General features: G+C 44.0%; 12 protein-coding genes across 16 annotated transcripts; 7 read left to right on the top strand and 5 right to left on the bottom strand.

Moving 5' to 3' along the window:
• Positions 1 to 11456: 11456 nt before the first annotated feature.
• Positions 11457 to 12433, bottom strand: LOC6526422. Its single transcript, XM_039371126.2, has 3 exons — positions 12212 to 12433; positions 12043 to 12156; positions 11457 to 11987 (listed from the first exon to the last, which is right to left on the bottom strand). The coding sequence occupies exons 1-3, from the start codon at positions 12281 to 12283 to the stop codon at positions 11544 to 11546; spliced, it is 630 nt and encodes a 209-aa protein (XP_039227060.1). The 5' UTR covers positions 12284 to 12433; the 3' UTR covers positions 11457 to 11543.
• A 6395-nt stretch (positions 12434 to 18828) lies between these two features.
• Positions 18829 to 20646, top strand: LOC6526421 (apolipoprotein D). The gene is made up of 6 exons (XM_002087504.3): positions 18829 to 18988; positions 19077 to 19197; positions 19710 to 19840; positions 19903 to 19982; positions 20051 to 20149; positions 20258 to 20646. Exons 1-6 carry the CDS (start codon positions 18966 to 18968, stop codon positions 20482 to 20484), a joined length of 681 nt encoding a protein of 226 aa, XP_002087540.3. The 5' UTR covers positions 18829 to 18965; the 3' UTR covers positions 20485 to 20646.
• A 75-nt stretch (positions 20647 to 20721) lies between these two features.
• LOC6526420 lies at positions 20722 to 21730 on the top strand. The gene is made up of 5 exons (XM_002087503.3): positions 20722 to 20877; positions 20938 to 21168; positions 21218 to 21303; positions 21376 to 21474; positions 21535 to 21730. Exons 1-5 carry the CDS (start codon positions 20855 to 20857, stop codon positions 21672 to 21674), a joined length of 579 nt encoding a protein of 192 aa, XP_002087539.1. The 5' UTR covers positions 20722 to 20854; the 3' UTR covers positions 21675 to 21730.
• Positions 21731 to 24802: 3072 nt separating this feature from the next.
• Positions 24803 to 25859, top strand: LOC6526419 (pseudouridine-5'-phosphatase). The gene is made up of 2 exons (XM_002087502.4): positions 24803 to 25060; positions 25129 to 25859. Exons 1-2 carry the CDS (start codon positions 24994 to 24996, stop codon positions 25782 to 25784), a joined length of 723 nt encoding a protein of 240 aa, XP_002087538.1. The 5' UTR covers positions 24803 to 24993; the 3' UTR covers positions 25785 to 25859.
• Positions 25860 to 25873: 14 nt separating this feature from the next.
• LOC6526418 (probable pseudouridine-5'-phosphatase) lies at positions 25874 to 26680 on the top strand. The gene has a single exon (XM_002087501.4). It carries the CDS (start codon positions 25887 to 25889, stop codon positions 26607 to 26609), a length of 723 nt encoding a protein of 240 aa, XP_002087537.1. The 5' UTR covers positions 25874 to 25886; the 3' UTR covers positions 26610 to 26680.
• Positions 26681 to 26760: 80 nt separating this feature from the next.
• On the top strand, positions 26761 to 27824 carry LOC6526417 (probable pseudouridine-5'-phosphatase). The gene is made up of 2 exons (XM_002087500.4): positions 26761 to 26892; positions 26951 to 27824. The coding sequence occupies exons 1-2, from the start codon at positions 26775 to 26777 to the stop codon at positions 27745 to 27747; spliced, it is 915 nt and encodes a 304-aa protein (XP_002087536.1). The 5' UTR covers positions 26761 to 26774; the 3' UTR covers positions 27748 to 27824.
• Positions 27825 to 27866: 42 nt separating this feature from the next.
• Positions 27867 to 29024, top strand: LOC6526416 (probable pseudouridine-5'-phosphatase). 2 transcript variants are annotated; one of them, XM_002087499.4, is made up of 2 exons: positions 27867 to 28066; positions 28123 to 29024. In XM_002087499.4, the coding sequence occupies exons 1-2, from the start codon at positions 27949 to 27951 to the stop codon at positions 28908 to 28910; spliced, it is 906 nt and encodes a 301-aa protein (XP_002087535.1). In that variant the 5' UTR covers positions 27867 to 27948; the 3' UTR covers positions 28911 to 29024. The 2 variants fall into 2 exon arrangements, with proteins under 2 accessions (XP_002087535.1, XP_039226519.1); XM_039370585.1 differs by having other exon boundaries at positions 27988 to 28066; positions 28110 to 29024.
• A 6836-nt stretch (positions 29025 to 35860) lies between these two features.
• LOC6526415 (dynein light chain 2, cytoplasmic) lies at positions 35861 to 36738 on the bottom strand. 2 transcript variants are annotated; one of them, XM_002087498.3, is made up of 2 exons: positions 36634 to 36738; positions 35861 to 36577 (listed from the first exon to the last, which is right to left on the bottom strand). In XM_002087498.3, the coding sequence occupies exon 2, from the start codon at positions 36511 to 36513 to the stop codon at positions 36244 to 36246; it is 270 nt and encodes an 89-aa protein (XP_002087534.1). In that variant the 5' UTR covers positions 36514 to 36577; positions 36634 to 36738; the 3' UTR covers positions 35861 to 36243. The 2 variants fall into 2 exon arrangements, with proteins under 2 accessions (XP_002087534.1, XP_015053398.1); XM_015197912.3 differs by having other exon boundaries at positions 35861 to 36582; positions 36634 to 36722.
• A 99-nt stretch (positions 36739 to 36837) lies between these two features.
• On the top strand, positions 36838 to 37848 carry LOC6526414. Its single transcript, XM_002087497.3, has 4 exons — positions 36838 to 37058; positions 37114 to 37269; positions 37325 to 37492; positions 37563 to 37848. Exons 1-4 carry the CDS (start codon positions 37002 to 37004, stop codon positions 37716 to 37718), a joined length of 537 nt encoding a protein of 178 aa, XP_002087533.2. The 5' UTR covers positions 36838 to 37001; the 3' UTR covers positions 37719 to 37848.
• Positions 37849 to 45141: 7293 nt separating this feature from the next.
• LOC6526413 (ubiquitin-conjugating enzyme E2-24 kDa) lies at positions 45142 to 45952 on the bottom strand. The gene is made up of 2 exons (XM_002087496.4): positions 45330 to 45952; positions 45142 to 45275 (listed from the first exon to the last, which is right to left on the bottom strand). Exons 1-2 carry the CDS (start codon positions 45818 to 45820, stop codon positions 45251 to 45253), a joined length of 516 nt encoding a protein of 171 aa, XP_002087532.2. The 5' UTR covers positions 45821 to 45952; the 3' UTR covers positions 45142 to 45250.
• Positions 45953 to 50217: 4265 nt separating this feature from the next.
• Positions 50218 to 51036, bottom strand: LOC6526412 (putative odorant-binding protein A5). Its single transcript, XM_002087495.4, has 2 exons — positions 50886 to 51036; positions 50218 to 50831 (listed from the first exon to the last, which is right to left on the bottom strand). Exons 1-2 carry the CDS (start codon positions 51030 to 51032, stop codon positions 50346 to 50348), a joined length of 633 nt encoding a protein of 210 aa, XP_002087531.1. The 5' UTR covers positions 51033 to 51036; the 3' UTR covers positions 50218 to 50345.
• Positions 51037 to 84594: 33558 nt separating this feature from the next.
• Positions 84595 to 124251, bottom strand: LOC6526411 (roundabout homolog 2). 3 transcript variants are annotated; one of them, XM_039370534.2, is made up of 13 exons: positions 123699 to 124251; positions 106365 to 106558; positions 99198 to 99300; positions 94969 to 95253; positions 94444 to 94584; positions 94241 to 94372; positions 92831 to 94135; positions 92625 to 92723; positions 92182 to 92422; positions 91619 to 91779; positions 90064 to 90346; positions 86155 to 87107; positions 84595 to 84680 (listed from the first exon to the last, which is right to left on the bottom strand). In XM_039370534.2, the coding sequence occupies exons 1-13, from the start codon at positions 123751 to 123753 to the stop codon at positions 84610 to 84612; spliced, it is 4023 nt and encodes a 1340-aa protein (XP_039226468.1). In that variant the 5' UTR covers positions 123754 to 124251; the 3' UTR covers positions 84595 to 84609. The 3 variants fall into 3 exon arrangements, with proteins under 3 accessions (XP_039226468.1, XP_002087530.1, XP_015053397.1); XM_002087494.4 differs by lacking the exon at positions 84595 to 84680 and having other exon boundaries at positions 84936 to 87107; positions 123699 to 124250; XM_015197911.3 differs by lacking the exons at positions 84595 to 84680; positions 92831 to 94135 and having other exon boundaries at positions 84936 to 87107; positions 123699 to 124249.
• Positions 124252 to 133343: the final 9092 nt, after the last annotated feature.

Raw genomic sequence — 133343 nt, 5'->3', positions numbered from 1 at the left:
ACAATACCCGTACGCATACATACACACTTATCTAACCCGTTTAGTAATAGTAATAATACACCCAACACCCAGGCATATATGAAAAAATCCTTCAATTTGAGCCAAGAAAAGCAAGAAGATCCTTTTTACTCCCTTCTTTGGTTCGCACTAATGAACTGCGCGAAAAGGCAGCCAATTATATATATAGATATATGATTATGATATATGATATATCCATCGATTTGAGAAGTTCAGCAAGCACAGGTTCATTCAGCATGTTGTTTACCGCACCCCACAATTGATGGAAATTAAGTGCGTTTTGTATGTGTGTCTATGCGTAATTGTAATTATTGATATCGAATACGTATTTACAATGTAGCAATTACAAAAGCAAAATAAAAATGCCATAATTATGAAATTAAAACCAACAAAACGTGAGCGAAAGCTGTTTGGGTGGTCTACTGTTTGGGTTCTGTTGACTTTGTGCTGCGTAAATAATCAGCAGCTGAAATGATTGAATTAAACTTGTGTTGTCTATCGTCGAAATCTCCTGGGTAGCTAACGTTATTTTTTTTATTTTTTTAAATGCTGCACAAACTGGTTGAAAGGATCCTTGTTTTTGGATCCTCTAAAGTAGGCAACCAAACCCACAGAATCCGCTTTCCCTCCAGGTTGGCTAATTGAAAAGTCACAACTTGCCACCTGTGACTGCTGCCCCTTTCCCTTTCCTAAATTTTCCCATGCCACAAATTTCCCACTCACCCTTTTTATGGCACGACTAATTTCAGCCGGCAACGCGCTTTTAATTAGCTGCAAACTCCAGGACCCGAATTATGCATGACTCCCGGTGCAACAGTGTGGGTGTTTGCTGCGTGGGTGTGTGTGGGTGTGTGCGGGTGTGTGTGGGTGTGGGGCGACCGCGCCCATTTTAACTACAAAATAATTACGTGCTAGGCAATTAATGGCCCAAAGGGGTTAGGGTTACAAAAATCCGGTAATTTTTTGCAGCCCAAAGCCAAGCTTCCACGTGCGCCATGTGGCAACATCCGGAGGCCATTTGTTGCAAATCGACAACCGTTTCCGGTGTATGAAATTCCGGACGGAGAGTGGGAGTTGGGAGTGAGTTCGGAAGGCGGAACGGAACAGCATTTGTGAGCTGCGGTTTTTAATGCGAAAAAGAAGCCATCACATTGTTTAATGATAATTTAAACAGCTAAAGGAGGAGAGAAATGTATTTAAATGATGATTAAACAGGAAACGCATTTGCGAAAAGCTGAAAGAAATATAACTAAGAAAGCGGAAACTTTTTATCAGATTATATGCACATATGTTAAGCATATCAGTAAACTGAAATCCTGTCTAATAAATGTATTATCGTTTAATAGCTTGTGTGCCAATACAAAAGTCATTGTTTATCTTGTGCTCAAGGCGTAGCAAATCAGCCAGTCATCCAACATCCTCCCAAAGGACTCTCCAAAGGACTCTCTAGCCAGGATTCGGATAGACGGATGGCACTTCGGTGGGGCAACAGATGCGTTCGGCTTCAGCTTGTCACCTAACGTTTAACGATAAATTTGCTGACAGCGACAACGGATAATTAGTTTCACTAACGAGAAAACTTCCATCGGCTTCCACGAACATCCCACACACACACATGGCATTTGGAGCTCTAGCACCCCAATCCCAATCCCAAGCCCTAGTGCAGCATGTTAACCCAGGGAGCAGAAGCAGGAGCATTAGCAGGATCGCACAGGACATCAACGGACTCGCTCCACTGAGCTCAGTTGATTCCAGCGAATCGACGATATAGCAACAGGATGGACCATCATGCCCCAGTGCATCGTGCTCCTTGAGCTAATAAAATGATTATGTGTTATTTTTATGCTGGCAGCACGGGGGGCTGAAGGGGGGGATGGGACGTGATGGTGGGCCAAGGACTTTCAGGGATAAACTCCTGCCGGCAATTGCCCATGATTGTTTACATATTAATCGCAACTTTTAATGGGCGGTGAAGCCATTTTCGTTTGAGCGTTTACATAATTGAAGTGGCTTTTATTCAGCTCGGGGGAATATTTAAACGGTAATGCAGCACGCGATATATAGTTGATTTTCGACATTTGTTTAGTTTAATAAAATAGGTAAATGCACAAAGAAGCGAATTAATTAATTGACAGACCCGAATTATACGCTATTCAATCAACTGGATGCGCATCACCTTAAACTCGATGAGCAACTTGAGAACTGTTTAACTAAATTAACAATTCCCGTCATGAAAACTTTTCAAGTTTGCCGGTTCAAAAGCCCATTGAGTGGAATTTTTTATTGTTAGGTGAAAGGCAGGCAAACAAACAACCGAACAAACAAACAAACAAATAAACAGGCGAACAAAACGCACGACAGACGGAGGACAACAACGGAAGCTGGCAAACAAGCGGAAGGCTCTCCTGGCACTCAACTAATGGCTACATAATGCGTTTATTGTGGGGGATGGGAACCAGGATTCCCCAGGAATCGGGGAATCCCCCAAAGAAGTGATAACCCGGCGCAAATGTCAACGCAAAAGTCAATCAATGCATTGATGCTGAGCAGCTGAGTGGGGCAGGGGGCGTGGTCCCCAGGGGGTGGTGGGCGTGGCAGCAGCAAACTGGGGGATGGCACAGTGAAAAACCAAAAGATACTTTATAGACTTTAAATTCTTAGTTGAAATAATACAAGTTAACAAAAGTGGCTGTAAACAGGGATTCTTTTTCTGTCATCAGCTTAGTAAGTTTGTTTCCAGTGTATTAGGTGTGGGTGGGGCGTTTTGGGCTGTTGGTAAGTACGCACTCCTCAATGGTCCAAACACAGACAGAAGTCAGACAGACGCATTCAAAATCAATTCAATTGAAAAACATTTTCCCCCCTGGTTTTTTGTTCCTCTGGCGGAGGGTTGACTTTTCACTCTGTGTTTTCCCTTTTTGTGGATAGTCTGCGTTGTCATCGCCGCTTTTTTGTCGGCTGAAAAATCACTTTGAGAGCTTACAAAGTTCGGCCAAAATTGTGTTCATTTTCGTTTTCGGCTGGAAATGAATGATTTCCGCGTTGCATTCAAAACGCTAATGAGACGTAATGTGATGGCCGTGACGGGAATGAATGCCATTTCTCAGTGGACCACTCGAGGATCGAGTTTGCAGTCTCATCAGGTCGGACAATTAATTGCCAGAGACGCCCCCGTCGACAATCGCAGTCGTTTGTCAAAAACTTTGTTGCATACTTGGTGGCAGCCAGATATACTCGTAAGTATAGTACAACAATATAGTGTATACAACGGGCCAGAGATTGCCACATCATCATGCAAATGCCTCGACAGTTTTCAGATACTTATAGCTCATTAAGCATGGAGCTCTGGCATCGGGCCCAAAGTATCTGCCCCGTCATGCCACGCCCCCATAATGACTAAGCCGAGCGACTGACTGACAAATTTTCACAGCTCAACGCCTATTAAACTCGGCTGAAAAGTTCAATTAGCTCGGGGGATATTATGGCTTTGGGGCAAGGAAATGGAACAGATTGAAGGCACTGTACAGAAATAATTTGGTAAATGTAATTCTAGTTTGATTCTCTAAACAAATAATAACATTTAACTTCAAAGACGCCAAACTATCGAGGAGTTCAATTAATTACCCCACCTAAGACCGCAGACCCAAACAAAAATGTTTTGTCAGAATTTAGAAAATCTTTTTCGGACAGGCAGCAGGACATTTGTCACACGCTCGCTTTCACCAGCTCCATCATCATCTTGATTTGGATGGCCATTCATTCGTTTATTCCTCCATTCGTTACCCTCATTCCCATTCTCAAGGAGTTGGGGTCCTGCTTTTCCCAGCTTTTCAATATTAATTGCGCAGCTTCGGAGGGTCGACCAAGACGGATAAGATGGCGATGGGCTGGTCGCCTGGGGGTCAGGTCAGTGGAGGACCAGCACAAAGGACACGGCGAGTGACCCGTGTCCTGCCCCTGCGTTTGACTTTTGATGAATGGCCAAGAATTCGGCATGACATGAATGAGCATTTTAAATAAATTAGTTGTATTCGAGACCGAGACGCATTTCTGCTGGCCTGATTGAGTCCTTTGATTAGCCAGCTATAAATCAAAGAAAGCTGACGGATAATGTGGGGGCATTAGTCGAAGAAATGTATTTATTTCTTTGAAATCGTATGTATTTTTAGAACTGCCCTTCAAATCAACCATAAACCATCAACCACACAAATGTCACTGGCTCTAATACCGCCGAAGATTTATGTCTGGCGGTTATTTATTGAGACAATAAACCTGCATAAAAATGGTTATAAGTTAATTAAGCTAAATGAAAAGCTCTTGAGCAACGCCGTTCAAGGTGAAGACGAAGCGCAAAAGTGCCAGAGATGAATTTGGCTTGAGCTGGATACCCGAAGGAGACCCGGGCCAAGAGGAAGACAAATGTCTGGCAATTTGGCTAAATGGCAAACTTGGCCAAGTAAAACATGCACGGGAGCATAATCAAGACAATAATTATTATTGTCATGTGTATTTTGGAGCCCAGGCCCGGGACCAGCCAACTTTGCCGTCTGTCTGGCACTCATCTCTACAGCTCTTCATCTCTTCAGCTGTTCATCTCCTCGGATCTGCAGATCCCTCTGTTTTTCCTTTCGCCCAACTGACTGACAACGTGTGTTAATTATGGCCATCTGGGCGGGCAGACTCGAGTTTTAGTTTCCCTTAGTTCCTTTTTGGGCCGTTTTGTTCGGGGGCCCAAATCGCATTAGGGAAATTACCCTGAATGGCGAATACCTGGACCTGGGCAGACATAAATAGTTGTTCTGTTGTTTTGGCCATTCTCCGTCTGGGAGCTGCTTAAAGGCTTTCCGACTTATTTCCACAAGGCATGGAACTGAGCTAGCTTTAGTTTTTGCCTAATTAAGCGTTGCAATTGGCATTCTCCCGTTGAAGGAATCAATGGAATCGTTTGCCCAGGGCAGGCAAGCTTAAATACATAGAAACTGCCAGTAAATACACGAGTTGGCTTGAAAGCCGAATGGCATAGATACTCGGCGAAAATCCAGCTGAGGAGTTATAATTAAATTGATGTACGCACGGTCACGCCGGCGGCGTAATTGACTTGTCCTGACCTCAAAGTTCTGACCACGCAGCCACCAAACCAGGCCCAAACACTTTGCCAAGTTGCGGGCACACAAATTCATTTTGGACCCCACTAATTGCTATTGACAGTTATGGCTTGGCCCCAACAACAGGATGATTAAAAATTTAATGCTTCTGAGTGGCAGAGTGTGGCTTAGTTGGTTTGGGGCATAGGAAAATTCCCGAGGCTAACCGCAATCCATCAGCTCGTACTTCGGCTCTCACTTTCTGCCAAAAAATCAAGGATTTTGGATAGACAAAAATTGATAAGCTGCCAGCAGGCATTTTTCCTCTACCCTCGTCGTAGTTTCGTTTGATTTCGCCCGTCTGCGGATAAGTTTGGAAATTTGTTGTTCGACTTGTTGCTAAAAACACAAATATAATTTGATTACAAAGTTCCTGGAACGGCATTAGAACGTATTTTGTGTGGAAAATTCGTAGAATTTGAAAACTTCTCAAGGTGTTGGGTAAGTGCAGCCGCAGGCCATTGAAAATCACAAGCCGACAGCTGTTCAAGTGCTCTTCGCAGTGAAATGAAAAGTGAAATGATATTTGCTGGGTTTTTGGGCAGAGCTATCTGCAAATGGGGCAGGACATTCGGGCAAAGCCAAATATTTTACCGTTGACAGCATGATATACTTCATATTTCTTGTGCTTGACGCAGCATGAAATGGCAAGCGGAATACCCTTTAATAGAGTATTACCAGTTGCGGGTCAGGAGATTTTGAAATCTTATCTTTGAGACTGCTCATATTATACGAAAAATTGCTACATTGTTAAGTATTTAGTGTACATGTAACAAAGCAAAGGAATTCTACCATTTTTTCCAAAACACACGACTCCGTGTTGAATCCATTGCTGATGTTTGTAATTCGAGCTTAGTGTAATGGAATTTTTAAGCGAATGTCACAGAAATGCACAAAGTACAATGAGACAACAAGCTGCTCAAATATGCAAAGACTTTTACCCTGAGCACACGCAGACATGGAGGACACCTTATAGCTTATTACGTTCACCCAGCCAAGGAAAACTCACCCACCCACCCACACAATACCCCACCCCCCCTCAAGGGTTCCCCGCTGAGCTTGCAACATGGGGAGCTGGAAAAAAAAGGAACTTATTTTCGTAGACAAGAGCGAATCTTGTGTTTATTTGCGCTTATATGCACATCATCTATCATCTATCATCAGGTGGGGAGTGGGCAACTTTTCCTTTCCTTTCCTTTCGATTCCTTTCCTCTTCCATCCCGTTTCCCATTTCCTCGCTTTCTTCTTCTTCCGGAGCTGCATCAATTTTCCCGTTGCCATTATTATGATTGTTATTAACTTAAATAGAAAATACTTGACTGTTTCATAAATCTCACGCACAAGGTCTGAAGTTGGGCTCTCGCTGCGTCAAGTGGATTTATGTTCCTGCTGCTGCTGTTTCGCTGTGTGGTGATGAGTTTCTCACTGATTTATTTTGGCGAGGAAAACTCGTACAAAGGAACTTAATCCACCAGCTAAAAATGTAACATCTGCTGGGATAATATTCAAATCATCTTTTATGTCGACTGTAGAGAAGTGGAGTAGTGATCTGCAGAACTTAGAACTCAAAAGGACTTCAGTCCCAATCTTCTGACTTCCTTAACTGATTAAATACTATACATCTTAGCCGTTTGTCTTCTTTGCGAACCAAGACCGCTGAATTCAATTAAAGCGTTTTGCGTTTCACCTCAGGAATTAGGCAAACTAATTGGCCGCAGTCTCCCGAAGCGAAAGAAAAACAGCCTTTACCGCATTTCCCTCCTTTCCCTGTTTTCCCCGCTTTTGCGACTAAGAGTGCGTCTGAAGGCGCGGAAAAGTTTTAATAAATCCGCAAATTACTTTATAAGCAACTCGTTTTCGGGCTGCTTATTTTGTTTGCGCGGTGGGATGACAATGAGCGCGATAAGAAGTTGGCATAAACAACCCAGAGCCCAGAGCCCAGAGCCCAAAGACCGAAGTCCAAAGCGCAAAGCCTTACAAAGTGCAGGCGCGTGGAGTGGGAAATGGGTCTGAAATTAAGGCAGATGGCCGCAGGATGAAAGGAAAATGCGTCCAGTCTGGATGAACTATACAGTATAGTACAGTATAGTGTAGTATGGCCACCCATTCACACGACACGTTGACTGCCGCGATGGCAGTTTTTATTTAGCTTTTGTAAGTTAATTTGTGCACTATTGTCCGGCAGGCGAAACGTTTGCCTTTTGCACTTTGCTGCCCGGCTGGCTGGCTGGCTGGCTGGCTGGCTGGCTTTATATTCCTTTTTTCCTTTTTAATGTAATTCAATTTCAATGAAATTTAATCGTCCGTTCATACGGCACTGGCCAACCATCCAGCCTCCCAGCGCCAGCGCCAGCCATCCTTTCAACATTATTTGCGTCATTTTGTGGTGGTTAATTTCAGTGCAACGCTTTTACTATTCAATTATGTTGCCGCTTGTCGCCTCATTCGAGCATTTTTTATGCACTCTCTCTGTTTATGATGAGGCAGTCCCTTCTTCCCATCGAAACTTCCTGCTCTATTGTCCTGCTAATGCCGGCCTGTCCTGTTTGTCAGCCCGCGTGTCCTGTGTCCTTGTTGTGCTTTTTTCATTGTTATGAAAAATTAAATGGGCATAAATCATGCTAATGGCGCATTCAAAATTTATTATGCTTTAAAGCCCGCTAACACACACAGCCCACCATCAATTTATTTATGTATTTGCAATTATTTCTGCACGGGGTGGAATTGGTTCCAAGTCTCTAGTTCTAAATGGTTTTCTCCTTTGGGCTGATGGTGTGGGCTAGTACGGTTGATCTCATCTCGATTTCAATTAGATGATTGTTAGAATGTGAGGATATTTTTATGGGGGAGCGCATCCGAGGAGCTGATGATGTCAGCAGTGATGCGGAATGAGGAACGAATTGTTTTAGGTTGGGTATTGCACCCGCTTCTGAAGCAGATGAAAGATGATATATTTATTGGGATCTCACTGGGAAGATTTCTCTTAAGTATTTTTGCATAATTCTTTTTAGACCAGTTGAGTCCTTGACCATGAATGCTATGAGTGCTGGACGAGTAGCCGACAAAGTCGGCGGTGATTAACCCACCGGCAGCGGAATACATTCGCCCACTTAACCGCCATAACTAACTCGGCAATCTAAAATTTCATTCGCCACGCAGCTGGCAACAATGGGCGCCCCCCTCTTAATCCGCCCCATAAAAGGGGGGCTAGGGGCCAAGGGAGGACCCCCCACATAATGCAAATTGCTATTATAATTTGCACAGCAGCGGCGCCATTCATCAGCCTTAAAGGGGGGTTGGAGGGGGGGCTGGAAGTTAGACAAATTTCCCAGGGATTATCTGCGAAGGATGCGCCGCTGGCTGCAGTTTGTTGGTGCCACGCCGATGTTGCAACATTCTCCTGCAGCTCAACGCGTTGGCGCTTCATTCCATTTATTATAACAAGTTTTTGGACGTTTTTTTTCCGCCGTTCTGGGGGTTATTTTCACTGCCAAAAATATATATTTCAAGTGGGTTCAACTGCAGAGCGCTTTTTATTTGGTTTTAGGATTTTCGCCCCGAAAACGCACGAGTTTGTTGCAAACTGTTTCATGCACACAAACTGTTTCCTACACGCAGACACATTGGCACTCTGCAGCTACAGATACAGATACATTTCGGCCATTGCAGTTTGCAGATAGAGATACTTCGCTTGACCTCCCGCAGAGCAGTTTTCATTTGGTTTCTAGCCCTGCCTCGCATCGGAAAGAGTTCTTGGAATCGAAGGGGATGTTAAATCAACTTGGATTAAATATAATGTTTCTATTTTACTTTATATGATTTTCTCACTTAAGAACATTTAAGGGAGCTACTGGGATAATAATATTGGGTTAATATCATTATTGACCACTAATTTGTACATTTCTTGTGAAGTCAGCTGAACACGATATAAAAATCGGAGTTATATATTTAAGTACCTAAATTAGAGATAGTAAACCTAGTTATTCGCATATAGCCACAGGAACCGCAGCCATTCTAAGTTGATTTTTCTTTGCATTTCGGGTTTTCCTTTTGTTTTTCCTGCCTGTCGCTCTTGGCTGCCAGTTTTCCTGCTGCCTCGGGATTCATTGGTCCACCTAGTGTGTTGTTTACATGTTCATTCGCGGGATTTTTCACTTGAAATTGGAAAGTCGACGTCGGCACAAAGAGTTAAGTCCTTGCATGTGCGGAAAAGGAATCCTGAGGGGGATTGGAATCGCTTATTGTTCGGACCCACACATTGTTGCCTCAAATGAAGAATAGCATTCCCATTTCATTTTTTTTTTTTGCTGATGCCCTCTTTTGCGGTTGTGTCTTTGCATTAAGCTTGTTATGGCTTTAATTTAGAGGCATCCTTGGCGAAAATCGCATCAACGCAGCTGGAGATCGTTAAATAATTCATGTCAGGCCGCTTGGAAATCGGCAAGTGGAGGAAAAGCTGGAGGAAACGGCGAAAAGCGAACCGAATCCGTAGCAATGAAAGCCAAATTAAGCAGTGGAAAACGTTTAGCCAGATGGGGGATAATCGGTGGAGGGAGTTGTATAGCTGGATAGTTGGAGGATAACTGGATAGCTGGATAGCAAGGAGCCAGCCAGGAGCCAGGCTTTCTCTCCAAGGATTTTCCCAACTGGGCGCCTCAGGAGCGCCTGATTTACGTTGCAATAATTTTCATCTCATTTTCATTACGTTTTCGAGCTTATCCTGGGCAGCCCTTCCTGTTTCTTTTCTCCCACACTTTCCCCCGTCTTGCCTTCTGCATAAGGCCAAAAGGTGAGCAGCTCGTTTGGCCTGCAGTCGCTTTATGCCGTGGTAGCCACTTGAGCCCGGCTATTTATCATTCCCCAGCGAGCTTGTACATAAGTTCAGGCCGTCGTCCATAGGCTTCTGAGCAGAACGCAGTCCTCGGTTGCCAGGACACACCCCTCCTCCTTCAGCAGCCAGCAGCTGTGAAGTTTCCATGGTGTGGCTTTTTTCCAGCAAGGGCCATCAAAAGTTGTGAACAAGTTGCAGGTTTGAAACAACAACGGCGACAGGAATAAAGGGGATCAACAAGGTACTCAGCACCAAACACCAGCAGCAGAAATTGGAATGCCAACGAGTGTGGCGCTTCTCAGTGGTGACAGATTTACATCAATTATTGAACAGGTGCGGAGTAACAGGTTGTGCGGAGATGGAAGGGAAACTTTTGAAGTAAGACCTATAGAACATACATAAAAAAACAGCAAGAGTTTCCATTTGGCTGGTCAAAGAGGCATATCGATAAGTCAGTAGAAATAAATACCTTACTATTTGCATATACTTGTATTTATATAGATAATATGTTATTGTACTGTATTATTGCTTAGATTAATACGCAACTCCAACTTAACATGCCCATCAACTTCTCAAGCAACTCTCGCTGAAAACTTTCCCCCGAATGTTTAACTTTTTGATTTGCGCTGAATTTGTTTGTGCCAGCAAATCCTCACATCCGCTTCATTAAGTACTGAGACCTACTGAGACCCAAAAGCCCGACCCAAGCGAAGGAAACAAAACGATTTGGCTCTGAAAAAGGATTTGCAAATGCAAGAAGAAAGAAAGTGGGATCCTTTGCAGGCAACTCAATTAGTTGCCGCATCCATTAGATATTCCAGGCACAAAACAAAAGAGTAAAGCGATTGCAAAGCCATCGAATGGCCGAAGGCCGCAGGATCCTAGGAGGGGAAGGACCCAGAAAGATTATTTTTTGGCCATTCAGGAGGTCAGACCACAAACAAAGATGTCACGCAGTGCGTTGCCCAAGGGGATTTGGCCATTCGAACGCCCAAAAATATAATATATGACATTTTGTTATGAATACTAATGTGAGCTGGAGGACGAAGAAGTGGGGGCGACTTAAAAGTTTATGCCAGGGACTGCTTTGCATAGTCCAACAATATATTTATTGACAAGTGGGTGGGTGGGAACAACGCCCACCAGATATGGTTTAATGGAAATGTTGTAGCTTAATCTTTTTTAGAAAATATATACTCTTATCCATTACTGCAAATAAATATGGCTCCTAAGTAATGAAAAATAGAGAAACCAATAGCAAAGTACCCCTGAAATGAAGCCAACCGCTTCCCAGCGCCTGATAATCTCCTCCAGATTCCCATTCCCACCTCCTCGCCAGTCCAGCTGCGACATAATCAAATCAATTGGAGGACGGCAGACAGGAAAGCGCAGACAGTTGGCCCAACCAACTGCGACTAATGCGTCGCCATCAGATATGCAAACAATCGGCGAGCAGACGAATCTTCTGCAGTCACAAAGTTTATTAAACCGGACTCTTAACTATGACCATGTTTTTGGAGGCACACAATTCCCGGGGAAGAGGCGGCGTTTCAGTGCGACTCCTTGGCCTTCTGGACTGGCTTCCTGCAGGCACTGCGCAGGACATCGGGCAAAGGACTGCCTAAGAGGCTCAGCACGGCACCAGGCTGGATGTTGCGGAGCAAATTGTACAGGCGATGGTACTGATGGCTGCTGGGCGGGACATTGTGGTAGATCCTGTCGTCCACATAGACCACATCGATGCCCTCGTCGAGGATGCGGGAGTGGTAGTGGTGGTTGTGCGGAAAGAAGTCCAGCAGCGTGCTCAGCTCCTTGATGACCAGCAAGTTCTTCTCCTCGGCGGGCTGCTTGATCAGGAACACCACGATGTCCTTGTCGCTGTAGAGGCTCTGACCAGCCGGCAGGAGCGTCAGCTCCACCACACCCCGCTGCACGCAGACGAACTCGGGCTCGTAGGGCTGCATGGCATGGAAGGTCAGCAGAGTGGGATCCGGCTGGTGGAATAGATGGATCAATCAGCAATCTTCAGCTCCTGGGAATGCCACTTACATTGAAGCGCCGCCTGTAGGTGTCCAGCAGCTTTTCAGTGCTGTAAATCGTGCCGTGCCACTTCGGTGGCAGATAAATCTCGGAGTCCGCCGATGTCAGCAGCTTGGTGCCGTGCTATAAACAAATGCTCTTGTTTAATTCGCAAATATTTTAATATTACCAGAATTACCAGATCGTAGGTGTAAGTGCTCAGGGTTTCGGGAGTCACCTCCTTGGGATTTCCAAAGTCGTCCAGGAACATGATTTTGGCTCTTTCTTCACCGATCAGCCTCCAAGTTCAAATTGAATTTAGCACAACTAATTTTTGTTAGCAAGCCAGTTAATTTAGTTGCAAAGTCTACTTCGAGCAGGACTTATAACCTGACTTTCCAGCACGCTTACTCAGCAGTAATATTTTTGGAAAGTTTGACTGCATTACAGTGTGCACGAAGCTGCATTCATGCAAAATCCTATCACTTTTGATTTGATCCACACTCATCAGTGTTGGGAGTTTTCCTATACCCATAGTACACAAACTCGAGGTTGCATTCAGGCGATTTCCTGTACCCACAGTTGCATTTCAATTCCCCAAAAGATGCCGGGGAGTTGTTTCCGTTCCAACTGCCACTGCCTTCCACTTGTGAGGTGATTATCTGGTTTCACTCGGCCCCATAAATTTGTCCACGCCCATAACTGGGCTGACAACTTAAGTGCGGTCATGTTTTTGGGGTCTCCAGCCTGGGCTCCCCTCCATTAGGAAAACAATTACAGACGACACTGACAGGCTCGAAATGCCGGGCGCAACTGAAACTGAAACCGAGATCCTGGACGCATTCTACTAGGGGGAGAAGGAGCTGGAGGAGGAGCTGGAGGAGGAGCTGGAGCTGTAGCTGGAGAAGGAGTGGGTCAGGAAGAGATAGCATTCGGCGTCTGGCCGGGATGTGGCCATAAATTATGAGTTTGTCGTCACATGCTGGCGGTGGTCTTAGCCGCTGGTCATGTCTATTAAGAAGCCCCAAGGATATCCAACTGTCCAGCTGTCCGATTTTTGACATTCCTTTCGGTTTATTTTGCCAATCCTTTGGCTTTGCATATTTGAAGCAGCCTTCGCTGGCCGTTTTGTAAACTTTTCATAGGTGCTTTCGGTGGCTTAACCCTGCTCCCTCGAATTCAAATCCCCGAGACATAAATTATAGTCCCGAAATTTCCTGCTTCATTTTCATGCTCACGAACTAGAGGGCGTCACATGTGTGGCTAAGTGATTTTCAATAAGTTGCGAGTTCCTGGCGGTGGGGTCAAAGTTTTTGGGGCACGATTTTTCACGGCCCCAGATGTCTATATATATATATATATATAATATATATGTATAGAAGGAATGTATATATGTTTGGGAGCAGCATAATTTATGGCGCCTTCGCATGTGAGTGTGTGTCTGAGCTGGCGGATTTTCGCAGGCGTCGATAATGACGAGCGATTTCTCATAGCCAAAAGTGAGTTTTGGTCGGGGGGGAGTATTGGTATTGGAACTGAGACTGAGACTGGGGAACTGGGATATACTGAGGAGCCCTCATTTCGCCAAAGCACCAGCCATTTGCAGCAGCTGCGACCGACCTTTGACATCCCCCAGGCCCAAGTCCTTCACGTTCCCGGGCCAAACTACATGGCACGTAAAAACAAACTTGATTCTCGGCCATCAAAAGCGCCATCCGTCTTCCAGCAAACGTTCTCTTTGACTGCCAAGCTGCCAAGTGCGCGACGTGATTCAATATTTTTGCGAAATTATTTTTTAATCATAGTTGCACTGAAAGTCAGGCAAATACAGAAGTTGCGCAGGCGACATGATCGAATACAAAGTGAGCAGTTGCCAAAATCAATAGGATATGGAGAACGAATTGTAAGGAGATGGCCTTAAAGCTGCAAAGGTTTGATTATCAACTGTATATTAGAGCAGTCCTATTTAACGAAGTTATGAATTGAACTAAACTAACATTTCTTATATAACTATTTTTTTGTTTTTAAGCCATTCTGGAAAATGTCTCATACACCTCAAATACCAAGTAAAAAGTCCTCGAACAAAAGATGACAACTACATGTGTAGTAACCACATCAACTCACACATAAACCATAAAAACAACAAAGAAGTCAACCAGAAAGTGGCGAGAAACTTTTGCAATTTGCGCGATTTGCAGCTGGCATTGGTCGCCACTCTCGGCTATTAACGCAATCGAATGACGTTCTTGGCTCGGATTTGGATTCGGATTCGGATTGGGATTGGACTCGCCTGGCTCTTTATGGTAAATGCCCGCAAAATGTTTGAAGAGCTCAAATGGTAAAATGGTGAAATGGCAACCAAATCAGCGGATCCCATGCCATCCTAAAAATTGCGATTGTGACAATGCTGACAATCTGCAGGCGACAGCCAACACAGAGTTCCAACCGGAAGTCGGGGGAATCGGGAAGTAACTGTGAAGGATGGGGGAAACAGACGGCAATGGCAGTTCCGTCTACATCTCGCGCAGCTCCTCTCTACACTCAGAGAAAAGCACACTTAAATATACCAAAACGTTTATTGAAGTCACTTTGCACTATTGAGATTTCTAATATATAACTTGTTTCCAATTGATTTTAGTAAGCTTTTGCTGTACTTCTAGGTGGCGTAATAATATAAATGCTTGTCACTGCTTAGTTTTGAGCAGTGTACTGCCCGTCTAGCTGCTGCCTTCGTGGCAGCGTCAAGAAAACGGCGACACTTACAATCAGTATGAAATTTACGCGATTTTCATTGCGGCAAATGGTTTGCTTTTTTCGGTATTAACATTTCTCGCCAGGCATTTGGGGCGAATAGCGAAAGTGGGGGATTGATGGGTGGAGCTATCGGTGGAGCTCTGGTGGGAGGGGGGAGGGTGGTTGGAGCCCAGCTGAAGTCGTGCCAATTTCATAATTCTGTTCATATCTCGTCGGGCATATGCCGATTCTGATGCTGAGTAAGGAATAAGCTTGAAATTCAAACAGGCAAACTTTAATTCAGTTTTCTTGGTATATAGCGTGCTAAGAGTATCTCTCTCCAAAGAAGCAACGTATAACCTCCCAGAAGTCTTTAGTCTGGACAAAATCCCCGTGAGGTTGCAGAGTATTCGCTGGTCCCCGAAGGAATATGAGTTGCTCCTTGGCTGCAGCCATAACCAGGATAACAACAAACGGGCAAACAGCTCGCGGCTGCCACGAGCCAAAAGTGGCATCAGCTGCGGCAGTTGGCGCGGATATATCTAACACCGCCCCCGCCCCCGCTCCCCCCAACCAGCCACCATCCTCCAGATCGGCCGACATATATCCTGGGCTGACTGACTCGAGCCGAGGATAATGCAATAAGCGTTGCCAACAAGCGCGCAACGTCTTCGTCCTGCGACTTTGGGCCCTCCGGCGACTTTGAGCCACTGCGTTTGTGGGTGGGCTATGGCTGTTTGGGAGAGGGGGAGGGGGATGAAGGTCCTTCGAGGGGGGTGCACATGTGCGCCAGACAGGTTATGCGCTATAAAAAATTTAAGAAATTGCTACCAGCGCCAGCGCCAAAAACGACAATACTTACGAGCATTTCACAAATCAAAATACTTTCGAGAGTTGCTCCTTTTCGCCAGTACCACCAAGTGCAGCCCTTCCCTGCCCTTTGTTGTCTGCCACCAGTGGTTAGTGTTATTGTTCTTAATGTTGCCTTGCTTTTCTTGTGTGTTGTGCCAGACTTTTTCGCGTTTTTCCACTCTTTCCCCCCCTTGAACATCTGATGCCCCAAGGAGCGATGCGAAAAACAATGTGCTAAATAAATAAATTTGTCCAAGATTGCACATCAAAATAAGGTGCAAGAAGTCGGGATATGGCTGTGAGAACAGTTTGCTTTTATGGCGTGGCAGGTGATCAGGTGGGTGTCATGTTGGATACAAGGATCAAACGGGAGGATATGACTGTAATTCAAATGGGCGTAATAATGTTATAGAACAAACAAGCGGTAAAGCCTTGTTAGAAGAAATAATGTTAGCCAAATATAAAAACAACAACAGAGGATACAGTTCAGAATCCCCAGGGACTAGGGCTCTACTTGCAAATCAATTATTCTTTTTTGAGAACAGCAACTAGCAGCATGCAGTTTTTACCCCAGACTTCTTGGCCATATCTCGGTTTAATGGCAGTACCTCCCAAGTTTTCCAAGTACCCCCCGTGCCCAGGATCCATCCTAATCTATGGCCCATTGCGTGTGCCGGAGAACACGGGCAGTTGGTAATATCCTGGGAGAATGGCATGCAAAAGGACAGGCAACAAAAGCGAGCACAAATTGCGACATGTTTTGCAATTCCCACGCATTCTGCGGAGCTCCCCACCCACTTTCGCAACTCCCACTCGCAGCTCGGGTTAAAGGTCGCCGGAGTGTGTCTCCACCCACTTGATGTTGCTGCTGCTCCAGCTGTCCTCGCCTGTATGTTATTTAGCCGACAGTTTAGTGTGATCCCCCCGAGGGGGGAATGGGAGTCGGTACTCAGGACTCCTTTTTTATGTCAACTGTTGATTGCAGCAGTGCACAGTGCACAGTGCACAGAAAGGATATTTTGATATCCCAGCTGAGCTGCAGCAATAATCAAAATTAATTCAATTTCGGCGGCTGGCTTTAAAGGTAGCCACTTAATTAAATGGCCACACGCCATGTGCTCCATATGCACGCGCTCATATCCTGTGGCACTGCACTGATTTTCATGCATCTGGCAAAAATCTGTTTAAATCAAATTACATTCAACAAAATGCCCATAAAGCGAATGAATAACCACAAAATATTCGAGCACTTAAAATGGCAAAGTGATTGAATTGTGGGCAGGGTTTTTTTTCGCCTGAAATGCAAACGTGACACGATGCAGTTTTAAAAGCATTTTGTTGAAATCTTTAATGGAATTGCTAAACAAATTGTACCCCTTATGTATATATTTATTAAAGATTCTTTTCTTTTCCTTTATAATACTGTCTTTAGTTGGTTATCTTAATAAGAACAACTGAGTTTGATTTTACTATGAAAACTTTAGCAAAGTAGATCCTTTAGTAATAGTAAGTGATATCTGACACTCACGCACTCATCTCCAGTTGTCAATGCACTTTAAACCGCACAAATGCACCACAGTGACAGGTGGCAGTGGGGACCCAGCTCGGGAAATATTAACTATTGACCCGAAGGTTTATTTAAGCACAAACTGATTAAATTAAAGGTATCAGCACCCGACCCCTGTGCACTACAATTGAGCTACGCCCATGGCTGCACCCACCTACCGAAAACTGCACTTATGCCCTGTAATAACCAGCTCTCATCTGTCCACTCTGCACCGAGCTGCAGGCTTATGGTTGCCTTTGATCAAATTATCCCTGAAGCCCGAAGCCCCACTCCACCGGCAGCCCTCAAGGATTGCACCTGTTTTTAAGCTCAGATGTCCGGCAAATGCGTACATATTTTAAATTTAATTACTACACGCTGCATGCAGCAAACAGTGGCAGCCACAGCAAATCCCACCCAGGACATCCATCCATCCATTCTTCCATCCATCGCCATCCATCCAAATGGGGCAAGCACAATCCTTTCGTGGGGCAATGCGCTATGAACTCCCTTGCCCCGAATAGTTGGCTGGCCATTCAAAATCTGCGCTAGCCGCACATGTATAAAAATATGAGTGTTTCAACGAGGGTGGATTCGATCCTTTTAAATATGTTATCCATATTCAATAAGCCAGTCTTGTGGTGGGAACAAAAAAGGACCAAAAGTATAGGATATTTCTGTTCATGTGTCCGATGATTTCTGCAGAACTTATGATGCTTTCCTTACTTATCAAACCACCCTGCCAAAACATATATCACCTGAAATGCCCCACACAAACGCTTCAGCGTTCGTCCTGCGGGCATTTTTGCACATGTAACTCAATTTGTGGTTCACATTTAATTAATTTAATAATATATGGGGAAATTAAATTCTCCTCCTTCCCAGCTGCAAAGAGAAAAACCGCAGAAATTCCGCCACTGTCAACAATTCATCTGACCAGTCCGAGAACGAGCTAAAGGATACGAGCTGAAGGATACGCGCTGAAGGAACCTCAAAAATACGAATTTATTCACTCATTTTGACCAGCGACGGCAAAGCGCTCAACAGATGGCGCTGGCGGAAGATGGCATAGATGGCGCCACAAACGCAATCCACACGAAGGGAAAAGCTCTGCTCTGTGAGTGTTAGCATCCACTATACCATTTATTATGACTTTAATAAGCAGTGCTAGCGAACATAAAATATTTAAGTAAAATAATTAATTTATATAAATTATAGTGTAATAAAATTTATAATACTGCATAGTAAATTAACATAATAAGGCATATTTAGATATAAAAAAAGTATGTCATGGTTTTAAATTAAATAATATATCTCTGATTAATACTTATGAAATTAGTGAAATAATCATTCTGATTTGCGAGTGGAGCGAAGCATTTCTGCTGACTCACTACTTAATTTCACTTCGCCAGTTCAGGACATTGAACTTTTCACCCGCGATCTCTCCTAATTAACTGCCCCCACTAATTGCAGTGTAAATTGTTCCGCTTTGCATGCGGAAGCCCTTATCGAACCCGAATTATCGCGATGTGCATACAGAAATTATGTGAGTGATATCTGGATGCATTTCCATAGCTGCCTAGCGATTGAAACGAGAGCAGTGTGCTCAGATACTTCATCCAGATCGTCTGCATTTCACTTTTGTTCACTTGGCAATCGGATTCGGCGCACTCGAAAAGCTCGCTCGCTCGCGAAAAGCAAAGCTTCGCATCCAGCGTATAAAAGATACAATGCAGATGCAGTAGAACCTCAGTTCTAAGCCAGAAGTAGAACGGATACCTAGTTCAGTGGCTAGCCAGCGTATCTCCAAGTAAACTGCACTATGAATCACAATCACCAGTCGAGGTAAGCGCCACTTAGTGAACACTAGCTCCCAGTTATTTCTCCCAGTTATTTCCCCAAGTTATTTACACTTCATTAATCATCCCCACAGCTCGCACCTGTTGCTGCTTATCTCCCTCGTATTTGGAGCAGTGTGGGTGGCCCATGGCCAGGTGCCCTTTCCCGGCAAGTGCCCAGATGTGAAGCTACTGGACACCTTCGACGCGGAAGCGGTGAGTGCCGACCTTAGGCGATCCATCTCGCATCGCATGTCAATCATCTCATTTCGATGGGTTGCGAATGGGGAAGTCTAAACGATCGGGTTCAAGTGAGCATGCTAATGAAGTTTCAGTAGATTACGGGCTAAAGTTAAAAAACAAGGGAATATATCACACTAGGTAAACTCCACAGTGCAATTCAAAACTTCATTAGTTCTGGAAACTGATAGTTCAAATGAGCTATGATCACAGTAGCGAAAAACTTAATAATAAGATAAGGAATTTGGTTTCTTATTAATAAAGGGCGTTGTTGTTACAGCATTCTAGGTAAATATTTTTATTTGATGAGTCCCACTATTTTTTAATTATCGACCTTGCTTATCTAATCTAGCTTAAAATATTCCCAGAACTTTAAATAGTAGGTAAACACCTCAGCTACAGTTTGTATTACTTATTATGTGACCATTTGCCTAACTATACGTAATTTTGTAACATTGTATTTATTGTTATTTTTCTGAATACTTCAGTATATGGGCGTTTGGTATGAGTACGCCGCCTATCCATTTGCCTTCGAGATCGGCAAGAAGTGCATCTATGCCAACTACAGTCTCGTAGACAACAGCACTGTTTCGGTGGTGAATGCGGCTATCAATCGATTGTGAGTATGAAACAATGTCATAATCTGAAACACTCCATTTAATCAAAAAATCGATGAAAAAGCACCGGGCAACCCTCGAATGTAACTGGACAGGCCAAGGTCCTTGGACCCGGTCAATTGGCCGTGGCCTTTTTCCCGACGCGTGAGTAACTAACCAACTTTAAGTGTTCTCTTCAACAAACATTTGTTTACTTATCTACTAAATTTTAGAGCCATTGACGAAGGCCAACTACCTGGTTTTGGGCACCGATTACGAGTCTTACGCCGTCGTCTACAGCTGCTCCAGTGTGACGCCTTTGGCCAATTTCAGTAAGTTACTAGGCAGTCTAGTCTAGTCTATTCCATGCCAACTGTGTCACAACTTAAGTAGAGTGACTAGCACTTACGACAGAATGATAATTATTATTTTAATTGCAGAAATTGTTTGGATCTTGACCCGTCAGCGTGAACCTTCAGCGGAAGTAGTTGATGCGGCCAGAAAGATCTTGGACGACAACGATGTGTCCCAGGCCTTCCTCATCGATACTGTTCAGAGGAACTGTCCCCGCTTGGATGGCAATGGCACTGGGCTGGCTGGGGAAGATGGCCTCGGTGTGGATGACTTTGTGTCCACCACGGTGCCGAATGCCATCGAGAAGGCATGAGAGTGGCTTCGACGCCTCTACGAGCGTCTCTACGACATTTTTATGAACTTCCTGAGTTACTAAGTGTCATGATCAAATATCGATTGTTGAATGTTCTTTGGTGCTTCAGTTTAAGCTTCTTGTTATTGCATGGAAATACAAAGAAAATCAATCAAATATAAAGCCGTTTGTACAGAGTTTCATTATACAACTGAGTATATCTCGATCAAGTGACTCAATGCACGGCTCCACTTTCTTTTCACACTTTTAAGTGTAACGTATCTCCGCAAAATCCTGATTATTTTTCATTAAACCGTATCCAGTAGATTCAAATAAGGTCTGGCTTATTATTAACTGATTCAGTTGCCATTTCTACTCAGCACGTTCAAGCATGATCAAATGGAAGATCTTCGTGTGAGTGAAGCCTGAAAAGTTAAATGAATATTATATACCCTACCTAATACTCTCCCAAAGCTTTGCAATCCTGCATTATCAGTTTTCGACGGCCATGAGGGCTTTCCATGGCCCCTGTAACCCCAATATGACTGCAGTCGGGGATTTGGACATGGAGCGATTCAAGGGAAAGTGGTATACCCACTCGATGTATCCGAATCTCTCGCTGCGAGTGCCAAAGTGTCAGTCTACGGACTTCATTGAGGAGGAAGAAGACAAGTTCATTGTTGTAGCCCGGGAACTGAGCAACCAGTAAGTGATTTCTATTATCTTGAAGTTACTCTATTGGCCATTTTCACAGAACTGGCACTGTCAAGATGAGAAAGGTGGAAATACTGAACGTAGAGCCACAGCTTGGGAGGTACCTTTTGGACACAAAAAATTCGGGTAACATAGTACTTAGCTTAGTGCTATATAATAAGTAATTAAAAAAATGTATAACTTTTATATATTCTGCAGCATTTCCTGAGGGCGTTCTGTTGTATGTCCTGGATACCGATTATGTGAACTTTGCAATACGATTTATGTGCTTCGATGCCAGCAAAATATTCAGTTTTCGTGAGTGCAGTGCTGTAAATAATAACGACTTTACCCTAAAACGAGTCCTGTAACCCACAGATTGGGCTGTCATCCAGACGCGAAAACGATTGCCTACTGTTCAGGTGATACATATGGCTCAGTACTATGGACAACAGGCCGGTCTGGTGATAAGTGACATGAGCAAAGTTCCCCAGGAGGCGTGTCCTCACGATACTTGAACAATGTAAGCTTGTTTTGAAATAAAAGCGTTACTTGCCAGTCTCAATCAGCATAACCAATCGATTATCGCTTATAAGTAATCTATGGTGTTCTGAGAACTTATTTTTCTCCATTTTTATTAAAAGCTATATGTATTAATATCTCATAGTGATTTAAAGTGAGCTCTCTTTGCTCCCAAGGCTCCCCTATTTGCTCGGCCTTGGCGAGCAAAACAAATGTTGGCCCACAGAAAGGAGCATAAATCACAAAACCGCACTTGGAACGGATGCGCATAGATAAACCTGGGCCACCAACTCATCTCGTTCCCTGGACAGGAATAGGGAAAAAGGACAATTGTAAAATTAAACAGCGAAAAGGCAGGACGAAGGAGGGTCCTGTCCTTGCAGAGCGAAAACTCCCAGCGTCCATTGGGGAAATTTTATGGTACAACGATTTTTAGAAGCTGTACAAACATATACATTGTATATATCTATGTCTATATTTTATTTGCCCGCCTTCCATTTTTGTTTTCCAGTTTCCCAGTTTCCCAGACTGCGACAGCTCCCGCGGCATTTCGAGCTGCTTGTGCAGCATTTGTTGCCAGAGACGAGGAATCGGAGCCAGGAATCGGTCGTGTGGGATTCCCCGGCCAACTCACCTCTTTCCGCCCTCTCCGGCAACTGCCACTCGCTATGCATACAAAATTTGTTTTGTAAACAAAGTAATGCCATTACAAACAAATTGGACTTTGTGCCCATGTTTTACACCCACCGCCCTTCCCACCCCTCCTCCAAACAGGACATTGTTGCACTGGCATCCTTTGGGAAATCGCTCTGCGGAGCGTCCTGATGATTGAAGGAATATGTGACTGACATTTGAGCCTGCTCGGCACATACATACATAGATGGATAGCATTTATTGAGTGCCAAAGGACGATTCGTGCTTGCAGTTTTTGCGGTTTGCCCGCCGGCTATTGGGTTACTCTTTGCAGATTATATCGTACCCTATTTATTCAATTTGGTATTCCTTGCGGTTGCCCGGGGACTCGCAACTGGACCGTCTGAGTTTGGGGACTTTGATGGAAGGGCCTTCAAAAGGCCCCACTGAAGAGAGTTGGTTGAAGATGCCTCCATTTTTATTGAGGATTCTGCAGACTGTATATTTAGACACGAACAATGTAGTGAGTGAAATTGTTGGCTCCAACTAAAGTTGATTCACGTACGATACTCCGTTCTGATGCTGTAATTCGTCCATTAAAATGCCCTGAAATTGACGTTACTTTGTTCTATCTGCACTTAACACCACATCCATGCTGGCACCTCCTTCAATCGCCTTTCATTTATCATCTCCTCAATGGAAAATGCCAAATCAGCTAAAGCAATTTGCTGTCAGCAAGGTACTGGCGATAAAAGTGGCCCTCCCCCTTCCCCACACACGCAGATCCCCTTTTGGCCATTTGGCCATTTGGCCACCTCCCCCGCCCAGTCAATAAAATGCCTTTTAATTAATCGGACGGACAATTTTCCGGACGCTGTGCGTCAGCTGTTGTGGCTACCAGGAGAGGGGAACAGGACTCTGGGAGCAGGACATTCGAATGCAGCGACGAATTGTGTGCATAAATTATGCAGCCAGCCATTTTGGGAAGCCCCACATTTATGGTATTTCACCTTTTTTTTATGTACACGGTATGAGTAGAGGGATATCCATTTATTCAGCACCTTTATTGGGGAATATTTTATAGATTTATGTACGAGTATAACAATCACAGGAAATGTCTGAGTAGCTTCCAATTTTTTGCAGCTAGTATACTTAATAAATAGTAGGCCAAGTATTGTATAGAGTAACTCAGGGTCTCAACCAAAGGATTGCATGAATTTGCTTTCTTTTTTTGTGGCTTGGTTAGGGGAATTCCCACTTGGCTGACCAGCAACAATATGTTGCAAACGTTTAATTTGAACGCGTCTCTAATCGCTGTCCTGGCAACGAGGACTCTCCACCTGCCACCTGAAATCTGGGCGCTGTAATTGCGTTCATTGAATTGTTAACTGGACTGCTTGTCTGCCAGCCTGCATTTCAGTCCACGAAAACCGCAAACTTGCAGCGAGGGCGGCCAAAAGCCGTTGTTATCCTTGCGGTCCTTGCGGCTTTGTGTGAACGCGACTGCGAGTGTAGATATCGATGTGAATGTGAATGTGACTACTGTGAATGTGGATGGGTACCCTTGAGCCGATTTCCGCACTGGTTGGTGGGTCCTTCGATATCCCGGTCAAAGCACATCAAACTTTTTGGCTCTCCCTGCGGGCCATCTGCATTTGGCATTTATTGGTATTGTTCCAATTAAAGTTGGACTTGGTCATAAAATATGCAAGCTCAGCGAACCAGTTAGCCATTCGCCATCCGCCATTCGACATCGCACAACTTCTGGTTCTGGTTCGATTTGGCGGCCACAGGACATTAATGCGTTACGGTCAATGGTTGCGACTGCAATAAAAGGTAATAAAATGCCCCATGCTTTTGCTAGTCTAGTCAGTGGCGATGGTCGAAGTTTCGCAGTGGAGTGGCTTCTGGAGCTACTAAGTGCGTTTGCTCAGCTAGGAGCAATTAATATTGTGGCAAAGAGTTGAAATTAACATTTACAGTTCACACTCAAATCAACTAATACCCTTTTGCACTTTAACTATATTATTTAAAAATTACAACATAAATTTCCGTTGTCAACTCCCTCTGAAAGTTATCAAAATGCACAAACATTTCGTTAACTCGTTTCATGCAGCCCAGGTGCTCATGGCCATTAAACCCGTGCCAAAATCAAGCGTCGCGACGCATTCACCTTTGACCCTTCCACCCACCGCAGAAAGTTTCGCACCACATGCTGCATGCACCACCCACAGAACCCTGCCACATCCACTCCCCCTTTAGCCCAACATTTTGTGGCACGTATTGGCCAAAGCCAAAGTTTCGGCGACGCGCTGGTGCAAACGTCTCTTGCGGCTTGGCTGCCAACTGCTTAATCAATTACGCAACTTTGCAACAACATGCGAGTCCTGGCCAAAAGGCGTGCGCCGCATGCATTAGACTGAACTGGAAATAAAAATAAGAAAGTGCAACCATTCCTGCAAGGAATGAAAATATGAAAATGAAATCACGACCTCTTGGAATTGTCTTTCAAAATTCTCATGGGGACATCCATATCCATAACAGAAGTACCAAATTTTCGTAGCTCGTTTTTGGATTAATTAGGCACCATTCTGGCCAAAATCCTCTAAATTGTCCTCTAAATTAAGGAGCATGCTGTTGTATGAAAAGCTGCTCATAGACCAGCGATAGACCATCGTAGAAATGCCGCCCAAGAAGTGTTACTGCCCCGTCACTCATGTCATCTTCGACTGCGATGGCACCTTGATAGGTGTGTTCCACAGTCAACAAACTCCTATTTAACTGATTTCAATTAAATATATAATTTTAACTTTTCAGATAGCGAGGGCATCTACCTCAGAACGGTACAAGATTTGCTGGCCCCATTTGGCAAGACGTACAGCAAAGCCGATCAGACGCAGTATATGGGAATGCCGATGTGCACGTTTTCCCACCAAATCGTCAAGGATCTCAATCTGCCGCTCTCAGCTGCGGAGTTTCGCCAGCGATTCGATGCAGCTATCGACAGGAACATGAAAAGTGTGAATTTGCTGCCGGGGGTCAGGGATCTGATTCTACACTTGCACGAATACCGCATACCCTTCTGCATAGCCACAAGTTCGTATCGAAAGGTGTTCAAGGTGAAGGCCGAGTCCTTCAAGGATATATTTCTGGCCTTTCACCACGTCGTCTGTGGCGATGATCCGGAACTGGGACCGGGCAGAGGAAAGCCCCAACCGGATATATATCTACTGGCCGCCTCGCGATTCAATCCGCCCGCAGATCCCAGCAAGTGCCTGATATTCGAGGATGCTCCGGTGGGCTTAAAAGGTGGAATAGCAGCGGGATCCCAGGTGATCTTCATTCCCACTGAACATGTTTCCAAGCCGCAGAGAAAGGGCGCCACCAAGGTACTCAAGTCGATGGCGGACTTCAAGCCCGAGCTCTTTGGTCTCCCAGCCTTTGACACCTGCTCCAAGTTCGAGTTTGGCTAACACCCAGCAGTCAAAGTTAATCTGTCAGAATTATTAGAAGTATTCTATCTAGAAAATAAAAAACATTCAACAAAATTCAAAACTTTAAACACATTCAATACAATGTCCGAGGAAGATGGGTCTAGAAAGGCGAGTTCCAGGCTGTGTAATTTTCAGCCAGTTACCCATTGCATTTTCGAACTCGATGGCCTGCTGATAGACAGCGAGCGTTTGAGAACGGAATCCGTTCAGAAGATCCTGGAACCCTATGGCCACACGTACAGCTTCGATCTGAAGATGAAGTGCATGGGCAAGCCGGACTCCGAGCAGGCCGCTCTCATCGTGAACACCTTCAATCTGCCCTTCAGCCAGACGGAGTTTGAGAACCAGCAGGAGCTCCAGTGTCGTGGCAAAATGGGTTTCATTCGACTGATGCCCGGCGTGAAGCGACTGCTGAATCACCTGAAGAGTTTCAACATTCCCATGGCGATCGGAAGTGGCAGCTGTCTGGATTCGTTTACGATAAAGACGCGCCAACACTCCAGGCTCTTCGATGTCTTCAGTCACGTGGTTTTGAGCGGCTCCGACGAGGAGGTCAAGTTGGGAAAACCCGCTCCGGATATTTTCCTCACCACCGCCTCTCGTTTCGAGGATGCGCCGGAGCCGAGCCAGTGCCTGGTCTTCGAGTCGTCTTTAGTGGGAATGGAGGCTGCTCTGGCCGCTGGCATGCAGGTGGTCCTGGTGCCCGATCCTCTGGTATCCATTAACGCAAGTGCTCCGGCCACCTTGAGGCTGCGATCGCTCGAGACTTTCAGGCCACAATATTTTGGATTGCCACCCCTATAAGATACTAAGTAGTTTGCAATGAGAATTTAATGTCAGAAATGAGAAATATAGACAACATTGTTTCTAGTGTAGATTTTCTTACCTTTAGACCTTGATACAGATAATGTTGATTTAAATTCGTAAAAAATTTCCCCAGTCCTAGAGTTCTTCTGGTAGAAAAGGAAGATGTGCACTTCCGGCTGCAGGACTAGCAGATCTCAACCAGATTGTGCGGGTTGTTCGCCCTCGTGCTGCAGTCCGGGTATCAGCTACTGCATTTTCGACCTGGAAAGTGCTGTTTTTGGTGAGATTCGAGCTGAAGAAGTGGCTTTCACACTGCCAATCTCACTGTGTTCTTTCAGATACTCGCCACGTCTACCGGAAGGCTCTCAAGGAACTGGCTCGTAGTTATGGCAGGAGCATCCCGGATATTTTACATGTCCAGAGTGGGCCAATGACGACATCGGAGATGTCCGAACTCTTTTGCCGCAAGCTCGATATTCCCATGAGTTGGGAATCGTTTCGGCAGGAGGTCAATGAGAGGACCTCCCAGTTGATTGCAAATCCCCCGTTTATGGATGGCATTGAGCGGCTGGTGCCGCACCTGCGCAACTCCTGCATGGAGTTGGGCCTGATCACGTCCAGCAACGAGGCAAACTATTGCTCCAAGATCCGCGGTAGGGAGGACTTCTTCGAGAACTTCTCCACCGTGGTCTGTGCGGATGATCCGCAGTTGAGGGCGCCCAAGCCCGAGCCCGACGTCTATCTGATTGCCCTGTCGCGGCTGGGCGATGCTGGACCGGATTGCACCCTGGTCTTCGATGGCACTCCCAAGGGAGTTCAGGCGGCGAGCGATGCTCGACTGCCCGTCATCATGTTGGCCGAAAAGGACCTGCCTTGCTGCTGGTCCGAGTTGGCCGCCCTGCGCTTCGAGTACTTGGATGACTTCGAGCCGGAGATGTACAACTTGCCACCGTTCACGGATCCTGCGCCCAAGAGGCGCTGGAGTCGTCGACGCACGAGGTTCAGCCAGAGATTGACTGTGATCCGGGCCAGAGCCGCAGAGGCAGCTGCCGCGGAGGAGGAGGCGGAGCCGGAACCTGAGGCGCCACCTCCACTGCCACCCGCCGTGCCGTCCATTTTAAATTTAAGAGAATGAGTCGTATTTTACAGAAGATTTATACGAAAACTCATATTTTATAAGTTAATAAAAACAAAAGGTTTTTGCACATTCAACTTGCTCTTCGATTTCTTGGCAAAATGGTTAACCTTGTTTTCAGAGCGGCAAATGTCAGTGCTCGGCCAAAATTCGTAGAACAAAATTTGAGTTTTGAAAAATTTGTAGAGTCCTGCCCCAAACATGTGCAGTGCGTGCTGTAAGTCTTGCAAGGCTCCGCCAGGATGCTCCCGATGTCCACCCATGTGCTGTAGTCCGGGTATCAGCTACTGCATTTTCGACCTGGAGAGTGCTGTTTTCGGTAAGATAGTCTTCATACACATGGCAAATATAACTTAGACCAGACTTCCCATCTAGACACCCGTCATGTCTACAAGAGGGCTGTACTTGAGCTGGCTTCGAGTTACAATAGGTCGGTTCCCGAAGCGGTTCTGATACAGTGTGGTCCCATGGAAACTGCTGAGATGGCCGAGATGATCTGCCGGAAATGCGATCTTCCCGTCAGCTGGGAGTCCTTTCGCTTCCAGCTGAACGAGCGAACCTCCGACCTGATTGCCAATCCCACGCTGATGCCCGGAGTGGAGCGGCTGGTCACCCACTTGGGCAAGTGCTGTATGGGCCTGGGGCTGGTCACCTCGTGCTCCGAGTCGATGTATTGCACTAAGATCCGCGATAAGGAGGACTTCTTCGACAGTTTTTCATCGGTGATCTGCTCCGATGATGCGGACTTGAAGGCCTCAAAGCCCGAGCCGGATGTCTACTTAATTGCCATGAGACGGTTGGGAGATGCGGGACCAGATTGCACCCTGGTCTTCGATGGTACGCCCAAGGGAGTCCAAGCCGCGACGGATGCCCGACTGCCGGTGGTGATGTTGGCCGAAAAGGATCTGCCCTGCTGCTGGTCGGAGCTGGCCACTTTGCGTTTGGAAACCCTGGAGCAGTTCGACCCGGAGGAGTTCAATATGCCGCCCTACAGCTGCACGGAACCACCTCCTCGAAAGTCCAAGTCTCCAAGTCAACGTGGTTCCCAAAAATCCGCAGGAAGTCAGCGGAGTTCCACTGTCACGAAGAAAGCTGCTGCGGATGCGGAAGCTGACGAGGGTGAGGAGGAGGAAGGCGAAGGCGAAGGTCAGGAGGTTGCATAAATGAAATTGCAACGGATTTTACTGTATTGGATTGAATCGTTTGGATTTTGTAAAATCAATGGTTGATATGCGTAGAAGCTGCTTTCACAACTAGTAAAAGCAATCAAGTCATAATTTGTCTCTGTTTTTTGAAACCATTCAGGCCAATTCATACGCAGTTAACAACTCAGCAGATTTGCGGTTAAATATCCATTCAAATCCAGGCAATCTGCCTAAAAGCTTTTGCAATTCGCACTTCAGTAGAAATTAGTAAGTAGAAAGGGGGATTTCAACTTAAAGGCTTAACATATTAAATCACAGCTCAGTTGAAAGATTTGCCAAATGCACGTGTTCATTATTTGGTGTTAATGAAATGCCAATTAATTGAAGCCTTTTTCTTGATACTTTGGCTTGAAGCGAAATTGATCCATAAAACTGCGAGCTGCGATAAGCCGACTTAGCATTATTATTAACTATTGAAAAGGGAATTGTTTGCTCTGCTGTTTGATCTGCTGAATAATAAATACGGTTTAATTGAAAACGTTTTCGGCATGACAAGGAAATTGAATCCTATCAGCGAGCAATGATTTTGCCAGCACACACTCATAGAAAAACGGCAAATGCAAATTCAGATAGAGATTAAAGAGCATTATAAATAATGCCGATTGTCTGAATTTTGCCATTGTTCTGTGTTCAGTGTTCAGTGTTCGTTGTTCATTGGCATTTGACTAGCTCATCAAGTGCTTTCAATTAAAGATGATTAAGCGTTTTCCATTCTCTGCATTCACAGGATTCGCATTCTGCAGGACAATAAATCCCGGTTGCGTTCAGCATTTTCTTGCCGTCATCTTTGCTCTGTCTCTCTGTGTCTCTCTGCCAAAAGCCAATTGTTTGACAATTTAATTATTCAACACATTACGCATACGCAGTGTGTGCCAGTGTGCGACAGTGTGTGTGTGTGTGTGTGTGTGTCGGTGTCTACAAGGGTGTAGACACGCAATATGTTTGCCTAGTTGCAGATGCCAACTTGCAACTTTCAGCCAACTCCTTTCAGCCTGGCAACTTATAATTACTTAATGTTCAACTCGCAAAATGTGTCTCCTGCCCCCAAAAGTCGGGTTTAGCCCCACGACGACTGCTAAAACCGTCAGATGGCGCAAAGTGAATAAACCTTTTAACTCTTTACACACATTTTTTGGCCTTATTTTTTCTAACTTTTCCCTGGCTTTTCTTCTGTTTCTGCCTAATGAACGGGCGCCACAGGAAGCACTCAAGGGCAAAGAGCTCAGCAGAACTGAAAATGCAAAAAAATAGTGCAAAAATAGTGTAAAGAAAATCGCATAAAATGGAAAGTGCCATGAGGAGTAAAAATAATAATAATTGCGAGCGTCAAAAGAGCGCTGCTCAAACAAGATCTGCGATTTTGCAACATCTTAATTTAATTAAGCTAACGAAAAAACCCACGGGGCATCTCAGATTCAAATTCAGTAAAAATTCCACTGACTGCTAGTAAATGGTAAAGTTTTCAAATAAAGGAACAAAAAGTAAGTGTTACACGAACATTATATTGTTGAACATTTTTACAACCAATTTCGATCGATAAATCTTTGATAACCTCCTGTTAAGCAATATGTAATTTTTGCATCATTACATGCCAATCGCATCGCCATTCGACTACCGAAGCCGCATTATTCCAGAGTTTCAAGTGCTCTTGCGATTTTGGGTGGCACAACAACACGACGCGGATTAACATGTGTCGGCGAATGCTGAAAAGCTTTTCATAGTCTCACCCAGCATTCCGCTAAATTAATGTTAAAATGCAAGGACACAGGAGCTGGGTGGTTGGGTGGCTGTGTGGGTGAGGGCTGTGAACCGCCATCCTGTGGTTTCTGTGGGCGTGGGTGGTGCATTCAGAGCGTGCTTTGTGCGAGCCTTGTTATAAAGCATTAATCAAGCATACCTGCTGGGCAATCCCCAGTCCCCCAGTCCCAATCCCAATCCCAATCCCCTCTCACTTTCCCGCCACTGCGGCCTTTGCCTTTGCTTGTTTGTGGTGGCGACAACGACGCACCGCCCAACCACCCATCCCCCATCCCCGTTCCCCCCGCAGGCCACTCGACCAGTGGCTCAACCCCACAGCCACCACCATTCAAAAGGGCACTAAATTGCCGCTCATTATGATGGGCTGGCATAACACGTATGCCCTAGTGGTGGCAACGTGACTTTAGTTCTAGTATTATTAACCATTGTAAAAGTGGCATTAAATATGGGAATAAATAGGGTAGAAAATCAGAGGGCTGTGCATAGAATATAACTCAAAAATTCCGCAATTGCATTGAATTATTTTTTTATTAATTTAATTCAATTTTTTAGTTAAGGTAAGCAGTTTAATCACATATGTGACGGTTGCAAAATAGTTCGGTTATTCCTAGTTTCACGCTGTCATCTCTGCCCCTTAAACCAATTTGTGTACGTGAGTATGTGTCCTTTTGCAATTTTCCAGCTAAATGGCATACATTAATTAACGGTTTTGTGCGACAGACGACTCGGCTCCAGATCCAGGTTCAGATTCAGGTCCAGACCCCGGAATGGCATTCATTCCGAGCCTGTGCCCCCAGCTCCCCATCCCCCAGTTCCCAGTTCTCAGCCAGCGGCTCACGAAAAAGATTAATGGTGTGCTATTAATGTGTAATGACAAATGTTAGTGCCCCCAAATGCCACGCCCCCTTTTCAGTTGGCGGTCTCACCTCGGCCATGAATGGATTTCGTACCACCGCCCATCACGGTGTCCATCCATTTGCGAAAATGATTGAAATAAATATTTAAGGTACCAAAGTGCAACAGCAGCAAAAGCAGCAACAGCAGCAAAAGGCAAACAAGGAAAAAAGCAACTTGCTCTAAATTTTCATAAAAAATTCAATGCCACGCTCCGCCAACAGCCGACAACGATATGCAATAAAGTGCGGGCAGCAAAATGTGTCACCGTGTTACAAATAAAACCAAATGGGGAACTTTTCTGGATGCGCAACTCGAATGGGGGATACCCTCGAAAGGGAAAGTCGAAAGGCTCGAAAGGGAGACTCAAAGATAATACTTGATGACAAACATTGTTTGGGTGGATGAATCTGCAATAAGACTGGAAGTGGAAGCTCCATTTGAAAGTAAGTAGGAGGTTCCAAAGCCAAGTGGATCCGCATTGCACTATACCCCATGCAAGGGAACAGAAACCAGGAGCAGCAACATCAAAATCCTTAGCTACAACTCCAACGTCGGCGTCAAAGTGACAACAACAGAAGTCGGACCAGATCGGTGCCAGGAGTGGAGATATGGAACAGGAATCGGAGCTGGAGCTGGAGGTGGAGGTGGAGCTGGTGAGGTGGACACTTTGACCAACTGGTGTGCTGTTGCGGCAAACAAGTAAATAAATGACAAACTAAAGCCAAATTAAGTAAATAAAATTGTTGCCGCTGTCAGGGGCATAAAGTGACGCCTGACACGGACACGAGAACATGGGGCCAGGACATGGGACACAGTTCCTGGACTCGGTTCCTAGAGACTGACAGCACACAGGTTGGGGAGCTCAGACGCAGGACTTCACAGTCCTGTGACAGGCCTGAAAATGTCAACAAGTCGACTGCGAGCAGCAAAAAAAAAAATAGATACAACCAACACACACGTCTGAAATGTTTGCAAAAACTATGCTTAAGTCAAAGATCAGGCTGAGGTTAAAGGTTGCGAGAACTTGAATGCCTGAAAAGGCATTGGAAAATTAAAATGAGAAAACCTCCGAGGACGATAACCTCCGAGGACATGCAGTCCGGCCTAGACACACCCAAAAGACTTCTGCTTCTGATTCTGGTTCGCATTGGGCAGACAAACGCTGACATCTGTCAAAACGAAAAGCGCACAATTTATCACAGGCAACAATGACGCAAATAAAGCCCACACAAAAGTACTGTGCGGATCCAAAGGAGCAGACAATAGCAGCTCGATATAGGACCATATGATACCCAGTACTTCGGTGGGATGCACTTGGTCCTAATCCAGCTGCAGTTTACCCTGTTCCCGTATAGAACAACATGTTTCGTTAATCTGCAGAAGCAAAGCCTTCAGCCTTAAAGCGACAAATGGCAACAAAGGGGTATTAGATGGACACCCAAATCCGGAGCTCAGAAGTGGTAAGAGATGGGAAAAGTGGCAGGATGAAGCCGAAGAGCCTCGTTGACGACAATGGAGTTGGTCAGGCGGAGATAGTGGCCAAAAAGAAAGGGGAAACGAGACAAGACGAGAGGAGTTGAGTGGAGAGGAGCCAAGCTCGGGTTGATGATACGTAAGCCAAATGAAAAATCGACTCCCCAAGTGGGTGGCTTCTGCATGTGTCCTTGCGGGTCCTTGCAGCCTCATCCATCACACCACCCGAAAAAGGAGCAAAAACCCTGAAGGGGCATGCAACTCCAGCTTTTCGCAGCGAGGATCCCATCCCTTTTTCTTCTGTTTTCAGATTATTTTTGTTTATGTGCGCGATTATCCAGCGAAATGGACTTATGGAAATTCACTGACTGAAGGTAATAAAAATGCAAAATTATTATTGAGCAAAATGGTACAATTTTAACAACATTAGCTTTGAAACTTCTTGTTACTACACACACATATACCAATCGACTAGCCCTTTCAACAAATCGATTACTTAAAATATCCCTTTATGTCCTGCGAACATTTTACAGAGTGAATCCACTTCGCAGCCGCGCTCAAAAGTGACTTCCCATTTGAATTTTTGGTACAAATTCGTTACATTTATTTTTGTTTAATGAAAATTTACCCCGACTTTTTATACGATGCGGTTTTTATTGTTTGCTGAATGTGTGCTGGGCTTTTGGCCACCGCCACGCCCTCCGCCTCCTGTCTTGTTTGTGTTTAATTTGGACTTTTGTCATTGTGGAGAATGGGGGGGACTGTGATAAAACTAATGTTGACTTTGGACTGACCCGCTTTGCTGGCTCATATATGAATATACAATGTACAATATTGTACAATGTACATACGTGTGCCTGAGCAGCAAAAAATGGCAATAATTATAGCTGCTGAGGTCACAAAAAGTGAACATATCAGTGTGCGTATGTTTCTGTGGTTTTGGCTTGGTTTTGGGTCGGTTCTGAGTTGGTTTTTCTAGCTTTCTAGCGGCCAAGAGAAATGCAATTACACTCGTATCTATTGCACTCGCAATTGTTCCGCTGTCAGTGTGTTGGTGTATCTGTGCATCGGTGTGTGTGTGTGTGTGTGTGTGTGTGTGTTCAAGTTATGTTGTGCAATTTTATATTGAGGTCACTGCTACTGACAGTAATTTATAAAAGTTTTGTTCATTTTTTCCGCCCGGGGCACAGAAAGGTCAAGAGTTTTGCTCATTTGTAGTCACTTGATGGTGGCTGTGAATGGCGAATGCGACTATGCGAGATTAAATTGGAATTATGTGGGCACAAAACAAAGCGGTGAGCGTACCAGCAGATTTGTAATATCATCTTTGCTGGGTTGGATGGCTGGGCACAAATGGAATGGCATTAAAAAGGTCCTTTAATATACTGGCATGATGGGGAAACTTAAGCACTTGCAACCCAGTCAATTGAATTCAAGTGAAGTAGTATGTTCAAAATACTTAGCCTGCTTCAACAGATATTTTTCTACGATATGGCCTTGGGATAATATTCTAATATTTTCATACCGATTCGAGTTGCAGATAAGCTATTGGTGAAATTAAAATTACAAGAAGATAGAAAACTTCAAAATGTACCATAATTTCAAAAACGCTCTTTTCAATAACCAGAAATCCGACGAGAACCCGATTTGAACTTCTCGCTGGCGCCATCTATCCACTCGTCGCTTCAAAAGTGCCACTCAATCTCATTTTCCCAGTGCGCAGACTCAACTCATCCTGGAGCGAAAGCACCACACTCATTCAGCCCAGTGGAGGCAGAGACCCGGCAGGAAGACACAGGAGCAGCTGGACAGAGCCGGAGCTTCACTTCGACAATGAAATAGGTGGGCGCAGGATGTAGATGGTCAAGAGGTGGGATAGTGGAAGCCACTTTCCAGGGAAGCGGCACCTTTGTAGGAGCCCTGCCTCTTATGTCGAAGTGCATTAAAGTACGAAAGTACCTACAAATATTAATAAGGCCTTTAACTGTAAGGGTGTAAGGGTGTAAACCAGATTGCGAGGCAGTTCGATTGGACGGCCGGTTTTGGCCTTCAAGTGCGCCACTTGCCGCGTTCCAGCGGGCCATGAAATATGCATGAGAATCTGTCTGACCCAGCAATCGGTCTGTATTGCCATCGAAATGCGGATGCAATGGCTCGGAATGGTGTGGAACACCGGTAACGGGGTGCCACATGGCGAAAAGTCGGAAGAGTCGGGTAGAGACAAGGCCAAAAGTCGTCGAACTGTGAAAGCGGCTCAAACCAACTATAAACACCCACTCGACAAAAAACATTTTCATATGCCGCTCAGTCTGTCGGCCAAGTGTAAAAGTATTTCGCAAACATATATGTACACATATGTATGCCTACCCGCTGCGAACTTTATTAATATTATTTTTATGATTATTATGGCGCCCTGGACGTGAGCTGGCATAATTACCCGAACGACGTCCTGTCCGAAATTGGCCAATCGCAGTGATAATAAAAACGCATAAATGCCACTGCCAACGCCGCCAGCACATGGAAGCTCCACGGACAGCGACAATATTTTAATTAACTTAATTAAGCAATTTTTATTTGCCCACAGCCAGGTGGAGCTGCAACTCCCGATTCCCGCACTTTCCGTGCTCCCATTGTTTGCCTTCTGATGAACCGAAGGACACCATGAATGCACGAATTAACCCAAAAAGCAGAGAGTATGTCCTGGGAAATGTGGGATAATGTCGGCGATAGCGCTCTTTAAGCCTGAAATCCCCTCCCCCCCGCATTCATAAGCAGTGCACTGAGGACCAGCATTCAATTTAATTGGCATCAAAGTGTTTAAGGTTAAGTCAGCACAGCGAAGTGTTTGGAATTTGGGCAAAACGTATCAACGCTACGCCTAGTGGGCATGTGTGAGTGTGCTTGTGTCAGTGTGTAAGTGTGCGAGTGTGCGTGTGCCAGTGTGCGTGTGTGAGTGTGCGGTAATGAGTGTGCGGTAATAAGTGTGCGTGTGTGAGTGTGTGTGTGTGAGAGGGCACGTGTTAGTGTTTATGTGTGCGAGTTGACAATTCAAGGAACAAAAGTGTTCGGCGACCTCCTCCGGAAAACATCGATGGGCGTCCTGGCATTGGGAGTCCCAGGTTCCCGTGCTCCCAGGATTCCAGGCGTCGTGGTTCGCTCGTGGTTAGCCGCTCTTGAAGAGCAGAATGGCCACCTGGCCGAGGTAGAAGTAGATGAAGTGGCGCGTCTCGTGGGTCACATAGGAGCCGAAGTTGCGGCCGACGATGCAGTGCCAGGTGGGGTTGTACTTCTTGTCGAACTCCTTCTTGATGAAGGCGGCGATGTCCTTCTCGATGTTGTACTTCTCCAGTGCCTGGGTGGCGCAGTCGACAGCGTCCTGCTGCATCTCCTCGCTCATGTCCGCATTCTTGATCACCGCCTTACGATCCGACATCGTGACTACTGGACTGGATTCGATTAGATTATCCCTCTTGCTGGTTATCTGCGGAAAAGCTTTGCTGCGCTACCCTTGCAACTATTACCTTTGGTTACTATTCGATTTTTGCTGACTCACTTGGGGGGCTCTTGCTATGCGGCTCTTGCTCTGTTCGATGCTAATTTTTTGTGAGCTGCCGCTTTCGATTTCGATGGCTATGTCAAACTGACGCTTGCTACGATTGTCTTCTTTTTCGAGCTGTCAAACTTGCATTTCTCTTCAAACTGTTATCGAATCCCTCTCTCTTTTCTCTCTTTGTGCTCCCTCTCTTTCCTTGCCTACAGCCAACTGTGATTATAGCTCACTTTCGTTTAAAAGTGGAAGTTATTTGGTTTAATTGCCGTAAAGATAAAAAACGATTAAAAAAGAACCATATGTTATTTGAAATTTCTGATTTAAATATATTTTGCCATTGTCAGCGAAACTGTTCGTAGCTGCGGTCGAAAATGAATTCTTCTGTTCGCCTAGTTCAACTGAGTATTATGTTGTTTTCTATTCATATAGTAAGTACATTTTGGATATTCAACTTACTAATAACGTAATTAAAACCCTTTTTAGGCTATATGCAAACTGGAGTTTACCAACGTTAAGTGCAACACATTCGATCCAGAGTTTGCCGTCTTTGACTATTGCTTTCTAAAATCAATTAATCGTACATACAAATACCTTTCCATAAAAGTGAAATTGCTAAAGACACCCGTTGCCAAAGTAAAAGTACGTATGAGTAGCATAATAAAACATATTGAGGTCATATAATAATACGTTTCAGGTCAATGTAGCAACATTCCAGAGACTAAATGGCTATAAACCCTTTCTGTATAACTTAACAGTAGATGGCTGCAGGTTTTTTAACAACAAAAAATCGAATCCTGTTGTGTCTTACTTTTTCAACTTCTTTAAGGATTTCTCCAACTTAAATCATTCCTGCCCCTACGACGTGAGTCTGAATAATGTAGGCTACTAATTATAGTAGCAAGCTTCTTCTACGAAATTTTTTCCTTTTGCAGCACGATGTCATTTTGGATAAAGTTCCTATATCTCATATAAATACGCAAGTAACAGACGTTCTTCCAGTTCCACATGGGGATTACCTATTCCACACGGACTGGTTTGCTTACGATATTAAACGTGCTACTGTCGACGTATATGCCACACTAAACTAACCTAAAGAGGGTTATTCAAAAGAGCGACGAATGATATCGGTTTTTAGTTTTACAAATAAAACCAACTTACCTACGAGCATTTTTCTAATATTTTGTTGTTAATAGCTCATGAATATATTGAAGCTATCATCAAATATGGGCAATGGCATTTATAATGTTTTAATTCTTGTTTATGGATGAATGGCCGGAATAATTTAAAGTGTAACTACATAATATATGGTCACAGAGCATGAATACAAAACTATAATATATATAATCAAGCAAGTGTGTCCCACTAGCTATAATATATTAATTCATGAAAATCTTTAGCGCATTGACTATTTCCGACCAATCGATTGGTGTACGCGCAACAGCTGTTTTTAACAGCTTATTTCTTTGTTGTGGCGCCATCTATTAAAGTTTCTGGTATGCAGCACTAAAGATTGGTCTATAATGAATGCGTACACTAAATATTATTGTAATATTCCGAATTTCAGAAAATGGGTTTTGGCCAGAGAAGGGGGTCAAAATTTCCCATAGTGCAATCCTCGGATTTATTCCTAAGTACCGCCCTAAAATAGGGACTTCCCCTACTGTCCCTCCATCGGTCACGTGACCAACATGCAAATGGCATTACGTAGAGTGGATGGAAAAGCCTAACGACTTCGAGCTTCAAATCAGAATCGCATGACACGAGTTGGAGGCCGGAATTTGCACTTAATATGAAGTTCGTTAATTTCCCGCTGCTCCTTTTTCCCAATCCACAGTGCAAATTAGACATGCAATCACGGGACTTCCCATGCAGGGCTAAAATTTTAGATTGAATTTTAATAACAGCGCTGCGCGGACACTAATCAAGTAATGCAACCAATTTTGAACGGGTTCGAGGTATATGTATGGTATGTGTGTGTGTGTTCCTCAGCCCCAAAGAACGACAACATTGTGAACAAATTTCTCTTGTTTTCCTAATGAAAACGCTAATTTATTGGACACACGCCATGCTAATGTTCACGGTTCTTTGGGCTGGACTTTTCCGAGCTTGGTAATCTAATTTATAGTGGGTTTGCAGGGGCTTGAATGCGGGATTTTCCACTTCCGCTATGGGAACCTAACTCACATTTAGCCAAATCATTTATCACAAATTTAGTAATACATATGGCGCAGGCCGGAAATGAGAAATGATTCCATTGTATTTTCAGCTGTAAGGGTATTCAAATCTGTTAAGAATCACGACTTCTTATAGTCACGCCCTGGAAGAAATCCCTGCCCTGCTTAAACCAATAAGTTGCATCCCTGACATCCCTGGCATGCAGCACTTTGTGCCTGCACTGCATTTTCTGACAGCACTCACTTGTGAAAATGAAAAGTAACTTCATAACCGCACGTTGAATCTTCGCCGTGCCACGCCCCCTTTTCCTGCCCGCCCTCAGCGCCACATCCGCAGCGGGCAAGAGCAACACAATTGCACAATATTTCCGGGCGAAGGTAATAAATAAATTGCATACGTAATTAAAATCGACGACTCTGCGCAGGACCCTCGACTTGGCCAACTCCTTCTCAGCCGCAATTACAGCAACAGCAACAGTAACAGCGAAAGGAAAACCCAGTGGCAACAACAATAGCCAGGGGAACAATGCGAACAAAAGTTTTCTGACTCGACTCGTCGTGTGTGCTTCCCCTTTAACGTCAACTGTATTTCTTTGGCCATTTCCCTTTTTCCCCACTTGCCACACTTTCCCACTCCTCGGTGGCTTTTCTTGCCTGTTGGCAGCTCTTTTGTTTTTAACCAGAGTTGCATGCGAACAACACGAAAATGGTTAATGGAGGTAATGGGGAAATGGGCTGGAAGGTAAGCCACGCCGCCTTAGGTTCTTCCCCGATTCGGGTTATCCCCTACTTGGCAATATCAACATCTGAGCTTTCCCATACAAATTAAATCTCTCATAAATCTTAGGCTTGTGATTTATTTCAGTTACAAGTATATTCAAAGAAGCTCTCTCACTTGTTCTCTGTCGAAAGTGATTATACTAAAGCGTTTATAGAGTATTTGGCGTCACAAGTCGAAGTCCCTTGCATTGTTTGCTTTTAATTTCACTTCATGAGCAATCAACTTCACCGTCGACAACCCGACTTGCTTCCTCAACAATTTGCATGACAAAAGCCCAGACTCAGACCTTACATACAAGCGGCGAGTATCATTCACGACTCTGTTGTTCGCTTATTTGACAAAAGTCACTCGAGGAATTGTGAAAAATGTACATTATTGCAGCACTCCGCGAATTGGCCGCGTACAACTGGCACCTTTCAAGTTTCGGGCTTTAAGCTATGAAGCCATAAGCTTAAATGCTCTGCTCGCTGTCGCCGACATGGGCGAGCCATTAAAAAATCAAAACAAGTTAACGGCAGCGGTAACCGAACTAGCCGAGGCAACTTGCTGGGGCAAACCGGAAGCCGGAAGTGAGAACAGGGCTCAGTGCCGCAAGTTTGCGGCGGCGGCGTGCGGCATGTGCAGGAAGTATACCCATACACACAGTACACAGTACACAGTAGTCGATGGAGCCGAATGGGGACAACAACCAGCTTGTTGTGGCGTACACTCAAAAAAAAAGGAATACCTCCTTATAGATTAATTTGGGGATATGAAGCATGCCAGAAAGTAAGCTGTAGATGAATTCACCGAGTATCGGTCAATAATATTTATATCTGCATTCCACTGATAGGTGATTTTAAAGTGTAGCCTTGAATCCATGTCCTGTGACTCCAGATCCGCGATAAAAAGGAAAGATTATGGCCAAAGTGCCTGGGTGAAGGGGTGGCACTGCAAGGTGTTTGCCTGAGTCCGCGAGTCCATGTGTGTGACCGATGTCGACATGGGCGAACCTTGTTTGCGACAGCGGACAACAAACGAGGGTCATTTGCCCACTCCTCCCTGGGCTTCCGCCTGTTGGGGCAACAAGTCATCCGAGCAGCAGCCATCCCTGCTCTTTAAAGGCATTCGGAGTGGCATCGGAATCAAGGCACTCTTGCCCTTGGCCAACTGGCTGTTTCTTGGGATGGCAGTGTGCTCTGCTGTTGGTTCGGGCAGATGTCAGCATTATAATGCCATTAACTTTGCCATAATTCAGTGCAGTTTCGCAGCGAGAGTTTATGCATAATGAGCACGGTCTTGTCCTGCGCTCCATGCAGCTGGCAACCCAGCTAACAAAGTTGGCGGGGAATAATTTGAATCTAAGAGACGACCATATACACTGCAGTTCGTAATACGTATATGTATGTTTTCTAGCCATGCTTCTGTGCATCCTTTTTTGACTGGAAATGTTTGCTGGGTTGCCGGCAGTGCTCGAAAATGAGCTCCTTGTTTGCAATGTCGCCCGCCGGGTAACCGACTGCAGTCAGCAGTAGTTGGCAGAGTCATGTAGCTATACAGTTGGCAACAAGCCGACAAGGACCGAAATCCAGGCATATTAGCAGGACATATGGTAGCTGGGGGAAAGGCAGGTGCAATATCTTGGAAGCAGCCAACACAAACTGGAGCTTGGCTCGTTTTCGGTTAACTCACTTGCACTTCAATAGTGGGTGAGTTTGCACGGCGCTCAAAGTCGCTTTTCTCGGCTCGAAAACGTCAGCGAAAATTGTTCGGCTATTTGCCTTCTGCTTTTCGGGGTTTTTCCCTCGACTTTCAGTCGCCAAAATTTATGACAACGCACATGCAGAAAGTAAGCAAAGAGGGGAACCATTTCCACATTCTGCATATTTGCATTGGGCAAATTAATTTTGCCTGCCGTATTTACTTATGCCGCTTCGTATTTTTGTGCACAAGTGTAATTCTGCTTCGTGCAAACACATTTGGTTAATTAAAAAGGGCTGTAAAATGCCTTGACTTTTATCGCAAAATGCCTGTTGCAGTTTGAGCATCTAGTTTTTCTAGGACGCACATCTTAGTTACTAAATCTATAAAATCACCTCCGCTGATGTTTGCTAAAAGATTTAAATATATTTATTCCTTAACGGAATATCTGAAAATATCATTTTCTATATGCAATGCAAATACAAACATTGGTTTGGTTTTTCCCAGAATAAAAATTGCACTTCAGTGGGCAGAATAAATATGTGTGCCTTCTATCAGGGATATTTATTGTTCTCATTACTGTGCCAGAGCCAAGTTAACAAGTTCAAGTGGCGAAAATGCAACGCCCACGAAACAGGAGGAAAATGCCATCACAGGCCATTGTTTGCATGCCCTTTGCATACTTTGCAAACTGCTTTTCCAGCTTTTTCTACTTTTCCTGCTGCTGCGAGAGCATCGGGAAAACTTTCACATTTGTCTCTGTCGCACTGAAAGGCGATCAAAGTTTTCGGCTTAAATTTCTGCATGCACTTCAAACACGCAATTGGCATGTGACGACAAAACATACGAATCGAATTTTTCCTATCTGGAAAAGCTTCACTGCTTTGCCTTTCTGTCTTTTTTCCTCTTTGCATTTTTGCCTTTTTATGTTGATATTTCAATTTGAAAAGTTTGACTTAGTTCCTCGGCGCTGGCAGCTTTTCGATTAAAGTTTTGCATGCGGCAGATTAAAACTTTCCCATCCCAAGTTGCTGCAACTTTTGTTCCTCCGCCGCTTTTTTTGTTTGTTAGTATTCTGTGGCATTTTTAGCATTTTTAGCATTTCTTCACTACATCTGTAGATCTGTAGGTCGTTTGTGGTGTTCAAACACGATTGCCACATATTTGACGTTATTTGGGTTACTAGAGAAGAAACAAACAGGAAAATCTGTCAACGTCCTTCAGCTATTCAGGCTTTGCTTTTAGCCGCTTAGTTGCTTTTCAATAGATCGTAAGACAGCTTAAATTGCTCCAGACCAGCAGGAGAATAATATTTTCCCTACACGCACCCACAGACAGCCGGGAAAATTCGCTTTCTTTTTAATGTCATTAAGGACTTGTTGGCGTTTTCGCTTTTGACGGTCCACAAAACGGAAAATAAGCGAGCAGGCTGGGAAAAATGTAAATTTTTAATGCTATTTCAGCGTAATTTGGCAGTTCGTTAGGCTTTTCAAGGAGGCACTCACACTCACAGTCACACTCGCACTCATACTGGCACACGCAGCCTCGTAAATATGAATGAATAACAACAAAGAGGCACGGAGAAAGCAGGCGGAGAAAGTCGGAAAACCAAGTGCGATATTTGCGGTAATGTGTGTGTGTGTTTGCCACATGACACATCGTTATGCTTTGTTAATGGACTTTGGGCCCGGCCTAAATAAGGTGAAGTTCGGGGGCGGGGGGGAAAATGCGTGGAAAGTCTGTCTCGGCATCAAATTATACTTAATTATTCAGATCGTGTTAATTTGCATACGCTTAAAAGGATGCTGCGAGAAATTGTCGTCGATTACACTTAACTGCAAAATGCATCGTAACGAATTCAATTGATTTGTGATTTTACAGTACTTTCGTCTGCACTTAATTTAATAAACACTGCAATTTAAGACAGCTGAATGTATCAATGTATTAAGCAGCAACCCTTTCGCACAATTTAATTTTCGACTTGTTGGGCTTAAAGCTGTCGTCCTTCGTCCTTCCTATCGCTCCCAGACCAGAAGTACTCACCTGAGCAAATACGCCGAGTATTCGGGAATGTCTGGGTGCCACACCCACACACACGCATCAGCCGCCCCCTTTCCACAGCTAGCAGATCCTAAAATGTAACTTTAAACTGCCCGAGGAGAGGCAACAACATCAAACACTTTGCTCCCGGCTTCAGCACGAAAACTGCATGCGTGTGTTTACTCTGCCTTAATGAAGTTGTGTGACGGCCGGGAGGGGTGGGTGGAAAATGGTTGGGAAAGTGGGTGGAAAATGGGTGGAATTGGGGGTGGTCGTGTCTACGCATGCAGACAGCTTAGCGTCATCAGCGCCCTCGTTGGCAGAGGTAAATGGCAACTGTAACGTTAATACCGCCGCTGCACATGGAGCGCAAACGAAATGAAATTGCAGGCGGCGTGACAGAGACGTCGCTATATACAGTCGCCGCTCCCTTTCGCACTCGCGCGCATCAGACATCAATGTCAGCGCGTGTCTTCTATGCAATTAGTGCTTTTGTTGATTACGCTGCAAATGTGTGTTGGGGATTTTTGCAGCCGCCGCTTACAGGGTAGCAAGGGTAGCATAGTTCCATTCCAGACCGGGTAAGTCAAATAGCTACACATAAACTAAAATCAACCTGTTAGAAAACATTTTTAAATTTTAAACATTATATTCGACCTTCAATTATTCCTAATTTATGTAGTGGGTATTTAATATTCGACTCTCCGACTTTGACATGGCTCTTCGGGTTTCGGGAATACTTAATGAAAGAGAATTCGAAAATGATGAGTGAAGAATCCGGACGAAAGTGTAATGAGGATTCATGGGGCTTGTGACTTAGAGTACAAAGAGTTGACTGGCACCAGCGAATGGCTCAAAATTATGTATCCTTAGACCCGTTTTCGAATAGCTTGTTCGCTGTTCTAACCAATTGCCGGAATTATCTGAGCCAAGCTGTTGGCAGCACCCTCATCACAATGATCTATGCGGCCAATCAGAAACACAGCTGAAGGCAGTACCAACATTTTAACAAATTGTTTGAAGAGAACGCATATTTATAAATATTAAAAAAAAATAAGAGAAAATCAAAAGCGGTGAAGCCGGTTAAGGGCGGCACAAAAAATGGGAAAACATTAAACAGATTTAAGCAAATTTGTTTTGGTGCGGGTGCCATCAATAACTTTGGCAGCATATTTGACATCCCACCGCCCAAAAGGGGGTTGGTTGCCAAAAAGGGTTACTCATCGCCAAAAATAAATATGGTTTCGTTGGAGCTTCGAACTGCGACTGACTTCCGCTAATGTTTGTCCTCCTCCAACTCCGGTTCCATGCAAATGTGCTCCACTTTGGTGCTGTTTTTCTGATTTTCCGGGGAATCCCCGCCGTTTGGCCCTCAAATTGCCCGAAAAAGTAAGCAACACTTGACAGTTTCTGGCAGCGACGTGGCCTGTGCTAATTTCATGTTTCCCCCCCCCCCCCCTCCCCACAACATCCCCTCATGTATTTCTCAAATCGATAAGCAACAGAGTGGAGCACCTACTTTGCCACCTTGCCCCTTTGTTTCGCAAAGTGTATACTTTCGCATGAAAAGCACGAAGTAGATGTCAAAAAAACATTTCCATTCCCCAACGTTTTGGCCAATTTTTGTTTTGGCCCGGCGGAAGTTCGTTGGCAACGCCATCGGTCGACCACTCGAAAGTATTACCACAACGGAGGGCGTAGGTGTGTGGGCGTGGTCCACCTGGCCGCTCCCCAATTGCGGCATGAGCAATTTCCAGAAGTCGTCAATGAAAAGTAAGTTCGAAGTTCGAACCGCGAAGGCCGTTTTGAGAGTCTCGACAAAGAGATACCGGGTGATTATGATTAATAGATTTATACTTCATATAACAACGTAATGAAAAAACAAAAGCATCTGGGAATCGTCGATTGAAAGCTGGACCTACGCCTAATTTGGCTTTTGGGGTCATTAAGAGTTGCTGGGAGTTGCATATCTAAATAAATTAAGAATTATTTCATAGTCTGAAAAGAAGTACCGAAGTTAGTACCGTTTGGTCCAGAGTCGCGCTATCTTGTCATGTTGCTCTCGGTTTGTTCTATATTCTACGGCAATCTTGTTAACCAGCGGATCGTAGGGATTGCAGTCGGTGAGTAGGGAGCAAATGGATAGCAGTATCGTCGAGATGGTCAGTGCCGGCGACCAGTTCTCCTTCAGGATGTCCAGACAGATGAGGCCGTGGCGGTGGATGTTGCAGTGATAGATGGGCGTGCGGAACAGGACTTTCGGCGGCACAAAAGGATACTCCTGCGGAAATAATATGTCCAGCTCGAATATGCCACCCTCGTAGACGGAGTCCGCTGGTCCCATGATCGTCGAGGTCCACTCGTACAGATTGTCCCCCGTGGGACCGGCACTGCAGTTAGGCGGCGGATTCCTCTCCATCTCGTCCAGCTCCCTCTGGATTCTCCTGACCGCAGTGTTGTTGGATTTCCCGATGGTGGAAGATGTGTCATCCGCTGCAGGAGATGACATTTCCATATCTTAGGTGAGCTCCAGCTCTTAAAACTAACAAGTTTGTACTTTATCGTGACGAATGTTTGTATATATGGAATCCATATTATGGATATGTCGACGGATTGATATGACAACTCCCCTTATTTGAAGTGAATACCTGATCAGAGCAACCGTTTATTAAGATACTTTAGTGTACCAGTATACCCGTGGTACTTTCTAGTACCCTGTAAGAAAGTCAGGTGATTTTTTTTATGTATACTCCCTGAATATCGAAGCAGGTGAACTAGAGGCAAAATATTTGCTGTTCCCTGCTCCACTTGTCACTTTCAGTGAGGTGAGCCACAGAAACGACAAAGGATTGACATATTTCAAGTGCCGAATCTCGAATATGACGAAACCACATTTCGTATTCATGAGCTCGCAATCTTCGATACTCAATTTGTGCGGAAATTATGTTTGCTGGCTGTTTTTCTTCTTTATTTATTTGATTGATTCGCCGTTGAAGAGTAGAAAGCTGAAGAAATTACCAAGAAAAAAAACTATAAGGACTTGACAAAATGCTGCAAATGCTTGGGATTTTTCTTACATGTATGTTTCAATTTCGCATACAATTAATAACTTCGAGTACACCTGCTGTTGTAAAACCATGTTGTTTAAACCATGTTAACTATTCATCCGCTGGGACTGAAATTACAACGTTTCTTCAGACGGCAAAACTAAGTTGCATTTGTGGCCAAGTTGGTTTTAAAGTTTCTTGCGATTTAAAATGTAAATAGCCGGCAATTAGCTGGAAAACGGCGGCATATGCAGGCTGAATATTGTACACACACACAGTGCCTCACAGAAGGAGGCGCCACCATTTTGCCGTCTGTCACCTGGCATCAATGCCCCAGATGCCGCTGGCGGCGCTTTCCTGTTCCGCGCTTTTCCTGCACCCCGCTTTTCCTCCCCTTTCCGCGAGTGAAAACCAACAATGCAGGCGGCCAAGTGGGAGAACCCAGCGGTGGGCGGTGGGCGATGGCCGGTGGGCGTGGACTCTGTGTGTCCCATTGTGCCTTTGTTGGCCACTTTTTTTCGCCCCCACTGTGCGCGAGTGCGTGTGCACGGGGCATTGTTGGAAGTGATGCCCGACTCCGACTTGTTGCCACATCATCGTCATCGTCATCATCATTATCGCCATGGCAGTCCAGCAGTGGGCTTGTAATGAGCTTGCCATTTTATTTTATTTATTTGTCCGCGCTTTGTTTCAGACGACAAACAGCGACAGCCGTGGAAAATTCCTTGCTGCATTTTAAATTCAAATTAAATAATGATTTAAGTGCCCCAGGAGGCTTTGTCAGCACACAAGTGCAGTGGGTGGGTCAGGTGGGGCAGGAACTTCCTCAGGTGTGCTGCAGTCAGATAAGCCCCTTTTCCCGGGTATTGTTTTAATACAAGCCGTGCCAAAGAGCTGCCAAATGATGTCCTTTTTAATCATTTCCACTCGAAAAGAACATTTTACTGAAATTATTTGCGCGGTGGTTGTGCAGTTGTAAATGCATTTTGTAGTCACTATTTAAAGGCGTTCCTTCCATTAAACATTAATTTTTTATATGTCAGCAACCACTTGCGTATTTTGTTGTCTAAATAAATTGCAGTCCCCTTTAATAGCTCACCCCTTTTGTTTTCGGCTTGACCCAGTTTTTAGTCCTTGGGCTGCAATGGGGCTTATTCGGTTGCGAAATACGCAACTGTCAGGACTCGGGGCAAGGACCTCTGGGGCATGCAGCTGCTATGGAAATACCACTCAATCGGGGGAATATAAATTTAGACAGGCATATACAGAGAGAGAGAGAATGAGAGAGAGAGAGAGAGAGATGTACAGCAGAGGGAGATAGTTAGATGGAAAGTTGGACAGTCGGTGGCAAAAGGCAGAAATCAAATTACATTTTCAATATGCGATGCGTACTAAATGTCTGCTGGTGTCAGTTTTGGCTTTCAATGTGCAACATGCAACTTTCAACTTGATGCTTGCCGGCCATAGTTGCGATGGTGTGGGTAAGCGTGTGAGAGTGTGTGCTTGTGTGTGTGTGCTGGTGTTCCTGGCTGCCACATTTTGATTTGGCGCCACACAAAATGGATTTCTTGCCTGTCCATTCAAAACATTTCTATGTGAGGCTACTACAACCAGAGATGCGAATGCAAAGTTTTTTTTTCTAAATTTATATACTTTATTGCTGGCAAAATTAAATCAACATAATAAATACTAACTTATAAATACACGTATCAATTGTTAAAGAAGCGACTTTAGAGTATGAGTATTTCTGATATAAATCTGATATAAACTATAACAAAACCCTTATTAATTCATTTTCAATTAAACTCCTGGCTGCATTGCCATAATTTACGGCCTAATGCCGACTGATTTGGCCATCTCTAAGCCCAGATGCAGTCTACGTTTGCATTTCGTGTGCGTTTCCCTGTCACTTAATGGAATTTATCACATTTTAACTGTGTGACAGGAGCCAGGCTGCCGGTTGCAGGCTCGGACATTTGGCAGGACCAAGCCCCAGCGTCCTGCACAATCCGCAGGATGTGCAGGATCGAGGACCTGCTCATCTGCATCAGTCATTGGCATGGATGGGAAATGGTGGCCAAAGTGTCACAGTTATTGATTCGGGCCATAAATAATGCATGGCCAACAAGTGTGCCGGCTTGTTTATTTATTACATGATTTATTCACGCAAACAACGCTCCAATTAAGAGCGTTTTTAAGCGATTAAGTGTAATGTCAAATCCGGTAAACTGGCCAGAAAACTTTGCCCCAACTTAACGACTCCAGACAGCGATTATTAAATTAAAACGTGCACGGAAAACTTTTAAATCGCGTCGAACGATGAAAAACTTTCAACTCTCTCGCATTTTCTTCCCCTATAATTTAATTTCAGTTTTTTTTTTTCGCCCTCCCAACTGCAACGCATAATTTATTATGCGGAGCGAAATCTTGTGCACCAAATTTGTCACATGGGATAAATAATAAGAAGAAAAGTTCTTCCGCAAAAAATGCACCATGATGAGGAGCCGCAAGAGGAGGGACCACGGGATTCGGGACATGGCCATACCAGATTACTCATACGCCCCTTTGGCAACTTGGAGGAAGGAAGAGTTTCTCATATAATAGTGAGATCGGGCGAGCGTGAAATTAGAGCTAAGCTCGGAGAGATGAGGCTTGGGAATGGGCGATTTATCATAGGTTTATCATCGACGATGACGCTGGATTTTCTCAAAAATAATTGTGTCAACAGGAGTGTAAATAAGTTTATATATAAGTGAGCTAAAGAAAATGTTGCATACACAGTTTTTAGAGTAAAGTTTTAGGATTTCTGCTGTTTCTACAAAGTAGTTCCATTTGTGTGTGTCCTAAAAAGGTTATTTATATGACAATAATGCACTACATTTCGCACTAAATCCAATTATTTGAGGCTGATGTTGCGGCCTTTTTGCCTCTATAAATGGCGTTTTAATGGAGTAACAAGCAAATCGCAGCCAGATCTGTGAGCTTTTTATCGGCGAGACAATTGTCTTGGAACCGCCACTAAATATGTCAGAATAAAGGCAAATTTATACACAAACTGATAAACAGAAATACCAACAAAAGGAAAGCCGGAAAGCAAAAAGGAAAAGGAAATTCATTGAAGGCAAGAAAAAAAAGCGATGGAGGGCACGAGTTTTTGGCTGGAGGGGTGCAAAGGCAAAGCTGCAACAATTCCTATCTTGACACTGTCATCTATCCGACTGAAACTGGGGAAATTGGCCCGACACCGGGTATTTTCCCCCGCTCCCCACCCTCAGCAACCCACCGTGGAAAACCATCTTCATCTCCGCTTCCATCTTGGGCCGTTTGTTGTTGCCTTGGCACGCCTATCACTCGAATTGAATCAAATTACCTTGTAATCTTAACCTTAAGGTTATTTGCCATTGCCCACAAAAAGCGCTTTGTGCTCGACTGCGTTTAGTTACTATTTGAGTGGAAACTGGAACTGGAGGCGGAAGTGGAAGTGGAAACCAGAACTCCCCACCCTTGGGCATTTTCCTTTTTCCAAAGCGCGCCGTGAAAGTTGCACCTTTCACACTTGCCCGAGTTTATATAAATGGAAATCTAACATTACGTCCTATCATGATTGCAAAGTTGAAGTAAGTTTGTGCCGAGTGCAAAGCTGCTTGAGATTACTGGTTTCTTGTTGTTTCAGAGCTTGGGGATTTCGAAAATGTAGCCAGTCAATCAAAGCGTTTAAGGGGAAATCAGGCAGAGTATATCATTGCACTTGGCTGATCCCTCAAGTGGCCCAGTTTTGCAATGAGCCGAGCTCTTGACGGCTTATTGAGGAAGTCCTGTAGGAAAGGCGCTTGAACAAAGTAAGCAATAATGATAAGCAAGCGTATTATGGAATGCTCGTAACTAGCTAAGTATCTTTATTACACACTAGATAAGATTTAACTTAAAACTCAACCAAGGAACCAATCTACCGCTGGAAGTCTGCGCAACCGTTTCCACAATCCTTTTAATTCATTACTCACTGACACCATAGAGTGTCTTCATCAACTCGGGCACATACTCATCCCACCTGGACTGAAAAATATTACCGGCCACTGGAGGGCCCATCTCATACTTCTGGGTGAACTTCATCACGTCAAAGTTGCTATGACCGTCGGCATTGCTCAGCTCCATTTTCTTCTCGTCGAAGTCCAGTTTGTCGGACTGCTGATACACCAGAATAAGATATCGCTGAATGCCACTATCCTTGGTCGGTAGGGGACCGAAGTACTCCGATATCGGTTGGCCCTTCATTATGTCCAGTCCGGGAACATTGACCACCAGCCAATGCAGCCAGGAGCGGTACATGGGATTCTCTCGGTTCGGAGCATCGGGACAAATCATGAGCACGGTGTAGAAGGACTCGGGATCCGCATTCCAGTCGAGTCTCGGCTGGAACTTGAGCTCCGTGGGAGTATAGGTCTTGCCCTCCTCTATATCGAAGGTGTTGTCGTACTTGATCTAGTGAGGAAATGGAAGTGTTCAACTTGCTGAGATGAAACACTTTGAACTTACCCTAAGCAACTCCCTCGGAGGCTCGTCCAAAATTTCGGGTATCACCGCCATTTCTTTCATTATCCTTCTGACATTCTCGTCATTATCCTGACTGCAAGCCAGGCCCACAAAGCACAGGAATAACAAATGCAAAGCGAGCAATTTCATTGTAGAGCTACAAACCTGAAAAGTTCGGTCTACACCGCACTTATATAGTCGATATGTCAATAGCAAATATTATTACAATAATTGAGTAATGGGTAATTATGGCAATTTTCTATGGAGCTCTAAAACGTTTGAACAACGGCTAGACAAATATTTACCATATATTTCTGTTGATTGGCTGAACTCAAATTGGTGCAGTGCAATTGATATTCATTCATTTCGATAACTAGCAGAAATTACAGTCACGCAGTGTACAAAATTCTTTGGACTGCATAAATTTAGTATTTTGAACGTTAATGTATTTCTCTATATTTAAATATAGCACTTGTGCAGAAATCTGCTCATTTCCCTGATTAAAATACACAACTTAATGAGTTCATTCATGTTAAAACAATTAGTTCAAACTTAATCTAATGACTTTTAGCCTTGCACGCATGACTTCATTCTGCGAAATCCAAGGCAAAGCTGGAAAATTATAAAATATTTCATTATGGCTGCCAAAGGATTACATAAGCTGATGCATTTACATGCCAATTATAAAATATTCCAGCTGCTTTACATGATTTCCCCATGCTGAGCAGAAAAAAAGGAAAAACTGAAAAAATGCCGGGAAAGGAAAAAGCAAACACAATTCAGTTGGCAACATGTGCGTCTAATGTGCGCACATTAGCAACACAAATGCAGGACTCAGGACGAAGGACGACGGATGTGGGAGCCTTCGAGCCAGAAATAGTAGATGGCTCCAGAGATTGGAGACCAGGCTGCGGAGGAGCCACAGGAGCGGAGGACTAGAGCCTGAACCAGAGCCACTCAAGCAGACGAACGCACTTAATTTATGCAATTTGGTTAACAACGTTAAAATAGTAGACGAGGCCAAGAGGAGCCCAAGGATGCCAGACATAAATCAAAATGGAAACAATAACCCGCCAGCGCAGAGTTGGTTAGCTGCACGGCAAGAAATCTCTGAGAACATGATGGTAAAGCTGATAAAATTGTACAAAATTAAAACCTGTAAGTAATCGTTTAAGACAAACATTTCCAAAGGCTTAAATCACAACCAAACACACACTTTTTCCCACGAGTCCCACATGATATGTGTTTATTGCAAATTAACAAAAATACATTCAGTACATAACATTCTAATTATATGAAATTGTTAAAAAAGCTGGCACTATCCACGGATTAGCTGTCATGTTTTTCTCGCGGTGCACATACACATGTGCAGATTGGGCAACTGTAGCGAAAGGAGTAATAAGGATAATGAAGCGGCAGCGTTTGCGGCATGCAACCATGAGGCACTTGCCATGTAAACGATGATGAGCACGATAATGATGGCATTTCAATGAGCTCACACACACCGAGTGCCCCGAACACGAAATTTTCCCTCGCTTTCCCGTCGTCGTCGCAATTTCCATCGTCGCCGGCGCTTTTCCTGGACCAATATTTGCTCAAATATTGGCTCATTATTTGACATTATTATAGATTAATTAGCTTATTAATTATTTCAACGTACGGCACGGGGAACTCCACTGATGGAACTGACATGTCGCAGAGATTGCGACGAAAAAGTTATTAATATTCAGGCAATTAGTTGGGAAAAGAAGCTGGGCTTTATTTTTGCTTTTATGATGGGCATAATTGGGGTTTTAATAACGATTTTTTCAATGTATTTAATAAGTCAGGTAAACGATGTATTTAATAACTGACTAAATTAAACTTGGCATTAGCATAGCTCAAATTATAAGTTGATGAGTATAGAATAATTAACTGCTTAATTAGTAAGTATTCCCCTCCTCCGAATCTTGTAATTGCTTGTATTATTTGGCAATTATTTTGCCATTATATCTTTATTATTCAATTGTATTCAAATATAAATATCAATTAACCTGCGCAGCTGTTTAAATGCTTATATGTCAATTAAAAATTACCAAATATTTTACGCTATTGAAAATGTGCTAATCACGCGAGTTCAACGAGCAATCAGGCTAAGAATCGAACCTTGAGTGAGGTCAATAGCCCCAATATCCCTTGGGGTTTTCCCTGCGAATACTACTTAGTTTGTTGGTTTCTGCGTTATCTAGTTACTTTTACAAGTTTTCCCCGCCTGCTGCGATGGAGTCTGCGTCCAGAGTTGGCAGTTATCCCGCCCAGGAAACTTTTCCGGAGCTGCGAAACTGCGAGCTCCAGTTGCTGCACTAATTTGCGTGACCTCTTGTGGGTGGCTAAGTGGGTGGTGGGCTGATATTGTGGGTGGCAGTTCGCTAACCAGGCTAACCAGGTAACCAACTAACCAGACAACAGCAGCCGAACCAACTGAGAAGGCAGCAGAAGCAGAAACAGAGGCAAAAGCTTTTGAATGGCATTTCATTTGCGACGCCTTTCAACGCTAATGCCATGGAAAATGCATAAATTGTGGCAACCAAGTGCTGAACTTGCAGCCAGAACAATGCCAATTTGCAGGGAGTTGGGCTAAGATATCAGCTCGTTTAATTTTCCAGCTTATCAGTGCAAGGGCTTCTGTCTGCGAAATGCTTTCAAAGAGTTGCAAACAGAGGAGCGCAAATATCTACAGGGGGTTGCATTCAGTTTTGGGTTCCATTTCTATGGCTTTGAAATGCTCACAGTTTCACTTAAGCTGAATTACTTACTTCTCTAAAAGCGAACTGCAGATTTAAGAATTTTACAAAAATCTTTTGTAACAAATTTGTGTAGCTTAAGTAAGTTTAGTCTCAGTAAGAAAACATTCCTAATATTAGAATATTTATATTATTTCATCTAGAGCTATCGGAATAATGAAACCAATAAGGGAAACTCAAGCGGGTCACAATTCAACTGGAAACTTGAATAGATTAACCCAAGAAGCAGCCAATCAAAGGAGCACTTCTCGTGGAGGAATTGGGCGACTTTAAAGTGGGTCGCTTTGGCGTTGGGGAAAACCCTTTGGAGCGCTGGGGGATTTGCATACATAAATAAATCAAGATGATCAAAAACATATTCATAGTGCACCCACACAGCGCAGACACTTACAACAAAACGATTTTCCACTTGACATAAGCTCAAGTGGCCCACGCCCCTCGACAGGAGGAAATTCAATCTGTTCTTTCCATTTAAACAATTTTCAAAAAACTTGTTTATAACTCAATTTTCGCAGGAACACACACGCATACACGCCCACGAGAACAGAAAGTAAAACGAAATAACACTTAAATAAATAAACACAAAAAGTGCTTATCCAATGCCAAAGTTGGAAAATGAACAATTCCATTCTGCGATTGTGAATGTGTTTGATTGTGAATGGAAATGTTTGCTGGCAGGAGAGGGGCAAGTGGAAATGGGGAATGGAAAATGGGAAATCCTCTTGTCTGAGTTTTGGTTCACACGCATGTAATACACAATGGCTGTAGCCATTGTTGTTGCAGCTCTTAACATGGCACGCGAAGAATCCTCCAAAAAGCGAAATGGATATACATATCCTGGCGCTTTCAGTGCCCCGTCTCCCTTCAACGCGGCGTGTTTGCCAAAGGATACAACACTGAAATTTCCAAATGGCATTTCATGCATCTATCTGTGTGCACATTTCGGGGCTGGTTCCCAAAAGGGGCGTGGCAGGCGCATTTTTAAGTGCTGTCCAAACTTTTTGAGTACTCTAAGTTCTACGGAAAAGCTATTAAAGGCTTAAGTAACTTCCATTAGTTTATGGATATACAGATTTAGTTTTAGTTAGGTAGATTAACTGGTTAGACAAATTGATTTAAAATATTGTACAAAAATGGAAAACTCTCTAAAAAATGTGCACAACCATGAAGCTTCTCATCGCCCCCAGTCATTCGTATTCATATCTGTTATTGACATTTTATGCATGACATTCCCAACCCATTCCACGCACTGCCATCCTTTCAGCATCCTTATCCCATGTCAAGGGAACAGCGGACAGGACAAAAAGTTGGCCTGAAAATGACGCGAGTTGTCATCGTGAATTAAAATAATTGATTTATTTTAACGCAAGTTAAGCGAATAAACAAACTGATGGAATGGCCAGTGGGCGGAGCTGCTGGTTTGTTTTTTGGGCGCAAGGGAAAATCATGGAAAATCATAAAAAGGACAACCGCACTCGAAGTTGTCAGCCGCAGAGGAAAAAGCGAAAAGTGCTCTCCTCGTTTTTGCGCATTTAAAAATAAATATGAATTTAAGGACAAAGACCAAGGAGATGGAAAATGTGCTGTTGATGAAATTATTAGCGAAATGGACAAATTACCAAAGGGTTTCTTCAGGCCCGAGGCACCTTCACTTCTTATCTCGTCTGTTGCGCAATGTTGTGTAAATTGTCAAAAATTATTAATTGCCCTCGTAATTCCGTAATTCCTTGACTTGATAGCCAGGGGCGTGGTTCGCAGGACAGGAGAGGACAGGACAGCCAGCCAGTTTCCCATGCCCCCAGTTTAATTAGCCAATAAATGCCCCGGCGAATGGGAATTAATGCCGCTTGTTAACCGTCGGCGATTTGTTATCGTTAACAGCGAGTATTTTCTTGTTATTTGGCTGCATATTTCTCTGGCTTTAGGCTCCTTTCGGGTGCCTTTCAGTTGCTAGGACCCTTCTGGGTTAATCGTTTGGTTGCCTGCTGACTGCGAACACCCAGAAATACCCAGGAATACGCAGTCTTTTTATTAGACGTCATTAATATTTTTATTGGATCTGGCTGGCAACTTTCGGCTGCGGTTCGTTAATAAACACATAAACGCGAGTTATGCGGTTCACTGGAACGGGAAAGGCATAATTCCCAGAATTATGAGCAGTTAACTTTATCAAAATTTGGAGTGGCAGCTTTTGAATTTAAGCTTTAAAGTCAACTGCCTTGGATTCACAAAAACATATTACTATAAGTAGTTTATCCATCGCATTGAAAGTTCCTTTAGCAACTTTTAAATGTGATTTTTATTTAACTGCATCATGCGGAGATTCCAAAGTTGCCAGGTTATTGTAAGGCAGCCAATTCGAAATGGCCTGAGAACAATTTCCCAGAAACCACTTCACTTCACTGCAAAAGTTTAGGGCTTATTCGGTTCCATTGTCATACATTTATCCAGACATTTCATTTGGCCCATAAGCCTTGCCTATTGCCTTAGTTTTTATCTCGGCTTTTGCCACAAATTGCATTCAAATGCAAACCGCAGGAGTCACATTAGGATGCAAGGAGTCGTAACCCAATGCGGCCATACTTTGTCTTCCAAAAACCCCCACAAAATCGCTATTCCCCCAATCTTGGCCGAAAATGGGGCAGCTTCAGTCGGCGAAAGAGACGGCAGCAGTGGGCGAAAGAGAGGCAAGATGCCAGAAAGTTCTATTTCTGTTTTATTGCGGTTTATGAATCGGTTCATAAATAAGCATATGTGTGTGTGCAACTGCACTTACCATACGTCTGTGTACGTAGACAGTGCGTTTCACAGCCATATGTCCCAGAATATCAGTGACTTTAAAGTTTCAGCACACATATATATGAATTGTACCTCTAGGAAATTAATTTATTTAGTACTTTCAATTTAAGTTGATGATTTTATTTGCTTGGCAGTCTCTTCAGTAGCGAAACGCTGCTTACTCGGTTTGGTACGTAAACCCAATTTGCGTCGGAATAGCTGAATTTCTGCGGATGGAGCAAAGAAATTGTGGAGCTGCAGCTGGGAAACAAGTAGAATTTCACTGCTGACTGAGTTTTTGGTTGGCCCACTTCCTGCAACCACACCTCACACACCTCACATGGGACTCATTTCGGAACGAGGCTTTAAATTTGTCCCGACCCAAAATTGTAAAGGCATTAAAATTCGAAGGCACAAATTCGAAGCACTTTGTTATCGAAGTACGCTTCATTCAGATGCCTTGCAGCAGTGCGAAAGTTTACGCCAATAAATAATGAAGAAAAATTGAATAATACTTCTGGCAAGACAAAACTTGGCCATTATCAAACATTACCGAAAGTTTGCCGTCCGAATTTTACAACAAATTTAACATTAATTTGACAATTTACATCGCAGCAGCCAAATGGCCCGAGGACTGAGACGCAAAGTAAATGAATGAATGAAGTGAATAAAGTGAATGGGGGCGGGAAAGTGTAAACCAAATGAATATTCAATTTCGAGTTGATTCGCTTCGAGTTTAAAAGTTTCCAAATTATCCAAAGCAAACACTTTTTACTCGCCACTTCCAGGGGCAATTTTCGATTGATATCTGTGCGTATTTTAGTGGAAATGAAAGTGCAGCTGCAGCCCATAAAAATACAACAATAATTAACCCAAAAAATGCTCTTAAATTTCGTGCATCAAACTCTTCATCAATAGCCCTTCATTCGAGGCACTCAAAATATTTATCACTGCACTGCGAAAACAACCGAAAAAAAGCGCGAAATATGTGTGCACTTTCATTGATTGAACGCTGGCGAAGTCGAAAGGGCCTCTATTAGGGGCCATTGGCAGAGTTCTATATCAAATTCCACATCTATATTTTAGCCAACTCTCGCATGCACAATTCCCAAAGTGAAAAATCCGGCGAAAAAAAATGAAACTGCTCCAAAAAATAGGTAACAACGACGGACGACCATAGAGACCATAAATTTTCCACTCTGCCTACGCTCATTTGCACAGCGGATTAAAGGGTCTCGTCGGGGTTTTGCACTCCCCAACTTGCCGATTTTCCGATTTCCCAGCTCCCCAACTCACTTTGTCTCGCCCACCATTTATTATGCCTTTGCGTAGGGATTTTCTTGGTTTTCGTTGCGCTATTTCTTTATTTTTTGTTCATGGACCGCGCAGCGGAAAGCTTGCAAAAGTGATTAATGCTAAAGTTGGCACCATGGACTGGGCGCAGGGCCCACTCCTGTCGATGGTTGGCTCGAATCCGGGGCCGGGTCCGAATCCGACTCCGAATCCGAGTCCTGGCCAAAGGACCAAACAAATTTGCCAGCGCGAATAGAAAACGCCGCACAACTCTGGCATTTTTATTGAATTGCGAGCTCCGGAATGCGTCTGCCTCTATGGCCAGTCCATTTACCTGAAAGGACCAAAGGACGAAGGGTTGACTGGGTTGACAGGGAGGTCCTGGCGGAGTTTTGACTACAACTGTGCGGATTAAAGCATGAAATACTCTGAAAATCGGCTTTTGGCAGCAAAGAGTACTCCGCACAGGTGGCAGCTTCCACAACAAAATGTTAAAGGTACAAGAGGAAGTATAAAAGAGAATGTTGGGCGAAAGTAAACACCCTTTCCAGGAGTAAATGGACTATGCTATCAACGAGTAATTTCATATTTACTTTTCCTCAATTTCCATGTCTGAAACTTAAGTCTTATATCTTTTGAGTACCCAACTTTAAGTTTAGTTGAAGGAATTTCCATGGAAAAGCTGAACGCCAGCGTTTTAAGCCCAAAGCAAACACATTTTCAATAAATACGAAACGAGCTGGAGACAATAAAATGTCAACCAAATCAAGAATCAAGTATTCTACACCCACTGCCCACCCGGAAAATGCCGAAAAGACGGCGGAGGGCGGGGGTTGCCGAGGTCTGATGCCTATCAAGCCATCAAACTGGGAAACGAGTCCTGTCGCCGGGACTTAAACAAAAGTCGAAGGACCGGGGCCAAGTGTCACTGACATCGACCGGGGAAATGGAGGACTGGAAAAGCGGTGGAAATCTAGGTGGAAAAGCACCCTGGCGAGGCTTTCGTTGTTCGGGCTGATTTTAGCCTGCATTATTGATGGTAATTTTAAAACGTGCCCTACAATATTTTACACATTTGCCGGATTTACAGTTTCGCTCCATCTAAAAATTCAGAACCAACCCCATGGATGAGTACCCAGTTCCCAGTTCCCCCAGCTGCTCAGCTTTCGTTTCGATTGACGCTTATCTTAATGGACCAAACATATGGCAATGGCGACCCGTGGAGCTGAGTATCGAACGTGTTGATAATTTAAATAAGCTACTTTCCAGCTCCACTCTGCGCCGCATTGCGCATACGCAGCGTTGGCAGCCCTTCAAACTGCCTGTCGTCGTTGCGATAAGCGACGGTAAATGATTTTTCGATTTCGTATTAATTTTCGCTCGTCAAATCCCAGAGAGATTTGTGTGCCAGGCGTGTGCCGGGCTTCATTAAAAAAATCTTTGGCATTTTTGCATGCATAGATGTTTAACGTTCTTTGTTTTTGGGGGGGAACAGCATATTGTGGGGAAATTTACACAAATTCTTTGCATTTTTGGTTAGAAGTGGGGATGTGTCTGGATTTTTAAGCAGGGCTTAGAGCGGGTTACATTTAATTGATTGCTTTTGAGAGCTCAGCGGAAGGGCTTATACATATGTACTATATATGTATTGGCATTACATGATTCCAATATCAAGAAGATAAAATCAGCATACATAAATAACATTTCCCTTAATATTTCTGTAATAACATTAACAACTAAAATTTATTTATAACAAATCCAAATACTCAAAATTAGAATTCCTTGATCCGCTTATTAACGAAAATTCCAAGGATGCCCAAAGAGGACAAGCCGACCTGCACATGTGCAATTTAAGCGTATTAGCAAAAACCCAGAAGTCAAGGAGGGAGCACACAAAAATCAAATCAATTTTAATTTGGGGGGAACAAGCAGCCGGAAAAGCGGGCAAATGCCAAGGCAGGCGAAGAGGAAAGCAAAGAAAAGCTGAGGAAAGTCGGAAAACTCAGGCGGCCAGGAGTCAGACAGCAGACAACCCCTTGGCCACAGGACAACCCTCGATTGCCTGTGCTTAGCATATGTGCATAAATCTCGGGACATTCGAGCCAAGGGGCGATATCCTGGCGATATCCTGGCGATGGTCTTTGGAACAATCTAATAAAATGTCTAAACGCTTCAATGACAATTCGAGCATGTAAAGTATACTCGTATACGTGGGGGGCAGATACGTTCGTCCGCATAAGGAGAAGTCGGCAAATGGAGGCATACATGTTGCATGTGGCGCATAAGCCGTGTTGTACACTCTCCATCAGCTCGGACCGCCTTCATTTCCTCCTTCGTCCTGCCACCCTGAAAAGTAGGCAATAATCGTAAGTGAAACCTCTGATGGGGGCAGAAAATCTGGTTGGAGTTCAGTGGCTGACCCCTCAAGACCTTTGTGTGCTTTAAGTTGTGGCGCTTTGTAATTGAATTAAATGAGATTTCAATATGCGGGCACATGCTTCAACGGATTTAATCGCAAGCGGCAGGGGAAATGTATCGATGGAAGGAGCCTGATTTCGACTTAAAGATTAAAGATGTTGCCAGGGGGAATTTCCTTTTATTTTACTGATTTAATACTTTCATAGATGTTTTTAAATGTTAAATATCGTGGGTATCATTCTTTGCCTACTCCCCCTTTCACTTTTCAATATCAATTTTAAGGGCGCATTCCAAAAGTTTTTATTTGAGTTACTCTGAGTTGCTCCTCCTGGCTGATAGTCAACATGCAAACTTCAATCAACACCGGCAAATATCAGCCGGCCAAATAGAGAAAGGCCAAAAAACTTGGCTCTCCCAACTGTCCTGTCTTGCATTGTGTAATTTTTCAACTTGAGACTGACAAAACTAAAAAAATGGGAAAGTCAAGGAAATGAAGGAGGAGCAGCGAAAAGTTTTTGTGACTTCTTATCGTTTGCCCAACTGCGGTGAGGGAATTTCTTCAGTGAAAAAAGAGCAGGACTGAAGGGGTGCTGACTTTGACCATTGTTTTATTTACCTGGCCGCCAACTTTTCGCTCTCAGTGTGTGTGTGTGTGCTTGCTTATTTATATCGCATGATTGAATCTTGGCCAACAGCAACTTTTTCTATTAACTTTAATGCCAGGCAACCAGCAGCTCCCAAAAAAAAATACGACGACCAACTAACCAGGTGTGGTGGTATCTGCCAGTGTCTCCACCTGTTTTTGCTCCCCTGCCCTCTTTGGGTTTTGCTAAATGAACTTGATTTTTATCGTTTTCGTCTTGCATTTCAACTTTGCCATTTTCTTTTATATTTTTATTTTCTTTTTCTGGTTCTGTGTCTGTGTCTGTGCTCGTGTATATTGATTTCCAACGTCTTCCACTCGGCTTGACTTGACTTGTTCAAGTGGTTTTCATTATTTATACCCTTAACTGGGGGTAATTACTTGAAATCACTTTGGGCTGCGTTAAAAAGCCAGCATGTATTAATTGGACTAGAGCCTGGAATCTGTGAAAGTTTACTTGGAAAATTATTACCTAATTTTAGGTATAGAGTATTTAAAAAATGTGCTTAATATCTATATAATCAATTGTTTTTATGACGAGAGCTGATGAAAAGTAACCAGAAGTCAAAGCTCTTTTGTGCCTCGTCGGTTTGCTCTTTCTGGGATTTTCCTACCGTTGGACAATTTTCAGTGAATTTCGCAAGTTGGTTGGCAGCTCAATTATTGATGAGCTGTCAAGTTGCGCTAAATTAAGGACCGCAAATAACACAGGTAAGAGTTAATTAGGAGCGAAATGGCACCGCTGAATAGAAGAGGTACTATACGAAGTGGAGCTTTGTGGAGGCTGCTTGGGAATCGAAAGCAATTATCTCAATTTAATTGCATGGCTTGGAGCAGGATTTCGAGTGCATTATGTAATTTACTCATTAAAACCATTACACATTTGCCTCAAGTACACAATGCACATGTCAAACATGTCTCTGCGGATGTGTGTGTGTGCGTGTGTGAGTGTGTGCGTGTGTTTAATGTAAAATATTGGCATTGTATGACAAGCTCATTAATTATGCAGCATATCGCAGTTTATCAACACAATCGTCTACTTCGAGGAGCCTAACTCCCCTCCAGGCCACTCCCCTTCCCCGCACCCTATCCTCGTGGCATAGTCTCGTATTTAATTTATAACCCGAAAACCCAAAGTTATACATTTTAACAGGATATGAATAAAGTTGAAGACAATAAAAGCAAATAAGGCAGACAGCAGCTCAACAGAGCCAGCCACACAGAGACAGACAATCCGACGGATACGAAAGCGGAAGATTCGGGGAGTCGGAAGATTCATTATCTAGCACAACACACATCCCAGTGTGTGCGTGTCCTTCGAGTTCCAGAGGCATAGAAAGTCAAGGAAGAAGTCCTTGAAAGAGGTAACATTGTTTTATTAATATTCCTGGCTATACCAATACATCAAAAACGATATATTATAGTATACAGTTGAATGTGGATTGCAGTACTGCATTCATTAAAGAACCCCCTTTTGAAGTTCCAACTGCGCCTCTGGCAAACCAGCATCTATTCATTTCAGTTTTGTTTCTATGCGTATTTAATGAGCAGACGTGCGTGCAAATTCGAGCTCCGAGCATCTGGAGTCCCGCCTATGTCCTTAAAGAAATCCGTAATCCTGGCAAGTGTTACATGGCAAAGGAATGGAATGTGTGCGGGTGCAAATACGTGAACAGCCAAAATGAAACCAAAACTTTTCATGCTCGATCGCTGGGGCAACAAAATAGGAAAATAGCAGCTGAGACGTGCATTCTTCTACTTGGCCACTTAGAAAACGAAGGACTACGTGCAAAAGTTTTCCATTTCCGCTTAGGCAAACATTAAAGCTGCCAGAACGAGTTTACAACGAGCTGTGAGATACAAGGATACAGCGATTCACGGACACACACGCACGCCAAAGGACCAAAAGGACCAAAAAGGAGCAAAAGGACGCAGAAGCTGCTGGAGATAATCAATGGCCAAAACGGAAATGAGAAGCGCTGATAAATCAAATGCGAAAACGAGAATTCAGCAAATAAAGCCAAGCGGAATAAATGAAACGCCAGAAAAGTTTAATTGCAAAAAGGAGGGAAAACCAAGAGTAACGAGGATTTGAGGGAATTTTGAGAAAGCAACGGAAAGCCAATAAAAAACCAAGCCCCTCTGCTAAAGGCTATAATTAATATGTATGTTTTGAAGACTTGGCATATAAATCAACTGTAAAATAATGAATTCTCTTTTATACGAGTCATTAGCAACTTTGTAAACAAAATAAACGTTTTATAAAATGCAAATCATTATTTTCATTTAATTGGAAACACTTTAAAAAGGCTCTTTAACCCCACATGTTAACTACCAAATCCAACCTGTTGACCGGACTTGGGGTTTCGGTGCAGATCCCTTTCGGATTTTCCCCTGCCCCGCAGCTAATCCCCCGCACAAACTTTGCCCACTCCCAATTAGCGCCATTTATTTGGGGGCGCCCCCAATTAAAGTCTTAGGGCGCCAACAAAAATGCGACGCCTTCGCCTTCCGCGATTGTAAACAGTTTCGCCGCTGGCCCATAACTCTAAGCCAATAGTCAACATGGGAAAATAAAACAAAACAGCGACCAGACGACACACTTGACGTCGGCGTTTTCCAGGGTTTTCCGGGTTTCCGGCTCCGGATTGTTATGGGGCACAACTTGAAATTTTCAACAATGGCAAAATGAAGCAAACGAAGCGGCGAAGCCACTTTAAGCCCCGCAAATCCATAAGGCAAACAAAATGGATTTCAAATAGAGAAGCGCGCCAGGATTGGGGGGATGCCCGTCAGGATGCCCCAGCCCACGAGCTTCACTGTGTGTAGTACAGGGCAAATCGACTCAGATGGAGCGGGACCATGGCAACCATCCCTTCGACGTGGGCATTGTTGCCACGGCACAGTGGTTACTCAATGGAAATAATGGTAAGACTCATCTTTACAAATTATTTGGATCTTTAAAGAATTCATTTACTTAGAATATTGATTATTAATCCAGGAAACAATTAAGGAATAAATACTATTCAGTTTGCCCACTTGCCCCACTGTGCCGTGTCGATAATGCCACACAATATTTTCACAGTGGTTACACCAAGAAGGCAAATTGCCCCGGAGTCCGGGGAGATATCCAAGGATATGGAGGAGGCCAGGGGGAAAAGCCGCCATCGGGTGTCAACATCACCAGAAGCGCAAAACCAAAAGTTTGTTTTCCAGCCATTTTTTGTACATTTTTTCCTGCTCTGCTCCGAATTTTCTTTGTTCTTTTCCTCATTTTTGTACATTGAGCTGGAGGCTGCGTTTCGCCAGCCTGACATTTCTGCCAAGAAAATTGAAAATTTTCGACTAATCGCAATCGATATGCCTTGCCAAATGTCACTCAGCCGGGCGGCAGACTGGGAAATGGGGTGGCACTCGGGCTGCTGCTGGTGGGGATCTGTCTGCGATTCGGTTTTGTGCAAACAAATAAATTGAAGAATACTCGAAAATTAAATAAATATTTGGCATTTTTCAGCTGCAAATAAATTACAATAATGAATGAGTCGCCAGTTGTAGCATGAGCGCTGTTCAGATTTTTGGGGAGTGGTATAGATAAATTACAGTCGAGTTGACAAATTAAGTTGCCACCAGCTGAGGCGCTTGTAAATGGATAGCTAATAAGATTTGCACTCTGCAAGTTTTTGGTTCGCACAGTTGATTAAGAGCACTTCTTCTGCAGCAGACAATGAATAAGAAACAGAGCAATTTAAAACTACAAAGATATTGTCCGTATTCGCAAGGACATCACATCACCCTTGCAGAATAAAGAGCTCACACCTTTAAGGACTCAATCGCCGCATTCCATGAACTCCGCTGGGTGGCCAAAAGTCACACACTCGACTGGATCCCCATCGGGGGCAAATTAAAATCGACGCCCCATAACGAGGCCATGCCACGCCCACCATCAGCGGCACATGCGGCCATTGGGGGCGCCACTGCCAGTGGATTCCATGGCCAGAGGCGTCTGATTGCAAAGGGGTTCCAACTAAAAGTAATTAATATTTATAACCTAACTGTTTAAGTGTAGGATTGCCAAGTGAATATATATAGAGACGCAAAATGATGGATCCCCTTCTGTCCACGTCCCTGCCTTACTCACCCCCCCCACTGCCCGCTCGCCTTGGAACAGGAACAACACTGCGCGTCGTGAGCATAATTCACAGCTGAGTGAATTTTAAGTGGTTATTGCAAAAGTTGGCAAAAAGGCGGCATCAAGTAGCGAAAGTGTTGGTTGCTCCCACTTTCACTCCCCTTTCACATTGGCGCACTTTTTATTGGGTTACAGGAGTGGGTCGAAGGGGGGGAAGGGGAGCTGCGGGAGTGACGTTCGTCTAGGAGAAATTAGGTTGAGCATTATAAATAATTTGATTAGCCCTAATTGGCATGAACTTGCAGCAAATGCCAGCGCAGCTTCCGCCGATGAGTTTGGCATAGCTTCATATCGACAGAGATGACAGGTTAGAGAAATTTAAGTTTAGTTTTATATATATTTTAATAATAAATATTTTACAAAACTTCATGAACAAACATTAACAACTTAGTGTAATAAATGAAGGTACCCTTTAACCATTAAGCATTTCCTCAATCACGCGACCATCTCTGCAGCTAACATCAGATCGCAGTCTGGCATTTATGAGTGACAGACACGCGCAGCCCGGGAAATTCGTCGGAAAAGCCTTCGACCCTGCGACGCCAGACGGAAATGATTATTATATAATTGAAATTGATAGCGGGTGGGGGATTATCGGTTAAGTTGCTTGGCCCACTTCAATTATTCATAGAAACGAAAGAGTCCAATTTGATTCCAATTAAAGATGCAAAACCATCTGCTCCAGAACCTTCAGTCCAACGGCTGAAGTAAGCCAAAGGCCAGAAGAAGTCCTCGAAGGTGGAGCCTTTCACTTGTTTGCCTCACGATTTCGAGCCCAAGGAAGTTCGGGCAGGAAAAACGTGCTCAAGTCGATTTGGAAATTCGCCAGCTGAGAGGGAAACTCAGAGGTCGAAGGTGTAGTAGTTGGAATGGGGTTTGTAAAACAGGATGAACGTTTAATAAGAGCCAAGAAATAATGGCACAATATCTGTATTATGTGCAAATACAACTCATAAAAGGGCAGGATGTAAACGTATTCCTCATTTGACTAACTGCAGCAGCAGCTCCGCCCCCAAACTCATCCGATAAGTAGTTCGAATCGGTTATTGCATTGCAGTTGTCTAACCCATCAATGTGAAGGGCCACAGCAGCTGGCAATCCCAACCCAAACTCAATCCCAATCCCAAATTCCGAATCCTGATCCCTATCCCTATGCCGATCCTACCGAAAAACAAACCCTGCCACTGGACAGACCGAATTGATGATGCATACGGCAAACACGAGAAGCAACTACAAACAGGGAGATGTTCGGGGTAAAAGACAATGACAATTGCATTGACATTTCGACAGAGGGAACTGCTCGTCCTCGAAGCCCCGTGGAAGCCCCCCGTGGAAAGCCCTCCAGGATTCGTCCTGGCTGCCAGACCGAAACATGACCATTTACTGGGGAAGCTATCGATTGCCATTGCTTGATTTTGTCATTGGGATTTGTTGTCAGTTTGATTTTTGTGGGGTCCATTTCGAGTGAATGGATGGCAGGTGCACTGGGGAAAAAGTCGTGCTACATGAGATAGAAACCCTAGACTTCTTCCAACTTTTTTGTTTTAAAAGCGAACTCAAACTTTTTGCCGTGTAGCATTGAGCGTATTTGTATTGGTTAGCAGACAATCCAGGTCCATTTCTATCTCAGTTTTCGCCGAGTTTATTTAGTTGTCATTGCAAAAATGTTTGCTTATTGTTAGTGCGTTTTTGAGCCAACATTGCTTCTTTGGCATATTGAGCTGCTGGGCATTTAGTTGCATCACTATAAAATTTCACAATTTACCCAAAAATGTGCTCTCTTCATTTCATATTCAATTTGCTGGGGCCTCTCACAAAATGAAAAGCGCCTGCAGGCGGACAGAATTTTTCGTGCACTTTCCTCTGTAATTGACAACTGCAATTGGAAATTTTACAAAGGCCTTGGACCACGCCCACTCGCCTCGTTCCGCCCCATTTCCCATTTCCCAGGCAGTTCAATGCGTTGATCAGTTCATTTAATTCCTGATTCGGAAATTCCCAAATCGTTGGCCATTTTAAAGCCGAATTTCGTTTTAATTGTGTGTGTTTGTCTATTCGGTTTTATTTTCCATTTAATGCTAATTGCATTGCGTTTTAGTTGCGGAACGGCGATAATTAAAACGAAAGTCCGAAATGCTTTTGGTGTTTCGGAATTGGCATGAAATTGATTTGAATGTAATCCAGTTAAATTAAATAAATACATCAACATTTAAGCTGGTGCAAAATTCGAATTTTTAATTTGGCTCTATTCGTGTTTTTTAATTATTATTTTTCAGTATTTATAAAATTGAGAAAATTGCGCTTATTATTCGATTTTTATCTGCAAAACTATATTTATTGCTTTTAGAAAGTATTTTTCCTTGAGTTGCAGTCCACTTTAAGCCAAATGAGACACCTGCCACTTGAAGAGCTTTCTCCACTGCAGTTAAGGGATTTGGGTGTCCGCAATGAAAACGAAAATAATTTCACCGAAATTCCCGCTTGTGACCATGGCAACCAAAAATGACGGAATTGCTCGGCCAGTGGCTGGTTGGCCACGCCCCCCATTTTCCACGCCCGATTCGCCATAAGCCGCTTAAAAATCTGAAAAGGGAAAATCCTTCGGTGGGCGGGGCGGAGAGGTCGCATTTTTCTCCGCCGGCCAGAGCGGCACATTCAAAATTCGCACTCGAAACTCATTACAACAAAAGGTGCTTCATTGCGACTGGTAGCACCACCGCCTGTTCTGGTGACTCAGTCAGCCCACTTAAGTCCACCCGAGGGGCACTGCCCGTAATCAACTCGCCGCTGCATCCCTGTTTTCCCTTTTTTCCCAGCCACCACCGCCCACTGCAGCGGCTTGTCGCACACCTTTAGCTGCACTGAAAGAAAAGTATGTGAACTTCATTTTATTGAAAAGAAAGTATGTTACCTTTAATATCAGAAGGATATCACAGCTGATCTTTAACAAGCGAGTGTAATTTGAAAAGGTGTTTTACAAAAGTGTTCATACCATTTTTCATTGTTACCAGTGCATTTCTTTCAGTGCACCTCCAGCGAAGGCACCTTTTTCACTTGCACAACTCGGGGGCGCAGTGCATAAGAAAAAAGTTGTGAAAAGAACAATGGGTGACACGACACTCCTGCGGCACTGGCAGTGGCAGTGGCAGTGGGGGATCCCCTGGAACCCCTGGATACCCTGTACCCCCTCCGTGCGCCCCTGGCCCAGCCCCCGTCGCAGCCCCCACTCTGGACGCATTCTGCTCCTGTCAGCCTCACAATGCCAGGGCACTTAAGCCATTGCTTTTTGATGCTTCCAGCCCCGCTTCGTTCGCCTCGTGGGTGTGGGCTTCATGGGCGTCTGAATTAGGAGGGGTGGCTGGGGTGGTGCGGTGGTGGTGCAGGGGTGCAGGGGCGTCGGCTGTGATTGTCCCAGTTTCCGGTGTCGTCCGTGTGTGGGGATTTTTCTCATTTCGCTTTGAGAGTTCAGCGTGTCAGGGGGCGAAACCCATTTGCCTGTCTTCTAAAACCCGCCGCCCCCAACGATCCACATCCACCCCCTAGCTGTCGCGCTCCCCTTGCCCCCTTCTCCGCTCCACTCTCAACTCCCAGTTGCAGTCACTTATTCCCTTTGTGTTTGGTTCTTGGCCATGTGGACAGCTACCAATAATTCTGATGCACAGTGCAAAAATGTGATATGATTTATTGTGACAGCCGGAAAAAGAAAGGGAAGGACAAGTAATATAGACATTAGCGGTATTACATCTATTTCCGCTGTCAAAAATTTCGTACTTCCCAATAAACTCAATTTTATTTGTCAAAAAATAAGTAGCATTTTCTCAACAGCATTCGAATTTTAGGTCCAAATATGGAATGCCATATCTCGTTGAACTCGTGATAAAATTCTCTTTCGGATGGCATTTACACTTTGAAATGTAAAATTTTTCCATTTTTTGACAAAAATGATGATGTAACCCCTTACAAAAAATGGAAAAAGTGGCAAAAAAAAATTTTTTTCAAGAAACTCAACAATTTTTATGGTGTGTAAGTCTAGATTATTAGCAGTAAAAAACAGTCTTTCCTGGGTATGTGCATCTCATTTTGGCCGAGTTACAACAAAAAATCGAGAAAAAAGTCTTAACGTTTTCATAGATTGATGTATTGGTCAAAAATAATACGTTTTTTCCCTGAACCATTAAAAATATTGGTCCAAATATGGAATGCCATATCTCGTTGAACTCGTCATAAAATTCTCTTTCGGATGGCATTTACACTTTGAAATGTAAAATTTTTCCATTTTTTGACAAAAATGATGATGTAACCCCTTACAAAAAATGAAAAATTTGTAAAAAAAATTTATTTTTAATTAACCAAAAAAATGATATGAATAGTTAGTCCAGATCATTAGCAGTAAAAAACAGTCACTCTTTACCTTGTGCAACTCAATTTGGCCAAGTTATGACGATAAACCCGTTCAAGAAACTCAAAGATTCGGCAGCTTATGAAAAAGCGTATGTTGGATTATCAGTATCAAATATTACACTAATATTTTCGCACAGTGCAGTTGTAGTCGTCTGCCTGCACCAATCCCATTCTAAACCTCCGTTGAGGTTGTCAGCAGGTAGATGTCCTGGCTAGGACTCGACATTGTTCCTAGTCTGGATGCTGGATGCTGTTGCTCCTGGCTGCCAGGATGTGTGTGCCCGAGTGTGTGCGGGGTGGCTGGTTGAGTGTGTGTGACAATGATGGCGTTGGCATTGACGTCATTGGCATTGGCGTTGTTTGGACCCAGGCGTTTGGCATTCAACTCGAGGAGCAGACTTCGGTGGGGATGAGGGGGGCAGGGGGTGTCGAAATGAGAGTCCTGTTCAAATGCAGCCCCATTATTTATGCTTTTTAGGTACGTGCCATAAGCAGGATGAGCAAGGAACCTTCGTTATCTGCCTAGCAGGTGAGTCCTGCTCTTCGTCCTTTTGCTCCTGCGCTTCGATTACGCCTGCAAACATCTTCAATTTGCAGTTGTCGTACGATTTAATTGTTATTGTTATGCATCCCTGGGTTCAGGCCGCCCTCAGTCGCATCCACAGGATAATTGTTCTTCAGTTGGCTTTTAATTTGGATGGCCGGCAGTTGAGTGTCCCTTTGTCCGGCAATTACTTAGCATCGGGATCAGGACTCCTGATTCTGGAGTCAGGATTCAATAGGCCGAGAGCCTAAAGCAAACACATTTCAATTATTTTAAATGATCGCACTTCAGATGGGAATTAAAGTAATTAAATAATAACACTTCTTTATTAGAACCGGTTAATCGGAACATTCTCAATCAATAAAAAACTTTTAATTGTGCCACGATTTATGCATTCCGCCTTCATTGTCAGCTAAAGAAACTGAAAAGAAACCTAAAAAGTTTTCCAGCCATAATTAAACAATTCAATAATACAATGGAATATCCCGGGGCCATCAAGTTTTCCTTGGCCCATGCAAATGATGCTTGAAAATGGCTAAGAAGAAGAAGATATAAAGAAGATAGTTAGGAAAATGGGAAGGGGGAAAATGGGAAGGGGTGTACGAAAAGTTATAACAGAAATTCAATAGGGCATGCAATTCAAGAAATTATTGTGCAATTTCAATAACTTTTCAATTGGGTTTTCAATTTGCTGCACACTTTGTTCCCCTCCATCTTATCTTCCTCTGCTGTTTTTTTTGCATATTGAAAACTTTATTTTATCTCTTTCTGTGACCCTCCTCCCAAGAACTTTAACAACTTCTTCGGCATCGCCATCGTCTTCGAATCCATCTCCTCCATTGTGCTCCAGTGTCTATGAAGGAATCGTCGATATCCGCTTTATGGATAGTAGTTATTCGAGAGCTGGTGAACTGGTGAGCTGGTCAGGTCGGCCAAATTATGACCGTGTCTAGTCCTTGAGTCCTCGTACCTGAATAATAATCACAAAATATGGCGCCATTAGACTGCAACTCCAAGGGGCTTAACTGGGCAAACAATACTTTTAATATGGCGATGCATAAAAACTGCATAAAATATCTGGCTCAGCCGCAAGCCGGAATGCAAACAGCCAGGTACCCGACCGGGCCAAAAGGCAAACAATGCAATTTCAATGTTCTGGCCAAATCCACCTTGCCACCACCAACTGCCTTTCCATCCCAAATATGCGGCATGGGAGAACTTCTTCACTATTATAAACATGAAAAACAGCGAGCAAACTTGTTGAAAAAGTGTGGAGAGAGCTGCAAGAAACCTGGGCCGGCTAAGGCATGAAAACGCAACTCATGATACATCCACCTTGCAGATACATGTATATAGTGCACTGAAAAATATTTACCAATTTTGTATATTGGTAGTTCGTAGTGAGTAGTTCGTATCCATTAAATCCCTTTATTTCCATTACAAGAACAGTTCTAGCTCACAGTGTAGCGCCACGGATGTGTGTGAAATATTTGCATTCGGTTGGGTTCTGTAGCAGTTGAGATACGCGGCGAATCCAGCAGATACGCCTTCTCCGCCGCAGTCTGAAGTCTGAAGTTTGTCTGTGGCCGTGGGGCAAATTCTGGCGTCCTAAAAGGTAAGTTTCCGCATTGAAACAATATTTGCCCTTCAGATTCGGCGACGGAGTCTGTACTCCTCGTGGAAGGAGTGGGTTGTGGTTGGGATGGGGTTTTGGGGCTAGGAAGTGGGTGGTTCTGGCAGATGGGTGGTTGCTAGCCTCTCGCATTGGCCAGCACGTGCCGCGGTCTTCGCAGTTTCGCTAAACCAAAACCATTAATCAAACAATTAGACCTGAACTCCGCGTTCCAAGCAGCATAGCCCTTGCTGCCGCACTTGAAACAGGGCACCCACCTTTCATTTGCATAAATTATGGCTTCATAATAACCGCTATTTATAATTTTCGACGCGGTTCAAATGCGTCGATGGGGTGTTTGTCAAACATGCCCACCTTCAACGCCGCCGACAAACACTTGAAGTGCTTGAAAGGATTTACCTTAATGCTGCTTGTTGGGTCAGTTGAGCTGGGTGGTGGTGGGTCTATTGTTGAGGAGCTGGCACGGCCGAGATTAAAGCCAATATTTATGGGATTTCAGTGCATAATATATTATGTAGATTCAAATTTAAGTTTAATATATGCGGAATATGTGGTTTATGTCCAATAAACGGAAGCGTCATCCCTCCAAATCACATAGTTAATCACAAATGCGATCAGAAAAAGTATTTCATTTTATTGGATTAAACTCCGCCTTGAATTCAGCATTTAATGTGACACCTTCAGATAGTTTTCCTTTTTATTTTCTCCATATCAACCGCGAAATCCCACACCACCACCTGTCATCTGGCATCAATCTCGTCCAAGACTGCTGCGAAAATGTGTTCATATTTTTATGCAAATTACTGAAACATTTCAAAGGCGGCACACTCGATTACCTCGATGCACATTTACATGCCGAATGAAATTAATTCATAAATAACAAGCCCAACACGAATTTAGCTGAGCAACAAACGGATGCGGATACAAACAAACAAATGTATGAGTGTTATGTGTTATGCAAATGCTATAAACGCTAAAATCAACTTGGGGCTTTTCAATGAAATTTCCGCGCGTGGCAAGGAGCAGGCCAAAAGGATTCCCACATTCACATGGAGTCCTGTGCGAGGACGAAGGACGAAGGACGATGGAGCGTTGAATGCGAAGACGGCCCGAAAGTCTCTCAGGCGGGAAAGCGAAAAACCCGCAAATGAAATGAAACGAAATGTTTGCATAAACGATTTAATCGAATTCCAATGCAAATTCAGTTAAATTTCATTTCCCGTACGGCGAGACAGAATGAAGGAGCTAAGTTCATGCGGCGGGGCGGGGGCGGAGACGAAGCTGGCATTCCGGTTCCGGAAATTAGCATAACACTCGCGGTAATACAATAAAAAGAAAGGGATACAGATGCCTGAGATATCCTGGCGGGGCAAACGAATCGCAACGAAGAGCACGGCGCCAGGCCAAGTGTAAAGTTCATTTTCAAATTGCTGATATACGAAATTGAAATAGGAAGCCCGGTTTTTCCTCCCAAAGGAAACTCATTCCGCAGGATGACGGCAAGAATTACAAAAAGGATGGTCGTAATATTGGGCATATTGGCATTGAAGTGGTGGTTACATTCGCACTTAATGGGAACTCAGTTCCTAAAGAGTGCTAATAATCTTTCTTAGAATTAAACATATTCATATCAGTTTCTAAGTTCACCTATCTTTTTATAAGAATTCAAAGTCTAAAGCTTTTCAAAGGGTATCCAGATCTATGCCTAATCTCCGCAAGTTAAGTCCCCAACTCCAGCAGAACTAGGATCGTTTATATTTATGGGAATTCTTTCTGTTTGCCTGGATTTTTGTTTAATTTTTGTTTGCTCCTCCGCTGGTCTCCGCTGGCCTGCCTAATAGAGCGACTCAATTAATGAGGCAAACTTTTCCGGTCTCCGCTTTTTCCCCACTTTTCCAGTTTTCCATTCCAACATGCATTGGCCGAGCTTTGCTGTTTGGCCAGGACCTTAATGAAATCTTGACACGGACTCTAGTAGCACCAATTTACCACCCTTTCGGTGAAAAACCCCCTCTTTCCACCCATCCCCTCGGCCAATTGTCGCGCAATGAATTTTATTTTGCTCTTTACAAGTTGTAAAAAATTAAACAAAGAATGGGAGGGAAACTTGGCCTTTCCCGTGCCTTTCGTTTTTTTTAACAAGTTGTTGGCAAAAAGCCAAGAAGTTTATATGGCATGGCCATAAAGGGAAAAGTTCCCTTGAGGAAAATCCGTTAGGCGAGTGGAAAAAATAGTCGGGGAAAAACTTTATTTGCCCATTCCGGTTGCATATTCCCAAAGTCAGTCTGTTTTCCCGCTTTCCATTCCACTTCGTGCTGCTGGCCGCGCATTTCCGTTACATGCCAAACACTTTTGGCCTTTGTCCCGGCACCGCAAAAGTCACCGCCTGGCGCATACAAATTAATCATTTGGTCAAAAGGGTTTGAGTTTGAGCGATTTCGCGAGTTCGAGGACGCAGGACGCAGGACGAAGGAGGGCAGGAGTAGGTTTCGACAGTATTTGGCCAGTTTTTGGACCTCTCAACGGGCCTTGGCAGTCGCATCACGTACGCGACGTTTTTATGATATACCAATTTTGACATAATCCACGTGGATTACGAGCCAATATCCCTGCATATCTGTACGTACCTATATTGAGCCCAAGGATGAGGAGTTTGATTTCGTTATTCGATTTGTGTGTTGGCACTCTCTTCACGCCGACTGGCGTTCCACTCGTAAGTTGATTGAACTATTTCCGCTTTAGCACTTTGATCCACAGCCCAAGGGGAATCGGATATTGGCTAAGAGGAAATATTTTTAAACTGATATTGAGTACGAGACTCAAACTTCTATTAACTAACATAATTTAAAGTGGATTACAATTCATGCATTAGATAACTTTAAAGAGTCTTTTATTTTGAAACGTTTTGGCTGAAACTTCTATTCTCTCTTAATCGATTTAGCATTTGGACCCTTTGCCTTTTCCTTTTTCGACCATTTTACCATTTAACCACTTAGCTCCATCGAGTTAACCGCCTGCAATTCCATTTGGCATCATAATTTCATTCCAGCTCTTGGCACTGGACTGACTGCAATGCCAAAGGTTAATGCACCATTCGACTGTCTCCTCCACGGTGGCCGCTACCAATGGATGGTTTCATGGTTTCAAGTGCAAATGGCCAGGAGTAAGTGTGGATATGGCTGTATGTAGAGGTGCTTAGGGGCTTGGAGAAGGTGTAAGTAAAGCAGTGCCAAAGCCGGCGACAACATCGTCATCAGCGTCATCATCCTCATCAACGACATCAGGCTGGAAACCCGTTTGTGTGTGGCATATGACAAAGTTTAAGTGCTTGCTAAATCCATAGATTTCATGCTGGCAGCCGTGGCAAACATGGCCACACATTGTGCGAGACAGGCAACAAAACATCGAGGTGTTGGATAATGTGCCTGTAACTACGGCAGCAACAGCAAAAACAACGAAGCAGCAACAATTGTTGCAACAATAGTATCGCATTTCACTGTTTTTACTGTGGCATAAAAACAAAAGGCAAAAGCCGCAGTCAAACAGCGAGCTAACACCGAGCGGCAAAAACAACTGGAGGATATATAAGTGCAACTACAACAGCAGCAACACGAAGAACACGCGCCACACCGGGGCAAGCACAGGTCCAATGGAGTTGCGACTAGCGGACACCCTCTAACTCGAGTGGTTTACTAAGTTTTAAAAGCCACAATGGCTTTAAATCTGTAAAGGTGTCTTGAGGCATGATTTGCAATAATGTAGCATACTTTTCAGAGCGCTTTATGTAATGAAGGCCATGTGGCACATTAATAGGTTGTACTGTGATGTATCAGATTTTCCAGAATTAATGTGAATTGTTGGAAAGTACTACATACCCCTGACACCATTTACTAGCAGGTAAACACGAACCATTCCCGTTTTGCAGTCTGCAAAAGTTTTTTATGCGTCTACCGCTCGCTTTTCCGCTCGTTCATATTTTTTCCCGCCTGATGGCTGCACGTAATTTTGTTTTTGTCGCGACGCAAATATGTTGCCCATAACAGGGCGGCCACACCTACCACCCCCCTCCCCCCCGTGAAAACCCTTAGTTTTCCAGTAACCTACCCCCACCACCACCCTTCACCTTGGCATTATGCTGGGCGCCACATCATCGCACTTGTCACTTTAACCTTGCACGGCCTGTCATCTGCACCCTCGTGCCGTCTCCCTCGCGCCGTCTTCCCTCTCCCTTCCCCGTGGGCTGTGTAAATTTTCGCAAAGCGGCGTGGAAAATGAAAAGAAAAGCCATAAAACCAAAGACGACGCGGCGAGCAAGCAAACAACCGAAAGCCGAAGGAAAAAAACAATGACGGTGAGCTGCAAAAGACAAAACTGTAGCAAGCATAGTTGGGCAACGAATATTGTTTTCCCTAAAAGGAAAATATTAGAATTATGATTGAAACATCCTTAGCCAACTGCAATCAAATAATGTAATATTAGGGCATATATACATTTAAGAGGAATATTAGGAGATGATATGCTTTAATCTTCAAACTGCTACCCCACTAAGAGGTAGTAAGATATGCATCTCCTTCGACTCTCCACTGCTATAAATTATTTTTAATAAAACGTATAGTGTAAGTTTTCTCCCAAGAGAAAGCTATTTACCAGATTTCCGAAAATCCCTTTGCAAATCCGCGATCCCATCCTGCAGTGAGGGTATGCGAATCGAGCGTAAATATGCCTGTCATCATTTTGACATCAGCTTCCTGATGGCGGCGGGCGGCGGAGGCGAGTGTGGGTAGTTTCCAGCTCCAGCCAGGCCATTACCATAACTATAATGCATATTTCAGCTTCGAAGTCAAACATAAGACCGCTCCCCAGCTTCCTCCACCTCCACCCCCGCCTCCAACATCCCTGCTCAGCCGCAGCGTGTCATCATCATCATCAGGATGGAGTGACGGCAGCGATTCCCGCTGTCTACTTTGGGCCTCTGCCACATCGTGTTGCCGTTGTGGAAAATCCCAGTATCAGTATCACTTTCGCTTGGGCCCCTCCTGTTGACAATCTCGGTTTCGGTGTGTGTCCACACACACCCGCTTTTCCACTACCCCATTTGGAGTCTTGAAACATGCCCGAGCATATTTATGCCCGCTTTGCTTGTTGTCTTTTCCTCAGACACCGAATGAATGGCAGGGTTTAGCATAAAAGTTTATTGAACTAAGGCCACATAAATGGCATCGCATTGGAAAACTCAGCCCAGGAATATACATAGAATATATAAAGGTCCTTTTTGCGAAATCTGCAGGTTATGTGACTTCCCACTTTGCATTAAAGTATGCACAGAAACACGTTTAATACATTAATCTAATTATTCCGTATTTAGTGCTTTAATTCTGTGACTTTAAATAAATTATGACGAGCTTGAATGTTTAAAGCGCCAGCCGGGTTTTTAATCAATTTATTAGTATTTAAAGCGTATGAATACTCGCGCTGATTGAATTAGTCTACTTAATCGCAATTTTTCTTTTACTACAAATACAATTTTCATTAACACGAAAAGCCGCAAAAATAATGCAGTTTTTATTTTGATACTCTGGCCGGGGCAAAAAATTAATAAAATTAATTAAACGTCAGCTTAAGCGGCATATCAGTGCTGCATTAATAAATTAACAGCGAAAAAAGGGTTAAATAAATAAACAACAACAAGCGACCACAAACAACCATATGCGTAGTATGTATAACTACAAAAAAATCACACAAAAATCAGTCAACGAACAAAAAGACAAAACAAACAACTTTCACGGAGGCCATGAACAACAAACTAATTAAATATGCTTGGAAAAAATGCATACATTAATTCGAGCATCAAAATATCGAACAATAAATGCCCTGCAAAAAATAGCTGACAAAAATGCCTGATTGATTAAATAGACCAAAATGGCTGCATTTTGTATCACATTTCATTGTGTCATAAAAATAATGTCTGAACTTAATCGAACTGAAATGCAACCATTCAATGGATACCATTATAAAGTTAAACCATATGGGCTGTTGACTATGTATAGCAAACAAAGTTGATGAAAGGTTTTAATTTAAGCTTAAGTAAACAATGAAAGCGTCATTGAGCACATTGTTTATATTTGCGAGCTTTCAAAGAAGGTATAGTTTATTTAGTAGGTTTTACCACTGCCTTGTTGGGTACACAATAGTTTCTGATTCAGGATACCATCTCCTTAAAATCAACGCCTCTTGCCTTTGGCAAAAAGCAAATATTTTGCCAGTGAGCGTATTCGAAATTCCGCCACCTAATTAGCATACTATTTTCCCCATTTCCACCGCGCATTTTCCCCCCTTTATTTATCGCCGCCGCCGCCCAAACACTTTGGCCAAATTAAATTGTCAATTATTGGCAAACAAGCCACTGGGAGGCGGCTACCAGCGAAAGTCATGCCCACGACGTAATGAGGGCGACCTCCGATGTGCCACGCCCACTACAGCCCAACAACGCCCACATAAAGCCACAGAAGCCGGCATTTGTTTGCTTGCTGGTTAAATGAAAAATATGCAAGCTGCAACCGCAGCTTTAACCAGAACCCGACGCATTTGTCATTCTTGGGACCAGGACAACAAACTGCGAACACCCATACACACACACACCCACACACATACACAGGGCAAATGCAAACAAATGTGCGGCAGGGAAAGTCCTGGGCCAGGACAACGAGGACAGCAAGGACAACCAGCCAGCCATTCGCAACCGTTTGCCAATATTCAAATAGCAAAAAGTCAGACATATTCTCATTAACATAAAACATAAATATTTACTTATGCCACACTCACACACCAGCACACACACACACACACCATCACGTTCCCTGGACATTTCTATTTGAGTTGGTCGAAAGGGATTTCCCGCTTTCCTGCAGACATTTCCCTTTTGCCTTTGCCTTTGCATTTTTACGCCATTACATGGGGTTTGCGGGTTGCGGGGCAAAATGTGTGCTAAAATGCCATTTCCATAAATGCAAATCAGTTTGTTTACTCCACCCGCCCCCTCAAACTGCCACCGCACATATATCTTTCCAAATAGTTATAACTTTTGAGGCGGTGCAACTAGCCACCCCGAATAAATTTATTCCACTTCTTACTCGCTTTTTATGCTGTTGCCCATTTTGCGGGGCGGGGGCGTGGCCAAAGTGCAACATGCAACTAAATTGATATTCGCCGGTTAGTTATGGGTTGCACGTAATTGAAGATGCAATGGATTGGATTCGCTGCAAGGCGATTTGGCTGAAATTGAATTTCTATGACTAGATTTTCTGACGAGCTCTCCTGGAGTTGATAGTAATGTGCTTTGCTGTAATTTTAAAAGGGAAAAGAAAAACAATAAAGTCATCCATTATCCGCAGCCCATAAAGCGAAAGTAAGCTAATTGCTAAGTGCTCCATAATCGTTTGCTTATCGGCGAAAGTAATCGAGGTTACGCCCCGTACATTAACATTTCATCCAGTCGATACGATACCCCTTGAGCACACACACTGCCCCTATACCATATCATTTACCCACTGCGATGTCTATATCTTCATTTGCCAGCAGAACTCGGTGGCAAGGACACCCGCAAGTGGGGCATTGCTACCACCATCATTAAATCAGAAGCCAAACAAAATATTATAGACCGGAGACCATAGACTACGAACTACATACTCGTATACAGAAACCAAGCCAGACTGGAAAGCAGACTCAAAACCGAAAACCAAAACCCAAAACAGACGAGAGTGGTGAAGGATCTTTTGCAACGACGCCCAGTCATTAGAATTCCTTTTTCGAAAATGTTATGTGCGCAAAACTTGGCAAAAAGGAGCAGGCCAACCAGGACGACCAAAAAGCAAAACGAATTTCATTAAATTAGACGTAACGGAAACAAAGTCGTTAAAACTTGGCAATCCCCAACTACCACCACCTTTCCTGCATTTCAAATGCAATGCTAACGATCCACCAAACGAGCACCTCTTCTCCTCCTGCTGTGTGTGTGTGTGTGTATCTGTGTGTGTGTGCAAGGGTGTCCTGTGGGGAAGGAAGGAGGGGCCTGTTCCAATGCGTAGCGCAGTGTCCACTTGGCGCTCTGTGAGCCTTGGACTACAACGAAGCACCAAGCACCAAGCGACCAACCCGTACAATGGCATTTTAATAAAACTCAGGCGAAAATCCCTTAACTGAGGCACTCTCACCCGAAACACACTTAAACAATTTTCGTGAGCGCATTTAAACGATTGAAAGTTTCCGCAAGTTAAGGACCCCTGATATCCCTTGATATGCCAAAAAGCTGCACAATAACCAGGCTTAAAGGTGTCCAAAAGGATGCGGAATCAACACGTTTCAAGCAGATAGTTAAGCACTTAAAATATTGATAATAAAAGAGAAAGTTTAGTAAGCAAGCAAACAAATCAGAGCTAGCTATTTAATCACTATCTATCCAATCACTGTGCGACTACCCCCCTTGCTACCCTGCAACTAATGCACATAACTACCTTTTCCATATGTATTAGGAGACAGTTTGTTGGCCACGTTTGAGAATCAAACCGAAACCAGTTCGGTTCCAGCTAACCCCACACCCCCTCCCAGCACTTTGTGCGACCCTCAAGAGCATTGTCTGCTAATAGAGACTTGACTGAAGTGTCCTGGCGCTCCTCCGTGCTCCGGACTCCTGACTCCCAGCTCCAGTGTAAGTGAAGGATCCACATCCAACCCGGCAGTGCTGGCAGTGCACGCTCATTTCATGCAATGGCAAATTGCCATTTTTAGTTGGCCATTCGATGTAACCGAAACTGGCTACCATTTCGACCATGGCCATCCTACAAATTAGTATAATAAAACGTTTCATAAAGTGGGGCCATACACTGGGGGAAAACAATGGGACGCGTGCTGAGCTCTGTGGCTTGGGTTACGGATTAGTTCGAGTTGGGTGAGGAGTGGGCTCGCTTCCCCAACGGGAATCTAAAATTTTAAATGTTATTCACATGTGCATATTTCTTTTCCATAATATCCCAAAAATCTCTTGCAGATTTGAGCATTTTTCTTGGCATTTTCTGTGACTACAGGGTGTGCTTTAGTCGTATCTACCACATTCTCCCTCTTTTTTTGCGCCCGTTTAATAGTTTTGTTTGCATTTTTGTGCTGGCAGCTCTCCCCCTTACGGCCACTAAGTATCCATTACATAACGAGGCGAGTTCTGTTCTGTTCAGTTCAGTTCAGTTCAAGTGGGGAGCTGACCCTCGCTTCCCCCTCGGGTTCCCTGGATATTTATTACAACTCCGCTCCGAAAATGTCACTCGAAATCGTATTATCCCCCGGCAGCGAGTCTGAGGGGCGTCAATGGCCTTAACTTCTTTGAAATTGTCGCCATATTTTGCAATTAGAATAGACGTAGACGGAGTGGCAGCAGAGCACCGGAGAATGACAACGTCGTTGGCTGACACATTCAAGAAATTACAGCGCCAAAGGCCCGCGGCAAAGGACCCACAAAAGGCGTCCGAAATGTATTTTATGGCCTGCTGAGATGTCGCCGCTTTCCTTTCCTTTTGTCCTTTCTGCGCTGTCTCCTCCAAACGTCCAGGTTGTCATGTCGTTTTGGTCTACGGGGCGGATACGCATTCTACCCTGAATGCCAGAGGAGCGTAATGTGTTGATTGAATAAGCGAGCTGTAAAAAGTTGTGCCATAAAGCTTGTTAGCTGTAAAAGCAGAACAATAAAAACTAGCTTTAAATATTTAATATATATTAACACAACCCACTCTGGCATAATGAAATGCCAGCAAAGGTCAAAGTTCTGCCACAAAATACATGAAAATTAAATCTAATATTCCCAGCTTCCAGCACAGGTAACTCTACGCCAAGTGACTTCCATTCGTCCTGGCGTCCTTCAGCTCATTTATTTTAATGCATTTTACTAATTATCCACCAAAGGAAGGATCTGAAAGAAGCTCTAGACCAAGTGCAGGAACAAGATGGGTAAGTTGCAACGGTCAAATTAAACTTTTTGACTAACTTGGCATGTAAGTTTGGCCATTTAAAGCCGAAACCACGGCATTTCACCAGCATTTCATTTTGGAAGCCGAAACTTTCTGTTGGGGGCATTTAATTAGTGTGTGCATGTAGCAAAGGACTCAACTTCTGGGGAGAAAGTGAAGGAGAAATGTGTAATCAACCCTCGGGGGCTTCTCCCCTTGCGAGCTAAGCAGACCATTTTCAATTAAGCTGTGACTGTGTGTTCGGGGTAGAAAAGCCGAGAGAATGCCGGCGAAAAAGCCGAAAAATCAAAAATAACATAATGGACAAATTAAAATGTTTGCTCTGCCCCACACACAATACGAGTATACGAGTAAAATTCCCCACTAGATTTGGCAGATTTTTTTCCCCACCCAACATTCCTGGCCAGTTTCCTATTTCGATTCTCTCTGTCTGCTGCACTTAAATTCTTGCTGGTTTTTTTTTTTTTCATCCGTCGGGGAGTCCAAATGAAATTGGTTTTGCACGAAACGAAAGGCCATTTCCCAAATTTCCTTGCTTTGCATGCTGTGTGCTGAAAGTTAGGTGTTGTTTTGGGCGGAAACAATAGCAAAGGTCACTTGTTTTATAGAAACGAGCAATGGGTTGAAAATCATGCCCAGCATTTGCGAACTTAACGCCACTTTTAGGGTTTCCGATTTTTCACAACACTGCACGAAAAGTACATAATGTATTACTAGAAATGGAAAATATTGTATCTTCTTCCAAGTTTAATTGCGGCGCTCTTTGAAATTCGTTTTTGTGGCCACCAACTTCTTTTCAAATTGCCTTGGCATAATTTTCTTATCGCAGCCGATTGCGAAGTGAATGGTGCAAGTGGAGATGGTTTCGCAGGACTTGTCTACCAATTTGTTGTGCGTTATCCTTCGTTTCCGCAGCACCAGCAGGACACTTCACTGGAGTCCATGGAGCATTTTTATGGTCACTCAAATGCACATAAAACTTTGTCCCCGCATGCGAGTGTCTCTCTGCTCTTTTACGAGCTTTTTTGCCTTTTTGCGATGCTGCCAAAAGCTGCTGATTAAACTTTATAGCAAATTTGCTGAATCAGTGCTTCTTCCTTCGTCCTTCGGCCTGTCCTGCCACTCCCCCTATCCCCTAACTTCCCCTCTCACAGTCGACTGCCTAAGCACAATTACATCAAAAATTCCAATCCCCACATCGCAGCTGCAATGTTTTTACGATGCATCAAATTGCGGAAACTATTTTGTGCAAATATCGCTAATAAGGCAGCTATTTGTATTCACTGCCAGCGATTTTTCTCTTTTAGAAGGTTTTGGATTTGCAAATGGCTGTCCTATGATACTGTTGCTGAAATGAAAATTACCAAATCCCTTTGTTAATACATTACATGCGTATATTTTTAAATTTCCAACCATACATAGCCCCCTGAAGTTATGATACTTACTGTAAGCCCACACTTTTCCCCCCGCCGGCCAAAACAATAACAACTTCCAATATGGAACTATTTACGAAATGCATTTAGATTTTATTCGTCGCATGTGTTACACACACACACGCACACAAGGGGGCAGGAAAAGCGGGGAAAATCGAAGGGAAGTGAAAACTTTTTAGTTGGCGAAATGGAAGAGAGCGCTTTGCAGCATTATCCTGTGTCATTGTCCTGTTTGCTCCTCTCCTCTTCTCGGCCTCGTCCTCGTTCTCGTCTTCGTCCTCGGATTGGATCGGGCAGCAGCTGGCTAAACAAATTGAGAATTGATTCTTTATAGACCATTAGTTTTGATTATACAATAGTTGGGCGGAGTGTTCGGCGTGGGCGTGGATGGACATGGACACGGACATGGACATGGTCCAAGGAAAGGTCCTCGGCTAGACGACATTCAATTGAACGCTTCAACGCCTATCGGGCAATTTGGTGCCAAAAATTATGAGGCTGCCACTGCTATTATAGTCCCACGATATATGGGACAGTCCAGAGAATGTGTGCTCCACGTTCATGATAAATTTGGGCTTATTTATCGGCTGCCCAGTGGCAATGGCAATCGGACGCTTGGTAGCCAGTGTTTCGGACACTAAGGCTATTTGTAGTTTAGGCCTGGGATGGGATGCGATGTGCGTGGGCTGCGATGTGGAAATCGGGAATTGGGGGGCAGGAAAATGGGGAAATGGAGAAATCGCAGGGCATCCATTGGGGGTGTCGAAGGTAATGGTGTGGGCCCGGTCACTGATACATTATCCTGGGCATTCGGGCATTCAGGCATCCAGTGCAGCTGGTGCTGCTCGAGCGGCAAAAGCTTAAAGTTCATCCAAGGGTAATAAGCTGGCAGTGCAGTTAAAGATCCGAATTTGCCAGGGAAATGGGAAACAAATGGGAATTTCCCGAACTAAAGCAGTCGGTACTGATGTCCAAAGCATTTACTTTCAATATTTCCAAATGAACTCCAATGGCACTGGCCTGAAATCCGTTAAAAACCCATTCTAATAGCGCAACTATAGATTCATCGATAAAAAGCTGAAAAACATTACGCTTCATTTAATCAAATTGATATTCATTTCGTTTGACTTCTTCCCATGCAGACATGAGTGCATTCTCTTTTTAAAGCCTCGTTTGGTTTTAATTTCAAAGAGCTAGTGTGTGCGGACAACAAAAACAGACATCATAAACTGTCAGCAACAATTTGCAACAATGCAGCCAATTCGAAAAACGAGCAATAAAAAATCAATGACAAACAAGGAGAGACAGCAAACTAAAATAATTCGGTTTATCATGAATTCGCAATTGCAAATATTTTATAGCTGGCGTATGTGAAATTCCGGGGCTTTCGCTGGAAAAAGGACAATGCCTCATTAGGGAGCCCTGCATTAATGATTTTGTAGGACAAATTGGGATTTGTTGGGTGTGGCGAGCAAAGTGCATAACTAATTAGCTGGTCGGCGGGAGGGACGAAAATCAGTGAAAAGTTTTGTGGGCAGGCCGCAGAATAGTTGGCTTACCTGCATTTTCCGCCCACAAACACGACGAGCGGAGCGAATGAATTCAAATCACAAAATCCATCGAATTGTCCAGGACGATGTAGGCACAACTGTGTCGCCGCCAAATTGTCCTTGCTGAAATGGAAAATTAGCGCACACATTAGAGCGCGTTTTCCCACACAAAGTTGGGGCTGCGGCTAAGTAGATTGCGATTCATAACTATAATGTGCAGAGTATCTAATTGGGGCAACTAGTTTTCATCCAAAGCCTCTACTGATAATTACAACAAGCTTGTTACCCATAATATTACTTACCATCTATCGAATGAACTACGCATCTAGTTCCCTAATTTCAGGATATGCGATCTTACCAACACGAAACGCACTTTACTTTGTCAGAAACTGATTGGTTTTATGTTTTTCTTTATTTTTAGTTTTCTCATTGCATAATTTATCAATTAATTGATTAGTTTAATTTATTTTTTGTCTTTTTCCAGCTAAATCCCCCTATTTGCTGTAATCCTTGCACTTTCGCTTTCTCTCTTTTTGGTTTTCCGATTTTAGCTATTCAAACTAAATCTAGTGTCAGTTAATTACATTTTAATGCTTTAATTACACGGTTTAAATGTAGGTTTAGTCCATTCATTCTTGAATCGTTTATGATATTTTACATTTAACAGCCTTATTATTAGCATTTATTTAGCTTTTGCGGGAGGTGAGTTTAAATATTTCAATATTTTCAACACACACAACTAACTTCATCGTGCTTTTTCATATAAGTCTAAGTAATATTCTCGTTAGGGTTGGGTATTCTTCGTTTTGGCTTCGAAATGTCGACATTGGTTTTCTTATCTGTGGGTACACTTTCTGCAAAAGTTCGTAATGGTTTGCTGAAAACTTTTAAGGATTTTCATCGCTTTACTTACTTTAACTACGTCTGTGCTATTTTGGGTTGGTTTCTGTTTTCTGTTTTCTGGTTGCTGGTTTCTTGTGTAAATTAATGTTATTTTTGCTTGCTCCAAATGCAATATTCTAAATGCTTTAGGGTTAGGGTTTTACATATAGGATATAGTTGGGGTAGTTCTATTTACAAGCCAATTTCTCTGGGTCTTCTGTATCGCTTTACATACATTTCGTTGTTGATTCTGGGTTTGGGTACTTTCTTCGGATGGTGGAAGTCTAATCGAGCTATGGGTTGGCAAATGAGGGCCATGGCGTTTATATATTGCTCTATGGGATTGCTAGGCTAGCTGGAATATTTCTACGCTTCAGTTAAGGGGAAAGGTATTACACAGTTCTTAGAGAAGTTCAACCCCCACCAAACCCTCACAACATTCCACAACCCAGCTTCCACCTGCTGCCAGCTTCCAACTGATATACGCCTACAACTTATCTGCCTAATGCAATCCTCTGGCATTCTCTAGAATCCTTCAGGATCCTTTAGAATCCCCTAGCATCCTCTAACTTATTGAGCACTTTTCGATTGACCCAAGCCTAATAGTGGACCTCTAAGCCACGGCTCTAGACATTTGCACTAGAGCCAAAACTACTCAGGAATTTGCTATCGCCAGCTAAGCTGTTTACACTAGCTAGGGACTTGGTGTTGTCACCTGATCCTGCCAGGAAGGGATGGTGCTGCTGCTGGTGCTTGAAGGACTGGTACGCATCCGAGCTGACTGCCGACCAGGTGCCGTCCTTGGCCTTCACGTAGAGGTGCTGCTTGCTGGGCTGCTTGCTGCCGAAATGATAATCCCCGGGAGCTGCGATCGAGGCACTGGAGGCCCAGTCGTTCAGCAGCTGATTGGTGGAGTTGCACAGGCCCAGTCCGGAGAAATCCCCGCCCTCCGACGGCGGACCACCGGTCAGGAAGTCCAACTGCCCATTGCTGGGAGCACCTGCACCCGCATTCGTATTCATGGTGTTCTGCCGCAGACCAGACTTGCCCAGTATGTTGTTCTCGCTCTTGTAAAGCGTCTTGGGCTGCCGCTGGCGCCTCAAGGTGCCCGCTCCACCGCCACTGGCCATCTGGGCAGCCAAGGTGGTGTTGGCATAGGCACCCAGTCCCTGCTTCAGGGCGTTGCTGGCCAGGAGCAGCTGCTGCTGCGTGTTAAACGGATTCGTGCGCTCCGACTTGCCCTCCAGCTGGTCCATTTTGTTCTCGGTTATGTTGATCTTCTTCACCTTGGCCGGCGAGTTCGTCAGGATGGCCGTGCTGGCCGTGGAGGTGGTCATCAGATTGGGCTGCTGATGCTGCTGCTGCTGTTGCTTCGGCTCCAGGCATCCGTAGTGGGCGCTGGGTGGAGCGGAGTACATGCCAGTGGACTGGTAGTCATTGTTGACCTGGTGATTGTTGTTATTGCCCGTCTTGGTCGCATAGCGGTTCTGGTAGAGCTTCACATTGGCCACCACATTGGTGGTGGCGTACGCCCCACAGCTGTCGTACAGGGAGGCCGACTGACCACCACCCACTCCACCACCCATCATTGGTGGTGCGCCGTGGGTGGGGCTTTTGAATGTCGAGCAGGCGACTTCCGCGTAATCGGGCATATTCAGCGGCGATAGTCTGAAATTTGGGGATTGGGAATCAGAAAGCAGTTAAAATTGATTCTGTGCAGACATCAGTGTGAATGATAAATACACTGGGCAAAAAAACTTTATCGTTTATCGAGTTCATCAGGGAAATCCAAGAGAGTAGTCATACAACATATGAGGTTAAAATAAATTGCTGTGCAAATGGGCTTATGTGGATTTATGTTTGTCTGGCGCTCACATCACCGATTTCATAAATCATTCGATGTTGTTGTTGATGGGAGGAAATTGCTTTTGTTAGGCAGTGAATGCCACTCCGGAAATTGTGCCCGTCTCACACCTACTCATTAAAAATTTCGTTGCAATTTCCCTTTGAATGCCCCCGCACTTCCCCACATCACTTCCACCACCATTGCCACTGCAATTTGGTTAAATATGGCAAATACAATACAAAAATTCCGCCCATTAGCAATTCAACTTCGTAATTAGAGGGAGCTCCGCTCCGCATGAAAGCTACTGGAATTAAAATGGGCCAGCGCCGGAAATGGAGGAGCTGCCAAAGAACGAGGAGGAACCAATTTGGGAATGGAAAAAAAACAGGACTCCTATTCAAATCAAACTTTTAGCCGTGCGAGTTCTCCTGCCAACACGAAAAATCAACGTTTGCGAGACAGAAAAGCGGGGAAAAACTTTTTTATTGCACAAATTTCTGCACACTAATTAGCTAATGAGATAATGCTTATCTGGCGCTCTGCTCTTTCCAATGAGTTCTCGTAAAAATTTACTCAAATGTTTGAAATGCGCAGTGTGGCGATGGAAAATGCGAAGAGTTTTCGCCAATTTCATGGTGATTCGCATTGTTTGGAAACTAGCTGCGGCAATGGAACTCACATGAATCCATCAAAATTAATTTGGTATTGAGTGTGTTTTTTTATTATCCTGTGATTTTATACGTATTTTACATGATAATATCTGAAATATGTCAAAGTCGTAAACTGTTAAAACTTGAGCCAATTAAAAGGCACTTTCCAAAAGTCGTTTGAGAATATGCCAAGTAACTTGAATGCGTCCACCTCAAGGACATTGGGGGAATATGGAAATATCCAGATTCGAGGAGTTTGCGCTTCTTCCCCGAGGACTATCAATTTTTAATTGTTAATTTAGCGGTGAAAATTGCGTTTTCCGCGGGGGGTGTGGTTGTTAAGAACTCCCCGAATCAGACAACCCGCGAAAGAAATTAAATATTTTAATTGGAAATTTTGGGTAATGACGCACGTGTTTCGGCAGCGAACTTCTGGGGAGTGTTTATGTAAACAAGCGAAATAAAAGAAGATCCTGTTTTGGTATTCCAGCGCTTATGCTATATACCTATGCTTTTTACGACTTTACAGCGTTGTTACAAGTGAGCAGCGGCGGGAATACAACGGAAAAATTGAAACGGAAATAATGAAAATCGCGTAACGGAAGTGGCAACGGCATTAGGGGGTGGCACAGTTTCCGGAGGAGGAGGAGTAGGTTTTCTCTTTTTCTGTGCGAGGGTGGTACGAATTGTTCCAAATTGTAAGTGAAGTGGAAGGAAAAGCGCGTGGTGGGTGGAGGGTTAAAGGTGGGCGGATATTTCACTCGAGGAACGTAGAGAGGAGAGAGGAAGTCTAAACAAATAAATGCGTAAGATGCCGCAAATAAATACGCGAAAGTTTTCCGGCTTGCAAGAGTGGGACAGGTGTAAGGTGGAAGCGGGATGGCAATATGTCGCCAGCAGTTGCCACTTTTTTATTGCCCCTTGTTTGGATTTTGTTTTATTTTTTGCATTGCTGCTTTTGTTTTATTATTGTTGCCACAACGGTACATTAAGCTTAAAGGAACAGCCAGGAACACAAAAGAAAATTTGTTTTTCTATATAAATTCCTGAGAAAAAACTGAAAGGAAAATCCAAATGGAATGGGTAAGTACAAATGGGCAGCCCGAATTAAAGAGCTTAAACAAGAGCCTTCATCGAAACTTTTACAGGATTTTCCAAGAAACGTTTGACTGAATTATTTGGCTGATAGTCACAATCTGAAATTGGGATCAAAAACTTTCAGATCTTCGCCAAAATCACTGACAGATTAATCCGACTGAGTGTTGCTATGGATTGACAAATTTGAGGGCTTAGTTTATAAATTATAAAATCGAGATTTCTCTTCCCTTTAAGTTCAACATGTTTTCCTGGCCACAAACTTAAATGGAAGTAGGTTAAGAGTCCGTTCGACTGAAATGCATTCGCAAATGGAAAATTCATTAGCCTTTAAAGGAAACCCCCAACGAGAACATAAAGAAAACAGGAGATAAAACAGCCCCGGGAAATATGAACGAATTGCGTATATGGAAATTAAATAACGGCTGCATTGCTGCTCCTGCCAACGTAAACATTTCGTGGCGGAGTAAGTTACCATGGCCCAAAGTAAAACCCGTTCGAGTGTAACAATTTAATGGCGTTTGTTGTTGCTGCGGCGGTTTTCGGTTTTCGGATGGAGCACAGGGTTCAGTTCCTCCATTCCTCCATTCCGAGGGTGACTCGGTTTTGGAGCGTGGTGAATCTTTATGGTGGCAGCGGTTGCAGCTCCACAAAATATCTTTTACGACCCGGCTCGTAAATAGTGCTATGGATCTTTTACTTACAGCAAGTCGTCGGTTTCTTACTACACGGAACAAAAAACATCTCACCTTTAATAGGATGGAAATCTGTTTAAAGTCACTTGGGAGTGGCAATGATGATTGATCTTGTGTAGAAGGCATAACCTTCGCCAGAAAACTTTGTTCCCATTATAACTTTACATATTCGCAGCCTTTTTTCAAAGTGCACCGCACTTGCTTTCTACACCAAGGATACCCTATATCCTTTAACAGTGCGCTCGCCAATTTTTTATTGTAATTAAACAGTCAGCGAGGCGTGGACAGGATATTAAGGCAACTTCCTGAGCAGATAAACAGTCGAAGACTCGACTCACCTCTCGTAATCAGGGAGCAGCGTGGGCTGTGGTTGTCCCTGTTGGGCGGTGGCCTGTGCGTATCCCGGAAGTTGCTCCTTTGTCGAACACGAGCCCACTCCGCCCGGATTGCCACCTCCTGCCGCCTGTCGCCAAACGCCGCTGGTGGGATCGATCCACAGGCCATGGCCACTCTGCCCAGTTGCGGCTGTCGAATTGGAACCACCGCCACCGGCACCGACGGCTCCGCCTCCATTTAGCGGCAATGTTGGAAACTTTCGCACGGTTCCGATTGCGTGATTGCCTGAAATAAAAACAAAAATACGAGTACATACGGGAGACTGAATACATCGAAATGGCTGCCATGTGGGGGGGCTGGCAATGATTACGGCTCGTTAAAACTAAAATCGCCCAGCTTGCGCTGTAACGTGCAAATAATAAAAGACGGAAATTACTTTTTATATTCAATTGGCTAAGGTTCCTGCACGCCCACGCCCAAATGCCCTGCAGTTCAGCCAAAGTAGATGGGTTGTGCGAGTAAGTTGGCATTTGATTTCAGAAACGAGCCATGCTCTTTATGTAAATCTGCTTGATATTCCTGTGTGCTTTCTACTCAGTCTGCAAATCTGTCTTAGCTTGGTTCTTAAGCGTATTTCTCATCCTGTTGCTTGAATGTCCTCCAATCTGTTCCCAAGTGTGTTTGTGCCAGCTTGTCCGCAAACTTGTCCGTATGTCTGTCCGTAAATAGCAGAAAAAGTGTACCTTAATCTCTCGATTACATGTATATTTCGCAGGGTATCTCTAGTTCACCACAGTCAGCTAAACGACGTTGTTTTCTAACTATATTTAGAGTTTTCCAGTCAGACAATTGATGTGATTTTCACGTGAGCATTTGTCGTTCTTATAAGCTATATAAGCCCCCCTTACCAACTCTCCAACTCTTACTACCCCACGAATCCCCGACTTCTGCTCCAGTTATCGTGGCTTGTTTATCTTTTTATAGTCGGTTTAACCTTGGCGCTGTGGCTTACTGCCAAAGATTATTACCCTGGGTTTTGGTTCTCGAGTCTGTACAATGTTATGAGTGCGTGTCTCGATGTCTGCAGTTATTGTGGCTTACAAAATGGCAACCTAATTGAGACCGGCCATAAATGCTCAGTCATAAATCATAGATTACGCAGAGGAGGAGCTGCTGGAGCTGGGGAAAAACGCTTGCATGTCCCGGACTGGAATGGAGATTGTCCAATAAAAGTGGGGAGCACTTCCAGATGAAGGAGCTCGGATGTATGTGGAATACAGGGAAATAAATTCAGAATGCAAATTGTGCTCTCTGTCTAAATATATTCTTAATGCCAAACGATACTCATAAATGTTCATTTACAGTGCACAGAGTTTTTAAGCTCCTTAAGCCTTAAATACTATAACCATTATCCCGTCTAAACATCCCCCATTTCGCGAGTAAATGAAACTTCAACTCACCCGTAAAAACAGAAAAACAGAACAAGCACCCCCCCCAAAAAAAAAGAGAAGTGCACAAAAGGGAAATAAGTATAAATTTAAATTAAAGTTCACTCACCATGTAAACTGCCCAGCGAGGTCTGCTTGATAAATTGATAGCGCTTGAATAGAACCAATGCGCCCAATAGAAACACAATTATGGCAATGATGGAGCCCAGCAGGACGATAAACCAGGTCTGTGTTAAAAAGTCATCGGCAATATCACGACTGATGGGGTATCTGCAATAGGCAACACAATAAAGAAGAAGAACCCGGAATGAGAATGGGTTCCAGGCTGGATGGATCCAGGATGGAGCTCTCCGTACGTGCCGTACGGGCGGAGGCTTAGTTTAATGGTCGCAAAAGTCGTTGGCCATTGTCGTTGGCCGTTAATGGATTGATGTGGACCTCGATGCGACACTTGGCAGTCAAATGAGCAGCTCCACAATGGCCGACGCCCACAAAGCGCACACAAAAGGAAATGGCACTGAGCGAAAGTACGGGTATAATACAAAAGTTGACCAAAAGGTTTCAACTTACTGAATGTGAGTTTAACTTATTGATGGCCATAAATCAACCAACTGTTTAACTTGTAACTTTAATGGAATGGAATCTTATTTTCTCGCAGTGCAGCCCACTCACCTCGTGTAGCCAGTGTCCAGGGATTGGGTGCGTGCATCGATGCGGAGCACCGCGGGCTTGCTGAAGGGTCCGACTCCCACCCGCGTGGCAGCCGCCACTGCGATGTAGTAGGTGACTCCTGTGGTGAGGTTGGCCAGGAGCAGGGTGGGCGTGGCCGCGTCTATGGTCATATTTTTGAATATCCGCGTCGTATTGTGCACGTCCAGCCCTTTGACGACCACATTGTAGCTGGTGAGGATGCCTGTGCCACCGAGCGGTTGCATTTTTGGGCGGTTGGACAGAGAAAATGAAATTAAATGTAAACAAAGAGCCGAGAATTCATCCGCAACGAGTCGCGTTAGCCCAGCTTAGCTGGTTAGCTTATGGGAGCATCTGCTACTACTATCATCATATCAAACAAATGTTCAGGATCTCTACTTATGAGAACGCTAATATGTACTAACCGTTGCGAGTGCGATTTGGCTGTGGCGGCAACCACTTCAAGAAGACCGAGGTGCGATTGAATTGGATGGCTTCCATGCCATAGGGTGGCGCCTCCGGAACTGTGGAAGAAGTTAAAGCCCATTTAGTACAAGAAGGTAAATAATATTAAAGCAGAAAGATATGGATCAAGTACACATTCGAGGGGATGGCCACACCAGATCCTTACCATCTTCCAGCGTTCTCATGCGTCGCGAGTTCGAGGGCTTTCCTACGATGCTCTTGTAAAATGGCACAAGAAAAAACTCGTATGTGGAGGCCTTCGCCAGTCCAGGCACGGTGCAGGAACTCAAACCCTGACCCTTGTTGAGCAGTGTAACCATTTTGTACTCGGTGGAGTGGAGCTCGCGGGCATACAGATAGAAGCCCTCGATGTACTGACCACTGTCTATGTCCCAGGACAGACGAGCGGTCGTCGAGTCACTGGCATTGGCCTCCAGCAGCTCCACCACATCGTTGGCCTGCAGCAGGGTCTCCACATCGCTGAGCAGGAGCTGTGAGGTGCCAGTGCTTTCACTGCCATCCCGCACGCCCACCAGTTTGCCCGCCGTAATGGGCTCCGAGATGGGCGAGGGTGGTGAGAAGCCCAGTGAGTTTTCCGCCCGCACAATGAACATGTAAGCCGCTCCTTGGGTCAAGCTGCCCACCGTGAAGATCGGCTCACTCAGTCGCGATGCGATGGGTATCCAAGTCTTGCTCTGATTGGTGCAGTACATCTCCACACTGTAACCCAGGAACGAGGAGGCGCCCGCCTTGTCACTGGTGGGCCACACAATGGTCAGTGCCGAGGCAGTGGCGTTCAGCACCTTGGGCTGTCCCGGTGCACTGGGACACTTGGTCTGCTCCGGGGCTCTGTAGAACTTGATATTCGGATTGGTGGGCAACTCTATCCGCAGGAAACCGCTCCAAGTGGACTTTCCAGCCCGCGAGCTGGCCACACAGGTGTAGAGGCCCTGATCCTGCTGGCGATCGAGATCCGATATTATCAAGTCCCCGGATGTGGTAATGTTTAGCTTGGAACTGGGCTGCACGGGTATGCCATCGCGGTACCAGGAAATAGTGGGACTGGGCAGACCGATGGCCTTGCACTGCAGCGTGGCCAGCGACTTGATGGGCAGGGTTTGATTGACCGGACCGGAAATGATGATCGGCGGAGGTCGGTCCTCTTGCGAGTCCAGGCTCAGCTGCACCCTCGAGGTGATGCTGGCCACCTCGTTCATGGCATTGCACAGGATGACCAGATCCTTGTCCGTTCGCTGGAACCTGGTCAGCGTGAGTATCGAGTGACCCTCCTCAGTGTTGAGGCTGTGAAACCGATCCAAGGGCGGGGCACCGGGAAAGATCAGCGTGCTGTTGTTCTTGATGGTCCAGAAGATGGTGGGCTTTGGGTTTCCTGTGGCGCGACACTCGAAGGATGTGTCGGCTCCGAGTTCCACGGATTTGCTCGCAGGACGTTGGATGAATTTCGGGGGGGCTACAGTGTGAGTGCGCGGGGTGGAGGAGCATGGGTAGACTAATTAGCTAAAGTGCCCAACTAGCGGTTGTCTATTATCGTCTATAATATCAAAAAAGTGCTTACCGTAAACAGTCAGAGTTCCCATCGCGGTGATGGCGCCCACCACATTGTCCGCCTCGCAACTGTACTCGCCCTCATCCGCAATGGTGACCCTCTCCAGTCTCAGACTGCGATCCTCCAGCACACTGACGCGATCTTCAAGATAAATAGTAAAATATTGCCTAAGCACCAACTCAATTAACAATGCCTTGTTTGTGGTAGCTTACCCAAGGGCATGTTGCCACCCGAGGCAGTGCGCAGCCACAGCACGTCCGGCATGGGGTCACCACCCACGCGGCAGGGAAAGGTCACCGAGGCGCCCTCCAAAACCGTTTGATCGTGTGGACCCCGGATGATGTACGGCTTGACTGCAATGGAAGCAGCCGACGTGGGAAATGATAAGCGGCAATTTAATCAGAAAACCCCAAACCTCCAGGCCAAAACCCAACCCTAGTCACATTCCGGCAAATTGGACATGACACATTGATTGGAGGTGCTTGGGTTGGGCACTGGCTGAGGACCCTCATCTAGCCGTTAACCCATGAGGGCACACGGCCAGTAACGAGGAATGAAATATATGAGAAAGAAACTAAAGTATACTCAGCTTTTATAAGAAAAAATTCAAAAAAATAAAATAAATGGAAGTAAACATAAAACCACATAATTTTTAAAGATATTCTCAAAAATCAGGCAGCTAATCAAAATTACTTGCTTTGGATAAGCACACTTGATGAAATGGGTTAATCGCTTACCGTGCACTTTGAGTGTAGCCAGCGAGGACTCGCGCACCCCGACAGGATTCTTGGCTATGCACTGGTACTGACCCTCGTCAGTCTGGCGGGCATCCTGGATGGCCAAATTGCCGCCGTCAACGATGCGTACTCGCTTCGAGCCCTCCAAATCCAATTTCTGGCCGCCCTTCTTCCAGGTGACCGTGGGCTCGGGGATTCCACGCGGGGCGGCGCACTCGAGGAGGGCGGTATCGCCCTGGGCAATCCTTGTGTTCTGCGGCTCCAGGCGGAACTCATCGCGGAGCACTGGATGGCGGGATGGAGAAGATGGGGCAGTGGTTGAAAGATGAGCAAATGATTATTACGAAGAGAGTGTGTGTGTGTGTGGGCTGAGTCCTGTCCATTTGTTGGGGGTTATAAATTACCAAGGGGGTTTTGCATGATAAATGCCCCACGTCGGTGTCCCTCTCGTTGTCCCTCCCGTTGCCTTGACCTCTGACCCCCGGTCATCCCTCTTTCTCAACGTGCGAGAAAGCCCGTGTTTGCGGCCTGACAGCAAAGATAAATCGTGGGTAAATGGCATAAATGTGATTTTTATGCGCCACAAGGTGGGAAAGCGGAGCATTCGGAGAAAGATGACCCTCTAATTTGTAAAAAATTGGGATTTACACGCTGCTTTTAGGCTAATTTAATTAGGTTCGATATTCCAGTCGGAAAAGTGGCAAATTGTTTGGACTTTTTAAGCCACAAATGCATTGCAAAAAAGCGCTTTAAAATGGATTTCTATCCCAAATATCTCTTTTATACTTTATTTCCCATTACTTTCGAGCATTTTTCAGCCACAATCAGCGCAACTGCATTTATTCCCGAAACGCATTTGCGAGTTTCTTTACTTTGCTCGTTCCTTTTGCATAGTAAATCAGAGTATTATCAACATTTTGCCTCAGCAGTCGCAGATTTGGAGCAGGATAATTCGTCTGCCTCTGCCTCTTATCGTCCTTGGTCCTTTGTCCTATGTCCTTTGAGAGCGTGGTCAGCGGGGAGTGGAGTAATCCGCACACACCTCAGAGCTCTATTTGTCCTGTGTGCATATCAGAATCAGAGAACGAAAGTTGGGGAACTCCGCTATTATTTGTGCTTCTGGTGTAATAAATCAAGCAACTTTCAAGCACTTGAAAAGCGAAGCGAAGTGAATTTCTCCGCTTTTTTTTCGACTCTTCTCGTTTGCCCTCAAAAGCAACCTTTTGTGCAGCGAAAAAATATAGTATACTATATATATATATGTGTGGGCTGGTATATTCAACGAATAAATCCATAGCGAAAGCAGCTTTTACGTAAATTAAATTTCGCTCTTCCTTTATTTTTCTTTTTTTTTTTAATCTACAAAGTGAATAAGCGAATTCTTTTACACATTTTTTCGGTCGAGATTCGGTTTTTGCTTTGGTTTAGTTTGCCCGTCTTGGTTATGCAAAAATGCGCTAAAACCATGACTGTTATTAAATTTAAAGTTGAAGCGTAATAAATCAGCTCGAATCAAAGAGGGAGCCAAACTCCATCCACCCACGAAGGCTCCATTAAAGTCGTGGCAAACTTTTGATGGAACCGTGAAATAAACCAGAAAAAGGAAAAAGGAAGCTCTCACAGCGGGAAACACGCCAACCATCAATAAATTAATCAAAGTCATAATCAGTGTCAGGTTCAGTGCCACTGGGCAAAACTTGTGTAGGCCTCGTGCTTCGTCCTTCGTCCTCGTCTGCGTTTCCCCACTCTCCGCAGGACTCCCGATTCAGGGGTCATGGGTCAAAGGCTCAGCAGAGAGCGGAAAAGCCTCGGTTCCAAAGGTGCAAATCGCTTCCAGCGGCCAAAATCGGACAGCTGCTGATAATGAGTTAATAAATGAGCGCTTATCTATATTTATCAGTGCGGTTGTGTTTCTGCCCACGGGAGATTTATGATTGGATGCCCGAAATGGCAACTACTTCAAGTCGGCGACGTGATCCATTTAAGCTAATGAACACACATCTCAGACTTAATTGGGAAACACTGAAGCCAAGTTATATGGTGACTTTTGGTGCGATTTTATGCTTTGTAAATAGGCCTAGAATGGGCATTTGTAACTTACAAGTTTCTAAAGTGTAAGTACATTTCATTTGGTCTTGCTTCAATGACCTTTGCTACATTTCAAAGCCGCTTTAATAACATGCCAAGGAATACTGCTCGTTTTGTCAGCTTTTAATATCTGTAATCCGAGCAAGTAAAGGCCCGACCAAATTACAGATATGATTGCGAAATGGCGGAAATAATGCCCCTACAATTTTCTAATTCCTCACATTTAGCATGTGGCTCCTACCACGCCCCCTTCTCCAAAGGACTCCTTTTAATATCAGGTCAAAGGCTTCATGTGCGTTGACAGCCCTCAAAGCGAAATTGCGCTGACAACATCAAATGTATGTACTTATGTGCCCACAATGTGCAACTTATGTTTACTATTGACAAACTCCCGGCCCCGGAAAAAAGCGTAGGAAAAGCCACGTGAACTGGGGAGTCCGCCTACGAATGGAGGTCCTGTTTGTGCTCCTGCTCCTGCTGTTCCAGATCCTTTTGCTTTTCCTTTGCCAGTTCGCTCTTTTATTGCCTAACCCAATCAATGTGAACGCCTTTTGCCTTCGGTTTCACCCAAACCCCACACCGCAAGCCGCAATAACGACGTTTTAACCAAGCAAACAAATTTGACGTGCTTTTCGTGATTTACATGCAAATATTGAAAAATATTCCCCAAGGACATACCGCAAAAAGCAAACCCAACTCGGGCTGCGGCTAAACAGGACTCGAGGAGAGCAGGAAACACACCAGCAAAAGAAGGGGCAATCCAGCACGAAGGCAAAATAAACTCCACACAGTAAGCAATATCGATTTTCATGTGGGAGGAGATCCAGGACATGACAGGAGGCCTGGGCGGACTGGGCGGACCTCCAGACAGACATCCAGGAATGAAAAGGCAGCGGCAAATAAAAGAAATATTAGCCAACAAAAGACAAAGTGGCGGTCTCAGTCGCAGTGGTATGGGTGGCATTGGTGGGTGGATAGGAGCCACCTCCCAACTGTTGAGGAGGAAAATATATGGACCCCATTCTTACAACCGAAATATCTACCATCTTCTGATAATCTGAATAATATGGAATATTTCAAGATTTGTTTTATCAAGTTAGGAGTATATTTTACTTGGCCAGGATATAATGAGCCACATGGCCTATGCTATATTAATTTTTAGGTGCCTTACTATGCTGATCCCATACGAAAATCCTCTTGTTAACTTTATACAGTAAAATATAAAAAAGAAACAAGGAAGATGGGGCCCATTTTAATTAAATCTCTCCTCTGTTTGGCCACGCATTAATCCATGACATGGGCCATCAAAATTCATCTCAGACCTGACCCAACTTCCAAATGGCCAACCACTGCCTTTTTGTTTTTGCATATGGTCCAATAAATCCAGCTCACACACACACACACACATGTGTGTGTACACACACTCAGAGGAACACTTCACCCCTTCCAGCCATTTTGGGCCATCAGACTGAGCTAAAAAGGCATCAGAAACGCAAAAAATAGCTGGCCAAAATAACCAAAAATAGGAGGAAAAAAAAGAGGGAGGAAAAACTGAAATAAAACGGGTTAATGGAGGCGGCAATAGAGCGTGCCCCGAGAAAGAGACGGCTACAAGTGGAGCGAGGGAGATGGCACGAGAGCTGTGGCAAGACAAGTGGGTGCGTTCGAGCGGAAAACTTGTATACGCAGCAGCTCCACAGCTAGTTAGTTAAGTGGGCGGGTGATTTGGGCTGCTGGCCGGGAAAAGGGCAAAGCTAGTATGCCCCCATTTTCCCACTTTTCCAATCCCCACCCCCCTCAGCCAACAACAACATGAAGAACATCAGCAGCAGCAGCAAAAATCAACATCAATTTAGAATATTAAAAACGCACACCACACGAGGAGTCGATACAGAGAAAAAAATAAGGGCTTATTTGTAACCGTTAAAAATCATTTGTGTGAAGTTAGTACTATTGTATTGACATATAAACATTTTTCATCTATATGTTTCCATTGAATCATTTAAAAGTTCTCCAGTTAGTTTAGTAGTGACTTCTATCCAACTTTAATTCGTCCTATTTTGCGCATTTGCTTCCTGCCAGTCTTGTGTGTTTTTGTCAGTGTAAGGACATTGGGGGACCGTGGATTTGCGATGACTTACCCGCCACTTGCAACGTGGCATTGCGACTCCTTGCCACGCCCAGTTCGTTCTTCGCCTCACACCAGTAGATTCCCGCATCTGTTTCGCGACGTGAATTGACAACCTGCAAAAAGATGTGGATAAGAAACGATGGTGGCATTAGAATGAGTTGAGTGCCGGAGACGAGCTGGGAAAAAATGGTTTGCAGGGACCTTGAGAAAGGATCAAGGAGCAGGGGCAAACTGTGGGTAATTTTAATTGAAATGAGCACGTTTTAGTAGTAAATGGAAAGGGACTCCGCTCGGGATACTTGGATTTTGTAACCCGCTTTGATTTATCCTTTTGAAATTTATAACTCAACCTTAAAATAGCCGATATCCCCGTTCATTATTTTTTAATTTCAAAGGGTACTTTCCATTCGCTCTTCTGCGTCAATCTGTATCTTCACAAATTTGTAATTTCACAAATGGCAACTGGGAAAGACACAACTCTGGGATACACAAGCCAGAAGCCCTAAGACGTTGATTTGCCGACTCTCCCGGACTAGATCCCTGCTCCTTTAAAGGATGGGCTTCCGTCCGGCACATCCGTGAACCCCTTGGTTATTCGAGGCCATAAAACAGACGGCAATCTGTTGTCTGTTGCGCGTCTGCTGCCTCCAAGTGCTCAAATCATAAAATGTCTCTCGAGCAACTTTATAGTTACTACATCTCGTGGCATCCCCCTTCTGGGGGAGTCCTTCCCCCTTTTGAGTTTGTTGTCTGCACTGTTTGTTTATTTGTTTTACGGAGCACAAAAGAATTCCCCAACATGCGCTTAAAATTAAATGTCAAACTAAGTGTGTTTGTGTCCTGTGTGTATGGTGTGTGTGTGTGTGTGTGGCATATTTATCTGCTCCTTGCAGCGGGAGAAAATGAGAAGAGGCAGCGGCAGCGGCAACAAAGTTCGCACAATTTACACAACTTGTGCCTCATCCAAGTGAAATTAAGTGTTGCGCTAAGTGAAGATGACAAAAGGGTTCTTCAGCTGTATTATTCTTTCATTTAATCTTCCTTCGCCAGCTGTATACACACACATGTCGTCAGTGAGTCCTGGCTCTCTCCTTGCTCCTTCATCCTGAATCCCGAGTCCTGAGCCGCGGGTGCGCTTTATAAAACAAATAAGTTGAAGCGCCTCGAGCTCCTCGATTGTCATACTTCATGTGTGTGCGAGTTGCCAAGGACTAAGAACAGATACAACACACGAAGCAGCTCAAAGGCTGCAAGATTACGTTGCTCAAAGTGCGGCAGATACATTTACTACGATATCTTTTGCTTGCTGCTTCTTAAAGGTTGTTAAAGTCGTGTAAGTATGGATACATTTGAAGAGGGTCTTGTACTTCTTTCCTGGCTTGCAAATCAGGTCAGTTTAAAGTCAAACGCTACTTTCCACCTTTTTCCAACTTTTACTCCTACGCGGCTTTGTCAACTTTGATAAGCCAAGCAAGCAACTTGGCCAACTCAATCTAACCATTACCACTGACCCATTTCCATGGCCAACTGGCGAGCTGAATATTCAGCATACGCAACGTGGTCCCTGGGCAAGGTAAGCCGAAGCTAAGCTTATTAGCTGGGCACTGGGCGGATTCCTATTAAAAATTGAAATGAATTACTAGGACGAGGCGAGACGCCTCTAAGGCTTCAGCCCAGGAGCCGTGCTCACTATCCTTTTGGGAGGGAGCTGTGGCACAAATCTGGAATAAAATTAAACAATATTCGTTGCAATGGCAACCGTTGTAGCAAATGAAGAAAATGGAATATATAAGGCTGGAAAATTCTTTTATTTAAATAGGAATTTTGCTATAAAAGCAGCCAGTAGACCTGTGAAGTTACTAGTGATTAAGCTGTTTAAAGCTGTGCAACTATACTCGACATTATAGAGATGGGGGATTCCTTATTTTCAAACAACCATTCTGTCCTGCGCTTTTCCGTTTTCCCTGTTTTCCCTCTGCTAAAAATTTAATTTGGTTTTGGCAACTAACTGCCTTTGCGAGCCAAAAAAAAAAGAAGAACAACGCAGGATTACAAGCGGAAAACGAAGAAAACATGGCCAGAAGTCACATAAATTTATTTATATCTTTAATGACTTGAGCCAGGCGATTCGCAGCGAATTGGTTGCTGGTGTTTATTGTTGTTATTATTTGCCGCTTCTCGTTTTCTTTGTTGTTGTTGCTGTTGTTGTTGTGCGTGCAAACATTGAAACTGATTTGACACCAAAGCGCAAAAAATAAAACAGCAGCAGCTGGGGAAAAATATTCGCCGTGTGCTACGTGCAACTTTTGTGAGGGGGGGCATCTCTTTCTGGAGTGGCGGGAGGGGAGGGGGTTGTCGGGTGACAAGGGGGAGCTATAAAATATATTGGCTGTATCTGTGTGACTGCCACAGTGTCTCTGTGTGTGTGTGCGTCTCTGTGCTTGTGTGCGAGAGGAGCGCGTTGAAAACACGCTTCCGTTTTAATTTAAAATACCCATAAATTTTCAAACATTTCATTTGGGAGCCATTCCCGTTTTCATGTTGCAACATTTCGTAATTGTCTGCTGCGTGTGCCAGAGTGAGATGGCCTATCTCATGCCGCCTCCCTCGCACTCGCAAATTGCCGTTTTTTATATGAAGGGGAATCCCCTCTAACTCTTGAGTGTTTTATAATTTGGTTTAAATTTTAAAGCTCGTGTAAAGTGCGACGTGTAAATGGTTTTAATTGAGCCCGAAACGAGTCTGAAACGAAATGGAATTAGGCAAATCTGCTTGCTGGCTGAATGGGTCTGGTTTTGGTTGAAACACTCTCACTTTCAATTTGGAAAGCGAAAGAGTTGAGAGCAACAAGCTTTGGGGTTTATAACTTTTTCAATTTGCAACATTGTTTAAAAATTAACAGTATTTTCTTTGTGAATTAGATTCGTGTAGCTGCTCTTAAAAGAAGGGAGTAATGTAGTTATTAAATAAGAAATGAATGAGTTCTTTTTAATTAATGCTCGTCGCTTATACAATTACGAAATAAATAAATGAAAAACATGTCAATCAAAGTTCTGCATGGCTTCCAACTTTGGCCAAGCACCAAAACTCCATTAAAAAAGTATTTTGAAAGCAAGTGTACTTCTTGTTTATTCCTTTTAATAAGTCTTGCATCATTCTGAGGCCTTAACCCCACTTCCCCGTTAATCTCTTCATTAAAAATCCGCCTTGCCCCCTCTCCTTTTAACCTCTGCTCCCCTCCCTCTCCCGCTACTAATTCAATCATCCGGGGAAATTCCTTAAGCCCTGTTTTCCCCCTCACCCCCTCATCCTTCCGCTCATTCATTAAACGCGGCTCAAAAGCATTTTTCTCTCACACCTTCAGTTAATAAACAGCCCTGAGGCAAAAAAAAAAATAAAAGCACATGATGGAAAAATCGTCGCCCTGCGCATAAAAACATAACTCATACGCCGCGTTGGTCCCAACACCACTCAACTCGGCTTGAGCCCTGTATTTATTTATTTATGTGCATATAGGTGCTCAGGGGAAGAGATTTTTATTTTATGGCCCTGCGAATGTGTCGAGCGTTTGTAAACTCATTAAAATGTGCTCACTGTACAGTGAAGTGCATAAAGTTATTTCCGCCCAAAGAGGAGGCATTAACTTTTCAGCCTCGACTGCTTTTTAATTAAGCTCTTCCCAGGCAGCACCTCCAAAATGCAATCAGCCAGGATCCAAAGTCGCGCTTTGATTTATTCACCTTCCGCCCTTCGTCCTTCGCCGTCTGATTGCCTTTTTAAAGTTCCCGCCGGCTGGCAGCGAGGATAAGTAGTTCTTGGGCAAAGAAACTATGGCCAAATGTGGCAGACATTTAAATAAACGTTAAGAAAGGAGAAGAGGCGTGGTAGAGGGGTGAAAGTGGGGTAAAAGTGGGGTGAAAGTGGGTTGGAAGTGGGATGGCAGGCGGATGTACATACGAACGCATGTGTAAGTGCATGCTAGCACTTCAGAGTCAGACAGAGCAAATAGAGAACTCGGGTAACTTTAGTCAAGGACGTGAAAAGAAGTAGGATGTCTCTGCAAGCAGCGACATTGGATATGGCTTGCCGTGAAATACCTTAGAGTTTGACCTGGTAAGTTAGATATATTCAACTGTTTTCTAAGTTTAATTCCTTTGATAATAAATATTCCAGATTCCGTAATAGATCCTTAAATAAAACGCATGCTTCACCTATGATATATGTTTAAAACTAGTTTCCTAGAATAACCCATTGCCGTTTTCGTGACCGGAAGAGTGACTCCTTGAGAACTCAACACGAGTGCCAGCTTTAAGGACCTTCCACCAGATGATGTGCGGAAAGTGCTGCTCACCATCACACGCACACTTGTGCACACGCACACGCAGACATTTGTTTCCACTGCGAGTGTGTATGTCTATGTGTGTGTTTTTTCCCGACTTTTCTTCGATTCTGCCCTTTTTTTCCCCATTTTCCTGTCGTGGAGTTACGTAAATTATTGTCTGTCTTGCCATCGCTCGCTGCTCCGTGTCACTTCTCACTACGCTTCCAGCTTGCTGCTCCTATTTTTTTTTTGGGCAAAACTCCATCTCCCGCAAATATACACATTGTACATGCTTTTGTATTTTATTGCATATTCCCTATTCGCCTGTACATTTTTCCGACCACACTCCGCTTGCCTTCAGCACTTAAAGGCCCCCGAAAAAAGGGAAGGAAAACTTTATTTTTGCCCCCTAAATTAAAGAGGGATTTTCCTTTCAGCTCCCTCTGTTTTGAGGCGCCACATTCGATAGTGTTGCACACTTTCGGGGCTCCATCGTTATAGCAATAATGTCTGGTTGAAGTTTCCTTCGAAGTGGTCTGGCACTTATAAGTAAGATGAATGTCCTTTTGCGGGGAGTGGGTGGCTGCCGGAATTAGAATTTAAATTATGCCTCTGGGGAGCAATGAAATGATGTGAAGTATATTTGTTCGCTGGGCCTGTGGAACATTTACGAAGGGTTTTGTACGCGGGAGCAGTTGTAAATAAAGTAACAAGATAGGTCAGGGACCTTCCCAAAAGTTATTAAATTCTAGCAAGACGTAGGCTTCCATTTTTGGCTTAATATGAAACGATTCCTTTTCCATTACTTTAACTCTCGGAACAGAGTGATTTTAGAACTAAGGAGTATCAAAGGGCTGGCAAACTTACCATTGCCACTAACGTCATAAAACGTGGCTCAGCGCAGGCAAAGGACACATTAGGAGGCAGGATGTGGTGCCAGGACGCCAGGACACCAGTGGAATTAATTCATTTAAAAGTCGTTAGGAGAGCGCCGCAAAAAGCGATGCTACAGCGACATTTCGCAGGCATCAGCGGAAGCCGGAGTCTGGAAATGCCAGTGGCAATGGCTGGCTGAAGGAAAATGCTCAAATCCCTTTTTGCACTTAAGTGATAAACAAATACAGTGGCATGCGGCAAGTACAAATACAGAATGCAGAGCCATAAGCGCCCAGACACCCAGGCAGATCGAGTGTGAAAAGTGGCAAGCTCAGAGTGCCTCCTCGCATTCCCAGTCCCCCTGCTCAATGAATCCTGAGTTCTGAGCTTTGAGTCCTGAGTCCTGAATCCTGAATCCTCTATCCTGGTGTCCCCGCACCATTGAACCCGAATGCCCATCCCACGCAGTCGAGGCTGCGATTCCAACTGCATCATCAGCATAATCAACGCGGCTCCCGTTGGCTTTTTGCGTCGTAAATTTGCTGAGTGCTCTGCTCAGCTCAGCGAAGAGTCCATGGCCCTGGAGTCACTCGTAGCAGTCACTCATCCCTGCTGCACTGAGAGAAAAATCGTACTCATAAGGGACATAAAACGGGATAGATCTTTGATTGCCACAAGTGTCCCACAGTCGAATTCCTGACTGTCCCCAACATTTTATAACCTAAACAATCATTTTCTGAAGCTTTCACAAAAACAATTTTTTTTTGCAAAATTTCGAATTTTTGAAAGGGGTTACATCATGATTTTTTGCGAAAAGTGGCAAAAAATTATAAAATTATGTGTGAATTCAGTTCGATTATAAATTTTATTACGATTTTAACGAGGTATGACATTCCCTATTTAGACATTTTTTAAGAAAGTTATGAACAAAATACTAGTTATTTAATAGCGAAATATACAATTTTTTAGTTTTGGTGAAAATGGCGACTTTCTTTAGGAATCTATTGACTAAACTCGGCTAAAAAGGTTCCCACAGTGGATGTGGTTAGTATTTTAAATAGCTAATGACCCTATCTAATAAATTATGCAATAAAGTATGTATGAATTTCTCTCAGTGTTCAGCCATCCCTGTTCCTCCCAATCAGACTCATCAGGCTGCAGCTGACTTCTGCTGGCTCCGCTTCCACTGGCTTCCGTTACGTCTTTATTTGTCTGTCTGCCGCTTTCTCTTACGCTGCTGCCTTTCTCTGCTTTTCCCGCTTTTCCTTTCCGGCTTTCCCCCCTTAATGTTTGTTTACCTTGCGTTAATGAAGTTGTTGCCCAGCGAGGAGCGAACAATTTTTGTGCAAAAATATTTTTGCAGCTTGCCGCCAAATGATACGAACGGAAAAAGTTGGCCGACAAAGGAGAGTTAAAAATAAAAGCAATTAGTTTGTTCATCACTCAACAGATGGCCTGGCAAAATGAATATTTTTTAAGCAGCTCGCAGGATCTTCTTTTACTCCTCTCCATTGTCTCTTTCATTATGAATGAAAGCATGGAACTCAACTGAAATAATAATTATGCATGCAAATAGAACGGGAGGACGAACTGAAGTGAAGAAAATCCAAGCTGGGGAAATGATGTAAATACACCGCGGGCCATTTGACTAGTAACAGGTTGAAAAGTTCCTTTTTGGAAGGATAACTATTGAGGAGCTCTTTGGCAATGCTATATTAATTGAAAAATTCAATTATATATATAATGCTGTAATATAGATATACATTTTTAGAACAATTTAACATCCAGAGCTTATTTTAAATTGTATTTATTTATCCTAATAAATTTGTATCTTCTCTAAAAAGTGGTTTATTATGTTAAGCACACTTTTCTATAAACACCACAATCATTCGAGTTGCACATCCAGGTATCCCAATTTCCATTTACCCCCTGGCTGCACTTAACCTTTTCAATTTTCCACCAACGCCGCCCGCTTCTTACCTTGAGGAAAAACAATCCGCCGGCTGGCAGGGTGATGCGGTGGGAGCCCGGCAGGATCTTCAGGGGCACCCCATCCTTGTACCACTGGATGGTGGGCGTGGGGCTGCCCTCGGCTTTGCAATTAAGCGTGGCTGGCTCGTGTCGCGGCACTGTCGTATCTATGGGATGCTCCACTATTCGCGGCGGATGGGATCCTGGAAAGAGCAAGGAAGAGATGAAGGTATAAAAGGAATGTGCCATATATATATATATATGTATGTATAAATGGGGGTTGGGGCCTTCCGTTTTCCGCTGCGTCAGTCAGCGGCGGCGTCATCATCATCGTCAGCGGTTTGTATAAATGCGAAAAGAAACGAAAAAATTACAAAAAATTTAAAAAAAAGAAGGAAAAACGCTCGTTGGCAAAGGAAAACAATGTTAATGCGCATTGCCGTTGACGTTGCAAATGAAGTTGCAGCTGAAACTGCAGCAAATGAGGGCTGCAAGTTGGGGGAGGAAAAGGGGGTAAGGACTCCCGCTCAAAGGACTCAGTTTGGAATTAATTTGTTTAGATTTGCATATGCGGCAAAAGAGCCGGCAGCTTAGCAGCTAAGTAGTTTTTTTCTCTGTACATTTCACCCCTTTTTGTTTTGTTTTGCATAATGCAAATGCTGGGAAATTAACTGGGTGGAAAAGGTAGAAAAAGGGCCGGGTTGATAGGTTAGATAAGCCAGGTATTAGCATAGTCTTTTGTTATTCCCTCGCTTTCCTATTAAAAACTTTATTTGGAAACTTAAATGCCAGAGAAAAAGGTTTTAGCAAAGAGCAACTTTGGCCTGGAATTGCTGAATCCGAAATCGCGGTTAATCTACAAATGGATGGCTATTGCGACGCTATTCCGCAATCTCAATTGCTCAAATTGATCGGAGCTTTCCGCCATACTTTCCACCCTCGCAATCGAAAGAAAATCCATTTTCCAATCGCTTTCCACGCCCAACACCCCATCAAAGCATTCAGGAACACTTGCGAAATCGCACAATCTTTATTTGCTAACCGCAGACCAACTCTCGAGTATTTGCTGCTAGCAATCTGTCAATGGCAAGGACATAAATTTCAATTTTCATGCCATATCTAAACAATTTGCTGTCACCCACAAACACTCGCCAAGCAAACGGAGCAAGATGCAAAACTTTATTCATATCGCAGCTGAAATCTATAAACGTATTTCTCCTCCACTGAGAATAAAAGAAACTAAGAGTTCGGCATTAATAAAATTCTGGACACTAGGTACTACCTAATGCAAAGTAGGGAATCAATCAAACTAATCGTGAGTTGATTTATATGCGAAGAATAATTGGTAAGAACTTCGAAGTAGTCGAAACTTATTTCTGCCAGTGCATGACTTTATATATCTATGGCGGCTACGCCACGCGAAAATTGATATGTCAGAAAATGTTGGAATATTGAAACGTTATTTAATAAAAGGCAGTCGAGGCAGCATTTGTTGCTCTTCCAGTTTGTTGTCGATTGCAACACGACAACGACAGCAACAAACAGCCCGGGGCAAAAGTTGCATGTCATCCGGAGCGAGCAACAACAACAAAGGCGGCGGGCAGACGTTGCACCCAGCAGCAAGTCGCAAGCTGGAAATCGAATTCCGGATCGCAGTTCGGGGAAAATATTCCGGGGGGGTTGGGGGTTGGGGGTTGGAACCTCATAGACGTGTTGCATGTCCTGCTGCCAGGAGAACTTTCCACCCCCGTGGGGGAGCCAGGGGTCAACCAGCAAGACGGCATGTCAATGTTATTTCAACAACGAAAATGAAAATAAAACACTGAGCTGGAGTGGGCATGGAATGGTAGTGGAATGGGAATGGGAATGGAAATGGGAATGGGAGTTATGGCAGTCGAAAAATCAACATGCAAGGACACAAAAAAATGCAAATGGTGGGGGAGTATCACAAGAGAAGGAAGTAGAAAATTCTAAATGAAAGAAAGCTGATAGAAGAGGCGATCTCTGGATACCCTGTGATTCAGGAGTTTCCCATAGATCCCTATAACAGTTATAGGTTCTTTCATTTAAGAACTGTACAAATTTAAAGAAAACAACCTCAAAACTTATTTATATTAGTGGAACACGTAAAACATCCATTCCTGGTGCACATTTGTTTGTTAAAGGTCCCAGTGCAAAGGCAACACAACTCGTGACCAAGTGTAAGCATTCAATGTGTCCGCTGAGCACAATTCGAGGGTTAAATGTCGCATGTGGGGTTGTCCAAAAACCCAAAAAAAAAAAACGGAAAAAAAGAGAGGGAAAGGGGCGTTGAGGGCGTGTTTACCACCGAAAGTTGCTCAACCAGGACATAATTTTTTTGGCTGCTACTCCTGTTTGTGCATATCTTTGCTGACCAGGCACAAGGACCACGCCAGGACGAAAGTTGGCTTGTGCGGTTTGGGCCCTGCGGTGATGTTCAACACCTAAAAAAGGGTTCAAACGAATAGTTGGGGACTGGGTGCTTTTGTTTTGATTACGCTTCATTTTCCTCAAGCCCTGCGAAAAAGGGCAGAGGAGAACTTTGGCGACTTGCAGCTGAATAATTCAATTAGTAAACAGGGCGAATTTGCCAACGGCTGTGATTGCAACCAGCAACGAGCAACCAGCAACCATATGTGGCCCAGAGGCCTACTAATTTAGATTTAATTGCATGCCAAGGAAAGCAACCAAGGAAAGTTGCACTAGCATACGAGTATACGAGTATATGGCCAGTAGAAGAAGCATGCATATATGCATTCACGGCACAACTAAAACACGACGAAGAATGTAACGACATGGAAAATGCTAGAAATTTGCATAAAAGCAGCAAAGGCATTTGCCCAGCGCTTATGCAAAATGCATCAAATAGTGCTGTGTGTAGTGCATTTTGGTGGAGGGGCGTTGCTTTTCTGGAGTAAGCAACTAAAATCCAGTTCGTTTCTGTTCTCTCCAGGACTTCAGGACTTCAGGAGCAAGGACTGCAGAGTCGGGACCAAGACGTTGTCGAAATGCCCGAAGAAATTGCTGGGAAAACGTTTCGCCAAACTGGGTTTCACTTAACAAGCAAAATATTTGCTGCAATTTCCTTAAACATTTTCTTTTCCTTTTGGCTGGCAGACAGTGGAAATAACACACATTTGCTTGGCTACCTCCTGGCATCGCAAACTTAAGTGGGTATAGACGAGTGATAGTTGGATCTGAATATAACCAATGCACATCTTAAGCAACTATTTAATTTTAAAATATTATATGCTTTAAGGAGCTTGACAAAGTGATACCCTAGCTCAGCTTTTTCCTAATGATTTTTGGGAAATACAAGGGTATTCCAACGTCTCCTTTCTGTCCCAGCTTTTGCCACCGATTCCTTTTCTTGTTGCTTGTGGCACTGCATAGTTTGTTGCCGGCGCTGGCGGGTCAAAAACAAAGCAAAGGCTCCCATGAGCTGCACCACCACTCCACCCCACCACCATTCCCAGCTGTTGCCCCAAAAAGTGCGAGTCCCTTCAGCGCCTTTGCAAGTTGCTTATGTGTTGCATACTTCAAGGGGCAGCCCGGCTTTAGCTGCTTTTGCATCATCAATCAAAGGCAGCTCGTATGTGTATAGTGTGTGTGTGTGTGTAGGACTCCTTATCCCCATTGTTGTTTTAATTATAGCCCCGTTCTGAGACTTGCTAATTGTTTTAGTAGCGTACTTTTCGACATACAGCCGTTGTTGTAATCGCTTTTGTTGCTGCCTCCGGCTAAGGAACTATGTTAGTTGGGCTCTGCCACCCTTCGTCCTGCGTACCTCCTCCCTTTTCCCTCGTCCTTGCTGGCTAAGTAAAGTAGAACGGCCAATGCAATAATTAAATTTTGCCATAATTTACGTGAAAAGCAGCAGACACAGCAACAGCTGCTTGGGAAATGTGTCTTGTAGGCAGCGAAGACAGCGAAGGCGGCAATAACGGATGGGTGTCAGTGGGGCATTTAGCGATGGAGGAGCTCTCCAAATTGGACAGAATATGTATATTTAATATGTATATGTAATACGTGTATTTAATATGTATATGCATGTTCATCCTGCTAAATGATGGCTGTCATGCACGCGTTGGTGGAAAAGGCTCTTACCAGAAAAGCAATATAATTAAGTAGAAGATTTTGCAGCTGAGGAAGTGGCTTGTACGTGGAAGTATTTAAGATACGAGTACATTTATTAAACAATGTTGAGCTCCAAGTTAAATCGCTCTAGTTCAATGTATTGAAACAAAATTAAGTAAATACCCAGAACATACTGACTTCATTCCGACTCTAAAATACCATGTACGATTCCACCATATATTTCATATGTAAATTTCGAGTGAAACAACAACAGAAAGGGCCAAGTTTTTGTGAACATTTCCCACTGGCAATACAAAAAAACAATACAAAAAAAAACACCGTCCACAAAAAGTGAGTAAAATTAAACTTTTGTAAACGCCTCGTGTTCGTGTGCCGCAAATTGTTTCCGGGGATGTTGTCGAGAGTTCTTTGCTTGTTCTTGTTTAGTTATGAATCATAACGACGCACACCCATCGTTATAACAACGGCAGAGCGGCAGAAACAACCCGAAACAACCATAAATTGTACCATTTTACTCTTCCAATCGCAGACAAGGGTGTTTGGGTTTGGGTGTTTGGCCATGACTCACTTCTTTTAACTTGGTTTTTCTATTGTTTTTTTTTTCTATTTTTGTACCCCCGTTTTCCATTGTGGGGGTGTGGTGAAGTGACACTTCTTCTAATTGTTCGCAACACCCCTCGAAGTGAGTTTTGACCAGTGAAATGTTCAAGAGTCATGATGCATTCGACAGCCCAGGAAAACTTCAATTTTTCCCTGCTTTTTTTTCTTATTTTGTTATTGCCAACTTTATTTATGCTTAGGCAACTTCGACTTCTGCATATAGAGTGCCAGCAGTATAAATAATTCAGGGCGCACGGCAGAGCTCACACATTTGCATTGAGAGCTGAGCAGAAAGTTTTGTGCCCCTTGGTAAATGCATTACAATGCCGGAAGGGGGAGGAGCGGGAAAAGGGGCACACAAAAATTGTGCAAATACTTGTGGCATGTATACATGCACTGCGAGAAAAGTGCTACATTTGAAAGGCAGTAAGGAATGCAAAGGTACAATTCATTCGATCTAGAATTCATGGCACGAAGGAGCAAAACTAAACTACAACACATTAAACACTATGGCCTATTAAATAAGTTACTCTTTTTTGGCAGTGCTTAGCTTTTACAGTCTTGTGCATATCTATTGCTGCTCCCACATGTGGGTTAGTTTGTCTACAGAGAATCATTGCCAGCTATTGCTCCACATTTTTGGGCAGCCCACTTTCCCCGTTTCCCGCTTTTCCCCCGCAAATAGCATGTGTCCAATATCTGGCATACATATGCATGATTTCAGGTAGATGCAACTGCACTTGGCTCCAGCTTTGGCTTGGCTTCAGTTGGAGCCTTAACGGCAGCTTAGTCTCCAGCCAGGCATACCTGACACTATGCCATCTGCAAAAACACACACTCATCCTCATCCCCAATTTCCATTCTCCCACACAGACACTTTCGTACATCGCACAGCGCACATGGCAAATGCAAAGTTTTCACATTGAATTTTCCGGCGCAGCGCATCCGGTGACAAATCCTTGGACGGGCATCCATGTCCTGTGTGTATTTAGCTGGATGGATGAAAGTGTCAGTTATCCCAGTTACAATTCCCAGCCAAATCTATCTGCTAAAAGCGTGCAGACTTTATTGCAAGGCTTGAGTTCAAGCTGGAAATTCGGAGCGAGATTTGGGAAATTAAGGTAACGTTGTTAAAGCAAAAATGAATTGGAGAATCAAATCTCCTATATTGCTCGTCCTAATTGAATTCCTTTTAAAGCAGTCCTTTAAAGTCATCAAGAATGTTAATTTCTCCAAAGCGAATTCGCAAGAAAAGCAGCAAGAGTATTTTCAATTTAACCAAAGTTCGAGCTCAATTTCAGTGACAGCAACTACTTTTTCGTGTTCGGAAACTTTGTCGAGCGTAAAATGTTACGAGGGGAATGAATTCGCTACGTTTTTGTTTAGTCCAGGGCAGCCACAAGGATATACTTATTTGCACACGGCGACATTTGCAATTCCAGTTGGGTGATGGCTCATTAAGCAGGAGCAGCCGAGCTGCTAGCCAGGGCCAGGAGTCAAGGATCTGCCAGCTGTCAAGCTGCTGTGTCAAATGCTAATTAAAATCAAGCGCCATTCGCTTGTTCAAACACAAATCCCATCCGGGAACACGGGAGCACGGGAACACGGGAACAGGTAAACTGAAACTGAAATCGGTCGGCGGACAGGACACCGTGAACAGGCGCCATCATCATCATTATCCCTGTCATCGTCAACAGCAATCAAGATAAAAGATAAGTTAAATGCTGGGGGGCTTGGTATTCCTGTCTCACTTTGCTGCCTGCTTGTTTGTTTTGTAATAAAGTCCTGTTGGGTAACCACGCCCCTTTCCGCTCATACCGCCCCTTTCCACCACGCAGCAGCATCAAAGAAACTTGGGCTTTTTGGGGCTAGTGATTTGAACGCTTGATTGCTTTCAGTCAGGACGAAGGACGCAGGACGAGGGACTTGACGGCTACGTGCCGAGCACCCAGGATATGGCACTCCACCATAACAGTGTGTTCATGTTAATTTCTATCTGCCTGATTGGCGAAGCTCCCTGCTCCCTGCTCCCCGCTCCCCGCTCCCTCCACCAGCAACACGTTCGCCTCATAATTTTGGAGTGAAAATTTTCAATTAAACTTAATTGCATTAAAAGCGAAGGGTTCAATCTGTCGTTATAGTCCTTGTCCTTGTCCCTGTCCCGGTCCTGTCCTCCGTTATCTTTGTTTTTTGTTGTGATAACGATTGGGAAAGTTCCATCCCCGCTTGGCTCCTTTCATTAGTTTTTCCCCTTTCCCGTCTTTTTATGGTCTCTGAAACTTTTTATGCTGCATTGCGTTTGGTTTTTCGGTTTGGGGACTGCCATTTTTGGGGTGTTTTACTGGGGGACGTGGGCCTCTCTGAAATATGGGATAATTTAGTTTGGACCCCGTTTTATGCCACTCATAAGTCATTAAGTTTTCCTGCCCGACGGAATATTATTTTGAATTGTTTTCGGTGGGTTGCAAGCTCTGATTAAAATTCATGGCGACATTATTTTTGAGTTTAATGGCGGCATGAAACCAAATTAAAATATATAAAAAAGGAAACGAGTTGTGTATTTTTGTATAATTAATAATTCAATACATAAATTTAACTACGCAACTTTCAGTAACTTTAAAAAAATACCATTCAAATTTGTGCATTTGCATTATTCGGTCTATAAATATCAATGTTTCTGGATATAAAAAAGAAAGTATTTCAAACCACTCTCGTAATTTAACGAACTGATGAATAAATAGTAGCCGGTAAAAAATGATTCCCTAGAAACACACCCACTAGACTTGTAAAGCCCTTGAAAGAGACAGCTGAAAAAGTGAGAGGTGGGGAGAGGTCCTTGCTCAGTATTGGAATCTGTTTCGACACCTCCGCAGTGCCCACAAAAAGGACTTCCACTCAATCTAAGCGTTGGGCAAACATTTTTGCCGCACTTGTGCATTTTTTCTCCTTTTTTGTTCCTGTGTAAATTGCAACGCATAAATCTTTGTGACAAACAGACGAAAGCGAGCGGCAGATGAGGAGAATGAAGGACAGACACTCAAAAACACAATAGAAGTGACGCGACAGCCATTTTTCAAAAACAAAACATGCATCACAAAACGATCCAGCACACAAAAAAACACAGAAGCACACAGAAGAGGGGGAAAGTCGGCAAAATTGGAATGAGAAGTGTGCGCAGAAGGAGCGTTCCTAAAAAAAAACACTTGATGTAGTAGAATGGGGATTTGGAGGCCGGCGAAGAGAGAACGCATGATTGTTTTAATGGCTTCGACATGTTTGCAAAACGACTGTCAAAAGCAGGCAATGTGGAATGGCAATGGCATTGGGCTGCTGCTCGACCAAGATGGAAATGGAAAGGAGCCGATGGAGCTGAGCTGAGGCTGAATGTGAATCTGAAGCTGGATGCCGGCAAAGGCGTCGTCACAACCACACCCACCACCGCCAGGACATCACAGCATCAAATCACAAAATCTGGCGTTCACAGTTCCGCTTCAGTCACTCAAAGTCTGCTTTCCCCATCGATTCTGGGCTGTGTCTTTTCGATTTCTCGCTCGTCTTCGCTTTGACTGTCTCATCTGCTAAAGCGATTAGAGATGGGAGTCGAAACTACTTTAATCGATTTCTATTGAATTTACACTAGGTGCAGTCCGGCTCGATGGACCAAATGTTAGCAGCTGCTAAAACTATTAGGCTTGAAAGTTGAGACTAGAAAGTAAATTTACAATAAATGAAGTCGAAGGACCAAGTATTAGTACATGCAGTAAACGTAGAATTAATGATGTAGTACTAGAACTAATAATAATTAAGCAAGCTGAGCTGTCAACTCCACGTGACACGATGCCATCCTTACTTGCAACACACTTGTAGTTGTCATCTGTCTTGGCTGTCTTCTCCTCGACTCATTTTTTCGGCATCTCTTGCATCACAAATCTATGTTCCGACAGCAAAGTCACTCAGTCATGCAGCCACACACACACTTGATGCGCCTCAAGCCAGAAACCATCCAAATACCGAATGCCTCCCCCCCATGATGATTTTTCCCCAAACAGGAAAAAAACAGGCAGAAAACACGAGGCCAAGCGAAACCCAATCGCACACTTAGACATGTTCGGCCTGGCGGGCCTATCTGCACGTTGCAAATTGAATTTTTCACCTGAATGCGTTGCGTGGAGATGGGAGGGGAGGAGTTGGAGGCATGTCTGCATGTGTAATTATCGTTATCGATATCGCTCATACGCCCAGTTGGCTGCCAGTGCCGCTGACAAACTCTGACAAGTTGCGTTAAACTGTTGGCGTGGTGGGGCAGGCGTTTAACCCTCGTTAAGCAAAATCGAAATTAACGCCGCCACATTCGTCCTCTTCATCGGCCATGTGAAAAAGGACACTTTTAATGCTCCCCTGCCCAGCCTGCGTTGCGTTGTTTTGAGCTCTGCCTATGAAGTTATTAAAAGTAAATTAGGGTTGCTAACCAGCAGAAACCGAAACCGATACCGAAACCAGTTTTTCCTCCTTTCTCATGGGTGGGTGGATATATCTGTAGCCCACCCACGCTCCATTCACCACCCATTCACCAACCTTTCCTTTATCCTTTTTCGGTGTTTAGGGTTGCGTGCCTTTGACGCATTTCAGTTTGCTTTTGTTTTGCTTCTGTTGTGTCTGCGACTGGTTTCGGCTTCCCAGGGTCCTTGTTGTGTTTTCTGCTTAGCTTAATTGTCAACAGGGGAATTTTTAAAACTATGCCATAGTTTTTGGGCACTTATGCTGCTAACTTTCAATTATTTTCAGATTTGTTAAATTAAGACATACACCGTATGTCGCAGGATAAGGACATGTCTTGTTAAAATTGATTTTTAATTGGCCGGGTATTTAAAGTGGGCTATGTGTCAATCATCGTCGGTTGGAGAATGCAATCGGGTTATATGGCTCTATGAATAATTCAGAACTTGAGGTTAACCGACTTGAAGTGGGTTAGCGAAGCGGTTTTAATGGTGATTTAAAAGGTCCTGTCCATATTTGAGACGTTGTTATTCAATCGATGTGTACGACTGCTCAAATTCATAATGCAAAAGTTATTTTCCATTTTAATTTTCGATGAGACCTGCTATACAGTCAGCATGCTCGATACACCCCACGGTATCTTATCCGAATGGATTCCCAACCAATTGAAGAGTGTGCATAAGACTGTGTCCTTACAAAGCCGCAGAAAGGAGGCGGAGAGGCGTGGCACACTCACACATAGCCAGGGAAAACACTGCGGCACACCTTTGAAGTGCAGAAGAGAGCCGCGAGCAAAAGTTGAAAAGTGCGCTTGTTAACATTCCTTAATTGCTGTTGTTGTCACCGCCGCGGGGCAACATCCCGCTGAGGAGCGAAAGAGAGGGGCAGCAAGGTGCAAGAGAGAGAGAGGGGTGGTTGACTGGCGTTAAAGGAAGAGGGGCGCAGGCACAAGTATCCACGGCAAGGATGTTGACGGCGACAATGACGAGTGCAATTATACAAAAACTACTTAGGCGCGCATCCTGCCTGTCGGGAAAGGCAGGGGAAAAATAGGGGGAGTGGCGAAGTTCGAGTGAAAGAGACGCCAGCAGGCAGGGCGAAAGAGAGAGGCGATCGGAATAGCAGCTCCCGGCTGCCGTCGTTGCAACAAAATTGAAAGAAAATTCACTTTCGCGTTTGTAAATTTGTCAACATCCTTGAGAAAAGCGGCAGAGAATGAAGAAGAAAATAGCTCGGGGCGCTGGCGGTGACAAGTGCAGGATGCAGGCCACAATGCAATTTCAGTTAAGTCTCTTATAATAGGAAACTCAAGCACTTTGGCTCACAAACAGCAGGAGAAACGTTAACAGCAGCGGGAAACGGGAGGGGATATCACACTGACAGAATTTGGGTGGCAATCATACAGATTTTATAGGATAAGAGATAATTAATTACATTATTTTATATACTTTAGTTGTCAACTACCAAAAACTTCAAAAGACACTAGATTTATTTACCTTTTTATTATAACCTAGCACCAAACAAGAAACTTTTCTCGCCGTGCATTGTCAGTCATTGTGTTGCCTAACTACATTTGTCATTAAGTCAATAAGCGCATTGTGCCTAAATGCACATAAAATAAAGCCCACAATGGAGAGCCGAGCCGAGCAAAGCCATAAAACGAGCCAGGACCTGAGAACCTAAAAGGAAGCAGGGGAGGTGAAAGAAGGACCTATCTGAGAGGAAGGATCCATCTCATGTGCTGCCGACAAAGCCGATTTATGCCCAATTGGATTTGCTGCTAAGAGCCACAATTCATGTTTTTATGACCGGATGCCTATTACCCGAAAAACCCAGAAACGGAGCGAAAGTTGTGCCCTCTTCTTTTTAATAAATATAAAATGTCCTGACTGCCAGCCATACTCGTACAAAAGGTGAGTCAACAAAAGAGCGGAATGGAATGGAATGCTTGGCTTAGGCCATTGATAAGCAGCTTGGACTCGGGTCAGCAGGCATGTCCTTTTCCTTTCTTTTCTTTTCATTTCTTTTCTTCTCATCTCATTTCATTCCATTTCTTTTCTTTTCTCATATCAACAATATCCCTGTCGTCGGCCTTTCATTCGATTTGCTTGTTAAAAAGCTCAAATTTTATGGCCTATCCCCCGACTTCTTGGCTGTGGCAACAAGTCCGTTTATCGATTCGCCGGGAAAGGACACTGAAATGGGCCCAGCTACAATCTGCTGTCCTGGCAATTTTCGGGCGTTCATCATCGGGCAGCTTTGACATTGATAAATTATGCAGACTACTCGGATATTTCCGGCGCAACAAATGGCGAAGTCGAAAAGTGTGGCTGCGATTTTCCTCGTCGAAGTCAAAGGCAATGAGTTGGCAAAAATTATAAGTCATAAAAAGGCGGCAAAAGGGTTAACGAATGGCATTTAAAGTTTAGGTGCCCCAGAGATGAAGCCGCTTAAGGATTACGCTTGATAAGAGTTTTCGACTTAAAGTTTAATGGAGCTACAGATTGCCAGAGGGACATAAAACGTGGAGAATATTTAAGCAGCTGAATGTGCCAGCTGTGCCAGGAAAACTGATAATTTTTATGCAAAAATGTTAGTTAGTGAAAATATTACTTAAATTCAAAGATTGATATTTATTTCCCTTCCCTTAAACACTCAACTGAAACTGTAATGGCCCCATTATTCATAAACTTGTGGGGCGAATGAAGTCCTTCAATTAAAAACTTCATTCTTGATTACTGCAGCTCCGTTTATTTAGCCAATCCAAATGCACTGAAGGGAAAACTTTTGTGCCCCCTTCAATTTGAGTTTGTCAGCTGCACTGTCTGCCAGAAGCACTCCATTTTTTTCCCATTTCAGCTTGCCATTTGGTGCACTTGAAATTATAACCTACATTTAACATTTTCCGCACTCCGGCATACAAATAAAATAAAAAGCGACCTCCTTGCAGAAAAGCTGCTTACGCCAACGCCCTGTAATTTTCACTCCTGAATTGACAACTTTGACATAATTGACTGCCAGGACACCAAAGGACCCACAATGCGACGATGGAAAAAACCCAAGAAATAAATAAATAAAATTGCAACAACCCATAAACACTGCAAGTTCTTGAGCAGCTGAATGCATAAAAATCCACTAAAAGCCCGGCAAAAAAACCCAGAAAGAATTTAAGAGCAGAATGGAAAATCACAATATATAAAGCTGGTCAGGAAGGCGACGGAGCCTGTCATGCTGGCCACCGCCGACTATTTTTATAACAATTTAATTATATTATGAACTTAAGCATTTTTCTTCCGCTTTTTGGGCTCGTCATCTTCATTAGCACATTAAAATGTCAATGACACTTGCTCCGCAGGTCTGCAGACCCTTTTTCCGCTTTTCCCGGCCAAAGGGGTAAGTATTTGAAAAATGCGCGAGAAATGCGGACAACCAGTTGTTTGGTGGGATGGATGAATGGATGGATGAGATGGTGGTGCCCAGACATCATCACTGACCGCATGGCATTCTTATTTTTTCCACACTTTTCACCGCCGCCCTCGCAGTGCTTTATGATTACTTGACGGCGCCGCAAACTGGCAGATTGGTGGAAATGGTGGAAATGGCGGAAATGGGGCTGGGAAATATCAAAGTTGTCGTAAAAAATGTGCTCGACACTTGTTTACGTCGTCATATTCCTGCACTCTACTTTCAAGGCGATACAGTCGGTTGTCATGGCTTTGGAAAAGGGTTGAACAAGTTGTTTGGCTAACTAAATACAGTCATCTTAATATCTGGTATTATAAGAGAAAACATGATATAAATACTGTCATCATATTATAAAAGAAATCGTTATATATACCACAGAATTTAACTAAATTTAAATAGTACACGTTCTACTCACTAAGAAAGTTTGCAATCATATTTCTTTTATTACTTGAAACTAAGGAGCTTTATTATTTCTTGAAAAAAGTTTTGCCAAACTAAATTGGGTGAATTTCAAGCCAAATTTTATTCCCTCCTCGAGTTTAAGCAAATATTCCTTATGAATGTTTTATAGCATATTGCTGTGTATAGTTTAAAGACAAGCAAGTGATAGTATTGTTTTCGTGGCTTTGGCATGATAACCAATCCCACAACGCGCTTTCCAAAAACTTTTCCGTTTCGCACCGAGAGCAGGAAAGTTTAGCCTGGTTTCATTATGGAAAATACTCTGCTGCATTTGCGTCCGTGTTTTTGCCAGTGTTAATTTTTTTCGCTCCTCCATTTTTAATGGTGAAACTGGAGCACTTTAAAGTTTTGATGGCCTCCAAGCGCCTTGGCAGCTGCTTTAGAGCCACGTTTACTATGGCAATTCATTAGGCTCAATTGCCCCGCTACGAGATGTTGTTATTTTCATTATTGTTTTTATGTTGTTGCAGTTTTCGTTACCCGCTGTTCCATTGTTGTTGCCCCACTTCGGTTAATAATAGAGTGAATTATGTTTTCCCATGGCAAACACTCGAAGCTCAGCGGGCTATCACAGAAGTTGGGGCATAGGATTAGTATTGGCCTACACAAAACATCGACATCGAGGAATCGAGAAATCGCTTAATTAAGCTAATCAAAATATGGCGATTATGGGGCTCGCTTTGAATGGAGTCCTGCATGTCCTTTGTGGCCATTGTTTGCCTAGTGCGTTTGCACCAGCAAGCAAATAAACAAGTGTCCTGTGTGTTTTTGTGCGCATCTCTTCTATTTGTATTATGACAGCCGTTCAATTGATGCTGAAATTAATTAAAATTTTCCCTCGCATGTTCATGCATGCGGCTGTGTTCTGTGTGTTTGTGTGTTTGTGTGCCACAGGACTATCTGGCTGAATTGTCCTTTGGCCGAAGGCTAAGATAAATTACAATTTGCCAGGACGTTGGGAATACAACTGGAAACTGGTAATTGCTTTGCATGGAAATTGTGTGTGTAACAGCAGTAGGAGTTGGCTAAAATAAATATTCGACTATCTAATGGGTTTTATGCTAAGCCAAATATTTTTGCACAGTTTTGTTATTTCATTTATCTAATTCAGTTGTAGTTTCAACTAATGTTAGTTATTTTTATATGTTGATATATTCAATTAAGTTTGCACTCTCTTATATTATTTATCTATACTAAGTGTAGAAGCTTTTCCTTGTCAATTACCACTGTGCTTGTTAAACTGGCAAGTAAATACTGTATCCCTACCCGACTGGCTGTCAATTTCTCAAATATTTCTATATTTAATGGACTCCAAATTAATTCCATATTACTTTATTACTGGGCGACCGGGTCCTTTCCCTAAAGGAATAAATACCTTCGTCCTTTCAATTAACTCGAGTCTGGCCAAATAATACCTATTCTCTTGGCACCGACCCCGAAGTCGGAAAAGAGCAAAATTCGAGCAGGTCCTTTGAGTTTTTGCGAGGAAAGTCTTAAAGGCAGCCGGTGGGGTTCGTTCTAGCATCTAAAATAATTGAACCCTTTTTTCCCCTTTCTTTTAAAGTAATTTAATGCCTCAGTTACGAGGGAAGCCCACACATTCCGCAGAGAGACGGCAACTTTTCCCGTCTGCCATTGATGCCGCAGGCTAAGGGGCAAGAATAGATGCGGTGCTACATGGGGAATATTTCGTGGCACTTATCAAAGGCAGCAACAATTTAGGTTAAATACTCATTAATATTCCGGTCTGCCAAACTTTTTCCTACTCCTACTCCTACTCCTCCATGCGGATGGCCCTGTTTTTGCCAAATAAATTTATGCCCTTTGCTGTCGGTAGCCGCCAGGCACGAGGGCCAAATACAAGACAACCGATCCAAGAGTCCTTTTCTCGAATCCCAGCCATATAAATAAGCACACGCACATGCCGCCGAGTTGAGCCCACCACACAGGCAAAAACATACAGAAGAAATTAATTTTGCGTAGCCTACTTTCTTGGGGGCCGTCCAAAAATGAGCGAGAGACCAAACCGAAACCAAAACCAAAAACAAAACAAGAGGCCCAGCAATTTGGCAGGAAAATGATAATTGCCTGGTAACGCTGTATACAAAATGCATAATTTATAAATTAAGCAAACTTGGGCAAAGTTGGAAAACGAAAAGTATGGCACACAACTGGGCCAAAGAAAAGTAACAGATATGCGAAAATATGGTATTTACAACTATATAGCTGGGAGAAGAGCCATAACAATTAAAAGCTCTTAGTTGTAATCCATATTTGGGTGCCCAAAAAAATGTGAAGCGCCGACAGAACACAAAATGCAGAGGTACGAGTAATTTACCCAAAGGAAAAATCGCTCGCCGAAAGTATTTAATTTTCTTTTATTGGATACACCGCACACGCAGGAAGCAGAAAAGCAGAGAAGCAGCCAACCCACTAAAATGCCAATATATTTTTTGCTCGAAATTTATTGCATACTTTGCAGCGCAGCGAGGGAGCGGGATGGAGGAACTGCGCGAGCAGGACGGGGAGACAAGGACACGCGTGTTGTCGGGATTTATTTATTTACTCCGCCATATCCTTCATCCTGCATTGGCGGATTTTGTGCGCTGATAAAAATTTTGACATGCCAAACGAGGGGAGCTGCCAGGACAAGAAAAAGTTCGGTGCCGTGAGGGGATGGGGATGGAGATGGGGATAATGGGTAGCTCGAAGAGGATGTAACAACAAAATGACAGGATATTATTCAATTGAATTCGTTTACATGCATGAACTACATAATAAAAATGCCCTTAACCAAAAAAGGAGATCCAAGCGTAAAAAACGCAAATTGCACAGCGGCAACATGGAAATGTACACACATATGTACACACAAATACGTGCGACCGCCGAAAAATATGAATAATCTTTTGTATCATTTGTATCATTTTGTGGCCCGGTCGAAATGCTTTTTTGTGGGCCCACATTTACTTTTTTGGCCAAGGTGTGGGAAGCCCCTTATTAAATGCGCATATTTTATGCAACAAAAGCAGGCCGATGCGAGTAATGCCCCTGAGTACTCACTTGTATTCAGACCCACGACTCGAATTCATACTCATTTCGCTTAGTTAGCCAGCCCGAGGGAACAGCCCGGCTTGTTTCCCATTTCTCGTTTCTTGGCAGAACATTTTCCACTAATTTGTTGGGCTGAAAGCAGCGGAAATTGTTTTGCGTCTGGCACAAAAGTTTTGCACATACGAATTCCCATTTGATGGCTACAACTTAATGGTGAGATAAGCAAGAGTTATGAATTATAGTTGGCAAAAGTTTGTCGGCGAGGAAGTAATCAATGCATTACGCATAAGCATGTTTGGGCGGATGGAGCGAATCGGGAAATGCCTCAAGTTATCTGCCAGTTTAGGCCAATAAATGCAAATCAGGAAATATGCTAAACTGGCAACTAAAGTTAGGTAGCGATTAGACAGGATGAGCAAGGGAATTAATTCCGAGTGTAGATTTTATGCTTAACTGTTTCCACAATAATCGCATCAAACTTGCTCTACACAAAATATTATGTATGAATTGTGTATCCATTATATTTTAGTCTGGCTCCTTTTAGTTCAAAGGTTTTAAGTCTACCTAATTGCTTTGGTGGCTTCTTCAGCTGTCAGCAGGGACTTCATCTACTAACTCCGAGTGTTTGTCTTTGAGGAATGTAAACTCTTAGACAAGCGTCCGTATCAATAAACCAGCATTCAGGTGAATCCAAGCCTGACATCCGAGATCCCAGATCCGACATCCTGGCAATGGAATGGATGTCATCCTTTGGACGAGCCATTCAACACCTGTTGGCAATCATCATAAATATGCCGGGCTCCCAAAACATCTCGGCCAAGTGAGTCGGATGAGTTAAATGCAACTCATTACGGGATCGCAGAGCCATACAAATGTCGTGCATTCACGAGCTGCCACTTCTGTCTCTGTTGAGCAATTTTCTATGGAATATTTGCAATTGCAGGCCGGCTGGCTGGATTGCACTTGAATTGCACCCGTCTCCGCCTTTCATTCACATCCACATTCACATTCACCCAGTGGGAAAGACCAGAGCTTGTGGCAGCTGCACAAACAGAGAATGCCAGGCAAACGGCCGAGAGGAAGGAAGAAGGGAAGTCCATGACCAGGATGGGTTTTTTGCACCAGTTTTGTATTTTTATTCGAGCTTACCTTGTGCATGGGTCCACTTGAGCAGGAAAACGATGAATACGAAACGTAAATCCATTTTACAATTTTTTACAGTATTTCGCCTTAAGATAAACTGGCTAAAAAAGCGGAGCACGAGCACTTATTTGCCCAGCCCAACTCCAGACACACACACAAATGCACACTAACACACCCACTCCCGCAGGGATATATAGATATATAGATATATATATATTCGAGTTGCTTGATTTCTACTCGACTTCCATTCGCACACAATTCGCTACACTTCGCCTGCAGTTTAGGAGTTTACAATGTATGTTGCGGCCACAATGCTTCCGCTTCCTTTTGGCCAGGCCAAATTTGGCCAAAGTCCGGCCCTCGCATGTCCGTAATGTCAATTAGCTTAGATTTCCGAGCGAATTCGCACTTCGTTTGTTTATGTTTGCTGCCAATCCAGTGGCCAGTCACCAGTCGCCCACGAAGTTGGCCCAAAACAACTGGCGGCCAAAAAGCTCGACACGCGCTCACTTTCAGCTCGATAACCGTTGGCGGCAGTAACCAAAACTCAACTGAACGGCGTCCCACGGCAAACTTGATATGGGGTTCCTCAGTTCCTCAGTTCCGGACACCGGGAACAGTCCACAGCAATGTTCGCTGGGTGGTGAGTTTTCCGGGCTTCGGAGCAGCTCGGCAGCTCGTAACTCGCCGCCTGGGGAAGTTGGCGGAGGAACTTTTCGGAGTAAATTCCTGCAGGGCAGTCATCAGCTGTTTCAGCGGGGAAAGCTCGGGAAAACGAGAAGTAATACAAATCCTTCTACCAGGTTTTCTGATAAGGAAGTGCCTATCTGTGATGTGTGATGAATGTGTTTCTGTAACGTACTGAAGTGCCACTTATAACTGGAAATGGAAATCCTTTAATTAGTAGTTTGTTCTTTATTTCCATTTCCATAAAAATTTAAAAAAATATATATAAGAAAAGACTAAAAGATATAGAATTGGCTCTCCAACATTTTGGTTTCTGGTCCCAGTCAGGTTTGTTTATTATCACAGTGGCGAGCATAAACATTTGTTGCTGAATCCTGCCGGCAAAAGTGGTGAGTCTGCGCACTGGCCAAATAAACAAAATTTTCGGACTGGCAACCGGAATTCCTTTGCTCTCTGAATGCTTACAACACTTCGAGAGAAAGGTAATGTATATTCACTGAATGAGAACCGGAGAAGTAGCGAGTAAGTTTGAATATTTCAAAATAGCCGTTAAATGCCGATGCAATTGATGTATTCAGTAAGATATTTTATTTTTAAAAATATAGACTGCAATAAAGTTCTTGTTACAGATATCAATGGCATGATTGGAACCTAATGCTTTGCTAATAATATAATTCATTTAATGAATTAAAATTTTAAATATTCATTATACCCCTAACTTCATTCACATGACTTGTGTCGAGTGCTTTGTTGTAACTGGGGCATTAGGCATTTAAACTTGCTGCCAACCTGCATTTGAGGGCAATCTGCTGAATCGAACCAAACATCAGTGGCATAGTTAATTAGGATCCTGGGAGCCGACGTCGTCTTTCACCTGCTGATTCCTGTCGTCCTCAGGCACCGCAATCAAAATTAGCTCAGTGGCTTGCGGTGGTGCTGCACTTCGGTCCCCACGCCCTAGGATTCCCCACCACATCGTTCTAGATCGCATAAACAACAATTAAAACGCTACAAATTGCACACACAAACATCCTTCAAAGGATGTGACCCCGCCGCCTGTCCCGCTGCCAGCTTTTCAGTCCAGTAAGTATCCTCTTTTTGCCGTTCCCCGCTGTTTTTCTCTTTCTTCAATTATTTCCGATTATTACCAGGAGGAACTCGGTGGAATAGCAGGAGGAGGGGGGAAGGACGAAGGATGGGTGGCTGAGGTCGAGGTGGATGCTTCAAAATCCATGTTAATTGCTATTTTGCTCCCATTGGCTTTAAAAATCCTTGCAAGAAAACTAACAACCTGGGGGTCAGATTTTCCTGATTTGCCATTCATTCTACGGCCAGGACAATAACAACTCTCGGGGAATATCCTTGCTGCTCCCCTAGTTCACTTTCCTCTGCTTTTACTCGTGGGAAATGGGGAAATGGGAGAAAAAGGGAAAAGGAAAAACTGGAAAACAGGCAGAATGGAAAGATGCGGGGAGTGAGAAATTACACTGACGACCCAGTAAAGTAAGTTCCGAAGATAAACTGCAATCGAAGGACGTTGACTGAATGATAAATTACACTTGACAATGGGCGCCCTCACACACCCACACACACCCTCACACACGCACACCCACTCACACACTCGCACAGAAGTGACGCGTGTGTGGAGTGTTCGTCCGAGTCCTGGACAGGACTCCACTTCTTCCTCCAGCTGGCCTTCTTGTGCTCGTTTGTCATAAGTTTACTTTTAATATAAAAGTTTGCTCGCTTTGCTGATGTTGAAAAGTGATCATCGCGATAATTACACGGCCATAATGATGGGGCTGCTGCACAGTGGGCCGAAAGTTGCTTTAAAGGATATCACATATATATAAATACATATTATTATATACATTTACTCTACCAAATCTAGTAGGAATGAAAATTCTTAAGATAATAGTACTTAATTATATATAAAAAATAATGAACCTTCATATTTTAATTCGTTTAATTTCAATCGCGTTTCTTAGATGACAGATGAGCCGCCTGTCAACCCATATTTCATAAAAAGTAGGAAGCACTTTCCGCATTCCTTGGCACCGCGGCAGCCACCGTGGTTTTTGGGGTCCGTTCGCCAGGGGGCGCCACTGCAGCCGTGCCCGAAGATTTATGTGCTCATGTGGTCAGAGAAACGAAGGACCCCCGCCAGGATATCCCCAGCTCCAGTTCCAGCTCCCCGCTTTCGGATTCTTGAGTGCCAAGGAGCTCGAGTGTGTTTGTCAGCTGGGTGGGGGTATGGTGGTGGGTGGGTGGTTGTGTTGGTCCAGCGGAGGGCGGTGGCTGCCCGGGGGGCGGGGTAATTATGACGGTTGTGGGTGGCAGCTGCTGTTGCTGCTCGAGGAGCGGTAGCCCAGTTCCACTCATTAAGGATATCCGTGCAGGAAAACAATGCCAAAGCCAGCACTCTGCCGCACACAAAAGCCGTTACAGTGTAGCCGCAAAAGGGAGACGGCATCCAGTTTTCCCGCCGCTTTCCCCCCCGAATTTTCCCACACTTTGCCCGCTTTTCCTTTCGCCTTTCCACTTCGCCTCTCCCGCACGTAATGCATTTAGTGGCTGCGGTTTTTGAGCTCTCGCAACTCGCATTGTTTGCTCTTTGGCCTCGCCTCTCGCCCCAGACAAAACAATACAAATTTATTTTGCCGCCACGCCCACAATCACCCGAAAAAGGGGCGCCGGGAGAGGGGTGCGTGGGGGGCAAAGCGGAAGAGATTCTTTTCAACCAAGGCGAAGCGACGGCCCAGAACTTGAGCAGTGCACGGAAGTTCCGGTTGAGCCGGAGTCCTTCCCCTTTCGCACTCCCTCTCTCTCTCTCTCTTCCCGGGAGAAAAGTTTTCAGCCAGGAATTATATCTGAAAGTTGAGCGGTGACAGGATGGGCGGCTGATGCTGCAGGGGGCGTGGCAGGGGATTGGTGGCTAAAGAATGTATAGCACACCCAAAAGTGTTAATTCATTTGCCTTGGCATAATTTTATTCATTCGGGTTTTGCTGTTGAATTAAAAGTTTGGCCAGCAACTGGCATAACAAATTATAAGAAAATTGCACGAGGTAAGTGCTGGATTCCAGTGCGATTTATTAATGTTGGCCCCAACAGACATGTTGTTAAATATGGCAACGAATCCCTAGTAACAAATATAACTTGGCATTAAGCAAGTTCATAGTTTAACTATACATTCGATTATTTTTCAGATTGTCTGACACTTTGTGACAACGCCCAAATCAAATCAGAAGTAAATCGGAATGTCCAAAAGCTCAGACAAATGATCAATGGGCGAATCACTTACTGCGACTCTGCGAGAGGGAAATGCAAAATGTTTTTCCACTCTCTGGCTGCCAGGATGTGGAGGAGAGCTTTTCCAACTTTGAGTGTGATTGATTGCGAGGGAAACGTAATTGAAATGCCGCCAACTTTGGCGGAGGGATGATTTGGAATGGAGGGAGCCGAATAGACAGTGACAAAAAGGGAAAGTTTTCACTTCACTTCGCTTCGCTTTGGTTTTCCCCCGAGCCGAAAGGCAAGTTTTCCATGGCATTCGACTAGACGGCGAGCAGACAGTGGCTGTCATTGTGAATCCACAAGATGCATATCCTAACGTAAAATCATAAATAAAAGGTAAAAGGTGGGGAATCGGAGCGCATGCAAATGCGAAATCAATCCGGCAACTGGCATTAAAGATGCAACAACCTGGGCACAATGAAAGCGAAATCTTAGAAGCGCCAAGACAAATCATAAAAAAAAGGGGAGAACAGGAAATTGCCAGACATAAAATACGTCTAGATGGGAACATCTGGGGGTTGATCGCGCTGCCACTTAACTGCAACAAATCGCCAAATAAGTGGAAAATATTGCAGGCCACAAATTGCTACGTCTTATCTCAAACTCCGCACACTTTCGCAGCAATAAGTGGCTCAAAGACAGAGAAACCAATTCCGATGACCTCTTTAAATATTAATACGCGTGCCGTGATTGCACTGGGAATTGTGATTGACTTTTTGTAGACCCCGCCAGCAACCCCCGTGCATTGCGCATCCTTGACATCTGAGCAGCAGCTAAATGCACAACCCCCGAATCCTTGAAGTGCCAGCCAAAGACAGGACGACTCCACTCGAGCGGTGCTAAAATCCCAGGAGACGCCATTGCCACCAGCCTAAGAACAAACTGTGCACTTGACAAAGTCCAGAGGACGGAGGGCAAATACAGTCGGCCAAAAAGGTGGCAAAGTTGTTTTACCTCCAATTGATGGGTTTTTCGAGGGCTGGGGAATTCCCCAGTTCATCCAATTAAAAAGTTGGCTCATTGCACATGCAATGCCACGCGAACTCATTTGTTTTCGCTCGGTTTTGTCAATTAGCGCACTGAATTGGCATTCAAAAAACACGAGTTCGATCAATTAAATGCAAATTTATTGAAATCAATGCCAAATTAGTTTCCAATAAATACTCATTGGCGAGTGCACTTGCCGCTGAATTTAAATTAGCGGAAAAAGTGCATGGAAACAAGTAAATGAACAGATAATTAGCACAAGTAAACATCAAAATTTATAGAAATATACAAGTATAAATCTTCTAGTAAGTCGCCGCCCACACTCAATAGCTGGAAGTTCTCTCTGAAATGTTTAGTTTTATGATCCGCCCATGAGCACAGACATTCGCCCGAATGGAGGAGGATCTATGGGATTTATTAAGCCTCTTTGCCTGTTTTATATATCTGCCGGAATGTTTTTGCATATTCCATTAGGCCGAGGGTTGCTCCGCCTCAGTAACAACAAACATCAACTGTCCCCGCCTCTCGCTGAATCCAGAAGAGGTCCTTGAGCCTCTCTGTGGGGGAAATGCCCATGGACTCAGACCGTAGCCAGTTTTATGTCCACTTAATAGTTTTGTTTTTGTGTCTAGAAGCACTGGTGGTGGAGGATAGAGATGAAGGGAGGGGGGCAGGCAAATGACTAACCAGAAATGTGAAGATGCCTTCGGTCAGGATATCCCCGTACGTATTGTACGTTTACGGTCCCTGCCAAGTGTCTGGTAATTTATGGGACCGAGCGTCAAATGGCAGACGCGGCGGCTACTTGACAAACCCCAACTCACAGGACTCCTCTCGTAGTGTCAGTGTGTGTGTCCTGTGTGCAGTGGTATGTGTTTAGGTTTAAATTATATTAAACTGCCAGCGTGGCATGTGCCCCATTTCAAATGGCAGGGCAGCTCAGGAATTGTTTTCATAATGTTACCTCAGGCACTGCGAAAAATCAGACTGAGTGTCAAGTGTAATCCTTTATTATCAGTTTCTATCTTTTCTTTACTGATTCATTAAAAATGGTTAGCAGTTGTTCTACGTGTATTATTTTAATAAGAACAGACATTTATCATTGCTGCCACTGTTCCTAATCCCGACCAGCATTTCCATTTAGTGCACTGCAAATGTCAAAAGTTGATGCCAAAAGTTTTCAACACTTTGGCCCCAAACCGAAGGAAAACGTGAAGGATCCAACCAGCGGGGGTCGTCTAATTTAAATTGGTTTGTTTTTGTCTGCTGGCATTGCGCTTTTTCCCGCTCCATCTGCCAGGATAACTCCCTTTCACTGGTCCTCGACAATTACGACTGCGTTTTTTCCACTGGCGAAACTTTTCAACGCTCTGGGGATTTTTGGGGGACAGAAGGAGCAGCAGGAGGAGCAGGGGGAGCAGGTGGAGCAGGGGGAGCAGGAGCGGTAAACGGCAGCGTTTACTACCGCTTCGTATATGCTGTCGCACATTTCATTTTTGCTACGGCGAGCGAAATTAAAATGCTTGTTTTCACTTTATGCAAATTCTTTCTTAAAAACGACCAGAAAAAGGACGAAATCAAATGAGAGGCAAGCGAGCTCCATCGACGGTGGGATATCCTGTAAAACGAATTACCCTAAGAAAATGAAGTACGAATAAAATTACCTGTTATTATTATTTCTGCTACTTTTATAAAAATATAATTAATAATAAGGAAATATTTGCAAAAATGAACTACACCTATAGGAACTATACAAAAATCTCTATCAAATATCTATCTTACTTTGGAATAAGATGCATTTTTTTCCTGGTACCTCTCAACCATTAACTCCATTTACAGGGTATGGAAAAAGAATTGCTGAGTGCCCGAATACGCGTTGAAAATGAAAGAAAAAAGTATAAAAAGGTGGAGCAAATAAAAATGGCGCGTATTTACGTTTGGGAATATGTAAATAAGCGTCCGTTGTATTTGTTTTCTTTAGCTTGACGTGGCATCCGGACAAAGGGGGGTGCTGGGTAAGGTGTTCGTTTTGGTTCCTTTTGGCTTGGATGGGTTTGGTTTGGATGGGTTTGCTCAGCTTCGCTCGTTCGGCTGAGAAGGGGAAGTTTTGGGTACTCGTGGGGCTTACAAGCTATTAAAATGTCGCTGCAAGTACTTAACTGCTTGATGTTGTCAATTTAAATTAAAACCACTGCCGCAAAGTTACGGATACGGATGTGGGGGTCCAGAGCTATAGACAGCCCCCAAACCGAATGCGCTCCATAAAGAGTTTGGGGCGCAAATGGATGTTGCACAGGGGCATGCGTGGCTTAACAATAAAGAACGGGGGTGAAAGGAGGGGCATCAAAACTTTTCTTTATGGCTGCACTCTCTGCGGGCCTTGGAATCCAAGAATCCAAGAATCCACTGTCTATATGCTAATGGTGGCCGGATGGGCAAACTGGGAAATTAAAAAGTTCCGTCTGAGGATCCGAGAAGGTCTCGTCATTAAGGAAAGTGGCTTATTACGTACATACGTCTAACACAGAGTTGGCTGACAATTTCCAGCACTTGGCGTAATTGTTTCCAAAAAGTTTGAGGACTTCTGCACTGCGTAATTGAAAGGTTTTCCGGCGGGTGACAATACATTCTAACCAAATTGCCGGTAATAAAATGGGTACTTTGTATGGTCCATCATTGGTTAACTGCCTGCCTGGTGCCAGTTTATATTTACCAATAAATATAATTATCGCAGGATCCTAAATATTAAAATAAAGCTTTACAACTCCAGATTATCTTTGTTGAAGCAGCCTTCGCTTTGTGGGATAAAAACACGTCCTTTTCCAATTAACTAATCCAACAAATGGCTGGCTTATTTGGGCGATAAAAATCGCAGGATACACCCGAATAAAAATATATGTTTACGACCAGAAGCCAGGTTGGGAAAGCATAAAAATATGCCAAGCCGATCTGCTACCTTATATTTCCGAAAAGCAGCCTGTCAACAACTGGCTCTCGCCCCGTCCCCCTCCCACCCGCCTGCTATCTCTTTCGGTGGCGTAATAAGCGATTCGGCTCGAGGCATTTTAGTGCACACACCACACTCACACACACACCACACTCACACACACACACGTAATCGCATAAAAGCAGAGCCAGGACGTGCTCTGATTTTGTAAATAATTGCAATGACGATGCCCCGTTGCCAGGACCTCGTGCGAATTCCGCAAAAACAACCTCCGGGCGCCAAGTCGAGCCCACGACCGAGCACATGATAATATTAATAATAGTGGTAATAATCATACGCACTGTGTGCCGAGCACACACACCACACCCATCACACCCCTACAAAAGCGGAACAAAAGAAAATCCCGCCGTCGTCTGACGCCTGCCTCTGTTTAATATGATTAATGCCCAGCCGAAGAGACTTGGCAAAATATTTACACGTCCTCGCGGAGCTACAAGGATTCTTTGGTAAAGTTGGCTCCCCTTTCAGCACTGAGCTTAGCGGGACTTAGTTCTGACAGGATTCACAGTAAGTGGTCTTGAAATGCATTTTCCACAGCATTTCAGTGAGAGCTGCAGCTTATCAGGGAAGGTAAAACACCTTAGAAAAGCATTGGCAGTTGCAAAAACTGCCGTGTCTGTACTCACCAATTTTCACCAATATCCTTTTGCAGTCAGGTAAATATTTCATTTGCCTTCTCTGTAAGCGCACAAAGTTTACTTTGAATGCAATGAACCAGGCGAAATTTGCCTGACAATTAAACAGCTTGAGATGCCAGAAAAAAGGCAGTAAAAGTTGGAGAGGAAAATATTCCATTCATTCCACGGCTGGCAAAGCACAAGTTTATGCATCAAAGTTAGTTGTGTGGCGCCCCAAACTTTGAGCAACGATTTCAGTAAGCGATGCGATCCGCAAAAATTGTGCGGAGAAAAGAAACGAGATGCAAAGGAGTAGAAACCAATTGCAAAGTTTCCGCCCAGAAAGATGAGGAGAACTTTGCAGAAGGTAAATCTGTCTCCATCCTTAGCATTGTGAATTTATGCCTTTTGGCTGCCAGCGAGTCGGCTGCATCAAAGGTACCCAAAAAAAAGTGCAAAAACAGCAGAGGGCGGAAAATGCAATAGCGCAGAAATTAAAGAATAATATTTTCTCAGGGCACCCACGAAATGCAAGCGACCGTTAACTAAGAAAAAAAAAGAAAGATAAACAAGATTTTCCAGGGGGTGGAAAATAGAAGCAGGCTCTTTAAAAACGCATAAATTGTCATTGGTTCACGGGGGTGGAATACCGAATCCACCACCACCACCCACATCTTTAAGTGTTATTCTTTGGCAACTAACCCCTATGAAAATAGCTCTAGATGGGGTCGTAATACGATATGTTTACTTAAGATGGAAGTACGGTTGACCCGAAACAGGTAAAAGGCTCTTGTCAATCAAAACGCCAACTGACAGTTGACAGGCTTTTGTTTTTAAAGTCTGCATAAATAAGGCATAAATGGGCTGATCACCGCATTACCGCCGACATAATGGCCAAAAGAACAAGTGTGCATGAAATAAAGGAATTCTCGTATTTAAATAAACTTGGCTGGGGCATAAATATAAATCTGCATGCAAACCAAATGACAACATGCGTGGCGCAAACAACAATTGCATCATCAAGTCGTGACGTTTGACAAATGAGCCTTAACCTCCC

This window comes from Drosophila yakuba, chromosome 2L (assembly GCF_016746365.2).
Source record: "Drosophila yakuba strain Tai18E2 chromosome 2L, Prin_Dyak_Tai18E2_2.1, whole genome shotgun sequence".
Classification (NCBI taxonomy): domain Eukaryota; kingdom Metazoa; phylum Arthropoda; class Insecta; order Diptera; family Drosophilidae; genus Drosophila; species Drosophila yakuba.
The sequence above is the reverse complement of the archived record's forward strand: the minus strand, read 5'-3'. Positions and strand labels throughout refer to the sequence as shown.

Coding starts and splice junctions, on each gene's coding strand:
- LOC6526422 (XM_039371126.2), bottom strand. CDS start 12,283: ATGTTCCTGGACGACTTTGGAAATCCCAAGGAGGTGACTCCCGAAACC. Junction 12,157..12,211: donor GCACTTACACCTACGATCTG/GTAATTCTGGTA, acceptor ATTTGTTTATAG/CACGGCACCAAGCTGCTGAC. Junction 11,988..12,042: donor CCTACAGGCGGCGCTTCAAT/GTAAGTGGCATT, acceptor CTATTCCACCAG/CCGGATCCCACTCTGCTGAC.
- LOC6526421 (XM_002087504.3), top strand. CDS start 18,966: ATGAATCACAATCACCAGTCGAG. Junction 18,989..19,076: donor AATCACAATCACCAGTCGAG/GTAAGCGCCACT, acceptor TCATCCCCACAG/CTCGCACCTGTTGCTGCTTA. Junction 19,841..19,902: donor AATGCGGCTATCAATCGATT/GTGAGTATGAAA, acceptor TCGATGAAAAAG/CACCGGGCAACCCTCGAATG.
- LOC6526420 (XM_002087503.3), top strand. CDS start 20,855: ATGATCAAATGGAAGATCTTCGT. Junction 20,878..20,937: donor ATCAAATGGAAGATCTTCGT/GTGAGTGAAGCC, acceptor ACTCTCCCAAAG/CTTTGCAATCCTGCATTATC. Junction 21,475..21,534: donor CAGCAAAATATTCAGTTTTC/GTGAGTGCAGTG, acceptor TGTAACCCACAG/ATTGGGCTGTCATCCAGACG.
- LOC6526419 (XM_002087502.4), top strand. CDS start 24,994: ATGCCGCCCAAGAAGTGTTACTGCCCCGTCACTCATGTCATCTTCGAC. Junction 25,061..25,128: donor CTGCGATGGCACCTTGATAG/GTGTGTTCCACA, acceptor TTAACTTTTCAG/ATAGCGAGGGCATCTACCTC.
- LOC6526418 (XM_002087501.4), top strand. CDS start 25,887: ATGTCCGAGGAAGATGGGTCTAGAAAGGCGAGTTCCAGGCTGTGTAAT.
- LOC6526417 (XM_002087500.4), top strand. CDS start 26,775: ATGTGCACTTCCGGCTGCAGGACTAGCAGATCTCAACCAGATTGTGCG. Junction 26,893..26,950: donor CCTGGAAAGTGCTGTTTTTG/GTGAGATTCGAG, acceptor GTGTTCTTTCAG/ATACTCGCCACGTCTACCGG.
- LOC6526416 (XM_002087499.4), top strand. CDS start 27,949: ATGTGCAGTGCGTGCTGTAAGTCTTGCAAGGCTCCGCCAGGATGCTCC. Junction 28,067..28,122: donor CCTGGAGAGTGCTGTTTTCG/GTAAGATAGTCT, acceptor CTTCCCATCTAG/ACACCCGTCATGTCTACAAG.
- LOC6526415 (XM_002087498.3), bottom strand. CDS start 36,513: ATGTCGGATCGTAAGGCGGTGATCAAGAATGCGGACATGAGCGAGGAG.
- LOC6526414 (XM_002087497.3), top strand. CDS start 37,002: ATGAATTCTTCTGTTCGCCTAGTTCAACTGAGTATTATGTTGTTTTCT. Junction 37,270..37,324: donor CACCCGTTGCCAAAGTAAAA/GTACGTATGAGT, acceptor AATACGTTTCAG/GTCAATGTAGCAACATTCCA. Junction 37,493..37,562: donor ATCATTCCTGCCCCTACGAC/GTGAGTCTGAAT, acceptor TTCCTTTTGCAG/CACGATGTCATTTTGGATAA.
- LOC6526413 (XM_002087496.4), bottom strand. CDS start 45,820: ATGGAAATGTCATCTCCTGCAGCGGATGACACATCTTCCACCATCGGG. Junction 45,276..45,329: donor GCGCGACTCTGGACCAAACG/GTACTAACTTCG, acceptor TAATTTATTTAG/ATATGCAACTCCCAGCAACT.
- LOC6526412 (XM_002087495.4), bottom strand. CDS start 51,032: ATGAAATTGCTCGCTTTGCATTTGTTATTCCTGTGCTTTGTGGGCCTG. Junction 50,832..50,885: donor CTCCGAGGGAGTTGCTTAGG/GTAAGTTCAAAG, acceptor TTTCCTCACTAG/ATCAAGTACGACAACACCTT.
- LOC6526411 (XM_002087494.4), bottom strand. CDS start 123,753: ATGGATTTACGTTTCGTATTCATCGTTTTCCTGCTCAAGTGGACCCAT. Junction 94,373..94,443: donor GGGTGGCAACATGCCCTTGG/GTAAGCTACCAC, acceptor TTTATCTTGAAG/ATCGCGTCAGTGTGCTGGAG. Junction 87,108..90,063: donor CTGCTCCCTGATTACGAGAG/GTGAGTCGAGTC, acceptor CCCAAATTTCAG/ACTATCGCCGCTGAATATGC.